Source organism: Schistocerca nitens, chromosome 4 (assembly GCF_023898315.1).
Source record: "Schistocerca nitens isolate TAMUIC-IGC-003100 chromosome 4, iqSchNite1.1, whole genome shotgun sequence".
Lineage (NCBI taxonomy): Eukaryota > Metazoa > Arthropoda > Insecta > Orthoptera > Acrididae > Schistocerca > Schistocerca nitens.
This window is the reverse complement of record NC_064617.1, coordinates 909,387,263-909,531,441: the sequence shown is the minus strand read 5'-3', so window position 1 is coordinate 909,531,441 and position 144,179 is coordinate 909,387,263. Positions and strand designations below refer to the sequence as shown.

Here is a 144,179-nt window from a genome sequence, read left to right as displayed (position 1 = left end):
TCCTCTGTCACCTGCTCCAGACCAGCACTAGGTTTAAAAAAATTGGTGACCTGGTATTCTGACCCTAGTTCATCCTGCAAAAGTTGGCCAACACCTCTTCCATGGGAACTACATAACAACAACACTTTCTTTCTCTTTGCTGATTTCCTACCTTCCTACTTTTCAATTTGCTGCTGAAAGTTTGTTGTGCCCTGTCTACACCTACAACTGCTTGAGGCTCACCAGCTTCTAACTGAATCCAAGATCGAGCTAGACTCAGACCTTTGCAAAAGCGTATTGTCTTTTCAGATTGGCGATATCAACGACGAATGTTTTTGTGTGCAGACGGATCAATGCCAGAACGCCAATAAAAAATACGCTGGACCGAAGTCATTGACTCACTCTTAGCAAAGTGTAGCACACAAAATGCCTTCTGGTGAGTGGACGCCATCTTACTCCTGACTGGCTGCAAACGGACGAGACACATTGGCTGACACCTAAGGGTGATTTTCTGAAACTCTAGTCCACGTGTATGGAAAAAACACATATTTCCTAGCCGGCACATCTCATTTTTCGTAATTATTACCATCGAAAATCAGGTATTCTTTTTGAAAAATCCTGTAGTTTAAATTCCTGGGAAAAAATTGTGTGCCGTTGTCAGTGACAATAGATTTCGGCATCCCTTCAATAGATATGGTTTTCGACAAAGCTTGAATAGTCTTTATTTAAAAAATCGATGACATCCGTATCACGGATCTAAATTTGGAGAAAGTATCAATACGATGATCCAGTAGCGTCCGAGAAATGGTCCCCCAAAATCGATATGCAGATATGACGGAGGTTATCATGCCTGTGGCCACGGGAAATATTAGCGAGACGGAGCTGACTGTTATTTTTTGACACAAGTGGCATTAGTCCCACATTAGTTCAATGTCTTTGTCAATATTTTTCTAGTATTAGCGCTCTCTGGCATTGTGTTTGGTGGAAACAATATTCAATTGCCTTTGACGTAGCATCTGTGGTACCTTAGATTTAAGCATGGTGGGGTAATCACTCATGCCTTGCTTGATTCTGAATGTACCAGAATAACGTCTTCGTCCACTTAGGTGAATTCTTCATACTCCAATAGGATTTAATCCCTGGCTGATTAAGTTACTACTTATCATTAAGCCACTCCGTTTGAATACACTGTTTGATCTTAGACAAATTAGGACCTTTGACTCCAATTTGGCACTTGAATTCGAGTGTACTTGTAATTCTCCATAGTGTCTTGACTACTGATATCTGTTAGGAAACAAAGACCAGCTGATGAGTTAAGCTTTATGTCCTGCCCTATTGGCAAACATGAATGTAAATCTGCATTCGCGTTGTGTGCTGTGGAACTCGATATAGGAGGGCGTCCTGAAAAATAATGCCTTTAATATTTTATGTGAAAACTTTTGAAGTTTTTTCAATAAAATAAATATTTAATGTAATCCATTATGGAGTCGAGGTAGCAGTTGTCGTTATACTGGTTATCACTGTTAGCATTCAACCGCGATTCTTATACATATATTTTAACAACGCGTTTCAAGAGACAATGCTCTCATCTTCAGGTTGTAAAGTCTATGTCATGAAATTTAGTTGTAAAGTCTGTGTCATGAAATTTAGTCCGTTTAATTTCATGACATAGACTTTACAACCTGAAGATGAGAGCATTGTCTCTTGAAACACGTTGTTAAAATATATGTATAAGAATCGCGGTTGAATGCTAACAGTGATAACCAAAATAAATATTAATAACATTCTAGGTCTTTATTCTTCATGTCTACATATTTGCAGTGCTCTGTGACAAGAGGGCTCCGAATTATAGCGTGTAACATGACGGTGTGTATTGCAACTATGTCGGTGCATGAAAAACAGCGCTCTGTAACCGAGTTTAGAGTTCGCGGAGTTCGTCCACACATGGGCCACCCTCTCAAACAGCACGACAGCGCCAGACCATACACTAGCGCTGCAATGTCTCCAACAATCCGACGCCTTGCGGTCACTGTCACTGCTCATCATCCATACAGTCCCGACTAGGCCCCATCAGATTTTCATCTGATTCCAAAACTTCAAGAATACCTTTGTCGTACATACAACCTTTGTATCTGCACAGTGAGTGTACTAATGTGTGCAAACTTAGCATACCACATACTGTGCAAATGAACAAAACATCTGAACTGTCGCCGAGCGGTTCTAGGCGTTACACTCTGCAACCGCACGACCACTACAGTCGCAGGTTCGAATCCTGCCTCGGGCATGGATGTGTGTGATATCCTTAGGTTAGTTAGGTTTAAGTAGTTCTAAGTTCTAGGGGACAGATGACCACAGCAGTTAAGTCCCATAGTGCTCAGAGCCATTTGAACCATCTGTCTTCTCAAGCCCAGGATGTCAAACAGAATTTCTAAATGAGTATGACCCTGGCCCTGTAAGGCAGCTAATATCAGGTGTGGATCGTAACAAAATCATTACAAATGCAGCTGTCACATACCTAGAATGCATGTATTAATAAATGTGGAAGTTTTGGGTCTATTCTAGAAAGACAAAACAGCTATTCCCCTTTCTTTCTACATACAATTTGTTGCTTTCAGGGGTCAAGTGATAAACAACAATCATGTTCAATTACTTTTGACACTCAATAACAAAATATTTAATTCTTGGACATTGAAATGACCATTATTAAAATCGTTATCTCTACAAATGAAAATTTTTTTATCATGAGGAAAGAATGATTATTAAAAATCCTCATCAGCTCATTTAAATCTACATTCTCGTAGCTGGTCAATGCACTGAGTTGGTGGAGAATAAATTTACTTTTTGAACCAATGAAAAAAACTCTCATGTACTCAATGTGAGGGTAGGTTAGTATCCTTGCTTTTGATATTCAATGGTCAAAGCATACGCAAGTTGGAGTGAGTAAAATCTGGACTCAAAATTTCCCATAGCCTAATGCGCGATGGTACTTTACCAAGCAGCATCTCCAACAGCGTTGTCTCCGTGCTGGAGCTGAATCGCTAATTCCCTAGTCTGACTTTGACTGAATTCACTCACTTGCAACTTTCCTGCGTCCCATAGAACGTTAATCTTTTCCTAGTAGAAATAATGGCCATTGCACACTCGCTGTGGGTTGCAGCGACATGCACAATTTCTTTGCCCACAAAAATTCTCGCACTTCATAGAAATCAAAGTTCTCAACGCCCTCGCTTGTTTCCACACATTGTGCGGTTCGCCGCAAGATGAGAGAGAGATAGAGCCTTAATTTTAGGTTTCAGAATGTGTTTATATAATGGAGATCTCCCCACTGTGTTGTGTCCGCATCGCTGAGTGTGGCTTCAGCCAATCACCATCTCGCAAGATGTGAATAAACATTTTTTTTCCTTGCTGGGTCGCAGCCTAGCCCTGTGAATGACGTGCAGCCACTTCCCCTTGGTCCCGTCCTTATTTACGTTAATAGGAATAATGTATTGTTCTGGCCTTATCCTTTTCTGTGCTGAAGCTCGCCGTTCTCTTGCTAAGTGGGAGTTATATGATATCATTAACCACCTGCTCGGTTTGTCTCCAAAATGCGTATCATGTTAACTTGTTTGTCCATGCCAGTCCATATATTGGTAGATATTGTTTGAAAGTTTTCAGTACATGAGATTAGCTGCTATTGCCTTTTGTTGATATAACGTGATTATCAATTGTAGTTGTTTCAAAGAAAATTTCTTTTTTGCATGTTGCACATCGAAATTTTTATTTTTATTTATGCACCCATACGCGTTTCGCCTTTTTTACAAGGCATTTTTAGTGGGTGTCTTGAAATATTACATGATTTGTCCATTTTTACTCATAGGTTATGGATTCACATCTAGGTTATAAATTTAAAAACATTTCCTTCACACTTTTTTATCACTGTAACTGCCATCATTTTAATACAGAATTTCATTTGTTTTTCTAAGTGTTACCAACATTCTCAGTTTTCTGAATTCAACTGTTTTGTGAATGTGTGTGTGTGTGTGTGTCTGTGTGTGTGTGTGTGTGTGTGTGTGTGTGTTTATTAGAGAGGGAAAGAGATTTTTTTATAAAATGAAAATTATTTATTATATTTTTAATACTATTATTTAATCATTTATCTATTCTTAAAAGCAATAGTAATTATTATTATTATTATTATTATTATTATTATTATTTCCTGTGTATACTTATGAGAGGAATCAGATATGTAATCCTTTGTTGGGATTTCTGTCTCTTATATGATCAATCAGTGTAAACACTGAGTTGTTAGTCATTCAGAAGTTGTTTCTTTTCAGCCTTTGTTTTGTATATATGATAATTTTCCTGTAATGTTAGGAGATGTATTTCATTATTTATTCTAATTTGAGAGAAAACAATCACAAACCTACTACAAGAGAAAATGACATGAAAATTATCAGAATAAATAATAAATGACATCTCCTAACATTACAGGAAAATTATCATACATACACAACAAAGGCTGAAAAGAAACAACTACTAAATGAGCAAGTAAATATGACTAACAACTCACTGTTTACATTGATTGATCATATGACAGACAGAAATCCCGACAAATGATTACATATCTGATTCCTCTTATAAGTTTATACAGGAAATAATAATAATAATAATAATAATAATAATAATAATTTGTATTATTTTCAAGAATAAATAAAAGAATAAAAATAGTAATAAAAATAAAATAAATAATTTTTATTTTATAAAAGAAATCTCTCTCCCCCTCTCTAATACACACACACACACACACACACACACACATATTCACAAAACAGTTGAATGCAGAAAACTGAGAATGTTGGTAACACACAGAAAAACAAATGAAACACTGTATGAAAAAGATGTCAGTTACAGTGATGTGTAATGTAAATAGTGAACTGAAAGTGAACTGTAAGATGTCCACCTGGTTACCAGATGAGAAAAAGCTGTTTGCTTCGATGCAATGAATTAGAAGTTACCTGTAAGTACCTTTCCATTGCATAAAAAAACATTAAGGAAATGTTTTTAAATCTATAACCTAGATGTGAAACCATAACCTAAGTGTAAAAATGGACAAATCATGTAACATTTCAGGACACCCACTGAAAATGCCTTGTAAAAAAGGCGAAACGCATCTGGGTGCATAAATAAAAATATAAATTTCGATGTGCAGCATGCAAAAAAGGCATTTTCTTTGAAACAACTGCAATTTATATACAGCTGCTGCGAAAATGGCCACTACAAGAAGCGTGTAACATAATTATCATTTTCTGAGGATCTCATACTGTATCGTCCTGTCGTTCTGGATCAACTTTATGTAAGGTCCGTAAAATCTGGGCACCTAACACCTTCGACGACTTCACTTTGATAGTAATGGAGCAGACCTGAAGTTCCGGCTCCTTCAATAAAGTCAAACTTCCTACAGTAATGGTATCAACAAACTGGGCTCTCGTTGGGAGAAATTTGTTAGTCACCAGGGCAATTATTTAGACTGGAAGAATAAAGATGTAGAATGATAATAACGTTTATTTTATTGAAAAAGCTTAAAGACTTTTCACATACATAATTCGGAGGAACAATTTTTCAACAAGACATCGTAATTTCGTAGTCTTAATTCGACAGAAGCAGCTTTCTGCACTGCAAACGTCGATCTGTCCATGTAGGGGCAGTATTGTTCGTTCCAAAGATAGCCACTTAAGGTTTACAGTTTGTGAGGACGATGTATTTATGTCTGTAAATGTAATTCTGAAATTTCCTATTTCATGACTGCAAATATAACTGCGAGAGCCTCCTTCCTGCCCTGACTGTAATTTCAATGTGCCACTGTCAGAATGTATGAAACGAACTCAATTGATCGTTAGGAACCACGATGCCGATTCGAGAGAATGGTGCCTATGACACAGTGTGAAACATTCGCAGCAAATGTGGGTGTTTTGCTTGGAACATATGTTGTAAGACATTTGGTTTCAAGCTAACAATGTTTTATTTTGTTAAAAGCATGTTGGCATTCATGGTTCCAGTTCCATTTGGTGCCCTTAAGTTTCATATTGTGAAGTGGTTCAGAGACCGAATCTGGATACGGCAGAAACTTTTGATAATAATATGTATGTCCTGAAATAGCACGGTGCGGCATCGACTTGATTTCGTTTGCAGCCAGTATGTAATTCAAGCACTGCTCTTCACGATGAAAGAAGATGCATGTGTCCCTGTAGCATTTCTGATTTGCCACTTGTAGAATTTTGGAAACAGTTTTCAGATTTTGTAAGTGTTCCTGTTGCGTTGTGCCAGAGCCCATTATGTCGTCAAAGTAGTTCACAATGTTCGAAGCTTTCCGAATTAATTGTTCTCAATATCAATGGAATAAAGACGATGAGCTGGCTATTCCGAAGAGTAGCCTGTTGTAATGGCAGACAACAAATGGAGTATCGGTTTTCGTCCAGAAGGATTTGCAAATATGTTTCTTTAAAGTCCAGCTTGCTAAAGTAATTTTTCATCAGTTCTTCTGGCTTTGGAATAGGATTAGAATAAATAATATATTGAGAATTAACAGCAGCTTTGAAATCTCCAAAGATGCAAAGACAGTTGTTCGGTTTCTGTACAGCTACGACTGTTGTTGCTCATTGGCTACTGTTTATGGCTTCGATATCCTCATTCTGTTCCAGGTGGTCGAGTTCCTGGTATACCTTATCTTTTAATGCAAAAGGAATGTTGCATTGTTTGCAGAATTCTGAGACCACATTAGGCTTCAGTCTTTTATATTACTTGTAGCTTCGGCAAAAATATCGTCATATTTCAGCAACAGCTGGTTTAACTTTCAATTCAGTCCTATATGACTGTGGATGACCAAAGGTTCGAAGAGATCCAGTCCAAGCAAAATTGCCTCATCTGAATTTACAACCACGAATGTAGCCTGTTTAGCAAATTGTTTATATGTCACATCCGTTGAAAATGTTGTCCTTTTACTGGATCCTCGCGATGTCTGTACCAAACAGCGAACTACGAAAGTCAGTTAACTTTGACATTTCTAACTTTCAGCACACTTGCAGATTAACGATTAAAATTGATGATCCTGTCTCAGTTTGAAAACTGCTCTCCACTTCGTTAACTCGAAGACTGATATAATGACTTGTTATTGTCAGAAAAGATAGCATTTGCATGACGACTCATACATGGAAGTTTTTGAATTTGTACCTGTTCATTAAGAACATTACTTACCTTTTTACTATTTTAATCATTTTAGTATGCTTTTGTGTTTGCTGTTTCTATCGGTTATGTTTCGTTTTACACACCCCAGCCTTATGTGCGGTCGTTTTGCAAGTATTAAAAGAAGGAAAATCTAATAGGTGAAAGGAAGTAGTGGGAGTAGTGGGGTAATGGGGCTCTGAGTACCTTTGATATCAAATTGGTATCAAAATTAATTAAATTTATCAATTAATTACCCCATCCCCAGTCCCTCCCCCACTGATGTCATGGGTTTTCCCCAGCTGGCATTTGGAACCCTGCCTCCTCTGTATCCCCTCTCCTCCCTGTCCCTCCCCTTACCTCAACTACCCTATTGGTGGGAATTGGTGGGGAATTCAAAATGGTGGATGCCCTTTCTGGGACTTTAATCCCAATCCTCCTGGACAGAAAGCCCAAATACCCTCCTACAGAGGTAATCTGTCCAGATGCAGGAGAGCAAGGTTAGGTTACTGTGCTTTATTTATTTTTGGTGGGAAACTGAAGTAAAGACCAGTCCTTATTACGTTATTAATCATAAAGATTGGGCTTAATTACACGTCAATATACAAAGGGCTACACATAGAGCGCCTAAAATCGCAAAACAACTCAAAAATTGATGATGTCAAACAACTGGTGTTATCCTGCTGGGGAAAACAAATTCATAACACCACTCGAAACCAGCGGCAGATATACTCAAAATGTACATAGGATCCCTTCACCTATAAGCTGGTGGGGAAAAGCCTGGAGTGATAGGTATTATCTTTAGTTTTGGTGGGAATTGTATTTAACTAATGAGATGTTGGTGTTGGACAGAGAAGAGCTTGATAAGTGTATTATCTGAAAGCATACAAGTGAGGACTGTGTTTATCACTGTTTGACAGCCGAGTTTGCCACAGATGCCTCCTGCTGCATTGCTCGACAAACACCCTGCACCTCTAGCGCTCGAAATTCAGGAAGACTTATACACGTTACCACACCTGCTAAAATGCTTCACTATTCTGATTAGATATCGAAATTGTCGTGAGAAAGCCAGCACTCGTAAATAACAGGTCATAATCCAACACATGTACTGGGAATTGGGAAAAATCATTGTAATAACACAATTGCTGCAAAGAGTGACACCAAAAGATAGCACCAGATGAGAGGGGAGACAGGTGAACACGCATTCCTCTCGATCTCGATGTGCAGTCATGAACTAACCAGCTTAGAACCAGTCTTACCTCCTCCTCTCCATACAGAAAATAGATCAAATGCGCTACATCTGTAGAATATGTGATTGTAAATGACTGAGTGCATTCGAGTACAGTGCTATATACCGACCAACTATTGTTCTGTTCTATCTCGTACATAAGAATAATACTCACAAAAGACTAGCACAGAAAATAGCGGAACTGGGATGTACATATACCGTCATCATGGATCTCTAAGAGTATAGAAGGAGGGGTGCCAGCCGCAGCAAGATACCTTGGTTTGTTGCTACTACTGGATAATCTAGACAATCTTGTTACAAAATACTGCTAATATAAACTGCATGAAAGATGTTATGTTCTTTAGTAGGACGAATTTAAATGTGCTTACATCCCCTACACAACCGTTTTGCAAAGAGTATTTCGCTATTTGCAGGGCTGTAGCACTGTTGTAAATAACGTACAAGTGGTTGAAATTGAGACCTTGCGATTGGTAATATGCTTTTAGAGTCTCTATATGAATGTGTGTAGAGCTGTCAGCGGCGACGGTTGCAGTTCGAATGCATAACTGTTTGTCTATAAATTACGCTGCTGGGGAGATACACTCTGTAGGTAAGGAAAACGAAAACCCTTATGGTCAAGGGTGCTAAGTGCAATTGACACACTGTCAGCTAACGAATAACTTATTACTATGGTAAAAAACAATCTAGTTTTTATATGTCCGACAGGGTTGTGGAAAAGTATCAGAGTTGGAGGGTATAAATAAAAGCTCATCTGGCAAGTTATAACAGCGTATATTTATGGGGAAAACATCCGAGCTGCAACAGAAATCAATTCTGTACATATGTCAACTCACTGTTGCAGACTCCTACACGATAGAGTGTAGGTCAAATGCACATGTAGAAGTGTTTCCATACTTTGAGTTTCCATCAAGTAAATCACTAAATAAGTCCGCAGATAAGCTCTCTGATGTGTCATAGCAGTACATGGAATTGTTTTCAGGCTTCGAGTTTTCAATGTTCCCATCACCTGCACCTTTCGTTGACCCTCACCTAGGTACAAAGTGAATGCTTTTCATGATCGTCTTACCAGTCCAAATCTACGCATGTAGATCATCGGGAAGAAAGGGATTCTTAGAATTTTGTAGTACAAGACACGCAAATATCCTCATTTAAATTCAAACAACGCATAGGTATGTCAGCAATATGACCATATACATATGGAAAAAAAATATGAAAAAGATATGAAATCGATAAAAAACGAATAAAACTTCACATAATCACAAAAAATTGATGGTAAATTCGTAAAACTGAGGGAATACGACGAAATATGTAAAACCTCGAAAAATTAACAAAATTACATAAACTGACAGAGTACATAAAATTAGAGAAAAGATACCATGAAATGCGGTTAATTGAGGTGATTTTGGGGTATCCAGACACTTAAGACCAAGAAAAGCTTAAAAATTATGCTGTGTCAGCATTCAGTTTTAATCCTCCCCCCTATGTGAGATGCTCTCACATTACACCGATTTGTTCATACTACTAATAGAAATCAACTGTATATTTTCCCGTGAAATCATGAATGTTTTTATTATTAACCTCATAAGTGTGTGTTTAAAAATATGTGCTAACGCAAGTCCTGTATTATTTCATACATCATAACCTCTAATTATGATAGTGTTTTTCCCAACATTTGAGTAAATTGCTTGAAACAGGCTCTTCTGCGATAACCAAATTGCATACGAAACTACAACAAAGAAATCTGCTGCTATTGCAAATGATAGTCTGCTGGATGTCGACTTCTTCTACAAGTATGGGTGAAGGAAACTTTATACACAGGTCGGTAGAGGCGAGTTATACGTAGAACAAAAGTGTCATATGTCAGCACGCAGATGGTATTTGTTGTCGATGTATCAGAGAAATACGGTCCTCTTCTGCATGATGTTAGAAGGTTCTATTACAAGGCCTACGCCCACGATTTGGTTTTTATGTTTCGTAAAGGCCAGCAAAATATACCATTGCACTGAAAAGTGCAAAACAATAACGTACTCTTGAATTATAGCTTCTTGTTGCCGAATGTAAAATGATTGTGATGTTTGCGACATGTGAACAGATGTGAACTGTCAAACCTGAGTTTCTCCTGGCGTATACAACTTTCAAATAACTTCCGGGAATTCAGTCAGGTGACATTTTTAAGCGACTGCTGATATTTCAGCGGGAGAACACCCCGCCATTTTCAAGGCAAACTGCAACGGCAGGCGACGTACATGAAAATTTAAAACCTCGGCTCTCGGACTGATGCAAGAAAGATAACACACACACTGAACAACTAGATGACCAGTCATAGCTATCGATAGTGAGACTGCGAACTCGCAGGTGAGGTAGCATTGTCTCTGTCCCTCTGGTTTTTGACAAGGGAGTGAGCCGGATTCCAAACAGAGTTTAAACAAAAACCTCCATCCCTGTTAATGAGGTTGCTCGCTAATTTAATCTCAACTGCCTCCTTAATAACACTGTCCCAATAGCTGGACGTGCATGCCAATATCTCGGTGTTATTATATAACATTGGGTGACCAGTATCCAAGCAATGTTCGATAATAGCAGATCTATTTGGCTGATGCAGTCGTGTGTGCCGTTTATGCTCAGTACATCGGTCCTCCACGGTCCTGATAGTTTGACCAACATATGCCATGCCGCAGCTAGAAGGAATGCGATATACACCCGCCTTACGCAGACCAAGATCATCCTTAACGGAACTCAAAAGCACTCTAATTTTAGATGGAGGTCGGAAAATACATTTCACACCGTATTACCGTAAAATACGACCGATCTTGTTGTAAGTGTTTCCTACGTAAGGCAAAAAGGCAGGAGGCTTAGGTCTCGACTCAGAATTATCATCAATCACCCGATGTACAGTTGGTCGATAGCGCAACGCACGTTCAATCTCTCTATCATTATAACCATTTTGACGAAACGTAACTTCAAGATGGGACAGCTCAGCTGATGAAGCCTCATTTTCGGAAACGATATGTGCCCTGTGTACCAGGGTACGAAGTACACCTTCACGCTGATCCGGATGGTGGCTACTATTAGCCTGTAAGTACAAGTCGGTGTAAGTACGTTTCCTGTAGACTGCATGTCCCAATGATCCATCATCCTTCGTCCTAACCAACACGTCAAGAAAGGGAAGGCAACCATCCTCTTCCACCTCCATCGTAAAACGAATGTTCAGGTGGATCGAGTTCAGATGTTCTAGAAAGGCATCCAAATTCTTCCTACCATGCGGCCAAACAACGAAGGTATCGTCAACATATCTAAAGAAACAGGCGGGTTTCAAAGGCACCGACTCCAATGCACGTTCCTCCATGTCTTCCATAAACAAATTTGCGATCACAGGAGACAACGGACTACCCATCGCAATTCCATCTGTCTGCTCGTAATACTGGTCATTGAATAAAAAGTAAGTGGATGTCAACACATGCCGAAAGAGATTAGTTAAATCAGCACCAAACCTAGCCTCAATTAACCGCAACGAATCAGACAGAGGAACACGAGTGAAGAGAGAGACCACATGGAAACTCACTAAAATATCATAGTCATTCAACCGCAGTCGCTCCAAACGACGTAAAAAATCAGCTGAGTTCCTGAAATGCACACATTAATCTAGGTTGTTATTTTTTTAAGGTCACAATTTTTATTTATTACCAACCCCATTCCCTTAAATGGCACAAAATGCAATATTATACCTATTGATATATTTATTCCTATTCAAGAATTCATCCATGGTATAGAAGGAGTTGTAAAGGACGTTTATTTTTGAAACTATTACTGCTGTCTGTCAGATATTTTGTTTCATCTGGTAATTTATCGAAAAGTTTTACAGCAGCATATTTTACTCCTTCCTCTGCCAAAGATAGGTTAAGTAGAGGATAGTGTAAGTCTTTCTTTCTTCTGGTATTACAATCATGAATGTCACTGTTGTTTTTAAAGTGGTCCATATTGTTGAGAAAAAATTTCATTACTGAATAAATGTACTGTGAGGCTGTTGTAAGAATTGCTAACCTTTTAAACAGATGCCCACAAGACGTGCGACTACGAGCCCCACACATTATTCTAACCCCTTTCTTTTGAACATTGAATACTTTTTGCCTAAGTGTTGAGTTATCCAAAATATTATTCTCTATGACATGATAGAGTGAAAGTATGCAAAGTATGTTAGCTTGCTAATTTCTACATCCCCAAAATTAGCAATTATTCTTATTGCGAAAGTTGCTGAACCTAGTCGCTTTAGGAGATCCAAAATATGAATTTCCCAATTAAAATTCTCAGCTATATGTGCACCCAAAAACTTAATATGCTATACCCTGGCTACTGACTTCTGTTTATGTGTTATATTGGAACAGTACTCCTTGCAGTAGAAAATTGGATGTCCTGTGTTTTTCCAAAGTTCAGAGCAAGCCCATCCACAGAAAACCAATCAATAACTTTTCCAAAGACATTCTTTGTGTCATTTTCTATTGGGGTTTCTTTTACTGTATTAATAATTATGCTTGTATCATCAGCAAACAGTGCAGGTTTAGCTTGTTGTTTCAATTAAGAAGTGAGATTATTCACATATATCAAGAACAGCAAGGGACACATGATCAAAGCCTGTGGAATACAAAATGAAATTTCACCCCAGTTAGATGAAGTGGATAACTTCCTTAAATCATTTAAACCATATAAAGAAACTTTTTGCTTCCTGTTCTGCACATATGACAAACCACTCATATGCCATTCCATTTATACTGTAGAATTGTAATTTCTGTAACATAATTCCACAGCTCACACAATCAGATGCTTTGGATAAGCCACAGAAAATTCCTATTGGTGACATTTTACTATTTAAACAATACATTACGTTCACAGTGGTATTGTATATTGCTGTTTCAGTAGAACAGCACTTTTGAAATCCTAATTGTGATTTACTAAGTATCCCATTACTGTGGAGAAGGCTAACCACTATTGAGTATATTACTTTGCTGACGATTTTTAAAATGCTGTAAGCAAAATTACTAACCAGTAATTATTTACATCTGTGGTGACTGCTTTTTTGTAGAGAGGATTGCAAATGGCATATTTTAACCTGTCTCGGAAAATACCTTGAATTAGTGATGCATTACAAACGTTACTCGGAACATCAGCTGCACCTGCTCCACATTGTTTTAATATCTTGTTAGAGATGTCATCTACTCCAACTGAACATTTATTTTTCAAAAATTTAATGATTTTCTTTATTTCAGAAGAGGTTGTTAGATGAAGATTAATCTGACAAGGATTTCTCAAAACTGACTTTTCCATGTACTGCTGGGCTTTTTCTTTCGAACTATTCTCACCAATTTTTTCACCTACACTTAAGAAATGGTTGTTAAATACATTAGCTACTTGTATACTGTTGGTTAAGGAGGTCTTATTCTTTTTAATAGTAATAGTGGCTACTTTCCCTGTGTCTCTTCTAACAACATTCCATATTGATTTGATTTTATTGCCCGAGTTGTTAATTTTATCTCTAATATATATATATATATATATATATATATATATATATATATATATATATATATATATATATAAAACCAACATATACAAGTAGCTAATGTATTTAACAATCATTTCTTAAATGTAGGTATATATACATATATATATATATATATATATATATATATATATATATATATATATATATATATATATATATATATAATTTTTATAGTGTAAAATTACTGCTGGTTCTTTAATAATTCTTGCTGTCTCATAGAATTTTCTTTTTCTTTCTGTAGACAATATAATGCCTATAGTAATCCATGGTCCTTTGAAAACTGTTTGGTGTTACATTTAATAATTTTTTGGGGCAACGCTGTTCAAAAAGGGATATAAATTTATCAAGAAATATGTAGCATTTATCATTAGCATTTGGCCTCATTATATACTTCTCCCCAATAAAGGTTACTTAAACTTTCTCTGAAGTGATCTATAGATATTGGGTTGACCAGCCTTTCACTTTTACTTAATGGTTTCTGAAGCAAGTGTCTTGTTGAGTGTGACGAAAAAGTGTTTCCGCCCGGAATCGAACGGGGGACCTTCTGCGTGTTAGGCAGACGTGATAACCGCTACACCACGGAAACTGCTACGCTCTGCGCTGCACATCTGACGCAACTTGTAGGACGATCGCAATTTTGGCGTAAAAATCACTTTGGGGAAACGCACAGTGCAGCTATTTCGCATTCGTACGCAACAATTGACAGCACCCTTGCCTGTCTGAATGCCATCACGAATAAGAGCCCAAGAAGGCGTCGGAAGTGCTCGCGGTCGAGTCCTCAGTAGCATCAACTACTCTTTCTTTCCGTACGAGGTACCGTCAATTCGTGCAGTCGCTATTGCAAATGATGTCAGCAAAAGCAATCACTTCGTTAGCGGCAAGGAGCCTGGGCTCAGCGAGCTAGGTTTTGTTAGTTAATCAATTGTGCATCTTGGTCTGATAATCCCTTTAGCATGCGTTAGTTTTACATCCTCTTGCTGTAGAAATACATTATCTATTACAGTGCTACTGTGTTGAGTTATATGTGTAGGGAAGTTGATCACTGACTCTAAGTTATATGTCATTAATAACACTTGTAGTTCACTTTTCCTATCAGACTTGCCTAGAAAGTTTACATTGAAATCATCACAGATTAATGACTTCTTCTTTTTGTCTGATGGGCAGCGTAACAGGGAGTCAAACATTTTTATGTATAGCTCCCAATCTCCTAATGGGAACCTGTACACTGTTGCTAATATCAACACTAAATTTCTATCTGTAGTTCACATGCATAAATTTCAAAGTGCTGATCAACACAAAATTTGCTTACTTTTACTGTTTTGTACTGATACCCTTGTTTTGTGTAAATGTCAACTCCTCCTTTATTCATGCTAGATCTGCAAGTGTGAAATGCTACATTATACCTATTTACATTGACACTTTCCAATCCCACAGGTACATGGTGTTCAGACAGACTAAGTATATCAAACTCATTCTTATTTTTGAGATCATTTAAACACACTAGCAGCTCATCTACTCTATTTTTTTCAGTTCGGCGGACATGAGAACTAAAAACGTGCTATCATTTTTAAATCTTAGCGACAGCTTAAAAAAAAAAGGAAATAAATGCTTCTAAACCGACAGTGGACTTAGCTCATCCACAAAGCAGTGAAACATCAGTTGCAAAAATTAGATGAACATTCGAAGTATCGCAATCTATTGTCAATAAAAGACAGATAGAATAGATACCGCAAAGAGCGGCTCCGCATTCTAGGTTTGATAACAAAACAAAATATTCAATGAAGCAGTCTTGTAAGAGGTAACATTGTAGAAAAAATTTAGTGACATAAACTTGATGCATTGTTTCGAAAGACAAAACAAAACCCCGTCAATGAAAGAGAGCTACAAGTGAAATACAGAACAACACTAACATTTTGTAACAAAGTTGAATAATGCAGGTAGCTAAATGCATCACTTGATAAAGACCTCTACAGTAGATGAGAGAGGGTACCTTTAAACACCACAAAATACGTAAAAATTCTACGTAATACAAATAGGAGTGCACCTAGGCCATCATTCTCACAAAAATGTTAACGATTACTTACAATTACTTAATATTTATACTCTATATAATACTGTCAGTACATCGTCATTCAAAACTCATGCAATAGATGACATAAATCATGAAGTAATTTATGACAGACCAGACTAAGAATAGGGAGAGAAGTAGCAGCGTGTCGGGGCGTGGCTGGCTTATCACAAGGCGACAGCTGTGCCTGTCCACGTGTCTACACCATGCGGTCTCTGCTTTAGTAAGTGTTCACTGGTAACATAGTCTGCATTTTAAACGACTGCAAAAACGTTGTCTCAATTCGAAACTCGCTGGTTAACGGTTCTGCTCTGACCGCTGGGCCGACAGCATAAAACAGACCATTTAACATCACTGAATCATCTTCTCTCATAAAATTAGTGGTTCAATTGGCTCTGAGCGTTATGGGACTTACCTTCTGAGGTCACCAGTCCTCTAGAACTTAGAACTACTTAAACCTAACTAACCTGAGGACATCACACACATCCATGCCCGAAGCAGGATTTAAACCTGCGACCGTAGCGGTCGTGCGGTTCCAGACTGTAGCACCTAGAATCGCTCGGCCACCGGGGCTGGCTACATCCTCATACAATTAGCAACATAATTAGCATTCATTGTATCCTCCTCAGCTTCCACAACAAAACATTATGTGTACAACAGAAATAACATCAATTAAAACAATTGACACAAGAACACTTTCCTGCGCATAATTACCTTCAACCTCATGAATGACGGGACCTACTGCCTGCTTACAAATAACTTCAATAAAACATTGTCGTATATATCTTCAAATCAAAAAGACTTCGCTACCCTCTGGGGGATAACAGCCGAAAGCCATCATATCCTCAATTAACAACTTACAGGGGTACAACAGATCAGTTTCTTTCGTCTTTCGTTATAACTCTTATTACGGTAAATAACAGAACACATCGTAACTTCGTGCGTTGAGCTAACCAGTTAAGCAACTACCAGTTACGAAGAACAGAAGGCATGGGCTGAATAAGAATAGAAGGTCGGGAAAGAGAGTGTAGAGAGACGCAGAAAGAAAGGAAAGAGAAGGAAGAAAAAGTTCGGTCCTTTCGTTCCACAATCCGGCATTTCACACACCGTCCTATCGGTTTCGGCAACAGAAGTGCTAATCGTGGAACTATGACTGTTTATGCGCTTGGAACCTAAAGTCGCCTAGTACCAGTAATAAACTATGAACATTACCTTAATCGTCAGAATCCAATCGTTTGTCGCTTTTCTTACAAGGCCTAAACGCTGATTTCGAGTCTGTGCCTGGTCTTGTAATAGATACTAACTCGCATCAGTGTAAAAAGATTTAGTGTGCCAAAGGTTTTGGCAACTTTGCAGACGCGGTATGGAGATATAGGGGCCTACAGAGCCGTTAAAGCGTTCACGCCTGTGGGGCAAGCGGTAGGAATCTACGAGGGTCACTCCAAAAGAAATGCACACTATTTTTGTAAAAATACAGTTTTCATTTTACATGTGTGAAAGTTTTACAGTGTGTAGATACATCCTTCCCGCTTGTCTTCAAACTTGATTCAACTTGTTCCCGTGAGTGGTGCCCTCACAGCATGTCTTCAAGATGGCTGCTACACTTGACGTGTGTCAGAAGCAACGTGCTGTCATAGAATTCCTGTGCTGTGAAAACGAGACAGTGGGAAACATCCACAAGAGGTTGAAAAAGATGTGTGGAGGTGCTGCTGTCGATCGCATTACAGTTAGTCGGTGGACAAGCAGATTACGTGATGAAAGCGGGCACGGCAATGTTGAGGATTGTCCTCGCAGCGGCAGGCCTCGTACTGCACACACTCCAGACAATGTGCAGAGAGTTAAAGAATTGGTGACTGCTGACAGACGCAGCACAGCAAACGAATTGTCACGCTACTTTGTGATAGGGGAAGGAAGTGTTTGCAGAATACTGGAAGTGTTGGCGTTCAAATAGGTTTGTGCCAGGTGGGTTCCCAGGCTGTTGACAGTGGCTCACAAAGAAACAAGAAAAACGGTATGCAGCGAACTTTTGGAACAGTACGAGAATGGTGGAGATGAATTTCTTGGAAGAATTGTGACAGGTGATGAAACAAGGCTCCATCATTTTTCTCCAGAGACGAAGAGGCAATCAATTTAGGGGCATCATGCAAATTCGCCTAAGAAAAAAATTCAAAACCACACCTTCTGTTGGAAAAGTTATGGCTACAGTGTTTTTGATTCCGAAGGACCCTTGCTTGTGGACATCATGCCAAGTGGAACCACCGTAAATTCTGATGCATATGTGACGATACTGAAGAAACCTCAAGCTCGACTGAGTCGTGTTCGACCACATCGGCAAAAGCAGGATGTTTTGCTGTTGCACGACAATGCATGGCCACATGTCAGTCAAAAAATCATGGAAGCGATCACAAAACTCAGATGGACAACACTGAAACACCCGCCTTACAGTCCTGACCTGGCTCCATGTGACTATCATCTCTTTGGTAAACTGAAAGACTCTCTTCGTGGAACAAGGTTTGAAGATGATGACTCCCTTGTGCACGCTGCCAAACAGTGGCTCCAACAGGTTGGTCAGAATTTTACCGTGCGAGTATACAGGCGCTGGTTCCAAGATGGCGTAAGGCAGTTGAGAGGAATGCAAATTATGTGGAGAGATGAAAATATTGTTCCTAAAGGATGCATCTACACACTGTAAAACTTTCAAACATGTAAAATAAAAGATGGATTTTAAAAAAATAGTGTGCGTTTCTTTTGGAGTGACCCTCGTACTTTCATCAGAGGGCGCAGAAATGATGCTCATAGGAAATATGAAAGAAAGTAGGACGGATCAGAACACGAAAACGAAACGGAAGGAAATGTCATGAACGGCTGGGAGACTCTGTTGTTGCCAAACACATTTTGCAAGCTGCAAATCGCCCGGCTTGGAGGTAGCGGGCTGCAACTGAGAAGTTGGGCCAGCTGTGACCGTCAAATGGGGCCAGAGCGCAGGCAGTACGCACACAGGCTGTGAGTCGCAGATCACTGCACTCAGCGAGCACGTGTTGGTGCGGCGCGCTGCGAGAGGAAGGAAGTCTTTGCCCTGAGCGCTGGTATGTGCGGACGCAGCATCTGGCGCGGCATCGTAGCCGACGCGCTGCAACACCCAGGCTCGGCTCGTAGCGGAGTTAAGAGCGGCGAATACTGACCGACCACACGACATCAAACAGCAACCAAAAGTAAACGGCCGCCCTACGGATCGAAGGGTGAGAACGAATCCCACTTCTGACACCAATTTACATGGGCAGGGAAAGCGAGGAAAATGTGGTTGGATTTTGCTTACGACGACAATGTCCAGGATGTCGAGCGTTCAGGACTTGTGAGTGGGCATCCACGGATGCCGTAAAATAACCGAAAAGAAAATTAGGTAAAATAAAGAGAATATATTTCACTGTACGGTATACAAAGGGCGCGCCTAGGGACGGAAGTTCCCAGGTTTACGCTACTTAATATTTATACTCTATATAACACGCTCGACTAATTGAAATGAGCAACGGAAGTGATACGCCCGCTATACCCACTGGGCAGAACAGGTAATAGGATTGTGGAAAGGGCCACAGATTGAGGTCAGTTTCTCTTTCTAAATGTCATTTATTGTAATTCAATAACCTTTACAACCAAAGCGGACCTCTATCGAATGCTACTCTTTCACACTGAAGGCCTCCAAACAAGAAATCTTAACAAATCAACAAGACAAAAATCCATTTAAGGTAGCAATAAAATAATTTTAAAAAACATGTGCAAAGTGCAATACAAATGGCTGAGGGCCACAATTAAATTTCAAAATTTTAGAATATATTACCACAGACTTTTAAAGGCAGAAGGCTAGAATGTTTACCAACAGGAAATCTTAAAAATCAACTAGATTAAAATTCAATTAAAGAGGCAAATCAAATAAATAAAGAAACGTATCATGGCTACGTGGAAAGCCTTAAGGCTAAGCAGGTAGAACATAAATATGCAAGGTGCAATACCAATGGCTGAAGGCCTCAATTACGTTTCAAAATTGTAAAATACATTGCCATAATCTTTTTAAGGTAGAAGGCCGCAATGTTTAAGCTTGAAAGATACATTTTTAAAAAAATTTGCCACATTTTAAGAAGATAAAAAAATAACCATAAGCCTTGAATTTAAAGTAGCTGACCGCAGATAATTAAACACTGGTGGCACTCAGAAGCCTCCAAGGAGGTCGGTCTGCCCTCGTTCACTTAGGCGAGAGACAGGTGGTGAGCGCAACCATACTTGATCCGTCGGAACTCAACCACGGGACAGCCACGGACCGACCGACACAACGACTTCCTCCCATCAATCAGTACACGAGAACTCAAACCGGAAAGGTTACCAACGTGATAATCCACAATGGAGTGTGTATTAGCCTGCCGACCGGGGTGGCCCAGCGGTTCTAGGCGCTGCAGTCTGGAACCGCGCGACCGCTATGGTCGCAGGCTTGAATCCTGCCTCGGGCATGTGTGTGTGTGATGTCCTTAGGTTAGTTAGGTTTAAGTAGTTCTAAGTTCTAGGGGACTGATGACCTCAGAAGTTAAGTCCCATAGTGCTCAGAGCCATTTGAACCATTTGAACCAGCCCATAGTGTTCAGAGCGATTTAAAACATTTTTGTTTTAGCTGTCAAAATTACACCATGTTGGACAGCGACAACAGGTGAGGAAAGGACGCTGCCTGAAATTACGTTAGTGGCCAGGGCTGGTAGCTGGAACGCTAACGGCCACTAGGCACAAAACTCTGCTGGTACACTTGAATTTGAAACACGGTAATATACACTCTGAAAGGTCTCTGTTGGATTCCTTTCATGTTTAATTTCTCAAATTTGTTGTCTTTTATGGAATAAATTCCTCTTCTAAATTTACTGTGGCGTTTCTGACTATCTGGGAGGAGACTGAGTAGTGGAACGTGTTACTTTTACACGTAAACAAGAACGATCTCTCACACTACTACACTTTAAAGCACAGTTTATATGTAATTCTTATATGTAATTCATGTCACACAGTCTCATACGGAACCTACATCCGCTTTCTTTTATATACTGTGTATGATAAGATACTGTCATCCCCCTTCCCTTCTGTGTGAGAGGATGAATGATCAAATGTGTTTGTAGCTGCATGCTTGAGGGTAGCAGACAAGGCTGTCTGCTAGAGAACAGTAGGACCAACGTTGAAACAGGTAGCTACGGTTCCTAAAAGCAGAGAGGTTTCCATTCTTAGTATGGTCCGGTCCGTCCCCTGTCATGTTGGTATAGGAAGCTGCCCCTCTGGCGCCTTCCGTTTGTCTTTGTGAGCGACTCTCAGGAGCACGCTGGGTAGTTCAGTGGTAGTCGGCAGTTGGAGTCCAGTAGTAGCGCAGGGCAGTCCAGCAGTTGCAGTCTGGCGGTAACGAGCGTCTGAAGTGGTAAGATCTCCGGCCAAGCGCGTGTCTGTTAAGTCCATAGGACAATGGATTTGTTAAGTTCAGGTTAACTGAGAATTTAATCATTTTATTTCGGGTTAGCTTTAAAATACCTAAGGTTATCTTTAATTGCAGCGGAGTGTAATTCTCGTGTCCAGTTCAGATTAATTGGCGGTAGTTGCTTTGTTATTACTTTGTGAGTAAAGTGGAACCACGTGTTGGTCAGTAACTCTAAGTAAGATCAATCTTAAAGGCAAATGCTTGTGTGATTATAACGTATCGTCTTGAAAAGATTTTGAATATACCAACTTTTCTTTATGTTCAACCCACGTGGCGTGTACTTTGTGAGACCAGTACCACGTGCTTATATAACTGTTTGACCCATCAGGTTCGTAGTAAGACGTTAGTAACCAGTTCGAGGTTTTTGTTTTGTAATTTGCTTTTCGATCGAATGTATTTTTATTATCTAAATTATTGTGGAGTTATACGCTTTCTGTAAATCAAGTTGACCACGTGGAGCATGTGGTGTAATCACCAAAGTAGCCATCAGCTATTCTTCTTGGGAAGATTTCACAAAGATTTAATGTGAATTTAGTATACCAGTGTGTGGTAATTACAAGACGGACAGGATTGTGCTACGAAAATAATTTCTTTAACTGAAAATTTGAATCTATTGGTTGTGGTTAACTTTCTGTTGCATGTGTTTCAATGTTCTTTGTGTGTTGTTTTATGAATGCAGTGTTGTATCCAGTCTCCCAATCTTGACTCCATATTTTATGTGTTCCGTAATATTCCAATCTCACAGTCTCACAATCGTAAATAAGGCACCAGCTCAGTTATAACTCACGTATAATATGCTGAAATTTCAATGAACATTCTTTAAAATAAATTTGCAAATATAAACTGATTTCTTTCTTTTTATTTAAATTCTCCCTTTTTATAAATATATATTACCGGTTGTTGTATGACTGTAAAAGATTATAATCAATGTTAGTCTGATTGGTAATATGGTAAACTTAGACTAGTTACCTGCTGAAACAGTGGCCCAGTAAACGCACGGTTAACCTCCCAAGACAGCTCACAGTTTTAAACCGCTTTCATGGTCTAATTAGCACCCGATTTCAGCATACCAAATTCAAGTCACAATCTTACGCTATTCAGCAAAGCAAATTAGAGTTACAATCTTTCACATGGCGACCCTGTTCTGTGATTCCGCTAGACTCTGGAATCTCTGAGACGTTAGATTGCAAGCGTTGTATAATCTTAATTTTTTTTTTTTCCCTACAGCGCTCAAACAACTTTTGCGTTGTTTCTGAGCAGACGTTCAAAAGATTCACGGCGTTGTTGAGCGGCGTTGTGTTGTTTGTCTTGTTTTGTTTTCTATATTTGTTTGTTCTATATATGTGTGTTTTTTTTTTTCTTCTCTCGCTTGTAAATTCCACTGTTTCGATCAAACATAAAAATTTGTTTTGCGTGTGAAAAAGGTGCGTACTAGGTTGGGTATCTTTCTTGTGACTGTCGTAATTTTTGGGGGACACATTTATTGTGATTAGTGTGTTACGTACTGGGTGTAAATTGCACTAATGCTGACACGTAACCAAGCTAAAAGTAAGCGGTCCGACAACTTAAGCAACATGGACCAAGGGGATAATTTGATTTCCAATATTAACGCGTCGGGCGGTTCCGAAAATGCAATGGGGAATACTTCAGACGAAATGCAAAACAGCACGAACGGCCTCACATCAGAGCCACAAATTAATGTGCCTCCAACTAACCAAATTGATTTGGCAGAACTCGTGAAAGCCTTATTACAACAAAATAAAGAATCGTTCCGAGAACAAAAAGAATTATCAAAAAAATTGTTCCGAGAACAAAAAGAATCCGAAAAATCGATCCGCGAGCTAGGCGAACAAATAGACGAAAAATTAATCCAGCAGACAAATAAAGTTGACAAGTCGATGCAGAGAGTGTCCGATGATATCTCACAAAGAATAAACAATCTGGCAAGTGAAATAAAAAGTGACATTATGAAAGAATTAGGCCGTACATTTGAACAAATCGATGACCGTCTGCAAGTCCTAGAACAGAGCAAGCGCAGTGGCGAGGCCGAATCTAAAGAAAGCGAAGAACGGCTACTTAGGAATTTCCAAGAGCTGAGAGAACAATGCCAAAGAGATCGCCAGCAGGTACTGTCGAGGGTCCAGAAGGCTGAAACGCATTGTCCCACGGCCGTTAGCAACACAATAGCGGACAACAGTTTAGCGATCCACGCGTTGGAACTGCAGGTCGAACAATTGAAGCAGACTGGGGCGGAGGACAAGAGACAAATAGATGAGAAGATCGCGGCATTAGCGGACATTGTAGGCACGATGAAGCTGACGGAAAGCGAGAACAATATCACACAGGTAGCGGCCGCAGAGACCGAAGAAGTGCGTTCGCTTCTTAAATTCCAGAAGGGACAGTTTGAAGTAAACAGACAGCACAAAGCTGTAACAGGCGATTTACAAGAACGCGTGGCGCATCTGGAAAACCGCATGGCGTGTGATTCCGAACTCGCCAATAGCAATAAAAATAGCCGTACGAACAGTGCAGAGAGGGACTCCGGCCACGAGGGAGATTGTGACGACAGGGAAGAATGTAATTTAAGGGGCAGACATGAGACAAATAGAAACATTCAAGGGCCTCGCCAGGAGGAAATGCGGGGATTTGATTTCAAACATTTCCTTACGGTAAGAAAATTTGAGATATTCCGTAATTCTCAAAAAGGCATACATCCACGAGCATGGCTCGAGCAATTTGAGTTCTGTCTTCCTCCCGACTGGGCAAGTTCACATAAAATAGAGTATATGTGTGGCTATTTGGAAGGCGAACCGGCGAGTCGTATGAGGTCGGCAGCGCGTCACTGCAACTCCACTCGGGAGTTTCGACAAGCCTTTCTCTCCGCCTATTGGTCGGAAGCGGCACAAGATAGGGTCAAACATGGCATAATTATGCTGCCAAATTTGAACCAGTCTGGTTTCGGCAGCCCTGCACGCCTATTCGACCACATGCTGCAGGCAAATCAATTTTTATACGACCCATACGGACCTGCGGAACTAATTAGGATATGCATCACCAAATTGCCGATGCACTTGCGGCACGTCATTCTTGCGGGACGATGCAAAGAGGACGTGGAAACGTTTAAAACGCTTCTCCAAGAGTTGGAATACAATACACCAGAATGCCCGCCTAATCAGGCACAAAGTTATTACGGGGCTCAGCAGCGCGATCGCAGTCGTGGCCGTATTACTAATCAACGGCGTGACTGGTCGTCGCGACGCGAACGAAACAATAATCGAGACAGGCCGTATAGAAACTGGGGTAACAGTCGCGAACACAGATGGAGCAACAGAAATGATAGAGGATGGGGACAAGATCGTGAGCGCAACAGGTACGGCAACCAGCATCGTTACTACGATGAACACGGTGGGAGTAGAATTGTAGGCGGAGCCCCACATGATGTCGAAATTCGGCCGGCCAACCCCAGACATAATCCAACAAATGGGAATGAACGAAACCGGCAATGACAAATGATCAGCCCAGAAGGCGCCAATCGGAACAAATGAGCGACATGGCAAATGAGTACATAGGATTTATAGAGAGGAGAATGAATTGATTAGTTTAAATTTGTGGCGTATGAATTTTGAATAATATGTTAGTAAAAATAATGATAAAGATATTTTTATGTGATTGATTGAAGTGATGTTGTTAATTTGTTTTCTTTCCTTGTGCAATTAGGATTTAGTTTGATTCAAACGTAAAGATAAAAGGTTTCCTTGTGAACAAGTGAAATGCTTTTTTTTGTGTCAATTGAAAAGAGTTGCTCCTGAGAGAAGCAAGATCGTTGCTGAAATTGCAAAAACTCAGGGGAATATCCGATCTGTGGATATTATGGGTCTGGCAAACCCAGGTCCCCAGCTGTTAGTAGCCTTGTTTCCGATTTTCTGCTTTCAGTGCTACTATCTATCTATTACTATTCTATATCTGTCAGTATAAATGAGGATCTCTTACTATAGTATGCGTGCTGTATGAATATTTTAAGATAGGAGAACTCTGAGAAAGGAATGAGTAAGTTTGGAATCTTGAAAACAGGATGTGATAATACGATTGTTTAACCAATGGCTTCCCAATATGCGATGATATGTTAATATTGATGATATATGTTTTTTTTTTCTTTATAGCTGAGTACGTAAAGTGCTGTCTGTGGATTTCGTAAGTATATTGATTCCCTTCAACGTGAAAGAAGAATTGTGGTTTGTGTAAGTTACGTGGCTCTGAAATATTATTGTGGTAGTCAAATACGAGCAGTTTTTCAGCAAATAGAGAATGGAACGGAAATGTGGATCCTTTTTGTAGTCTTGATTGATGTTGAGCCAAAGCCTGAAAAATTATTCTGCGTGAATACTTGTCCTAGAAAAGCGACGTTTATGTGATTTTGCTGATGCTGTGAGCATTACAGCCTACTGTTTTCGCTGGTGCGGGATGCACTGCAGCCTATAGGATTTGTACTGAGGAAATTTCCCTCTTGAAGGTAGAGGATGATTAAATAATTTTGATTATGGGAACGAAGGAAAGCTTGGTTTAAGGTAATAAGGATGAAGCAAAACATTTGTCATTTATACTACAGGAGGATTCAGATCTTTTGTGTCTGTTGTAAGTTCAATGTTAAGATGATACTGTTTTACAGAATAGAGGTGACCACAATTTTGCCATTCATGAGAAATGAATCCAGAATAACCACCACAGGAGAAATAACTGATTTGAAGGCGAAAGGTAACGTAAAGAAGGAACGAAATCGAAGCAAAATGGGTAAGAGAATGTAATATAACCTGTATAATGCAAATAATTTAACCTTCTCAGAGCCATCTGTGTGATTAATTCTTGTAATAACATAATTTTAGATGAAATTTTCTTACTGTTTTATGTGTGAATCTATGAGTATGACAAATGTATAATTGCGAGTCTCTTTTCAGGTGTGAGAACTGGTATAAATGTTTTTGCGTGTAAATAACCATTGTTTTTTTTTACTGTGTATGTTTAAGGAAAGTTTCTCCATATTTATCATGTGACAAGACGTAGGCAGCGAGCGTCAAGAAGAGTACGAAGTAAAAAAAATGTTGTAGTGGTATATACACGGTGTTGAAATAGCATTGAAGTAGCTTGTTGGATAATTAGTAGTGGATAGAAGTAGAATATTGAGTAATGCATGTTTAGGGGTAGTTAGTTTGTAGAATAGACAACAGGTGTGCATGTGTGTGTGTGTGTGTGTAAATAACATGCGAACCCTATGCTGTCCTGACCTATACTTGCGCAAGGCATAACCCTATTCATTTTAGTGAATTAATAAGTGGCATTTGATTTATTAAAACACAAGTGAACCACATTAGTGATGTGGATTTAAATATTATGTTGTCAATTCATTTAATTTTTATTTTTACATTGTAAAGTCATTTCACTTTTATTTTTTATATTGTCAAGTCATTTAACTTTTAATTTTATATTGTCGATTCATATAACTTTGTTCTTAAAAATTGTGAAAGACAATACTAAGTGGTATTATGTATGACATTGTGTAATCACATAAGGATGATAAAAAAATTTCTGTGAATGCAGTTGAGAACGTGAAAGCGAACCGGCAAAACTCTTAAGAGACAGCGGGAGAAGCCAGCTAGTTGTAAACTGGCGGGTTTCCCAGCGGGACACGCTGTCAGCCAGGCCACTTCGGGAGCGCGGCCGACAACAAAAGACCCTACGCCGCAAACACTTTCCCGTATACCTGCAGCTAATGGGCGGCCGCCCGCGCGACCCTAGCTGAAGGGAATGACCTGAGATGGGCGAGCGGTCCACCGCGCGGAAATCCATCTCCTGGCAACGCACCTCACGCACGCGACCGTGACGAGACGGCTGCGGTGTAACAACACAAAGGGCGTGGAGCCTTTTGACAGGTACTGTCCAAAGAAACTTGCAGACGTCAACGACGCCTATCGACATTTCCTGACGGATGCCTACTGTCAAGCGACAGTAATTCATGGTTAGATGTTCTCTGGTCGCTAAGGGTGACACGAAGAAGAGCCATTGAAGTGTCATCCTTGCCCAGGAATATCAACCTGGCATGTCAATCGAGGATACTGCACGAATTTGACAATACAAACATGGAACAAAATCGAGATGTTCGTGACACAAGAGAAACTTCATGAGAGGGCAGAGACGGCGGGATCGCATGCAACAGATGGACAAAAATCCCTACTGACAGCTGCGGCGACGAACCCCCTCCCCCACCCCTTATATTGTGCCACGGAACAGTGGAACTAGTGAGTGTATAAGTGAACAGTGATTATACGGTTCTTAGTTCAATGCATATACGTGTGTTTCTGTCACAGAAACTTTGACTCGTGTGTTTTGCAGGGACTCGATTTATTGGTGTTTATTAAACTCTGACTCTTGTATTTTGCAGGTGTTCTATATTTTTTTAAACTTTGACTATTGTATTTTGCAGGTGTTTTATTTATTGGTGTTTTGTTTTAGATGTTGACTATTGTACTGTTTTATTGATCAATGTTTGTTCTTGTGTTAGGTATTAGATTTGTGATATTTTGTTTCATAAATTCATTACTGTGGCACTGCTTCCTTTATCAGTCAGATTGCTATTCATTCTCATTGGGCTGTGATCGATTAGCCTTTGCATGGGGCATATTTATTGTGAGGAACCCCTTAAGGGTAACAATCACACAATTATTGTAGTTTCAGTATAATGACACAGTGCTCATTGTTTGCTAACTAACTGAAATATTGTAGAGTGATTAAATTAGTGCCACATAGTTAGGTTAATTCTACAGATTATTAGTTTTGTAAGATATAGAATTTTTTTTGCGATAACCACTTAGTAAAACATGTTTTTTTTCTTATCATTTTTTTGCTTTTGCCGATTGTGGATTGTAATGTTCTGCCTTGTAATACTGATGTTATTTCCTGTTGCTTTTTAATTGCTGTGGCACCTTTGCTATTTTCATAAATTTTGCTTGTTAATAAACAGTCATAAATTTGCCTGTGATCAGTTGGCTCTTGCAATGAGCAAATACTGGTGAACTCCATAAGGGTAACAACCAGAAATTGTTTTCATATCAATGACACAGGAACCATTGTTTTTACTTGCTGACCGATTTAGGTCTACATGATCTTTTAAATAGGTGTCACAGATTGTGTGTTTTTATTTTTCTCTCTTTGAAATTGGTAGATTGTAAAGATGTTTGAAATTATTGTGTTTTAGCAAGTAGCTGGTGACCTTTTGCCTTTTTTCTTTACACTTTTGGTTTAAGTAGGGTGTGAGAAGCCTGCTTGGGAATGTCCTAGCATGGCCAGAAAATTCCCTGCACAGTCTTTTCCCGGAGCGTTGGGGTTATGAAAGGTCTCTGTTGGATTCCTTTCATGTTTAATTTCTCAAATTTGTTGTCTTTTATGGAATAAATTCCTCTTCTAAATTTACTGTGGCGTTTCTGACTATCTGGGAGGAGACTGAGTAGTGGAACGTGTTACTTTTACACGTAAACAAGAACGATCTCTCACACTACTACACTTTAAAGCACAGTTTATATGTAATTCTTATATGTAATTCATGTCACACAGTCTCATACGGAACCTACATCCGCTTTCTTTTATATACTGTGTATGATAAGATACTGTCATCCCCCTTCCCTTCTGTGTGAGAGGATGAATGATCAAATGTGTTTGTAGCTGCATGCTTGAGGGTAGCAGACAAGGCTGTCTGCTAGAGAACAGTAGGACCAACGTTGAAACAGGTAGCTACGGTTCCTAAAAGCAGAGAGGTTTCCATTCTTAGTATGGTCCGGTCCGTCCCCTGTCATGTTGGTATAGGAAGCTGCCCCTCTGGCGCCTTCCGTTTGTCTTTGTGAGCGACTCTCAGGAGCACGCTGGGTAGTTCAGTGGTAGTCGGCAGTTGGAGTCCAGTAGTAGCGCAGGGCAGTCCAGCAGTTGCAGTCTGGCGGTAACGAGCGTCTGAAGTGGTAAGATCTCCGGCCAAGCGCGTGTCTGTTAAGTCCATAGGACAATGGATTTGTTAAGTTCAGGTTAACTGAGAATTTAATCATTTTATTTCGGGTTAGCTTTAAAATACCTAAGGTTATCTTTAATTGCAGCGGAGTGTAATTCTCGTGTCCAGTTCAGATTAATTGGCGGTAGTTGCTTTGTTATTACTTTGTGAGTAAAGTGGAACCACGTGTTGGTCAGTAACTCTAAGTAAGATCAATCTTAAAGGCAAATGCTTGTGTGATTATAACGTATCGTCTTGAAAAGATTTTGAATATACCAACTTTTCTTTATGTTCAACCCACGTGGCGTGTACTTTGTGAGACCAGTACCACGTGCTTATATAACTGTTTGACCCATCAGGTTCGTAGTAAGACGTTAGTAACCAGTTCGAGGTTTTTGTTTTGTAATTTGCTTTTCGATCGAATGTATTTTTATTATCTAAATTATTGTGGAGTTATACGCTTTCTGTAAATCAAGTTGACCACGTGGAGCATGTGGTGTAATCACCAAAGTAGCCATCAGCTATTCTTCTTGGGAAGATTTCACAAAGATTTAATGTGAATTTAGTATACCAGTGTGTGGTAATTACAAGACGGACAGGATTGTGCTACGAAAATAATTTCTTTAACTGAAAATTTGAATCTATTGGTTGTGGTTAACTTTCTGTTGCATGTGTTTCAATGTTCTTTGTGTGTTGTTTTATGAATGCAGTGTTGTATCCAGTCTCCCAATCTTGACTCCATATTTTATGTGTTCCGTAATATTCCAATCTCACAGTCTCACAATCGTAAATAAGGCACCAGCTCAGTTATAACTCACGTATAATATGCTGAAATTTCAATGAACATTCTTTAAAATAAATTTGCAAATATAAACTGATTTCTTTCTTTTTATTTAAATTCTCCCTTTTTATAAATATATATTACCGGTTGTTGTATGACTGTAAAAGATTATAATCAATGTTAGTCTGATTGGTAATATGGTAAACTTAGACTAGTTACCTGCTGAAACAGTGGCCCAGTAAACGCACGGTTAACCTCCCAAGACAGCTCACAGTTTTAAACCGCTTTCATGGTCTAATTAGCACCCGATTTCAGCATACCAAATTCAAGTCACAATCTTACGCTATTCAGCAAAGCAAATTAGAGTTACAATCTTTCAACTCCTGGAAATGGAAAAAAGAACACATTGACACCGGTGTGTCAGACCCACCATACTTGCTCCGGACACTGCGAGAGGGCTGTACAAGCAATGATCACACGCACGGCACAGCGGACACACCAGGAACCGCGGTGTTGGCCGTCGAATGGCGCTAGCTGCGCAGCATTTGTGCACCGCCGCCGTCAGTGTCAGCCAGTTTGCCGTGGCATACGCAGCTCCATCGCAGTCTTTAACACTGGTATCATGCCGCGACAGCGTGGACGTGACCCGTATGTGCAGTTGACGGACTTTGAGCGAGGGCGTATAGTGGGCATGCGGGACGCCGGGTGGACGTACCGCCGAATTGCTCAACACGTGGGGCGTGAGGTCTCCACAGTACATCGATGTTGTCGCCAGTGGTCGGCGGAAGGTGCACGTGCCCGTCGACCTGGGACCGGACCGCAGCGACGCACGGATGCACGCCAAGACCGTAGGATCCTACGCAGTGCCGTAGGGGACCGCACCGCCACTTCCCAGCAAATTAGGGACACTGTTGCTCCTGGGGTATCGGCGAGGACCATTCGCAACCGTCTCCATGAAGCTGGGCTACGGTCCCGCACACCGTTAGGCCGTCTTCCGCTCACGCCCCAACATCGTGCAGCCCGCCTCCAGTGGTGTCGCGACACGCGTGAATGGAGGGACGAATGGAGACGTGTCGTCTTCAGCGATGAGAGTCGCTTCTGCCTTGGTGCCAATGATGGTCGTATGCGTGTTTGGCGCCGTGCAGGTGAGCGCCACAATCAGGACTGCATACGACCGAGGCACACAGGGCCAACACCCGGCATCATGGTGTGGGGAGCGATCTCCTACACTGGCCGTACACCACTGGTGATCGTCGAGGGGACACTGAATAGTGCACGGTACATCCAAACCGTCATCGAACCCATCGTTCTACCATTCCTAGACCGACAAGGGAACTTGCTGTTCCAACAGGACAATGCACGTCCGCATGTATCCCGTGCCACCCAACGTGCTCTAGAAGGTGTAAGTCAACTACCCTGGCCAGCAAGATCTCCGGATCTGTCCCCCATTGAGCATGTTTGGGACTGGATGAAGCGTCGTCTCACGCGGTCTGCACGTCCAGCACGAACGCCGGTCCAACTGAGGCGCCAGGTGGAAATGGCATGGCAAGCCGTTCCACAGGACTACATCCAGCATCTCTACGATCGTCTCCATGGGAGAATAGCAGCCTGCATTGCTGCGAAAGGTGGATATACACTGTACTAGTGCCGACATTGTGCATGCTCTGTTGCCTGTGTCTATGTGCCTGTGGTTCTGTCAGTGTGATCATGTGACGTATCTGACCCCAGGAATGTGTCAATAAAGTTTCCCCTTCCTGGGACAATGAATTCACGGTGTTCTTATTTCAATTTCCAGGAGTGTAGTTAACTTCACTCAAAAGAACACTGCCTGAACTTACTTCAGTGCCCAGGGCAGGTAACCAGAACACTAACGGCAACAAGACAGAAAATTCCACTGGTGCACTCAAATTGTAGTCGACCAAAATAGTTAATTGCACCGTATGGCGGCTAAATTTCAGCAGTAGAAACACTTGGTGTTGCTCACAGGAAAACCTCCCCAACAGAAAACCACTGAAACTAACCACCACAACATGAATGGACGTGGCTTGGCTAGTTGAAACCACTACTCAACTTTGACGTCCTGGGTCGGTGAACCACAAAGCTCTTAGCAATCGGACAGCTCCACACACGCTTCGACACTGCGCTGGTGCTGCCAGCGGCCCCAGCCGACTGCACCGCGTGGCGATAACTTCCCTCGTCGGCAACAACCGACCGACCGCCTGCTGCTCCGTCGCGACTGCACTGCCGGTGCGTCTCCCGCTCACTTCCAGACACACGACGGCGGAAATACTGGCTCTGACCCAACCATGCAGAGGAAACACGCCCACTGGCTAAGCGACATCCCTGCACCAGGAAAGGACCTACCCAAGTTCCACAACATGGTAAATGAAGGGGCCCAGTAGCGCTCAGAGAACCAGTTACACGTCGCCCGATGAGACGACCGACCTCTTAGAGCCAATACGCCGAAAACATTTAAAATAACTTGTCAATCACAAACATACCAACTACGCACACAACCTGACAAACACTGCACGAAGACCTGAACGATACTCAACAGTAACTAAGCACACGCGAAGACAGATCGGGAGTTGATGCACACACACACAGCCAACTCGTTAACGATCGGCGAGCCAAACCGCCGGTCCACCAAGACTGCGGCCCGGCTCAAGTGATGCGTGGCGGCAATGGTTGGGCGAGCCATGTCGACGCAGACCTCACTGCTCCAACCCGACTGCACTAGTGCCGCATTGCAACTCCCGACTGGCAGGTCCAGACTGCATCGAGACACGTTTCAACCGACTGGCAGACCTGAACTCACAACCCGAAGTCGCGACGCAAACTCCCCTATGACAGACAACGACTGGGGAGTAATAGCAGTCCAGCAAAGATACTACGAGAGGGGATATATCGATACGCACTGCTAGTGTAGCTCAGGATCAGACAAAGCAGCAACTCAATGACAGTAGTAATTTAAACTAACGTAGTGAGGTGGAAGTACGTTAAAAACAGGGTGTAAAATACATGATGGCGGGAACAAGAGCCATGCATGGCTCAGGAAGGGACGGCAGTTCATGTTAATTGATGTTGGTGGCCGGAAATGGAATGTAGAGCCAGAGGCTCTGCCTTCCAAAAAGACATCTGTTCTGCTCGAGGTATGGCTCACAAGAGAGAGAGGCACACATGTGAGCTGTATCCCACCCTCGCTATTGGCTGAAACCAATGGAGTGAATTCGTTAGTAGTTTCAGCAGAGGGCGTCTCTTGCCAACAGCTTTGACTGGACAGAACTGCCTCGGTTCTGAAAGGCAGGCAACTTGTGTCACGTGGGCACAGCGTAAGTTGCTCTGGGAGTAGACTTGTATAAAAATTTCACAGGGCTTTTGAAATAATTTTTTTAAACCCGTTCCCTAAAATATTCCTCGACTGGCTGCCACCTTGTACAGAACGTCTTCCTCATATTGTCAACTCACTACACACAAACTTTATAACATGCATCTGTGACAGGAAAATTGAGACATATGAGCCATATATGCTCAAATGTTTCATGAAAATGTTTTCTCAAACTTGAAGGTTGTTCGTTTAACAGACCAGAACTTTTTGATTATTCGCTTTGCAACAATATACGAACTGCTACATGTAAATTGAACGTGGAGGGGATCATTGCTGTCAGCTGCATTGGAACATTACACGGGATCAGTGGCGAGGAGTGGAAATGTGTACCGGACTGGGATTCGAACTCGGGATCTCCTGCTTCCTAGGCAAATGCGTAAACACTGCGCCACCTTTTTTTTGTATTATCAGAATGACTTGGTACTATCATGACACTTCAGAAGACCATAGTCAAATCATCATGTAATATCACCTGCAAATGGGAGAAAAAATTAATTATGATAACAAAAAACGAAAACTTAACCGACATATATATATATATATATATATATATATATATATATATATATATATATATATATGTGTGTGTGTGTGTGTGTGTGTGTGTGTGTGTGTGTGTGTGTGTGTGGCTTTTCGTAGTTTTTTTGTATTTTTTATTTATTTTTATAGTTTGTAATAGAATCTTAAAGTAGAAGTTAAACGAAATCAGATTACATTCGAAATAGCAAACTAAGAAAAATCCAATTTGATTGCAAGGATTGTAGACGCTCATGTCTATCTACACTTCTTCCACGCACATTTTACAATAGAACTGGAGCGATGCTGAGTCAACACACAAAACAAAAGGAAACAGGTAAACCAGAGAGGACAAGCCGATGCAAATCACATGGGAACATACATAACAAAGAAAAACACTTATCAGAAAAATTAAATTAACCAACACCTTGCTGATGAAAAGCAAGATTCAACATGTGGCCGAAGAGGTCTCGATATCTAAGCGTTCGCAAACATGTCCAATAGGCAGTGATCATGTACTGAACATAATGAACGAAGTCTCCCAGCAACCACATAACTGTATGGGTTTTCGACCGTGGAAGGAAAGAAGAATCTGGGCACAATATGATGTCCGTAGTGTATGCAGCCTCAGAAGATCGAGTAAGGAAGGCCAATTAGGTCCTGATCCAAGACCAGTTTGCCGCATGACCTCCACAAGTAAAGCGATGCCGTATCGTATTGGGAGACGTTCAAATGGCTCTGAGCACTATGGGACTCAACTGCTGTGGTCATAAGTCCCCTAGAACTTAGAACTACTTAAACCTAACTAACCTAAGGACATCACACACATCCATGCCCGAGGCAGGATTCGAACCTGCGACCGTAGCGTATTGGGAGACGTACAGCGGCTACATAAATCCGTTGCACTAAGCCCAATACGGAAAAGTCGCTGGTTCGTTGGAATCAAGTTATTTAATACCTTATACCACGAGGACGCCACGCGCATCGACAAAATGAGAAGATTGATATTGAACCAAACTATCGTCCAAATTGTATGAGGTGGTTCTCTTTCAATGAAGTTCGGGCAAGGGACTGCTTCCCAACGAGTCTTTAGGAATTTCATGGTGAGGACAGGTCTCCATAAGATTTCAGCCAATAAACAGCTCACCGCGAGATAGAACTCACAAATGTGTTTTAACTTATAATTTATTGGACCAACATCAATAGGGGGTTCAAGACTAGCAGGAAGGACACAGAGAAATAAATGAGACGTGAATGTGTGAGTTTCTTGAGTCTGCATCAAAACAGTAAGTCGCACTATAGCATCTGCGTCTTCCTTCCTGTATCAGTCAAGCCCAACCCCTCAAAGGAACGAGGCTTCGTGACCACATCATACCGTAAGCGAAATAAATGTCTCTTCCATAAGAAACGACCAGACAATTTCTTCGCCATCATCGAGGGAAGCGGATTAACTTGGGCCACGGAATAAGCTTTGCGTAATACATACACTCCTGGAAATGGAAAAAAGAACACATTGACACCGGTGTGTCAGACCCACCATACTTGCTCCGGACACTGCGAGAGGGCTGTACAAGCAATGATCACACACACGGCACAGCGGACACACCAGGAACCGCGGTGTTGGCCGTCGAATGGCGCTAGCTGCGCAGCATTTGTGCACCGCCGCCGTCAGTGTCAGCCAGTTTGCCGTGGCATACGGAGCTCCATCGCAGTCTTTAACACTGGTAGCATGCCGCGACAGCGTGGACGTGAACCGTATGTGCAGTTGACGGACTTTGAGCGAGGGCGTATAGTGGGCATGCGGGAGGCCGGGTGGACGTACCGCCGAATTGCTCAACACGTGGGGCGTGAGGTCTCCACAGTACATCGATGTTGTCGCCAGTGGTCGGCGGAAGGTGCACGTGCCCGTCGACCTGAGACCGGACCGCAGCGACGCACGGATGCACGCCAAGACCGTAGGATACTACGCAGTGCCGTAGGGGACCGCACCGCCACTTCCCAGCAAATTAGGGACACTGTTGCTCCTGGGGTATCGGCGAGGACCATTCGCAACCGTCTCCATGAAGCTGGGCTACGGTCCCGCACACCGTTAGGCCGTCTTCCGCTCACGCCCCAACATCGTGCAGCCCGCCTCCAGTGGTGTCGCGACAGGCGTGAATGGAGGGACGAATGGAGACGTGTCGTCTTCAGCGATGAGAGTCGCTTCTGCCTTGGTGCCAATGATGGTCGTATGCGTGTTTGGCGCTGTGCAGGTGAGCGCCACAATCAGGACTGCATACGACCGAGGCACACAGGGCCAACACCCGGCATCATGGTGTGGGGAGCGATCTCCTACACTGGCCGTACACCACTGGTGATCGTCGAGGGGACACTGAATAGTGCACGGTACATCCAAACCGTCATCGAACCCATCGTTCTACCATTCCTAGACCGGCAAGGGAACTTGCTGTTCCAACAGGACAATGCACGTCCGCATGTATCCCGTGCCACCCAACGTGCTCTAGAAGGTGTAAGTCAACTACCCTGGCCAGCAAGATCTCCGGATCTGTCCCCCATTGAGCATGTTTGGGACTGGATGAAGCGTCGTCTCACGCGGTCTGCACGTCCAGCACGAACGCTGGTCCAACTGAGGCGCCAGGTGGAAATGTCATGGCAAGCCGTTCCACAGGACTACATCCAGCATCTCTACGATCGTCTCCATGGGAGAATAGCAGCCTGCATTGCTGCGAAAGGTGGATATACACTGTACTAGTGCCGACATTGTGCATGCTCTGTTGCCTGTGTCTATGTGCCTGTGGTTCTGTCAGTGTGATCATGTGATGTATCTGACCCCAGGAATGTGTCAATAAAGTTTCCCCTTCCTGGGACAATGAATTCACGGTGTTCTTATTTCAATTTCCAGGAGTGTATGTATCCAGTATTCGGACTTTCTGGAACAGAGTAAGAGAACGCCTTTAATGCTGTAGTATCGCTCCCTGAATTTTTGCCGTAACGGACTATTTTAGGTGGGCAACGATCAATGAAGATACTGAGATACGTATACCGATGCACCGCGGTAGCCCATGGAACAACCGCTTCATCAAAACCTCGCAAGGGAAGAAACTTGCATTTACTCTCATTAAGTTTTGCACCAATAATCGATTACAGCCTTCAGTCGAGGTATCTCAGCAGGATTGCGAAGTAGAACCATCACGTCATCCTCGTATACACGAACAGCTGTAGTCCCGTTTCCCGGCGGGGTAAGGGATTTTCTCTGCCTCGTGATGGCTGGGTGTTGTGTGCTGTCCTTAGGTTAGTTAGGTTTAAGTAGTTCTAAGTTCTAGGGGACTTATGACCATAGCTGTTAAGTCCCATAGTGCTCAGAGCCAGAGCTGTAGTCCCGCCGGAAAGCGTCCAACGTATCAGCTGGGATTCTAGCATCCGAAGTAGGGGCTCCAGAGACAACACAAACAAAGTCATTGACAGCGGGCTTCCTTGAGGCACTCCCCTAATAGATAGGATGTAGAATGTAGACTGTCCGTGACCAAAAAAGCGTTTCTGAAGAAGAGAAATTTGTTAGCATCGAATACGGGTCTAAGTGTTAGGAAGTCTTTTCTGAAAGTACTTGTCTATAGGGTGTAGAAAAATTTCCGCTGCCAGACACAATAAAAGGTAATTTATTTGTCACACGACCGGTTTCGGGCTTGTGCCCATCCTCAGGTGTTTATACATTCATGTACATGTTTATATTGCTGGAGAATGTATAAACACCTGAGGATGGGCACAAGCCCGAAACCGGTCGTGTGACAAATAAATAACCTTTTATTGTGGCTGGTAGTGGAAATTTTTCTACACTCTATAAAGGAACAGTGACGGAGTTCAACAGCATCCACTATGGATAAAATTCATTTAGTACTTGTCTAGTGTGTAACCATATATGGAAAGTGAAACATGGAAGATAAACAGTTTGGACAAGAAGGCAACTGAAGCTTTATAAATACAGAAAAATGCTGAAGATTAGATGGGTATATCACGTAAACAACGAGGAGTTAGTGAATAGAATTGGGGAGAAAGGATTTTGTGCCGCAACCCGACTAGAAGAAGGGATCGGTTGACAGGACACATTCTGAGACGTCAAGTGATCACCGATTTAACACTGGAGGGAAGTGTGGGGGGCAAAAGTTGTAGAGGGAGGCCAAGAGATGGAGAGCCTACAGTAAGGAGATTCAGAAGGATGTAAGTTTGCAGTAACTGTTCGGAAATAAAGAGGCTTGTACAGGATGTTGTAGGATAGAGAGCTGCATCTCACCCGTCTTCAGACTGAATACCACAAACACAACATAAGGCCTCTCTGACAAAAAGAATAGTCTCTTGGGTGGTTTACGACACTGAGTGAACATGATCGTAACTCAGTATTTCTTAACTTGTTTACTGACTACTTCCATCGCGTAGTAAGCGTGCATTGTTTTTACTGGATCTGGCTCGCTAGTCGCTTGGCCTTGCTGGATGTTTCCTTGTGGTAAACACGCCAGCGTCTTCACAATGCGTTGCCTCTGTAGATACAAGGCCTTGTTGGTATATCCAGATCAATGGCAGACAGTCTTGTAAAGAAGGCTTTGTTAGACTAAGTAGGCCCTTCTTTAGTTTTGTTGTTAGGAGAGTGCAGGAAAAGCATCTCGGAAATTAGCGAGTCTATGTAAGATTTCTTACATTGGTGATTTTCAAAATGAAATTTACACCTCCGTGTTAGGTCCTGCAATTGTGCAATCCACTCTTTATAGCTCTGACTTGACTTCTTGAAACACTGAAAAAAATCAGTGTCTGGCAAAAACAACATGGGCTTCAGAGACATAATATTTCGAAAGCATTTCTTTAATTTCAGAATAAGAGAGCATCACGGGTTCGTAAGTAGCTGACTATTTCTGAAGAAGTTCAAGCACGGTGGTGTCTACATGCACCAATAAAAATGATTTTCGTCCCACATCCCGTGGGATCTCATGAATGATGTACTCCTGCTCCACTCAGCGGATGTAATTGTTCCAGGACTCAACTTTCCTACTGAATGCCGGAAAAAGTAGTGGCAGCATTTTTAAATTAAGTGATTGTTGCTGTTGGCCGTCGTTCTCGCTGTCTTCAAGTCGGGCGAAACATTCCACTATGAGCTCCCTTAGCATGGGCTGAACGACGAATTCCGATTGGGTCATGTCTAAAAACTACGCTCAGAACAGTTTACAAAATTCACAAAAATGTTCCTGGAAAGGAAATGGATTAGCAACCCTGGGATGTAACTATCACAGAATAAAGCCACCTGAAGTTATCACAGAAATCAGTGAAATTAATCACGCACTCTAGGGACTGATGACCTTAGCAGTTAAGCCCCATAAGATTTCACACATTTTTAATCACGCACTCTAAGGAACAAGTGAAAATAATAAATTGTCCAGCTTAGTAACTTTTCTCTTTATTCGTCTACTTGTCGCCCCAATGTCGACGATAATGCTGTGGGTTTGCACTGATGAAATTCGTTGTCAACAATTTCCAGTTTTTCTCATTGTTAAAATGTTGAGTAGTCGTGAAAAATTGTCAACATCTTTAAAGCTTTTCCTCATCATCAAAATGTTGAAACTTGGCGAAAAAATGTGAACGTACTACAAAATTTTACATCGCCACCAAAATATTGTCAGTGTTTTAACTGAATGCACTATTAATTCAAGTTAAATACGCACTCTAGCAGAAAAATGAATTACTGCAACAGTTATTTATAGGCGCTGATTGCACGCTTACTAATTAAATACTTGTTGGACAAGACGGTGCTATAACAGAGTTGTGGCAACACAACAAGAAACAACTAATAGTATGTTACAATAAATGGTACGTAACCATATGCTAACTTTGATACATTTTGATCCACAGTATTTGATATCCTATATCTAATGTAATGAAATCTTGGCACTCTATACTTCACAAACCTATACGAATAAAATTGTTAATGTTTATTAATAAAAATTATGTATTAAGTGTATTCCAGAATAGGTATACAAAAACACAGACATGTATTCGAATGCAATGTTGTGTCAAAATTCCAAAGCATTCGGTCAAAAATTTTGCGAGATTTACGATTAGGAACATTTACAGTTTCAGTATGAGTACAAACATACATGTTTCTTTCCTCAAAACGTCTAATCTCCAAAAGTTATTCACAGATTGCTTTGAAATTTGGACATAACATTGCATTCGAACACTCACATATTACACATTTATGTATATTTTTAATACACACACACACACACACACTCTCACTGATATATATATCCTCCTACACTATATATATATATATATATATATATATATATATATATATATATATATATATATATATATAGGGTGGTCCATCTGAAGTTTCGGATGAGATTATCTCGAAAACTATACATCGGGTAAAAATAATGGGTAAGACGAGTTTGTAAGCTCAAAGAGAGACATCAAATGATACTACACGTGACCCCCAGCCCCTGCCCCCTTTGAGGCCAACTTTTAAATCTTAAATGGAAACACCCATTTTTTATTGCAGATTCGGATTCTCCATAAAATAGTAATCAAGTTTTGTCTGAAACATTTTTTTAAACCATTGACAGATGGCGCTGAAATCGAGAAAAATTTAAATTGTGGAAGAACGATTTATTCAGAATGATCCGAGAGGGACGCATCAAATCGATACAAAATGTGCACCAATTCTTTCATTACACCAAATTAAGCTATTTTTTTACGAAATTATCCTACCCGCCACAGTTTTTGATGGAGGGAGGCGGAATGGTATTAAAATCCCGTTAGGGAACTCTTCACAATTGCGTTACTCAACCGACTGTGGTGCTGCCGTGGCCAACTGCGAACTACGGCACAGTATAAATGTCGGTGCAATGCGATCAGACGTCACTTCACTTCAGATTGTGAACCGTAAACATCAACTGGCGAAATGAGGTCATCAGTCCCTTAGAACTTAGAACTAAGGACATTACACACATCCATGCCCGAGGCAGGATTCGAACCTGCGACCGTAGCAGTCGTGCGTTTCCGGACTACAGCGTCTAGAACCGCATGGCCACCGCGGCCGGCACTAGCCTCCTACAGAGATTGTTGATATTATGTTAATTTTATGTGAAGGCCATAATAATTACGCTGCAGCTGCGCAATTGTATGCGGATCGTTTCCCAAACAGACAACATCCAACGGAAAATATTATTCGAAATTGCACTCATTGAACTCGAAATGGATACATGCACCGTCCACCTCGTCATCGCGAATACAATGAAAATGACGCCTATACCCTTACCGTTCTCGCCTGTGTTCAACTGGATCACGAAATAAGTAGTCGTGCGATTCAGAGACAAACTGGAATACCGAAATCAACTGTTTTGAGGATTCTGAAGGCACATAAATATCATGCGTATCATATCGCACTGACACAGGCATTAACGCCGAAAGATATACAAATAGGCGTGCTTTTCTGCCGATGGGCCTTGGAAATGATAAGAGAGGACAATGAGTTTTTTAGATGCGTTGTTTTCATCGATGAAGCAACATTGGAAAACAATGGCGAATAAAATCGTCATGATTGTCATTATTGGTCCCCAGTCAATCCACACTGGCACAGACCCGTTGACAATCAACACAGCTGGTCATTAATGGTCTGGTGGGGAATTTTAAACGGTTACTTGATAGAACCGCATTTTTTTCACCGAAATGTTACTGGGGAATCTTATTTACAAGTTCTCCGCGATGATTTGTTGGAGCTAATGGAATATGTTGATTTAGAAACTAGGCAACGAATGTGGTTGCAACAGGATGGAGCAGCTCCCCATTATGCTAAAAATGTGCGGAACGTTTTAAAATTACGGTACCCTGGTCGGTGGATATAACGCGGCGGACCAATTCAGTGGCCTCCACGTTCACCAGACCTAACATCTGATTTTTTTCTTGTGGGGTTATTTAAAAAAATATTGTTTATGAAAGACAGCCCACAACCCGAAACGATACGGAGCAACGCATTCGAAGAGCGTGTGCAGACATACCATGGGATGTGCTGCTCAAAACTGTGGACAACTTTCGCAGACGATTGACTTTATGCACTGTAGCAAATGGAGATAATTTTGAATAATTTCTTCGTGGCTAATTTCATTAATTAAGCACCCCAAATCGTGAGAGGCAAGGGGACTCACACTAACGAAACACCCCAACATGTGAGAGGCAAGGGGGCTCACACTAATGACGCACCCCACGGGAACATCGTTCTACTACGTCCATGTCGTTGTTCCTTGGTTACGCTAAAAGTAGAATACAGTAAATTCTGTACAAAAATAGCTTAATTTGGCGTGACGAAAGAATTGGTGCACATTTTTTATCGATTTGATGCATCTTTCTCTGATCATTCTAAATAAATCAGGGTTCTTCCCCAATTTTACATTTTTCTCGATTTCAGCTCCATCTGTCAATGTTTCAGACAAAACTTGATTACTTTTTTATGGATAATCCGAATCTGCAATAAAAATGGGTGTTTCCATTTAAGATTTAAAAGTTACCCCCAGCCCCAACCAAGGGGGAGGGGGCTGGAGATCATGTGTAGTATCATTTGATGTCCCCCTTTGGGCTTCCGAACTTGTCTTACCCCCCCCCCCCCCATTTTTACCCGATGTATAGTTTTCTAGATAAACTCATCCGAAACGTCAGATGGACCACCCTGTATATACAGGCTAAGTCATTAAGAAAGGTACGTGTTTTGACTGGTAATAGCATTAGTGATTCTGAACAAAAAACTTGATGTGGATATATGCCCTATTCCGAATGGCTTCCGAGATAGAACACTTTTAATGTACATTTCAATTTATTTTCTGTATTATTCGTTGTCATCGTTTACAACGTACCACAGTAATGTAGAGGAAGTTGAGACGAACATTTTGATACAGCATGCTTGTGGTCTATCAAGTTGGAAAAGTACCTCAAAAGGGCCTACAAAAAACACCTAAGCTACAGCGCACGCAGGTCGTGCGAGATTTTCAGTATGCTCGCGATCTCTCGGCGCAAACTGTTAGTTCTAGACAAAAAATAAATAGGATCTTTTTTGTAGCAAGTTTAGTTTAGTTTAATTGAGTACTGACACACGTTTTCCTTGGAGTGTGCGGTTTTCGAGTTATTAAAGGAAAACGTGTAACCTCCCCCTCACTTATCGACCTTAATGACAGTGAAAAATTAAACCGCGTGTACCTAATGGAAATTTGGGAAAAGCAATCGTCACCGAGGTTAATTTGTCGGTAAAGAGGGAGGAAAGGGTTACATCTAAATGAAAGGAAAAATGCAAATGAAACTGGTGGAAATTAATTTTGAAATAGGGGTAAAGTTAATAAAGAAAGTAAACGTGCGGCCGTAACGTTAACAATCAACTAGCGGTAATTAGATATTTGAGATTTGGGGGAAATTACGGTCGCCAGTCCTAAGGACAATTACTATAGTAACTGAAAAAGAAAGATTATTACACATATAATTAGCACTAGAAGCGTGGCAACTGAAGGTTGACAAGTGTAGTGTGAAAACTGAAAGTTTGTCAGAAGTAATAAATTTCGCTACACTTAATTTAGCAAAAGAATTAATAAAACCGGAAAATCGAAAGTTAATTTAGTGACTGAAGTTAATAGTGAGCTTTCTTTCTGAAGCACATCGAAATTCAGTAAAATACGGTTAGTCTCAGACTACCTCAACAATCATTTCAAAAGCTACTTGAATCTACGCAATTTAGAAATAAGAGATTTAACTTTGAACTTGAATTAAATGATTCTGAACAATTAACAATAGTAAAATTTAGTACGTACCAAGCTGAGCTGCAGTCACAGGTAAGCTAAAATATGGTAACAAAACTAGCGCTCTTAATTTGTGCTTGTGTAATCTAAGTATTGTAGCCAGCTATGAATACTTTAACTGAACTTTGAAATTAAAGCAGTGAAATGGAATTATGCTGGCGTTTGAATTTCAACGACACTCGGGTTCATTTAAGAAAAGGAAGGGACCCTGCTTGGTACTGCAATTGGGACAATGAGCAACAAAGGTTCATGCTAAGTAGCTGTAATTTTGTGATGCAACAATTTTAAAAGTTTGAAAAGCTGAGGTCTGCCATACAGTTCTGAAACTTTACGTGCTTCCAGTCTTCCTTGTTGGTTGATTGAAGGTTTGAAGTCGTCGATCGAGGAGGTGGCGACAGTCACTCATTGTCGGCCGTCGCTGTTGCAGAAGCTGGATGCTGGCGCGCCTTCTTCTCGACACGCGTCACCAGGCGAAACGGGCTCTTGATGTGCGCCAGCTAATGCTTCCCGTTCGCGACACCATGTCAGAAACTATCATCGCAAGTCGAGCGGAATTACGTGCTGCCAAACCCCGAAAGCGCGGCAACTCGCGGGAGCTTCACACAACACACCTGCTCCACTCGCTACTCCCGCCAGACTCTCTCATGCTCTGCCCGCGCTCCACGCGGCAGAGTTAACCCTACCAAAGATCCTAAACACTTTGGTTCTCCACACGACCTATCGATGTATTCGTTCGATAGCATAGTTTTCCCTAGGCCAGACCCAGCGTAAAAATACAAATAATCTTTACACAACAAACCAATTATACATCGACATAAATGCATATATATATACAAATAGTAAAACAATTACAATATACAAAGACACAGAAACGTCATATATTCAGGTAACAAAATAAGGAAAAAAATTATAGTACAATAGATGGAAATACGAGGATATGCATTTCCGGCGTTACAAACGTACAAAAGTGGTATTAAACGTGTTCTATCTCAGAAACCATTCGCAATAGGGCATATGTCCACTTGAAGTTTTTTGTTCAGAATCACTAATACTATCGCATCTGAATGCACGTACCTTTCCTCCTGGCTCAACCTGTATGTATACAGAAAATATTGTTGCCAAAAATTTCTAAATGTACCTTTCCAATATGTTTCAGATTTTGAGCATGACTGTAATAACCATTTAGACACAACCAGTCCACATTATAAAATATGCAATAGTGAAACTATGTTTGCAAGCAGAAAAGTTGTGTTTATAGCTTATTGGTTTATAATTAGAATATTACTACAGAATGTGAATTTGCAGTAACAATAAACAATGCTCAAGGTCAGAGAGAGGGGGCAAGAACAATGGAAATAGGGGTGGGAGGAAATGCGCACAGAAAATGGGAAGCATGAGGGGCTGGAGGAAGTGAAGAGATAGAGGAGGGGACAGACTGAGAGAGGAGAGAGAGAAGGGGTAGGAGGAGATGGAGGGAGAGATGGGAAGACAGAGAGAGGGGGAAGGTGGAGGAGATGGACAAAGATAGAGTGAGGAGGAGATGGACAGAGAAGAGGGTTAGGATGCATATCGAATTCCCATACACATCAGAAACGTGAACTTTCGTTTTCCATTCTTTCCCATTCAAGAAAACTGAGCCATACCAAAGCATAGCTGGTTCATAACTGATATGATATTGCAGTCACTCTTGGTTGTCTTGTTGATCTGTAGATAGGGACTACTATGTTGGAATGTAGTGTTACAGAGAACTGTTCTGAGATGGCTGCAGGCACTGAACTGATCTGTCTGACTGCTGGCTCACAACTGTCTGAGTTTCAATGGTGCATCATGTTTTGGTGCCCCTTGGCAGAAGTTATTTCTGCGTCCCCCCAGTGCAAGCATCCGTTGTGGCGTCTATCCACGCAATCAGTGGATGTACATAACAGATTTTAGAAGCGGCACAGAGGCAGGAAAAGGTCCGGGTTTGTGAGCGCCATCTGGAGGCTGCTGTAAGGAACAGAGGGCCACCAGGCGAGTGGTTGTGCCGGAGTGGTGGCCTTCCCTTGTTGTATCAGTAGTGTACCTATCGTTTGGTTCACAAAATTTTGCTGGAGCTATTCTTCACTTCTCTTGTACATCAATTATGTACTATAATTCCAGTGAAGAGAAACTACTTCACTTGGTTGATTTGAGTGCTGTCAGTCCTTATCCCCATATCGATCAGTTTTTTGCTGTTCCTAAGTTACAGTTTTTTTTTCAATTATGTACCTTCAGCTTTCTTTGTTTCAGTTCATTTGATCAAATTTGCTACGTATCGTTCATTTCTTTCTATGGATCTGCAAATGTTGTTGTGTTCTCACAAAATCTGATGCAGCAGCTTGTTTCATCATCGACTGTAATTCTCTTTTTGTTTCTGTCTTTATATTGAGATAGGGGACACACAGGACTCACATTCTGGAGGGCAGTGGATAACATACCGTTCATCCATTGAGATTTAGATTTTATGTTTTTTTCCCTAAACTGCGAGATGCAAATGCTGGGATGGTTCCTTGGAAAAGGCCACAACCGATTTCACTCTCCAACCTTCCCCATTTAGAGTTTGTGCTTCGCTTCTGATGACGTTGTCGGTAGGACGATGACACAAATCTTTCTTTACCGTTTTCCCTTCAGAGTTTCTATAGCTTCTTCCATGATGTATTAAACACAAAATATGGACGCAAAGAACAAACCTGCCTCATTGATTTCTTTGTTTAAATCTCCTGTTTCGCTTGAAATAATTTTGGTATCCTGATGTTTTTTATAATTTATAAATTATTATTCTACCCTTGTAGTCCAGCTCAACTTTCTTTCATATTTGTGAAAATCATTTATATGTCCCTATATTCTAAAGCCTTTTCCAAATAACTGAAGCTGAAATAATATGCCTATACTCATTTATAGTCTTCTTCTAGCAGTACCCATATGGCTAAATTGCGTCTCTTATTCTAGTGGCTTTCTTAAATCCATACTGTTCTGCTGCAATACACTGATGCAGCTTTCCTTGTATCAGTTTTCTTACTACAGACGTTCTTGATTGTCCTGTTACTCCATAAACAACAACTGCTAGGCCGGATGTAGTGTTCCGGCGAACTGTACAAATCCACCGAAAGTCTGTGGGCACAGCTCGGAATACATCTGGATAGTATTGCCACAGAACACAAATCCATAATTTCTGTCGTTTCATTTACAGATGTTCCAAAGTGCAAACATAGTTCAACAGTTTCGTGTCTGTCGGACTGGAGGGGTGAGGTCTGTCTCGGTTTCTTCCTTCGTCGTATAACGTACTGAAGGACAGGGGTGTTTCAACTGCTTACATGATCAATTATTGTAATTAATTTGTTCGATTAGATTAGCATATTTATATCATGTGGGATCAAATGTTAGGTGGGGTTATCAGTTTATTTATAGTACTGGTTGACAATGGACATCTTCATACTAACAACTGTAGTACTGCGTGCTTTACAAAAGTAATTTTTGTGGTGGCTAGGAAAATGAGAGAGGAAGAGGAAGCAAGAAACTTCAGGCAGGTGAGAGGTGAGCTGGGAGCTTTTTTTTCTCAGCAGCTGAAGGGCAGAATTTTTACAGCCTCTCACAAAACCGTCCTGTGTAGCGGCCCAGCGAGCGCTGCCTCCCTTAATCAGGGGTGCAGGAAAAGCTGAAAGAAGGCAGAAAAAGAACCATCGAACAATAGCCAGCTGCAGCTTTTTTCTGCCTCACCAGAATGCCTCTCCTTGTGGCCACGTAGGTGCCCAGGATTCAACAGTCAACGTTTAAGAGTTCTTCCTTTGCAGAATGCGAAGCAATTTCATACCGCTGTTTTCAGGAAGCCCTGTGATGGCAGGACCTTCTGTTGCATGTTGCTTTAAATTGTTTGAGAAGCTTCAAGAACATTTTTGTATGAACTGCTCTATGTTACCCAGTGGTTTCATGTCTAGAAAGAACGGGAGGAAAACAGGTTGTAAAGAAGGCCGTCATTGATTGAACCATTGTTTGGTAATCTCTAGGTAGGAAATGTTGAGGACTCTCTGGTCAATGTCCAGCCGACACACGTCGGGGGAGACCATATTATTTGTTTGAGACAGTGGTAGCAAAGTGTCCAGTGGTCACTCTAAAACTTATTCTGATGAAGTGCCGATGTGTCACTTGAAGCAGAATCATTTTGTTTCTCTGTGAGCAGAGGGACAAATCTACGCTTCTCCGTGCAGCTTTAGGCATTCCAAAGTGCTCACTTACGACCGCACACTTGAGTCAAGTGTCTGCTCCCCACAAGTATGTAAACAGATTGTGTTGACTCATGAATGGACTCTGTATTTGACTAACTTCAAACATAGGAGTTTGCTGATGCAGCCACACATCCGCTGCGTAGTTAAAAGCACATCTGCTCATCATACTTGTTCTCCACACTGTCCGCAGCCTTCCACAAACCGACACGGCAGACATGCTCTCCACTTGACGATTTACGGTGATATACATGCCACGGCTTGAGAAATAGGGAATTGTAACGATAAATGTGTTCTATTCCACTAGATTGTTCTCTGAGCTCTCTGTTGTCAGCGCCCGTGAGTATGGACGTTTTTACAAGAGGCTAGACAGTATCAAACACCTTAGCACTTAAGTGTTCCTGTCATGAAAATGGAGGTGGGGGGGACGCGATTTTTGCATAAAAGATAGGCATTATGCCAATCTTAAACTTAGTGTAACCAGTAGGATCAACTGAATGCTGTAATTCTACAGATCCAGTTTTCTATTTCTTTGATTTTTTGTAATAAATTCCGTGATGTTGTTGTTGTTGTTGTTGTTGTTGTGGTCTTCAGCCCTGAGACTGGATTGATGCAGCTCTCCATGCTACTCTATCCTGTGCAAGCTTCATCTCCCAGTACTTACTGCAACCTACATCCTTCTGAATCTGCTTAGTGTATTAATCTCTTGGTCTCCCTCTACGATTTTTACCCTCCACGCTGCCCTCCAATACTAAATTGGTGATCCCTTGATGCCTCAGAACATGTCCTACCAACCGATCCCTTCTTCTGGTCAAGTTGTGCCACAAACTTCTCTTCTCCCCAATCCTATTCAATACTTCCTCATTAGTTATGTGATTTACCCATCTAATCTTCAGCATTCTTCTGTAGCGCCACATTTCGAAAGCTTCTACTCTCTTCTTGTCCAAACTATTTATCGTCCATGTTTCACTTCCATACATGGCTACACTCCATACAAATACTTTCAGAAATGACTTCGTGACACTTAATTCTATACTCGATGTTAACAAATTTCTCTTCTTCAGAAACACTTCCCTTGCCATTGCCAGTCTACATTTTATATCCTCTCTACTTCGACCATCATCAGATACTTTGCTCCCCAAATAGCAAAACTCCTTTACTGCTTTAAGTGTCTCATTTCCTAATCTAATTCCCTCAGCCTCACCCGACTTAATTCGACTACATTCCATTATCTTCGTTTTGCTTTTGTTGATGTTCATCTTATATCCTCCTTTCAAGACACTGTCCATTCCATTCAACTGCTCTTCCAAGTCCTTTGATGTCTCTGACAGAATTACAATGTCATCGGCGAACCTCAAAGTTTTTATTTCTTCTCCATGGATTTTAATACCTACTCCGAATTTTTCTTTTGTTTCCTTTACTGCTTGCTCAATATACAGATTGAATAACATCGGGGAGAGGCTACAACCCTGTCTTACTCCGTTCCCAACCACTGCTTCCCTTTCATGTCCCTCGACTCTTATAACTGCCATCTGGTTTCTGTACAAATTGTAAATAGCCTTTCGCTCACTGTATTTTACCCCTGCCACCTTTAGAATTTGAAAGAGAGTATTCCAGTCAACATTGTCAAAAGCTTTCTCTAAGTCTACAAATGCTAGAAACGTAGGTTTGCCTTTCCTTACTATTTCTTCTAAGGTAAGTCGTAAGGTCAGGATTGCCTCCCTTGTTCCAGTATTTCTACGGAATCCAAACTGATCTTTCCCGAGGTCGGCTTCTACTAGTTTTTCCATTCGTCTGTAAAGAATTCGTGTTAGTATTTTGCAGCTGTGACTTATTAAACTGATAGTTCGGTAATTTTCACATCTGTCAACACCTGCTTTCTTTGGGATTGGAATTATTATATTCTTCTTGAAGTCTGAGGGTATTTCGCCTGTTTCATACATATTGCTCACCAGATGGTAGAGTTTTGTCAGGACTGGCTCTCCCAAAGCCGTCAGTAGTTCCAATGGAATGTTGTCTACTCCGGGGGCCTTGTTTCCGTGATAACATCCTCTTATTCTTATTTAACTAGGATAAGTATTAACCCCAGTGATTCTTAATAGGTTAAAAAATTGTTCAAATGGCTCTGAGCACTATGGGACTTAACATCTGAGGCCATCAGTCCCCTAGACTTAGAACTACTTAAACCTAACCAACCCAAGGACATCACACACATCCACGCCCGAGGCAGGATTCGAACCTGCCACCGTAGCAGCAGCGCAGTTCTTAATAGGTTATTTAAGAATATTAATTAGATATTATCAATTAAATAATTTCTGTGTAACGTCTGAGGTGGGTCAACCATAGCAGGGTTAGTCAACCTAACAAAACCATGGCTCACACAGTGTTATAGTCCACTCTCGAAATGTTAAGCAAACAGTATATGACGCATGAGTTCCCTGAGGCAACTCTCTTAGTAGTTTGTTGGGCGTTTATGTGATACTCTCATGGCGACTTAACAACGACATGACGAACCGTGCAGCTCTTAATTAAGTCTTGTGTGACTGTTCTATACTCCCTGCTTGGTAGGGATCGCAAACTGACGAGCAGTAATGAAATTTTGGTCGGACGAGTGATTTTCAATCTACCTTCAGTGTATATGAATTGGATTCCCTTATGAGTCCTCTAAACGGCTGCCATATAGCACTAAGCTCTCTCTAGTCCAAAGGTCTTTGGTCGACCCACCTTAAAACGCCTGCATCTGTATCACAAGGTATTTCAGTAATTACTGGGTCATCCTATTGTCAAACAATAGCGGTCCTTTTTTCTCCTAGTGACGCCCATGATTTCTACGTTTAGATACGTTGAGTGTCACCTGCCAGTCTTCCCATCAAGTAATAAATTGTTTGCAGGCCTTCAATAACCGCACAACATTCCTCTATTGGAGTGATTAACTCATATGTAACTGCGTCGTTGAGTAACAATTACATAGACTTACTGACGTCATTTATCGGGTCCTTTTATAATTTATTACATTTTCTACTTCAAATGAAAGTTAGTGTTCCGACTTTGTAGATCCGTACATATTGTTCCGATCTTTTCTAAAAATTAGGAACACATGTTCGTTTTTCCTAGCCAGTGCTCCTAGATGATGGGTCACAAACTTTGTATGATATATTACTGCCGTTACTTTCACTGTTGGTGTTCGTCACAATGTCTGCTGTTGGAGAGGACCGGAGATATGTTATTCCGTAAGATGAATGACCATTAGAACATAACAGCGTCATGGGAACATATCCAGAATTAAAACAAGCTTATCTTTATCTCCATTGAAGAAACCGCAGCCATATATTTACTGAATGACAGAAGCACATTATCCGAATGTGGCTTTTATTTATTTAAACTTGTCTTTCTTTTCAAACCCGATATCGGCTTTTTAAGTCGTTTTTCAGTTATTGGCTATAAACGTTGCCATATGTCTGAAATGGCAGTATCTTCACATTTTGTGTTTCCTTCGTTTTAACTTTACAAAACTTTAGCTGTTCTTGATGTTTTGACGCTTTGTGCTCGTAGATGGGAAATGAGAAAATATATAAACAAAGAAAATTTAAATAAAAAATAGCCTGAGTGGCAAAAAAACACGCATTCAATGAACAAGCTCATGCAAATATATGTAAAATTAGGCTTAAGCCATCATCTTTGCATATTCTAACCAAGTGTTCACACCATCGGACTGTATCGAGAATACGTATTTACCCTCCGGAACACGGCAACCAGCTGACGGAAATACCAAATCTAAAAGTCTTCCGCTCTGGATTCCAGAAAGGCGCTTAAATTCGGCCAGTCAGCAAGCACTATTTCTCCCTCACTCATCCTTTTCACTTAATTCATAAACAAAGAACAACTTAATGAAACTGGAGTTATCATCACACTGACAATGGAAAGATACGAGAATCGTGCCATCATCCACGGCGACCTAATTTCACAAACGTGTTATCATAAGCGTTATATTAGCTGCAGTCATATGTGCAACTGCAGATGACCTTTGGGCGTTGAATCTGAACGAGACGTCTGTGCGAAAAAAAAGGAAGTTCCATGCTGCTCCCTCGTGAAAAGCGTGCTCTTTCACGTACAGGCTCATACACCTGAACGTCCATATCACTGACGTCAGTCTCTTGTAGAATTTTGGAACACACCATGTGCTCTCGTATTCTGACCGTTCTGGAAACCGAAAAGCTCCTGTTTCAGAATAAATATTTCTTCTGCAAACAATGATCTTGCAGCTATGTCTGTTTGTCCATGGTACCCGAAATGTTGCAGATACGGACGCATAGGTTCACACCAGAACCGCACTGTTGCCGAATGAAGAAAGTATGAGCTTTCAGAAAATCAAATCAGTTTTGTCACTAGAATGAAGCATTCCCACCAAGCCCAAACCAGTATTTCATTCTTAACAGCATTCTTCCAGTTACATTTCCTTGATCTTTCATAACAAGAGTTTTTTTGGGTATAGATTATCAGCCTATAGTTCACCCCCTATTCTCTGGAGGATCATTTCTCCACGATCCTGTTTCAGTTTTGTGCAGTGGCTGAGAACCCCAGTACCTGACATCCCCCCTCCCTCCCCTAGTAGCTGGCATTCCACAGTAGCTGACAACCGCTGTGCTAAGGGAACAAGTCTTGACTTGATAAGTCTCGACTTGCTGACGATTTGCTTTTGCTTGTTGAAAAAAGTCGCAAAACTGTGGAACAAGTCTCAATTTACTTACTCAACATCACGATTGGACTTACTGAAATATACGCATGTGCGTTGACACTACCTCGAAGCATGGCATATCTCACTGAGTTGGGATAAATAACATGCTGGGTAATGACGGTTACCACGTCAGCTGACTACCGTTGCTTTACACAATGTTATTGTAACATGAAAATGTGAATTCTCAGAACGAATCGAAACTACTCATAACTATTCGCAACTTGCTTTCAGGTTGTGCCACATACACAGTCAAATACTGCTACAGTTCCAAATGCCTATTTGTTTGTGACAACTGTCACTTCCTTGTTTGCTTAGCATTGTCAGCATAAGTTTCCAAGCGTCTTGTACTGCAAGATACAATTAGTACGCCTAGATTGCAGTCTCTTTAATATTTCAGTGACCATGAAAGCATAGCAACCCTCGTCTCATACCCATATGAATGTATATTGCTACTGTTCAGTACGCTATTTCAACAAAGCGTCATGTAGTTTCCTCTGTGTGACAGTACATATTAGCATAACCAGCCGAAAATGATAAATGTTTTATGCCGCATGGTAAGGCATGAGGATTAATGTAATGGTTGAAATTATCAGCAGGAGATGACAAACTTCTGTATTGCAAGATAAAGTTAATATTTTATCATGGCGTTTTTATAATGTTTCGGTGACTGCTTTAGGGATACTTTGTGATTCTCTGTTACTTTTTCACTGCTAGTTAAAATACTGCATTGCGACTAACTTTTCACTGTCTTACTGTACTGTTAATTGCTGGAGAGGGAAGTGTGTAGGGGCACTGGGTGGTGGAAGGGAAAGGTATGGGTGTCGATAGGGGGCTGGGAACTGTCCTTATCTTAGATTGTGATGTTTTTGCCCCCACATGCAGGCGACCTGCGCTAGTTCATGAAGCCAGTGGTCTCGTAGGGTTCAATACTACAATCAGGTGCAAATTGAGCCTGATAGCGTCACATAGCACTTAAACAGTTTTTTTTTTTTTTTTTTTTTTTTTTTTTTTTTTTTTTTTACTACAGTCTTCGATTGTGGAGGTCCAAGGGCACCCCATCCGATTATCCCAGTGAACCAAGATTTAACACAGCTAATTTTTAAGTGTAATGGAACCACAGGAGGTGTTAACCATTCTTGAAACGTGGCACGATGGAGTCATCGTAATTTATATGTACGAGACAGGAATAAATCGAACAACAGTTGTGAGTATCGTCTGCTTACTCCCCCCACTCTCTCTGCCAACCACTTCCTCCAGTCACAATGTAGTCACTAGCACTAACTGTTAGTGGACTAGACTACTTCTTCTATTCCCATCACATAACTACAGGTGATACCTCACAACATGTAGAATACAAAGGAGACTCCATCAGGTACAGGAGCCTTCCGAATTATTGTTCCTTTTCGATTCTGTGATCACTTCATTTGCTACTACTCTACTTTCGAGAAGCTTTTGTCATAGTACTATGTGTAATGAAAAGTAGTATGACAAGGGTATAGGCAAACACTTAATAATGCATCTTAATTCCTAAAGAAGACATGTGCTATATATCAGGAGTGCTACTGCCATGTCGCAGGTGCTCATGAAGTTGATGGGAACGTTCAACGAGAGCGGGCTCTCCTTGTGTGAGAAGCTGGCAGAGACTGCGGGGGCCACGGTCGACGTGTACCCCATGCTGATGGTGTGTGCGCTGCGCACCATCATGAAGGCAATGTTTGGCGTCGAGCTGGACCGCCTGGAGCCGGATCGGCGCAAGCATTCCCGTATAGCGGCCATCAGAAAAATGTCGGTGAGTCCACTAAACCGCTCAAACTCTTTTACTTTTACTGCACCCTTGCTACCTTATCTGTAAAAGTCTTGGCTTTAGGAACGGTTTTCTTTATATAGCAACGAACAAATAATTTAAATCTATACGATTTTACCGAGCGAGGTGGCGCATAATGGACTCGCATTCTGGAGGACGACGGTTCAATCCCGCGTCCGGCCATCCTGATTTAGGTTTGCCGTGATTTCCCTAAATCGCTCCAGGCAAATGCCGGGATGGTTCCTTTGAAAGGTCACGACCGACTTCCTTCCCCGCCCTTCCCTAATCCGATTAGACCTATGGTCTCGCTGTCTGATCTCCTCCCCCAAACAACTATACATTTTCTCGTATTTACGAGTGGAGGAGCCTGTATAGGTATATATTCAGCGTCTACATGTCTACCTTAGTTTCTTTGAATGATCTTAACATCATTCTAGGCCATCTGTTTGATGCATATTTATTCATTGTACTGGGATTAATTTTTAGGTGGCTATAGAACAATGTTTCTCTTTCGCGTACCATTTGTGACTGCTCATATATTTTTTGACTGTTTCATCTATCTTTCCACTTGTCTAACTCAAAATTATTGTCCATGGTTCAGTCACGTTACGTTTCTTTACCCTGACCCCATTTAAGCACTGTTTTGCGTAAAGATACTTTTCCCACACGTAGTGTTATGGTTTTTCTGCTCTTAAATGGGAAAAGGGAAGTAATGACTATGCAATTTAGTCACTTAAAACGGCAATCATTATCATTTTAAGTAGATGATAGTATTAGGTACGAGTCACCTGTAGCGCTGTTTCAAATACCCTGATCACAATTTGATATTTCCTACATCCCTAACCCACCAAAGAGTCTTGCTTCTTTCAGATGGTTGAATTTCCCTTCAATGTTCGTTTTTCTCTTACAGTCCTCACTGTTTAGACATAAATGTAACAGAATACTCATTAGCATTAGTTTAAGTGGAGTACATATTTCCTTTCCGTTTTGAGGAAGTCATATAGTGGGTCACTGACCATTTCCTACAATTTTTCAAACGTCAGAAGACATCATAAAAGCCATGTGCCTCAATGAAATGATTAAGATAGGGGTATGGGACAGCTTATGGAAAAGACCTGTTTAATGATATTGATATGTCCACCATTGGCATAAAAAATTTCTAGGTAGGAATGGATGAACATGTTCATTTATCAAAGGTTTATAGCACATCTACCCTGATGTAGATTTAAACTTTTTGTAACAGAAAAATAATACTTATAGCAACTGTAGGCCGGTTAGATTGTAACTAAGTTCATTAAACACACTCCTTATAAAAATGTTAGTTCCGCAGGATGCTTATTGTTAAAATGCAAACAGCATGAACAAAGCTTAAGTCACGTAGGGAGCAACATTGTCTAAGCCTGGCATGTAGCCATTTGAACAATGAACAGGAATAAATTTATAAGCCGACAAGTCTGCCACGAACAGGTGAACAGGTGAAAAACACGCTCAACTCCACAGCTGGCTGCTCCTAAAGTCCCAAGGTCAGACGCCAATGGCGGTGACGTCGTGGAGGCGACTATCCGGTAAGACCCCTGTTACATGAAATCCTTTCAGAATCAGCGCCTGGCGCAGAAACACTTACTCAGAGCAAACATGTCTGTTATCGACAGAGCACTGCACTAAATATTTCTCTGCGCTAGGATGCAGGTGGGCCTATTTTCGATCACGTTCGTGCAAAAGAGAATAGGTTCGTGCAACCTGTGGCCTCTGGTGGCATTTGGGTTGCTTCCTGGTGGACGGTCGGAGCATGGCTGTTTGTCTTCAGGAAAATTGTCCCCTGTGTGTTAAGCATCTTTGAAGCATTGATGTGATGTTGGTTGCTGACACTCCAGGCGTTAAAAGCCTCGGTATTGCAGATGCCACCCTACCTTTTAATACTGCACTTTTACAGTGCAGATACACCGAAAATGTCCACTAGTTTTCCTCGTCTCGTATGCATATTCTTCCACTCAGATGTGTTTCAGTACTGCTGAGATTTCACATTTGCAGTTCAGTGTAAAATACGGGAAGAACATAAGACGGCACAGCAACTTCTCTTTTGGCAAATACGACACAGTAACTACTGCATTTGTTACCGTATTTTGTTCCAAAAGAAATGTTAGCTTTTCGCTAAATAATGTCACATTTATAGATCTTGTGACTGTGCTGGTTATAACTGTCTGTTGCACATTGCCATTTCTTTAGTGGCGTTCTTTGTTGTGCCCTCCATGTTCGCTAACAACTGCAAAATTTTACAGAAAATAACCTGAATTAGTGGTAGAACTGACAATCTCTATACTTTAACATTTTTTTATTCGCTTTTAGCCGTTGAATGTGGGGTGCTTACCTTGTCAGTCGTTCTCAGACCGACAGTTTCAATCTTCAAGTGATAGACTGCCACTTCTCCTTTATCTCTGAAATCTGAATAATCATGAAAGAAGCACTGCCAGTGGCTACTTTGTTGCTCAGGCAGTCGATGAGAACGGAACCGTGACAGGGATACCGGTTGGTAAATACCGTACTGACCTACGAGTATGAGATGACAATGAAGCATGGGATGGGAGACACTTCCCATGTCAATGCATTTCATTATGGCCAGACCGATAGAGCTCGACAGTTGACAGTCTTCACATCTCCAGGATCTAGGAAGCACTAGTCAATAAAATGCCACCATGTCAAAAGTGTGCCGTGAGAAGTGGCCTTGGGGGAAACTGCCTCCACAGATGATAACAATGCATTGATGGCAGGCGACCTTTATCGAGTATCGGGGAATGTGACAGCAGGTAGAAGCGCTAGCATGCAGTAACCCACTGTCTGTCTAAATTTTAGACAGAGACAATCAGTAAATAGCCACACCCCCCGAATCACGACCACTGCAAGGGGTAGAGAAGCCACCGGCACCAAAATGAATCTCTGTTCACCCCACTTCGCAGGAAACTGGCGCAATAAATCCCATCATGAGGTTCTCGAAGAATGGAGAAAGTTCATCACGACTAGTAAGGTACTGTATAGTTTGGTACAAAGCAGTGGGGAAATCACATCCAACTTGCCGACACAGCCAATTGTAACAATTCTTTCTAGCCAGTTCATATGTGTAGATGTTTACAAGGGAAGAAACTTTACTTTCGAAGAGGAGTTCAAAAATGGTTCGAATGGCTCTAAGCATTATGGGACTTAACATCTGAGGTCGTCAGTCCCCTAGATTTAGAACTACTTAAACCTAACTAACCTAAGGACATCACACACATCCATGCCCGAGGCAGGATTCGAACCTGTGACTGTAGCAGCCGCGTGGTTCCGGACTGAAACGCCTAGAACCGCCCGGCCACAGCGGACTGTCGAAGAGGAGTGTGAGAACTATGCTGACTGAGAGTAACAACATTGTCTTTTAATTTAATTGTAATGGTATCTTGTGCACTGTGTGGTTGCCCTCCTTCCTTTTTCCCAATACCCTGTATAGCTTTAATCTATTAGATATAGATGTATTGTAGTTTCAATCTCGTTATCTGCATTATTAATTTATGTCAGAACACGCATATATCTTAACATTTTAATAATTTTCGTTAAAATTTCACAGTATTTTTTGCAGAATGCAAGTAACGTTGGATCTTGACATGCTCTAGTCTTTACATAAAGTTATCTTTTCCTCTTACAAGAGAATATAATCTGTTTCGTTTCCTGTGGCTTTTCTGTTTTCTTTTTAATTACCTTTCTGGGTAACTTTTTAGGAAATCTACTAATTGACACAAATTTACTACGAATTTTATTGAATTTCACATCAGCATGTTTTGCTATACATACTCCATCCCATATTAATTTCTTTTTGTTAAAACCTTTTATCCTGATCTGATTAATAAACCTTATAGCTTTGTATGAACACACCTCACATCTGTAAGGTGCTACATTGTTTTTTTTCTGTTAACTGTGCATCATGAGCAGACAGTCCATTAACTGTTGAATACAATTTTTTTTTTTCAGTTTGAGCAGCGACTACAAAAATGATACCAGTTAGAGCCATGTTATCTTTCTGCACGCTAGTTGGAAAATTCATTACTGAAATCAGATTGAAACAGCGAAATAATGACCCGACTTAATTTTTTGTCACAATCTTTTAAGAAGCCTACGTTCATATCTCTACAAATTACTGTCTGTTTCCTCTTGTCTGAACATGTGCATCTGTTCATTCGCATAAATACGCCGCATGTGCCTTGTGTCATCATAAACACAATATACCTCTACAGATGTACAAGAAACTTTAGGTGTACCAAGGAACGTTTAAGGCACCCCATATGTTCATGTTGTATGTTAGTGTGCTGACAGGGAATATGAATATCGACCACGGGATTTTTGTAGCTGATGAAGTATTGTCAGAAAGAAACTACACGAAAAAATAATGCAGTATCTCCTATGACGAAATATCAGTAAGTCACAAATATAGCCAGCCTACTTACGCAATTACTCCAGTGTAATTTGTGCGGATATGAAATGGAATTATAACGTAGACTGAGTAGTGGATAAAGCAGGTGGCAGACTTCAGTTTACTGGTAGCACACTATGAAAATACATTCAGTCTAAAAAGGGTATATCATACAAAAATTCTTGCGGTCCTTCCAAGAAGTGCATTTCATACAAAATATTCTTTCGGCCCGTCCTAGAGTATTGCTGAAGCGTGAAGAGCCCATTCCTAATAGGATTTCTCCTTATTTCCCTGCCGTTCACCCCGTGTCTTCTCGGTGTCGGGTTGTTAATTACTGTATTTGGCAATGAGTGTTAGTAGTAGAGGGTGGGCGGATGCTCCTTCCGGTCAGCACCCCTGCCCTTCACCTCCCCCCCCCCCCCCGCACTCCCCCCCCCCTTCCAGCTCCCGCTCCCACCGGGACGGAATTTACGCACCCCTACGTGTCTTGGTTCCCCGAATCCCGGAAGTGGCGTGTTAACGAGTGCAGTTTTCAGGGCGGGAATTCGTAATAGGAATAACACAGGATACTATACAAAGGAGGATAGCACGAATGGTCACAGGTTCGTTTGGCTCACGGAGAGCCTCACGGAAATTCTGAAAAACCTGAACTGGCAGATGGCTGAAGGTAGATGTCAACTGTCCCTCAAAATCCTACGCCAAACTCTTAGAAACAAGAAGGAACCTAAGAATGTACTACAGCGCCCAGCGCCCAGCCAAAAGTAGACGCACTGCAGCTCGGACAGAAGCGTTTAAGCTTTTATTTCTTCCCTCATTCCATAGGCGAATCGAACGGGAGGAAAACGTCATACCTGGTCAATGGAAAGTATCATCTGCCATGCACGTCACAGTGGTAGAATACAGCTGTAGATATACATATGTGGATTTCGCGTGGTGTCTGTTCTTTCGGACATGTCCGAAAGAACAGACATCACGCAGTCCTATGAAAAACAATTGACAGACGTGAGGCTACTTGTGTGAGCCTCCAGGTGGCATGACGTCATCCCTGTTGTCTCATCTGGGACTGTATCGTGTGAGATGTGCGCCCCTTGCAACCAGCTCCAACCAGTATCAGGAAGCTGCGAGCTGCGGCAGAACGAGTATTTGATAATGACAGATAGCGCATTTCGGTGTTTCGGAGAGACGCTAAAGTGGCAGAGAAAGTGTTTTTCTTTTATTTGTGATTTCCTTTTTTTCGAAGAAGGGTGCACAAACATAACAGACGACGGCAGAAGTAAAGAGTTTATAAAATGTGGAATGGCAATACGAAGGAAAGTTGGTTTGAAAACGAGAAATATTTTAGCAGCGAATACAAATTTCAGTGTTGGGAAGCCTGCTCTTAATTTACTTATTTGGGAATGGCACGTACACAGTAAACAATACAGATATGAAGAACGGGAACTTTTGAGACGTGACGCTCCTGAAGAATGCTAAACATGAGTACTAACTGTTGAAAAGGTACTCAAAGTAATTGCGACAAAAAATTATTATATTTATTTACTTGTTGAAAACGACCCAATTCGCTTTATGTTTTTTTTTGTCATTTCTTTTCTGAACTGGAAAAAATGTGCAATTATTCATCTAATTTCTATACAACCTAATTTATTTATATTCGTAGTGACTGCACTTGATGTTTTCCTCTCATGTGCAGAGACGGACAGGTATTGTGGTTCTCATGCATGCGATCATGCTACGTATGATTGTTCATGCGGGAAACACAACTCTTTTCAGTGCACTCTGCAGCATCCGAATGCCAGCCCTTATGCTTTATTGATAAACTTACCAGATACTTGTAATCATACCGAAAATTGGATGCTTTTTAAACTCAATGGTAATTTGGTTAAAACGAGTGGAATTAGTGATACGAACATTGACTCGCCTTTTTTTCTTTCCCAGTTAATATTTCCGCTTCTATCATCGCTGCTTTGTGTGTTAGGTACGTCATTTTAACAGCTAAAATTTTTCGCAATCACAACCACGCTTTGTTTACGTAGTGTAGTTTCTCTGTACAAGGGGATACACTTTTTCGACGAGTTGTTCCTCTGTATTTACTACATTACACAACTCATCGATTAAGACGATTTTGCCAGTGTGTTTATAAATGTTATATCTGCTGTTTGCACATAGTACTTTAGAACATTCGTGAACATTTTAGAACGTTCTAGACCGTTCGTTAACATTCAAGAATATTCTTAGACGCCCGAGAACATATCACAACAATCTCGACTTTTTTTTTCCTTCGAAAAATACATCGATGCGAAAGAGACTTCAGATGTTGTTGCGACCACCAAGATGTGATGGCGAACTCCACAAAAAGTCATTTCTCCACAACCACTACAGCTACTACCTCATAACCACGATAGTGCACAACCGACAGTATATTATTCGGACTTGGATTTGAACAGAAGTTCTTATATTTTAGTTACTTATGTAATTACAATAATTTTAATATCATAAATGGTAATGAAACTAAACTAAATTCCGTCCGAACAGGCCTTGGAAGGCCCAACGGGACCGACCGGCCGCCGTGTCATCCTCAGCCCACAGGCGTCACTGATGCGGATATGGAGGGGCATGTGGTCAGCGAAACGGGAACCGCTACTCCTCAGTCAAGTAGCTCTTCAATTTGCCTCACAAGGGGCTGAGTGCGCCCCGCTTGCCAACAGCGCTCGGCAGACCGGATGGTCACCCATCCAAGGGCTAGCCCAGCCCAACAGCACTTAACTTCGGTGATCTGATGGGAACCGGTGTTACCACTGCGGCAAGGCCGTTGGCAACGGTAGTGATAGGATATTACAATAATTAATAATCGTTTAAAAGAAAATTTGAATGCTTCTAATAAGAATTGTAAATAACAGTCTGACTTAGAACTATGCTGTCTAACCAAAAGTATCCCGACGCTTATTACTGAACATTAATACAGGTTGTGTCTGCCTTTGCCTTTGTGCCGACTTCAGCTCTGCTGGGGAACATTCTGTGAGCTGTCTGAATATGTATGGAGGAATGGCAACCCGCTCTCCCTCAAGATCTGAAACCAGAAAATGTAGAGATCTTGGACACTGGAGACTACAGCGAAAACGGCGTTCTAAGTCAATCCAAAGGTGTTCTACTATGTCCAGGTCCGCACTGTGGGTAGGCTAGGATTTGTCAGGAAGGTTATTGTCCATAAATATGGCCTCACAGCTGTCGTATGGCAGGGTGTACTGTCATGCTGATGTAATCATCGTTTATCAGCTGTTCCTCTTCTGTACCAAGTACATAATGCTGTAAAATGTGTTCATATCATTCTACACGTGGCATTTTCTCAAGCATTAAACGGACCACACACTAATCCCGAAGAACGTCCTCATATCTTAACACTACCTTCATTGTTGGTAATATGCATGACAGAACATCCTCAAGCATTATAAAAGGACCACACGGTAACCCCAAAGAACATCCTCATACCTTAACACCACCTTCATTCTTGGAAATACCCATGACGTAACATCCTCAAGGATTATAAAGGGACCACACAGTAACCCCAAAGAACATCCTCATACCTTAACACCACCTTCAATGTTGGGAATACCCATGACACAACATCCTCAAGCATTATAAAGAGACCACACACTAAGCCTGAAGAACATCCTCATACCTTAACACCACCTTCATTGTTGGGAATATCCATGACGGAACATCTCAAGCATTATAAAGAGACCACATACTAACCCTGAAGAACATCCTCATACCTTAACACCACCTTCATTGTTGGGATGTCAAGCATTATAAAGAGACCACACACTAAGCCTGAAGAACATCCTCGTACCTTAACACCACCTTGGGAATACCCACGATGGAACATCCTCAACCTTAATACCACCTTCACTGTTGACAATGCCCATGATGGAAGGTGAAGATCTCCAGAAATTCGTCAAACTAAAACCGTTCCATCGGACTGCCACAGGGTACAGCGTGGTTCATCACTCCAAATCACTCGTTTCCCATCATCCACTGTCCTGTGGCTCCACTCTTTACACCACCTCCAACGCCACTTTGCACTGACTATAGGAATATGGGGTTGATGAGGAACTGCCTGAACTTTGTATCACATTATTATTTTTAAGTCCTTGCCCATATTTGTGCTAACTGGACTGCAGGAGGCAGTTTGGAACTCACGAGTGATTCCTTCCACAATACTCGAGGGTCCCTATCCATCAGCTGCAACTGTTCCTTCGCATTTCCAGTTCACAGTCACATCAGCAACAGTGGACTTGAGCAGCTTTAGAAAGTTTGAAGTGTCCATGATACATCTGGTACTCAATTGATATGCAGTTCGAGGTCGCTGATTTCTCCTGACCGACCAATACTGCTCTTACTGCTTCTCTGCTGGCAACATAGAAGCCGACGCCTCCTTTTATGCCGGAGTGACAGCGTCTCGCGAAATTTGGTGGTCAGTTCCGCATACCTTTGATCAGATAGTGTAATATCTTCAATACTATCAGTACCACAACTACTACTGCTGCTACTAATAATAATAATCATAATAACAATAATAACAGTGATAGCGACAGATACAAAATATGTTTATAACTGTACGTAGCGAATTCTAAGTAGGACAAGTTAATGGTCGACTGCACCAGTTATGTGCTTCTGGAATTCAGAATGGCGTGGTTGTCAAGAAAGGTACTTAATTGTAATGGGGTAAGGGGTGCTTGCAAGACAGTCAGATATTATTATTCTATTAGTAGACAAGTCATTAACTGTCTTCTGAACCTGAAGACTGTTACTAATGACGTGAGGGAAATCATTTTAGATTCGGGTTCCTGCTATTGGGAACGACTTGGAGTAAGAATCCGAGTGGGTCGGAAAGGATTTTGTTCTAATGGGAACGAGTGTTTCTGCTGTTTTGCTCAGAAAAGAGAGTTCAGGTTGAGGAGAGAGATAAGCAGCAATATATATTCATGAGTGTCAGTGAAGATCTCTGCGCTCTCTGCACATGCCCAGAACAGCTGTGCTCTGGGCGGTAAATAAGATCAAAAAGTCGAACGTCACAGATCTATCGGACACAGGCGCTCATCACCAGTCCAAAGGGACGTGAAATTTTCTGGGAAAGTTACACAAATTCACGAAAAGAAGAGTTACGTTGATACACTGAAGAGCCAAAGATACTGGTGCACCTGCCTAATATCGTGTAGAGCCCCCGCGAACGCGCAGAAAGCCGCAACACTATGTAGGATGGACTACACTAATGTCTGAAGTAGTGATGGAGGGAATTGACACCAGGAATCCTGCAGGGGCGTCCATACATCCGTAACAGTACGACGAGGTGGAGATCTCTTCTGAACAGCACGTTGCGAGGTATCCCGGATACAGTCAATAATGTTCATGTCTGGGTAGTTTGGTGAGGAGCGGAAGTGTTTAAACTCAGAAGAGTGTTCCCAGAGCCACTCTGTAGCAATTCTGGACGTGTGGGGTGTCGCATTGTCCTGCTGTAATTGCCCAAGTATGTCGGAATGCACAGTGAAAATGAATGGATACAGGTGATCAGACAGGATCCTTACATACATGTTACTCGTCAGAGAGGTATCTAGACGCATCGGGGTCCCATATCACTCCCACTGCACACACCTCACACCATTACAGAGCTTCCACTTGCTCGAACATTGCCCTGCTAACACGCAGGGACCATGGATTCATGAGGTTGTCTCCATACCCGTACACGTCCATCCACTCGATAGAATTTGAAACGAGACTCGTCCGACCAGACAATATGTTTCCAGTCATCAACAGTCCAATGTCGGTGTTGACGGCACGAGGCAAGGCGTAAAGCATTGTGTCGTGCTGTCATCTAGGGTACAGGAGTCGGCCTTCGGATCCGGAAGCCCATATCGATGATGGTTTCACTTCGGTCACTTTGAACGATTATCTTCAGTCGTCGTTGGTCCCGTTCTTGCAGGACCTTTTTACCGACCGCAGTGATGTCGGAGATTTGATGTTTTACCCGATTCACGGTACACTCATGAAATGGTCATACTGGAAAATCCTCACTTCATTGCTATCTCGGAGATGCTGTGTCCCATTGCTCGTGCGCCGACTATAACACCACTTCAAACTCACTTAAGTGTTGATAACTTGTCATTGTAGCAGCAGTAAGCGATCTAACACGTGCACCAGACACTTGTTGCATTATATAGGCGTTGTCTACCGCAGCGCCGTATTCTTTCTGCTAACAAATATTCAAATGTGTGTGAATTCCTAAGGGACCAAACTGCTGAGGTCATCGGCCCCTAAACTAACACACTACTTAAACTAACTTAACGCTAAGGACAACACTCACACCCATGCCCGAGGGAGGACTCGAACCTCCGGCGGGAGAGGCCGCACGATTAGTGACATGGCGCCTCTAACCGCGCGGCCACTTCGCGCGGCTCCTGTTTACATATCTCTGTATTTGAATACGTATGCCTATACCAGTTTCTTTGGCCCTTCAGTGTAGAAGGCACTAAGAAATACATAATTACCTAATAGGTAGGGAAAGTATGTGTATGAGGAGGAGGGTTGGAGTGAAGTAAAAATTGTTGGTAGTGTCCCAGGTTTGAATAGAGTATACAGATTCAAATGGATGTAGCGTGCAGTACGTACGTAGTGACGGAAAGACTTGCTCAGGTCGGATCAGAGTCGAGAGCTGCGGCAAACCTGCCTTTGTACTGAGAACTACAATAAACCAACAACATTCTCTTCTTAAGCCAGTTACACAGTTTCACAACTGAAAGGAATGGACATTTCTTTACAGTCTAATGCATTAAATATTACATACTAAAAAGGGTTGTTACTGCAAGCTAACAAAGATTTCTCGTGGAAAGAATGCACAAATCGGTTGGGTTGGGTTGTTTGGGGGAAGAGACCAAACTGCGAGGTCATCGGTCTCATCGGATTAGGGAAGGATAGGAAAGGAAGTCGGCCGTGCATTTTCAAAGGAACCATCCCGGCATTTGCCTGTAGTGATTTAGGGAAATCACGGAAAACCTAAATCAGGATGGCCGGACGCGGGATTGAACCGTCGTCCTCCCGAATGCGAGTCCCGTGGCACAAATCGGAAGACGTGTAAAAGGCCGTAATGTAACTGTTAGTTTGATTAAAAACGTCTTTTATACATAAGACATAGACACTCTGCTCTTACAGCGGATGGTGTGTATTCCTTAGGCAATAATTGTCCGACCCTGGAAGACGATTACTGGCGCCATGTGGCTGAGTGCAGAAGGCCGGGCAGTGAAGGAGCACATCGCAGAGTTCAGGAGACTCGTGAAGCGCGGCCTCGCCATTGCAAGAGACGGCGGGAATGCTGACGGCGTGACTCCGTTGGTCCACTTCCTCTCAGAGCAGAAGCCTGGGCAGCATATGACTGAGGAAGAAATACACAATGAGGTGAGTATTCGTTTTTGATAACTTTCATCAATATTTCCATCTACAGGTAACTGCAATTGACATGAATTTCACTGGAACGAAATAATTAAATTTTTCTACTACTCTTTTGGCTATATTTCGTCAGCTACTACTCGACATAAATTTACTATGAATTATATTGAATTTCTCATCAGCATGTTTTGCTATACATACTCCATCCCATATCAGTTCCTTTCTGTTAAAGCATTTTAACCTGATCTGATTAATAAACCTTATAGCTTTGTATGAACACACCTCACATCTGTAAGGTCCTACATTGTTTTTTTTTCTGTTAACTGTGCATCATGAGCAGACAGTCCATTAACTGTTGAATACAAATTTTTTTTTCTCAGTTTGAGCAGTGACTATAAAATTGTTAAGGCTTTCGTGGCCACTTGTTGACAAACTGCCTATTGGCTTCTGTCTCGGGTTCTTCGGCCGACGTTCATCTAATGATTTTTCTGACGTTTCGCCAGCACGAGTGGCTGGCATTGTCAAAGCTTCACCCTCCATTGCCGGTGGTGAACTGGAGGCGAGCTCGCGGCCGCAGACTATATGTACCTGGCGCGCCAACGTCCGAGGGCTTCTCCGCGGTCATTTCCGGTGCGGTTCTCCTCTTGCTACCTGCGACGGTCGTTCGCTGCAGTACGGGAAGCCAGGATCCGTTTACCTTAAGGCTTTCCTCTTTCTTGTTGAAACTGTTCGCGTGTTTTTGGATTTCTACAGCTTCTCTGAACAAGCGCGTGTGATAGTGCTTCTCTACAGCCAGAACTTCCGTGTCGGCGAATTTTATTACGTGGTCGGTCTCATTCAGTGCGTGCTCTGCCACGGCCGATTTCTCCACCTGCCCCAACCTGCAATGTCGCTTATGCTCTTTGATCCTGGTGTTAATGGATCGTCCAGTCATTCCGACATAAACTTTTCCGCATGTGCAAGGTATACGGTATATTCCCGACATTGCAAGTGGGTCTCTTTTCTCCTTCGCCGATCTAAGACACTCTTTGATCTTCCTTGTCGGTTTGAAAATCGTCTTTACGCCGTGTTTGCGCAATATACGGCCGATTCTGTCCGTCACTCTGGGAATGTATGGCAGAAAGGCCGTACCCGACATTTCTTTTTCTGGTTCCTTACTTCGCCGAGTGTTTAGCTCTGTTACACTTCTAATGTAATTTTTGGAGTACCCATTGCTCCTCAGAACAGTTTCCAGGTGTTGCATTTCTCGTTTGAGGTGTTGAGGCTCACATATTCGTCCTGCTCTCGTTACGAGCGTACTAATCATGCCTCTTTTCTGGCTCGGGTGGTGGTTTGACAGTTTGTGCAGGTATCGGTCAGTGTGTGTCGGTTTTCGATACACGCTGTGTCCCAGGTTTTCGCCGTCCCTTGTGACCAGCACATCTAGAAATGGCAGTTTCCTGTCCTTTTCTACCTCCATGGTAAATGTTATGTTGGCATGGAGGCTGTTCAAGTGTCTCAGGAATTCACCGAGCTGTTCTGAGACACTTGAACAGCCTCCATGCCAACATAACATTTACCATGGAGGTAGAAAAGGACAGGAAACTGCCATTTCTAGATGTGCTGGTCACAAGGGACGGCGAAAACCTGGGACACAGCGTGTATCGAAAACCGACACACACTGACCGATACCTGCACAAACTGTCAAACCACCACCCGAGCCAGAAAAGAGGCATGATTAGTACGCTCGTAACGAGAGCAGGACGAATATGTGAGCCTCAACACCTCAAACGAGAAATGCAACACCTGGAAACTGTTCTGAGGAGCAATGGGTACTCCACAAATTACATTAGAAGTGTAACAGAGCTAAACACTCGGCGAAGTAAGGAACCAGAAAAAGAAATGTCGGGTACGGCCTTTCTGCCATACATTCCCAGAGTGACGGACAGAATCGGCCGTATATTGCGCAAACACGGCGTAAAGACGATTTTCAAACCGACAAGGAAGATCAAAGAGTGTCTTAGATCGGCGAAGGAGAAAAGAGACCCACTTGCAATGTCGGGAATATACCGTATACCTTGCACATGCGGAAAAGTTTATGTCGGAATGACTGGACGATCCATTAACACCAGGATCAAAGAGCATAAGCGACATTGCAGGTTGGGGCAGGTGGAGAAATCGGCCGTGGCAGAGCACGCACTGAATGAGACCGACCACGTAATAAAATTCGCCGACACGGAAGTTCTGGCTGTAGAGAAGCACTATCACACGCGCTTGTTCAGAGAAGCTGTAGAAATCCAAAAACACGCGAACAGTTTCAACAAGAAAGAGGAAAGCCTTAAGGTAAACGGATCCTGGCTTCCCGTACTGCAGCGAACGACCGTCGCAGGTAGCAAGAGGAGAACCGCACCGGAAATGACCGCGGAGAAGCCCTCGGACGTTGGCGCGCCAGGTACATATAGTCTGCGGCCGCGAGCTCGCCTCCAGTTCACCACCGGCAATGGAGGGTGAAGCTTTGACAATGCCAGCCACTCGTGCTGGCGAAACGTCAGAAAAATCATTAGATGAACGTCGGCCGAAGAACCCGAGACAGAAGCCAATAGGCAGTTTGTCAGTGACTATAAAGATGATACCGGTTAGAGCCATGCTATCTTTCTGCACGCTAGTTGGAACATTCATTACTGAAATCAGATTGAAACATCGAAATAATGACTCGTGTTAATTTTTTTCTGTCAGAATCTTTTAAGAACTCTACATTCATATCTCTACAAATTACTATGTTTCCTCTTGTCTGAACATGAGCATCTGTCCATTCTCCGAACACGCCGTATATATCTTGTGTCAGCATAAACACAATTTACCTCTAGAGATGTACAAGAAACTTCAGGTGTACCAAGGAACATTTAAGGGATCCTAGATGTTCATGTTGTATGTTAGTGAGCTGGCAGAGAATAATATGCGAGGACCAACTTACTATTTCCCATCATGGTGGTGTAATTGACAAACATTTGTCCCGCTTCTTCAGTATATATTTTATTATTCCACTGCAATATTGCAACTCTGGTGCCACTGCTGCAGATACAGTCTATCACGAAAGAACGACGCACCACGAAGGAATTAACCAAATGAGACAGAAATTGGTAGATGCGATGTACATTACACTTTCAGAATGATTTGATGATTTATTCAAGAGGAGGAGCTTCACAAATCGAGCAAGTTAATAACGTGTTGTTCAATCTCTGGCCCTTATGCAAGCAGTTATTCGGCTTCTTTGCACTGCCTTATAGAACTGCTGGATTTCCTCCTGAGGTTCAAATGGTTCAAATGGCTCTAAGCACTGTGGGACTTAACATCTGAGGTCATCAGTCCCTTCGACTTAGAACTAATTAAACCTGACTAACATCTGAGGTCATCAGTCCCTTCGACTTAGAACTAATTAAACCTGACTAACCTAAGGACATCATACACATCCATGCCCAAGGCAGGATTCGAACCTGCGACCGTAGCAACAGCGTGGTTGCGGACTGAAGCGCCTAGAACCGCTCGGCCACATCGGCCAGCCCTTCTGAGGGATATCGTGCCAAATTCTGTCCAACTGGCGAGTTAGATCGTCAAAATCCCGAAATGGTTGGAGGGCACTGCCTAGCCAAAACAGGGTTTGGCAAGCAAGAAGACAAGCTGTAGAAACTCCCGCCGTCTGCGGGTGGGCATTCTCTTGCTGAAATGTGAGCCCAGAATGACTTGCCATGAAGGGCAACGAAACGAGGCGTAGAATATCATCGAAATACGGCTGCACTGGAAGGCTGCCATGGACGACAACCAATGGGGTCCCGCTGTGAAACGAAATGACACTGCAGACCATCACTCCTCGATACCGGGCCGTATGGCGGGAAACAGACAGGTTAGTATCCCACCAGTGTCTGGCGAGCCTCCAGACACGTCTTCGGCCTGAAATTTCATTGACTGGAGTAGAGTTGTCTTCAGTGATGAATCCCCATTCGAACTATCCCCGATGGCCAGCAAAGACGTGTCTGGACACGCTCTGGACGGCGGGGGATACTAACCTGTCGCCCGCAATAAGGTCAGGCAACCAGAAGTGGAGCGCCATTTCCTTTCATAACAGAAATCTTTTGGTTGTCATCCGCGGAACCCTTACAGCACAGCGGTACGTCGACGACACTGTACATCGAGTTTTGTTGCCGTCCATGGCAAACCGTCCTGGGCTTGCATTTCAGCAAGATAACGCCCGATCGTACACGACGACAGATTTTACTGCTTATCTTTGCGCTAGCCAATCTCCACTGCGGTCAGCAAGGTCACTGCATCTCTCCCAATTCAGAAAATTAGTAGCATTATGCGCAAGACCCTCCAACCCTCTCCAGATTTTGACGATCTAACGCTCCAGTCGAACGGAATTTGGGTCGCTATCCCTCAGGAAGATATCCTACAACTTTACCAGTCACTGCCGTACCAAAAAACTGCTTGCCTAGTGACCAAAGGAGAACCAACGCATTCTTGATTTCTCAATTCATGAATCACTTTATTTTAAATAAACGATCTAATTTTTCTCAAACTGTAATCGTTTGTGTACAAAGGTACATCACATCTACTGATTTCCATCCCATTCGAATAATTCCTCCGTGGTGGGATGAAGTTTTTTTTTTCTTATAGGGTATTGAATTAATCCACAAGAGTATATGAATTGAATATAAATGAGTGCCAGTGAAGATCTCTGCGCTCTCTGCACATGTCCAGAACAGCTGTGCTCTACGCGGTGAAACATGATAAAAAAGTCGAATGTCACAGATCTATCGGACACAGGCGCTCATCACCAGTCCAAAGGGACGTGAAATTTTCTGGGAAAGTTACACAAATTCACGAAAAGAAGAGCTACGTTGAGACACTGAAGAGCCAAAGATACTGGTGCACCTGCCTAATATCGTGTAGAGCCCCCTAGAGCGCGCAGAAGAGCCGCAACGCGAATGTCACGTATCTATTGGACAACACATCGTGCCGAAAATCGTTTGGGGTGCCGTATTTGTTTACATTTTCGCCATATATATATTCGCCACATATATATATATATATATATATATATATATATATATATATATATATATATATATATATATATATTTTAAATTGTAAGACATTTCCAGGGGCAGATGTGGATTCTGACCACAATCTATTGGTTATGAACTGCAGATTGAAACTGAAGAAACTGCAAAAAGGTGGGAATTTAAGGAGATGGGACCTGGATAAACTGAAAGAACCAGAGGTTGTAGAGACTTTCAGGGAGAGCATAAGGGAACAATTGACAGGAATGGGGGAAAGAAATACACTAGAAGAAGAATGGGTAGCTCTGAGGGATGAAGTAGTGAAGGCAGCAGAGGATCAAGTAGGTAAAAAGACGAGGGCTAATAGAAATCCTTGGGTAACAGAAGAAATATTGAATTTAATTGATGAAAGGAGAAAATATAAAAATGCAGTAAATGAAGCAGGCAAAAGGGAATACAAACGACTCAAAAATGAGATCGACAGGAAGTGCAAAATGGCTAAGCAGGGATGGCTAGAGGACAAATGTAAGGATGTAGAGGCTTGTCTCACTAGGGGTAAGATAGATACTGCCTACAGGAAAATTAAAGAGACCTTTGGAGAGAAGAGAACCACTTGTATGAATATCAAGAGCTCAAACGGCAACCCAGTTCTAAGCAAAGTAGGGAAGGCAGAAAGGTGGAAGGAGTATATAGAGGGTTTATACAAGGGCGATGTACTTGAGGACAATATTGTGGAAATGGAAGAGGATGTAGATGAAGATGAAATGGGAGATAAGATACTGCGTGAAGAGTTTGACAGAGCACTGAAAGAAATGAGTTGAAACAAGGCCCCGGGAGTAGACAACATTCCATTAGAACTACTGATGGCCTTGGGAGAGCCAGTCATGACAAAACTCTACCATCTGGTGAGCAAGATGTATGGAACAGGCGAAAGACCCACAGACTTCAAGAAGAATATAATAATTCCAATCCCAAAGAAAGCAGGTGTTGACAGATGTGAAAATTACCGAACTATCAGTTTAATAAGTCACAGCTGCAAAATACTAACGCGAATTCTTTACAGACGAATGGAAAAACTGGTAGAAGCGGACCTCGGGGAAGATCAGTTTGGATTCCGTAGAAATGTTGGAACACGTGAGGCAATACTAACCTTACGACTTATCTTAGAAGAAAGATTAAGAAAAGGCAAACCTACGTTTCTAGCATTTGTAGACTTAGAGAAAGCTTTTGACAACGTTAACTGGAATACTCTCTTTCAAATTCTGAAGGTGGCAGGGGTAAAATACAGGGAGCGAAAGGCTATTTACAATTTGTACAGAAACCAGATGGCAGTTATAAGAGTCGAGGGGCATGAAAGGGAAGCAGTGGTTGGGAAAGGAGTGAGACAGGGTTGTAGCCTCTCCCCGATGTTATTCAATCTGTATATTGAGCAAGCAGTAAAGGAAACAAAAGAAAAATTCGGAGTAGGTATTAAAATTCATGGAAAAGAAGTAAAAACTTTGAGGTTCGCCGATGACATTGTAATTCTGTCAGAGACAGCAAAGGACTTGGAAGAGCAGTTGAACGGAATGGACAGTGTCTTGAAAGGAGGATATAAGATGAACATCAACAAAAGCAAAACGAGGATAATGGAATGTAGTCAGATTAAATCGGGTGATGCTGAGGGGATTAGATTAGGAAATGAGACACTTAAAGTAGTAAAGGAGTTTTGCTATTTAGGGAGTAAAATAACTGATGATGGTCGAAGTAGAGAGGATATAAAATGTAGACTGGCAATGGCAAGGAAATCGTTTCTGAAGAAGATAAATTTATTAACATCGAGTATAGATTTAAGTGTCAGGAAATCGTTTCTGAAAGTATTTGTATGGAGTGTAGCCATGTATGGAAGTGAAACATGGACGATAACCAGTTTGGACAAGAAGAGAATAGAAGCTTTCGAAATGTGGTGCTACAGAAGAATGCTGAAGATAAGGTGGGTAGATCACGTAACTAATGAGGAGGTATTGAATAGGATTGGGGAGAAGAGAAGTTTGTGGCACAACTTGACTAGAAGAAGGGATCGGTTGGTAGGACATGTTTTGAGGCATCAAGGGATCACAAATTTAGCATTGGAGGGCAGCGTGGAGGGTAAAAATCGTAGAGGGAGACCAAGAGATGAATACACTAAGCAGATTCAGAAGGATGTAGGCTGCAGTAGGTACTGGGAGATGAAGAAGCTTGCACAGGATAGAGTAGCATGGAGAGCTGCATCAAACCAGTCTCAGGACTGAAGACCACAACAACAAATATATATATATATATATATATATATATATATATATATATATATATATATATATATATAAGGCGAAAATGTAAACGTGCCGAAAATCGTTTGGGGTGCCGTATTCGCTTACATTTTCGCCGTATATATGGCGAAAATGTAAACAAATACGGCACCCCAAACGATTTTCAGCACGATGTGTTGGGCCCCTTTTTTGCATATCATAATTGCAATAGCAAACACGGAAAAGCTTTGCAATTGCTAATTACGTATGCGAATTCGATATACGTCCTACTCCCGTTTCCCCACTCTCTCTGTCCGTCTCCTACTCCTTCCCCTCTCTTTGTCCATTACCTCCTTCCCCATCTCTCTGACCGTCCCCTCCTCTCCCTATTTCTCTCCACCTCCATCTCCTCCATCGCTCTCTGTTGGTTCATCTTCTCCTTCCCCTCTCTGCGTCCATTTCCTCCCCCCCCCTTCCATCTGCGTATCTATTTCCCCCCTCTCTTACATTAAGCCTTGTTTATTGTTACTGCCAACGAAATCTGGATGAGAGTTGAAGTCACTTAAAATAAATGGGTAAATTGGTTGGTATCATTGGTATCTGAGGTGTGAGAGCTCTCCTGCTGCTGGGTCTGTGAGGACAGCAGCTTCACAGACAGTAATTAGCTCATTTTAATCCGCACACGTGTATTAATACTAAGTTGTGGCGATTCAGATTCCATTAGAGGCAATCTAATCATACGACCTTAAGCCACAATTACGACTTTCCTATTTACCGTTAAATATTACTGCGAGGAAGAAATCGAAACAGCACATAGCTGTGTTTACAAGTTTTGTTATATATATATATGAAGGGTGTTTGAAAAAGAACACCCTAGTTTTAAGTATAAATTTAATGAGGAAATTAATGAAAAATTACGTCAATGAGAATTCCTTCAAGTTTTGTTACGTTAGCAGATGTCAACATGGTATCCATTTGCAGCCCTGCACACGTCAAGATGATATTCCACTTCTTGCCACGTATTCTCCAACATTTCAGGTGTAACGTTCCAACCACGGCGACTATTCTTTCCCATAAATGATTGATGTCTCTGGTCTTTTCACTGTACACAACATTTTTTATGTGGCCCCAAAAGAAAGTGAAAGAACACACTGCACAGCTAGGTGTAGAGTACACACTGCTGCTGAGTTGCTCTGCACTGCGCTACATGCACCCCTGGACTGAACTGAGGGCGTAGACGAAAAAAAACAGCACTCCTGCCGTCTCAAGGTCAAGCAGGCGCGCCAACTGCAGGGGAGCCAAATGTGGAGAGTTGATGAATCAAACACGACGAACTAGAATATTGTACGTCACTTTATACAGATTCGAGGATACATTAAAATTAGGAAATTCTTTTTCAAACACCCTGGATATCGTATTCAAATACAGATATATGTAAACAGGCAGAATATTGCGCTCGGCAACGTCTATACACTGGACTCTTGCTAATCTAGCCATTCTTTGCACATATGGGTCACCAATTAGCGGAAGTGACGGATTGTTGAGAGTGTCTTAAATTTAGTGTAAAATAGGCGTAATACTTTATTATATCCAAAGGGACATTCATTTTCATAGAAAACTAAGTTCTTGAGCGTATACTTATACAGTAGTATCCATATGAAACATGTCTCACATTTTTAGTTGTCACATTGATGATACGCGTCAGCTGTATGCTTTATCACACAACGACTTAACAAGCATTAAATCGGTGTTGTATTTGCATAATGCACTCCACCTAGATGTCTGCACCTTCAGTACCAGCAGTGTGACGTATCTTGACGTTATTTCCCCCTATGTCCTCTTCTTCATCACTTTCATCATAACTTTTCTGCGCACTTTTGATTATCTTTTCGTCTTTTAAAGTTTGGTCGTAAATAGTTTCTCCTACAACATTTTACCCGGCAGCAATGGCTTTCTGTGAAGAAGCTCAGTTCACCTTATCTCTAATTTCGAGTTTCTATTTGACATGTAACATACGGTGCTTCATTTTGGAAGCCTTGATACTGAACAGTAAAAAAGTAACAAATTCAAACATGTGTAGTATTATTTAACATTGTATTAAACTAACAACTTTGCAACACACGAGAACTCATTACTGTATGCGTCATCATTTCTGCTTGAGCGACTAGAGGCTGGATGTGAGCCGAATTACTGAGAGGCCGGACCACTGAGGGTCACATTAGCGAGAGCCCAGTGTATAGGGCAACCAGTGTTTGCCACTGTTGTTAGATCGCTTACTGCTGCTACAGTGGCAGGTTATCGAGAATTAACTCAGTTTGAACTTGGTGCTACAGTCGGCGCACGACCGATGAGACAAAGCATCTGCGTGAGTGTACCGTGAATATGGGGAATCCGGTAGAACATCAAATCTCCGACATTGCTGTGGCCGGAAAAAGAACGGGACCAACACGTGTGAAGAGAATCGTTTAACGTGACAGACGTGCAACCCTTCCGCAGATTGCTCCAGATATCAGTGCTGGATCATCAGCAACTGTATGTGTGCGAATCATTCAATGAAACATCATCAATATTGGCTTTTGAAGCTAAAGGCCGACTCATGTACCCCTGATGACTGCACAACACAAAGCTTTACGTCTCGCCTCGTTCATTCAACACTGACAATAGACTGTTGATGACTGGAAACATGTTACCTGGTCGGACTAGAGTCGTTTCAAATTGTGTGAGGTGGATGGACGTGTATGAGTATGGAGACAACCACATGAATCCAAGGACCATGCATGTCAGGAGGGTACCGTTCGACCTTATGCAGGCTCTGTTTTGCTGTGGGGCATGTGCAGTTGGAGTAGTATGGGACCACTGATACGTCTAGATACGACTTTGACAGACGACAAGCACAAAAGCATCCTGTCTGGTCACGTGCATCCATTCGTGTCCATTGTGCATACTCGACGGACTTGGACAATTCCAGCAGGACAATGCGACACCCCACACGTCCAGAATTGCTACAGAGTGGCTCCAGGAACGATCTTCTGTGTTTAAACACTTCTGCTGGCCACCAAACTCCCCAGACATGAACATTATTAAGCATATCTGGGATGCCATGCAACGTGCTTTTCAGTAGATATCTCTGCCCCTCGTACTCTTGAGGGCTTATGGGCAGCCCTGCAGGATTCATGGCGTCAGTTCCCTCCAACACTACTTCAGACAAGTCTAGTCCATACCACGTCGTGTTGGGGCACTCCTGTGTGCTCTATGGGGCCGTACACAATATTAGGCAGCTGTACCAGTTTCTTTGGCTCTTTAGCACTGTCTCTTCTGAACGGCACGTTGCAAGGCATCCCAGATATGCTCAATAATGTTCATATGTCGGGTGTTTGGTCGCCAGCGGAAGTGTTTAAACTCAGAAGAGTGTTCCTGGAGCCAGTCTAGCAATTCTGGAAGTGTGGAGTATTGTATTGTCTGCTGGAATTGCCCAAGTCCTTAGAAATTTGCAATGGACATGAATGGATGCAGGTGACCAGACAGGATGCTTACGTACGCGTCACCAGTCACAGTGTTATCTAGACATATCAGAGGTCCCATATCACTCCAACTGCACACGCCCCACACCATTACGGAGCCCCACCAGCTTGAACAGTCCCCTGCTGACATGCAGGTCCATGGATTTGTGAGACTGTCTCCATACTCGTACACGTCCATCCGCGCGATACAATTTGAAATGAGACTCGTCTGACCAGGCAACATGTTTCCAGTTATCAACAGTCCAATGTCGGTGTTCACAGTTCGAGGCGAGGCATAAAACTTTGAGTCGTGCAGCCATCAAAGATACACGAGTGGGTCTTCGGCTCCAAAAGCCCATACCGATGATGTCTCATTGAATGGTTCGCACGCTGACACTTGTTGACGGTCCAGCGCTGAAATCTGGAGCAGTTTGCGGAAGGGCTGCACTTCTGTTACGTTGAACGATTCTCTTCAGTCGTCGTTGGTCCCGTTCTTGCAGGATCTTTTTCTGGACGCAGAAATGTCAGAGATTTGATGTGTTAGCGGATTCCTTATTTTCATGGTACACTCGTCAAATGATTGTACAGGAAAATCCCCAGTTCATCGCTACCTCCGACATGCTGTGTCCCATCGCTCGTGCGCCGACTGTAAGACCACGTTCAAACTAGCTTAAATCTTGATGATCTACCATTGCTGCAGTAGTAAGTGATCAAACAATTTGTTGTCTAACGTAGGGGTTGCCGACCGCAGCGCCGTATTCCTTACATAAGTCTTTATTTGAATAATTCAGCCTATACCAGTTTCTATGGCTCTTTAGTGTATAAAATGTAGCCTAGCAATAGCAAGAAAAGCGTTTCTGAAGAAGAGATACTTGTTAACATTGAATGTAGATTTAACGGTCAGGAACTCTTTCTGAAAGTACTTGGATAGAGTGTTCCATGTATGGAAGTGAAACACGGAGAATAAACAGTGTAGAGAAAAAGAGAACAGAAGATTTTGAAATTTGGTGCTGCAGAAGAATGCTGAAGATTAGATGGGTAGATCACGTAACTAACGAGAAAATACTGAATGGAATTGGGGAGAAAAGAAATTTGTGGCACAACCTGACGAGAAGAAGGGATTGGTTCATAGTACGCATTCTGAGACATCAGGGGATCACCAATTTAGTGTGAGGGGGTAAAAATCGTAGATGGAGGCCAAGAGTTGGATACAGTAAGCAGATTCATAGAGGCTGCAGTATTTATTTGGAAATGGAGAGGCTTGCACAGGATAGAGTAACACGGAGAGCTGCACCAAACGAGACTTTGGTCTGAAGACTCGACCAACAGTTACACCCCACAACCTCCATTAAACACCAACGCCAGCCACCTAATGGCTCCATGGTCAGATATATGGACGCTACCTGCCAAGCTCGTGCACACCCACTAAAGTCTGACACTCACCTAGAACTCTAGAGAATGCCACACATAGGAATGACTGTTTATATTCTTGTATGCTTTATGTACTGGGAAAACAACTTTGTTGATCATTAAAGTTCACTAATTATGGACTTTGCAAATGCTGAAGGCGTCTAAACACCGTCATCTCACCATAGGACCCACGGCGGGCCTCCTACGCTAGCTGACTTATTTACTTCATGGCCTGTAAGAAGCTGCACGGAAATTGTTATAACACTCAGGGCTTTCAGGCACTTAGCCGCAGGAGTGGAATTCACACATTTACACTGCTCATTTCCTGCTCCCGTACTCCCAATAACAGCTGCTGCTCGTTACCAGGACTTTTCACATACTAATTTCCAGCCAGACTGAGTGGCCGAGTGGTTCTAGGCGCTACAGTCTGGAGCCGCGCGACCGCTACGTCGCAGGTTCGAATCCTGCCTCGGGCATGGATGTGTGTGATGTCCTTAGGTTAGTTAGGTTTAAGTAGTTGTAAGTTCTAGGGGACTGATGACCTCAGAAGTAGAGTCCCATAGTGCTCAGAGCCATTTGACCCAACTAATTTCCAAAGGGAACTGGAATACGCCTGTCTCTACGTGAGAGAAGTAGGTTCCGGACACAGACCACTTTAGACATTTTAGGGAAACACTAAGTCCCCAGGTAGATGCTAGAAAAAAACCCCACCCTGGAACTGTCAAAGTCCTGTGGTGTGGCCAGCAATGTTATGTTGCAACTGACCAGTACAAAAGTACCCACACTCACAAAGAATGCTGCATAACCCATTTATTTTTAGAATACCGAGAAAGTGCAAGCACTCTACAGAGGAGATTGCTCATAAATCACACCTGTGACCATTTTTAGAATATTACTCAAGTGTGTGGGATCTGTACCAGGTACGACTGAGAGGGATATTGAACATATACAGAGAAGAGCAGCACGAATGGCCACATGTTTGTTTAACCCACGAGAGAGTGTCACAGATATAGTGAAGGAACTGAACAGGAAGATTCTTGGAGATATACGTAAATTATCCCGAGAAAATCTGTTAACAAACTTTCAAGAACCGGTTTTAAATGGTTACTCTAGGACTATAATACAACCCCGTACGTATCACTCACATGGGGATCATGAAGATAAGATTAATTAATGCATGCACAGAGGCATCGAAACAATCATTCTTCCTGCACTCCATACGTGGATGGTACAGAAGAAACCTTAAATCTGGTACAATGGAACATACGCTCAGCTATGCACCTCACGGTGGTTTGCAGAGTATAGATGTAGATTAGATGTTTGAAAGAGTATCTTCTACTAGCCACAACTTAACCTTTATCTTGAAAGGCGGTCAGAAAATGTGTTAAGTGTTTTGTCACCCCAGAACTGATCCCCACAACCTCTTTACGGAGTTCTCTCTTAATGAATGTGTTTTCGTGTCATTCACAGTAACCAATCCTGTGTTGCACACTCTCTAGATATTCTAATATTTTAGAACTTCCACCAGCTGTGTTGCGGCTTGTTGCTTCAGATACGCACCCTCACCCTGAGCGCTGTGGAGACGACCGCAGCCTCCATGGGCTTCACGCTGGCGCTGCTCGGGCTGCACCCAGAGTGGCAGGACGCGGCGCAGAGGCAGCTGGACGACGTGTTCGGGTCTGGAGGCGACTACCTCAGGCCAGCCACTGTGTCTGACCTCTCCCAGCTCACGGTCATAGATGCCATTGTTAAGGTATGCACTAGAATGACTTATCAACGTAACGTACAGTTATAGATGTTGTACAAACCCTTTATTTTATTTTCATTAGATGCACCAAGTCCAGCCATCTGGGCGAAAGTCGTGTCTTACTCCATTCTCTGTTACTGATCCACTGCCATGTCCTTCACCTGCTATGATTGCCGTTTTATGTACAAGTTATTGATAACCTTCTGCTCTCCTTTTTGTTTAGAACGTGTTTCAAAATGAACAAATGATGCACCATAAATATGGGAATGTGTTTTTCTTCGACATATCTAGTATGACGACTTGTAAGGCCGATATAGTCTCGTTTGTTCTGAAATTATTCACGAAATCAAAACTGTTCTTCCGCCAGACTAGCAGCAAAAAGTCTTTAGATACTTGTGTACAATCATCATTTGAAGCTAAATGCTGTACAGGGTGTATAAAATATGTATCCGAAACTTTAGGGGTTGACTCTTGAATTCAAAACAATACAAAAAATTCATATGATTATCGGTCGAAAAATCCTTTTCCTTAGGGAAGTGTGAAAGGAATTCACTTCGTTGACTCCTGGTGTGCAATTTACCTCAAATGCGTTGTTTTTCTCACTTTCTTGTTTACAGTTGTCAAGGCATTTGTTTTGTTTTCTCATCGTAGTTTAAGAATAAGTTCCATCATGACATGTCACAACGCTGTATTCAGTGTCTGAAATGATGGGCATGCACTACATGTACAGATCAGCAGATGCAAATGAGGACGCAACATCCTAACTTTGTGCTGAGAAGCAGTTGCCCGGTGCTAGAACCTTGGTTTACCCCACCAACGATTGTGAGAGAAAGATTCATTTGAGAAGATGGTTGTAGATGTTGGGAGTTGCGATGCCCCACCAAGTTCTATCCTTATATGCATCCAGTTTTCACCTATAAATTACCGTGCTTGGCGATGGGACTCGTGATTATTCTGGGCAGACACTCGCATGCAGTAAGACGCCAGAGTTGATTTCACTGATCGCTCTAAGGACTGCAGAGCCAAGCTCTTACCACACAATCTTTAATTTTGAATAATTGGAATCGATATACACTACTGGCCATTAAAATTGCTACACCAAGAAGAAATGCAGATGATAAACGGGTATTCTTTGGACAAATTATATTATACTAGAACTGATATGTGATTACATTTTCATGTAATTTGAGTGCATAGATCCTGAGAAATCAGTACCCAGAACAACCACCTCTGGCCGTAATAACGGCCTTGATACGCCTGGCCATTGAGTCAAACAGAACTTGGATGGTGTGTACAGGTACAGCTGCCCATGCAGCTTCAACGCAATACTACAGTTCATCAAGAGTAGTGACTGACGTAATGTGACGAGCCAGTTGCTCGGCCACCATTGACCAGACGTTTTCAATTGGTGAGACATCTGGAGGATGTGCAGGCCAGGGCAGGAGTCGAACATTTTCTGTATCCAGAAAGGCCCGTACAGGACATACAACATGCGGTCGTGCATTATCCTATTGAAATGTAGGGTTTCGCAGGGATCGAATGAACGGTAGAGCCACGGGTCGTAACACATCTGAAATGTAACGTCCAATATTCAAAGTGCCGTCAATGCGAACAAGAGGTGACCGAGACGTGTAACCAATGGCACTCCATACCATCACGTCGGGTGATACGCCAGTATGGCGATGACGAATACACGCTTCCAATGTGCTTTCAACGCAATGTCGCCAAACATGGATGCGACCATCATGATGCTGTAAACAGAACCTGGATTCATCCGAAATAATGACGTTTTGACATTCGTGCACCCAGGTTCGTCGTTGAGTACACTATCACAGGCGCTCCTGTCTGTGATGCAGTGTCAAGGGTAACCGCAGCCATGGTCTCCGAACTGATAGGCCATGCTGCTGCAAACGTCATCGAACTGTTCGTGTAAATGGTTGTTGTCTTGCAGACGACCCCATCTGTTGACTCAGGGATCGAGACGTGGCTGCACGATCCGTTACTGCCATGTGGATAAGATGCCTGTCATCTCGACTGCTAGTGATACGAGGCCGTTGGGTTCCAGCACGGCGTTCCGTATTACCCTCTTGAACCCACCGATTCCATATTCTGCTAACAGTGATTGGATCTAGACCAACGCGATCAGCAATATCGCGATACGACAAACTGCAATCGCGATAGGCTACAATCCGACCTTTATCAAAGTCGGAAACGTGATGGTACGCATTTCTCCTCCTTACACGAGGCATCCCAACAACGTTTCACCAGGCAACGCCGATCAACGGCTGTTTGCGTATGAGAAATCAGTTAGAAACTTTCCTCATTTCAGCACGTCGTAGGTTTCGCCACCGGCGCCAACCTTGTGTGAATGCCCTGAAAAGCTAATCATTTGCACATCACAGCATCTTCTTCATGTCGGTTAAATTTCGCGTCTGTAGCACGTCATCTTCGTGGTATAGCAGTTTTAATGGCCCGTAGTGTAGTAAATTGACAAAAAATTGTGGAGGAGGAGAGCACATAATGTAAGTCAAAATCACTTTGAAACACCGACATATGCTGCATATTGACAATATGGATCCTACACATTTATTACTGTCGTTACCGCAGCCACCGACACTTTCATCAGTACAGAATAAATCGGTTTGAAAATCGAGATACTTCTATGTAAAGTAATACAGAGTTGTTGAGTGAAAAGATCCTGCTGGGAATTGAAGATGCATAGCTATTGTGGTGGTGTTATGTGTACTTCTTGTAACTAATAAACATCTTTCTTCAGTATTATCTTTACACAGGATTGACCACTGACTGAAAATGTGTTATTACATTGTTGTTCCTGATCATTTTCAACATGGTGAATTTTTGAACGGATGATACTTCAGTGCAACTTAGCAAAAACACCTTCCTGGACTTTTGTTGATACATAAATTTAGTTTGTCACATGCCATGAATCAGTAAAATCGTATGTTCTGAACATCATGGTAATAATCCTTTTTGTAGTAATGAAAATATACACAATACCTTTTGTTGTCTTCTTCTGCAACTGTTTTTATTATGCTTCCCAATGTATTAAAATAGCTGGTACTTTGTACACAATCTGATGCTTTGCTTAATATTGCACTAATAATTTTAAGCACTTTATATAGACCTATGTATTACCAGCTTATAATATGAAAATGTTTCTGAATAAATGTCACGGTATGTGGAAAAGACACACTAAGTGTGTACTGAAATAACAACACTGTAATAAAGTTCTTTTTTTTAACACTTAATTTTTATTACTTAACTTGCACAAGAGGTCGGCGAATCATGATTTTTATAATATGTCCGTCACTAGGAAAAATAGAATTTACTGAACTTTACCATAGAAATAATTACTCCAGTCGCTTTGTTGTGTTGAGCCGCGTATTGCAGCCTCTGATGAGATTTTGCTACCGATTGATGAGATTAGATTAGATTAGTTTTTCGTTCCATAGATCCGTGCTGAGGAGATCCTCGTGGATGTGGAACATGTCACTTTTTTTAAAGCTGAAATAACAGTACTAATAGTATGAGTATTTACAATACATCATTTGTTTCTATTAAAAAATTCGTCAATGGAGTAGATGGAGTTGGCCACTAGTAAGTCTTTCAGGCTTCCTTTAAACTGATCTTTATTTGTAACTAATTTTTTTATGTTTGCTGGCAAATTATCGAAGATAAGTTTCCTGAGAAGTGGGCCCCTTTTTGAACTAAAGTAAGTGCTTTCAAGACCTTGTGCAGATCATTTTTGTTCCTTGTATTGTATGTATGAACTGAGCTGTTTGTTGGAAAAACAGATATATTATTTAGGACAAATTTCATTAAGGAGTAAATATACTGAGAGGCAGTAGTTAGTATACCCATTCTTTGAAGAGGTTTCTACAGGACGTCCGTGAATTTACTCCACAAATAATACATATTACACGCTTTTGGACTCTGAAAACTTTTGTTTGACTTGAAGAGTTACCCCAAAATATTATACTATATGATATTATGGAATGAAAGTAGGCAAAGTATGCAAGCTTTTTCATTTTTATGTCGCCTATGTCTGCTAACACTCGAATTGCAAATACAGATTTGTTAAGACGTTTCTGCAGTTCTGTGGTGTGCTCCTCCCAACTGAATTTATTATCAAGTTGTAATCCCAGGAATTTAAGACTGTCAACCTCTTCTATCTGCTCTTCTTCATACTTTATGCATATTCTGGATGGAGACCTCTTACAGGTTCTGAATTGCATATAGTGAGTCTTTTCGAAGTTTAATTGTCAGTGAGTTGGCTTTAAACCATTTATTAATATCCATGAAAATATCATTAGCAGATCTTTCTAGAACTACACTCGACATACTATTTATTGCAATACTTGTGTCATCTGAAACAAAACGAACTGTGCTTCTGGCAGTGTAACTGATGAGAGATCATTAATGTACACAAGAAAAAGCAATGGCCCTAAGATGGATCCTTGTGGGACACCACATGTAATTTCTTCCCATTCTGATGATGACTGATGACTTAATTCACGAGTCCCTTGCACTGACACCCTTTGTTTCCTGTTAGCAAGGTATGACTTGAACCATTTTGCAGCGCTGCACATTACACCATAGAATTCTAATTTATTTAAAAGGATGTTGTGGTTCACACAATCAAATGCCTTTGATGAATCACAGAAAATACCTGCTGCTTGTAGTGTGTTACTTAATGAATTAAGTACATTTTCACTTTAGGTGTAAATAGCCTTCTCAATATCAGAACCCTTCAGAAATCCAAACTGTGTTCTTGTTAATATGTTATTTGTGGTCAGATGGTTGAGAAGCTGCCTGTACATTACTTTTTCTAAAATTTTTGAGAATGCTGGCAAAAGTGAAATCGGTCTGTAGTTTCATGATATCTCTTTATCCCCTTTCTTGAATAGAGGCTTAACATCTGCATATTTTAGCCAGTCAGGAAATGTCCCAGTTGTAATTGATTGGTTACACAAGTTACTAAGAATTGTACTAAACTCACAAGAACATGCCTTAATTAACTTGATTGATATTTCATCATAACCACTAGAATGCTTTGTCTTTAAAGATTTTATTATGGAAGTTATTTCTTTTGATGAAATGAGTGACATATTCATGCACATGAAGCTATTTGTAAAGGCTAGTTTCAGATATTCAAGGGCATTATTTACTGATCCTGACAATCCCATTCTATCAGTAATGGATATAAAGTACTTGTTAAATAGATTTGCCACACTATGCCCATCGGTTACTAATGTGTCCTCTATCCTTAATGCTATTTGCTCCTGCTGGCCGGAGTGGCCGTGCGGTTCTAGGCGCTACAGTCTGGAACCAAGCGACCGCTATGGTCGCAGGTTCGAATCCTGCCTCGGGCATGAATGTGTGTGATGTCCTTAGGTTAGTTAGGTTTAATTAGTTCTAAGTTCTAGGCGACTGATGACCTCAGAAGTTAAGTCGCATAGTGCTCCTGTTCCTTTCTGGTTCTACCAGTCTCCCCTTTCACTATATCCCATATTGTTTTCATTTTGTTCCCTGACATTGCTGTCTTCTTTTCGTAGTGCATTTGTCTAGATGTCTGAATTACTTTTTTTAATATTTTACAGTATTCCTTGTACTTAGCTAAATCATCAGCATTGGAGCTATTCTTAGTCGACAGATACATTTTCCTTTTTGTCTTACAGGAAATCTTTATTCCTTGAATAATCCATGATTTTATAATAGACTTCTGTTTAATTTGAGTAACTTTTAGGGGAAAATAGTTTTCAAACATGGTACTGGTGCAAATGGCTCTGAGCACTATGGGACTCAACTGCTGTGGTCATCAGTCCCCTAGAACTTACAACTACTTAAACCTAACTAACCTAAGGACATCACACACATCCATGCCCAAGGCAGGATTCGAACCTGCGACCGTAGCGGTCGCGCGGTTCCAGACTGTAGCGCCTAGAACCGCTCGGCCACTCCGGCCGGCAAACATGGTACTGACATTGTTCATGAATGTGTTATATTTCTCATTCACGTCAGGAGCACTATAAACACCTTTCCACTTCATATCTTTGAGCAGTTTTCTAAAACACTCAATTTTTGGTTGATTGACTACTCTCCTGTACTCAGATTTAGCAGTCTTGATAATCTGTTTATAATTTACATCTAAAACAAGGAGTTGCATGTCATGATCTGATAGTCCATTTATTACAGGTTTTATGATGTGATTTTGTTCCTTTGATTTGTCTATAAAAATGTTATCAATGGCTGTCCTTGAGGATTTAGTGACCCTAGTTGGAAAGTTTACAGTATGAGTTAGATTGAAAGACAAAATTACTAACTGCAGTAAATGTTTACTGGAAGGTTGCATTAGAAAATCTGTATTATAGTCACCAGCAATCAAAATTTCTTTGTTTCTACCTGTTAAATAACCAATAAGAGCTTCTAGATGATTTATGAATAGATTATAATTTCTTGCAGGTGCTCGGTTGATAGTTACTATTATATAGGATCTGTTATGGAAGTCTACTTCCGTTGCACATGCTTCTAGATGCTGCTCTAAACAGAATTTATTGATGTCAATGTTCTTGAATTTATGTCAGTTTTTAATAAATTTGGCAACTCCTCCTCCATCCATATCTACTCTGCAGAAGTAGGAAGCTAGCTTAAATCATGAAATGTCTAACATATGGTTTAGCAGCTTTTACACATTGTAATATTTGGCCAGTACATGCTGCAACTTAATGTCTGCCTCCTTCACAGCAAACAACGTCTTCCCACTGGCCCTCGTAATAACATTGCCACTTCTGCTTGGTTGACAAATAGCTGCTTCACACTAGAATCATGTCTAGCAATAACTTCTCGTCCATCTGAGCCATTTGACAATGATTGTGCTCCTTTTAATCACCACACAATTCAGTACGTGGGCATCGCACATGCTACTTCACAACCCTTCCGACTCACAAAGAGAACTGTTTTGGAACTTTCTGTCGCAACATTCCTCCCCTTACCCTTCCACGGGTAAGTCCCTTTACATTGAAACTTAAGCCTTTCCTCGTTGCAACTTTAATTAAAAAGGTTCATAATACTTTTAAAACTAACATTTACTTAACAATGTATAGAGATTGATAGGAAAAACTATTATTTACAGCTATACATTTTGGAGACAGTTACAGATTATTGGTTGCTTACTTCGCAGCCTGGTGGCAGCACCTTACCGCGGCGAGCTGCCATACTTTACCCTGCTGCCGTTAGGTGGCATACACGTCCTCAGGGCTCTATCATCTCACTGCTTACATTGTACAAGTTTTTACAACTGCCCTGCTATTGCTCGTATTTTTCCTAAGTTATGACAGAGAATGACGAAATAACTTCTACGAAATGAAATAGAAGAATTCCTACCCTGTGTGACGTATACTGGTGTCGTTACAGAGTCTACACAACGTACAAGCGCTGGAGCTTCAAGAAGGGGTTCCTCATACTGTGGATGAAATTCCGTCAGCTAGTACTAGGAGAACTTCTAGAAGGGAAGGCCTTGTTCACGGGACGGCCTGAAAATCTTTTATATCCATATCACTTTCGATGTGTGTAAGGATAGAATGAGGTAAATTTTCAGCCAAGAATAACTTTCTGCCTACGATGTTGCTCACTATGGAGTCCTTGCGTAAAAAGTTCTCTGTTTGCTCCCTGCGTCAAATTCGAATAAAATTCCAAATTTTCGATGATTAGCTCCATCATCGTCGTCAGGGGCTAAAAGTGACTGTCGTGAACTGGTGACGCTTCTTCTTTTGTACCCACAGCAAAGCATCTCATTAGCTGTACTACATCACGCTGTCTACAGCGGAATGGTCCTTCACGTCCATAGATTTTGTTTCCACTCGGTTTCAAGCGTTGCCTGCAGCGCCATGTCTCACGCCAGGCGATAAACTGCGAGAAGTCTTCCTCTCTGCTTTATCTTCATCAAAAACACGCTTCCATGCATTGCTAAGTGCATAGCCGGAGTCTCTATTGATGTCATTTTCACAAAGACTACCTTCAACTGCTTCCCTCATCACAGAGTGCCAATAGCTTAAATACAGTAATATGGATAAATCAGAGGTGGCAGACCACAACCTGTTAAATAAGTAGATTTCGTTTGAACAAGCAAGAATATTTACTCACGTCTCGACCTACTGGGACTCTGGTGAAAACGTTCAATATCTAACATCTGACTGTGCTTTAGTAACAATCCGATTAGGTGCTGGGCTCGATTTCCAGTCCAACACAAAAGTTTCCGTCACATCATTTCAAGTTTTAAACAAGTGCATACTTTGTCGCTTGTGAATGAAGATATATTTAATATCTTTCGTAGTTAATGAATAAGGACTGTAGTAGTTGAATGAGAGTTCTAGTCCAGGTCAAGGATTTCGTCATTTAGTTTCAATTTGAGACCTGTTAGTGAGATTCCCTACGTCTCTTTATGCTTAGTCAGCAAAGGCGATCGGTACCGATTGAGACTCTCGGTCAGCCACGAAGGATTTGCTTCGTTACCATTGGCAGTAGGTACTGGGTTTGAATTCACATGGAGATCAAAACTGTTCGGTATTTCATTTAAAGTTCAGACATGTGTGTAGCTAGCTGCTGATGAACCCTTTTCATCTACTTCTACATATATACTCTGCAAATCACACTTAAGAGGCTGCAAGAGGGTTCAGCGAACCACCTTCACAATAATTCTCTGTTATTCCAATCTCGAACAGCGAGTGGAAAAAACGAACACCAAAATTTTTCCGTGCGAACTCTGATTCCCTATATTTTATTCTGACGATCGTTTCTCCCTATGTAGGTCGGTGTCTACAAAATATTTTCACGTTCGGAGGTGAAAGTAGATGATTGAAATTTCGTGAGAAGATTCCGCCGCAACTAAAAATGCCTTCGTTTCAATTATGTCCACCCCAAATCCTGTATCATGTCAGTTACACCATCTCCCCTATTCCTCGATAATGCAAAACGTTCTTGTACTTTCTGAATGTACTCCATTAATCCTATCTGGTAAGTACCACACACCGCGCACCAATATTCCAAAAGATAACGGGCAAGCGTATTGTAGACAGTGTCTTTAGCAGATCTGTTGCATGTTCTAAGTATTCTGCTAGTAAAACGCAGTCATTCGTTTGTCTTCCCCAAAACATTTCTTATGTGTTCCTTCCATTTTAAGTTGTTCTTAATTGTAATTCCTAAATATTTAGTTGAATTTACGGCCTTTAGATTTGACTGATTTATCTTGTACCCGATGTTTAAAGTATTCGTTTTAGCACTCTTGTGGATGACCCCACACTTTTCATTATTTAGAGTCAATTGCCAATTTTCGCACCCTACAGATATCTTTTCTATATCGCTTTGCAGTTTGTTTTGATGTTCTGATTTTACTATGCGATAAATGACGGCATCATCTGCAAACAACGTATGACGGCTGCTCAGATTGTCTCCTAAATCGTTTATGTAGATAAGGAACAGCAGACGGCCTGTAACACTACCCTTTAGATATTTCATATCACTTTGCACTGGATAATAAGGGCATTAGGCGACAGTCGAAATGCACATAGATCCACCTGCTCATGAACACCTTAGATACTTTATTTCCCTCTGTGCTAGATAACAAGGGCATTAGGTGACAATAGAGCTGCACATACGTTAATGGGAAAAATAATTAATACAGCGTAATGACTTTCGAGAATATATTGGTCTAGGTAACATATTTAAGAGATTACCATTGCAAGAGCACAGGTTAAGGTAGGCGCCAGATAAGCCGATGTTAAATTTTGGTGCATTAATAATCAGTGCAACCGCCAGAATGTTGAATGCAAGCATGGAAACGTGCATGAATTATGTCGCACAGGTGCCGGAAGTCAGTTTACGGTATGGAGTTTCAGGCTTGTTGCACTTGGTCGGTCAATACTGGTTATGGATGACACTGAAGTTGTTGTTTGATGATGTCTACTACACTACTGGCCAATAAAATTGCTACACCACGAAGATGACGTGCTACAGACGCGAAATTTAACCGACAGGAAGAAGATGCTGTGATATGCAAATGATTAGCTTTTCAGAGCATTCACACAAGGTTGGCGCCGGTAGCGACACCTACAACGTGCTCACATAAGGAAAGTTTCCAACCGATTTCTCATACACAAACAGCAGTTGACCGGTGTTGCCTGGTGAAATGTTGTTGTGATGCCTCTTATAAGGAGGAGAAATGCGTACCATCACGTTTCCGACTTCGGTAAAGGTCGGATTGTAGCCTATCGCGATTGCGGTTTATCGTATCGCGACATTGCTGCTCACGTTGATCGAGATCCAATGACTGTTAGCAGAATATGGAATCGGTGGGTTCAGAAGTGTAATACGGAACGCCGTGCTGGATCTCAATGGCCTCTTATCACTAGCAGTCGAGATGACAGCCATCTTATCCGCATGGCTGTATCGGATCGTGCAGCCGCGTCTCGATCCCTGATTCAACATATGGAGACGTTTGCAAGACAACAACCATCTGCACGAACAGTTCGACGACGTTTGCAGCAGCATGGACTATCAGCTCGGAAAGTATGGCTGCGGTTACCCTTGACGCTGCATCACAGACTGGAGCGCCTGTGATGGTGTACTCAACGACGAACCTGGGTGCACGAATGGCAAAACGTCATTTTTTCGGATGAATCCAGGTTCTGTTTACAGCATCATGATGGTCGTATCCGTGTTTGGCGACATCGCGGTGAACGCACATTGGAAGCGTGTATTCGTCATCGCCATACTGGCATATCACCTGGCTTGATGGTATGGTGTGCCATTGGTGACACGTCTTGATCACCTCTTGTTCGCATTGACGGCACTTTGAACAGTGGACGTTACATTTCAGATGTGTTACGACGCATGGCTCTACCGTTCGTTCGATCCCTGCGAAACCCTACATTTCAGCAGGATAATGCACGACCGCATGTTGCAGGTCCTGTACGGGCCTTTCCGGATACAGAAAATGTTCGACTGCTTCCCTGGCCAGCACATTCTCCAGATCTCTCACCAACTGAAAACGTCTGGTCAGTGGTGGCCGAGCAACTGGCTCGTCACAATACGCCAGTCACTACTCTTCATGAACTGTGGTATCGTGTTGAAGCTGCATGGGCAGCTGTACCTGTATACGCTATCCAAGTTCTGTTTGACTCAATGCCCAGACGTATCAAGGCCGTTATTATGGCCAGGGATGGTTGTCCTGGGTACTGATTTCTCAGGATCTATGCACCCAAATTGCGTGAAAACGTAATCACATGTCAGTTCTAGTATAAAATATTTGTCCAATGAATACCCGTTTATCATCTGCATTTCTTCTTGGTGTAGCAGTTTTAATGGCCAGTAGTGTATGTGCTCGACTGGAGACGTATCTCGTGATCGAGCTGGAGGAGACAACATTTTGACACGCCTCAGGCTTCCATCCGGATAGCTGCGTCGAAAATCCGCTACGTTTCGATGAGAGTCATTCTCATCATCTTCGCCAGAAGATGATAAAAATGACACTCATTGAAACGTCGCGGATTTTCGACGCAACTACCCGGATGGAAGCCCGAGAAGATTTCATCAGCAGTATACACTGGGAAGCCTATTGACATATTTTGACACTCTATAGGGTATCTTGGGTTACTACAGCGGTATGTAGCGATCGTTATACTGTTGGAAGACACCCCCTAGAGTGAAATTTCCTGGAAGATTAAAACTGTGTGCCAGACCGAGACTCGAACTCGGGACCTTTGCCATTCGCGGGCATGTGCTCTACCAACTAAGCTACCCAAGCACGACTCGCGACCCGTCCTCACAATTTTACTTCCGCCAGTACCTCGTCTCGTCCCTTCCAAGCTTCACAGAAGTTCTGCTGCGAACCTTGCAGTACTAGCACTGCTGGAATAAAGGATATCGCGGAGACTATGTGTCGATAAATCGTTTTCTTCGAGGTAATTCATAACGTTCGAACACAGTATATGTTCCAAATCCCTAATGCAGATAGACGTTAGTGATATGGGCCTGTAATTCCGTGGAATACTCCTATTTCTCTTTTTCGGTATTGGTGTGACTTGAGCAATTTTCCAGTCTTTAGGTGTGGATCTTTCTGTGAGCGCGCCGTTGAATATAATTGCTAAATCGGGAGCTGTTGTATCAGCATCCTCTGGAAGGAACCTGACTGTTACACAATCTGGACCAGAGGTCACGTCGTGATCTTGATCCGGTCATAGCTCCTAATGATGTTTCTCCATCTGCAACGGTTCTTAATACTTGCTGATCTGTAACCCCTAATGATATAGCCAGTGTGCTTCACACTTCAATTTCTACCCCATATTTCTTGTATTTAAATATTAATTTAGATTAGCTTTAGATATACAGGGCTATTACAAATGATTGAAGCGATTTCATAAATTCACTGTAGCTCCATTCATTGACATATGGTCACGACACACTACAGATACGTAGAAAAACTCATAAAGTTTTGTTCGGCTGAAGCCGCACTTCAGGTTTCTGCCGCCAGAGTGCTCGAGAGCGCAGTGAGACAAAATGGCGACAGGAGCCGAGAAAGAGTATGTCGTGCTTGAAATGCACTCACTTCAGTCAGTCATAACAGTGCAACGACACTTCAGGACGAAGTTCAACAAAGATCCACCAACTGCTAACTCCATTCGGCGATGGTATGGGCAGTTTAAAGCTTCTGGATGCCTCTGTAAGGGGAAATCAACGGGTCGGCCTGCAGTGAGCGAAGAAACGGTTGAACGCGTGCGGGCAAGTTTCACCGCTACGGTCGCAGGTTCGAATCCTGCCTCGGGCATGGATGTGTGTGATGTTCTTAGGTTAGTTAGGTTTAACTAGTTCTAAGTTCTAGGGGACTAAAGACCTCAGGAGTTGATTCCCATAGTGCTCAGAGCCATTTGAACCATTTTTTTGCAAGTTTCACGCGTAGCCCGCGGAAGTCGACGAATAAAGCAAGCAGGGAGCTAAACGTACCACAGCCGACAGTTTGGAAAATCTTACGGAAAAGGCTAAAGCAGAAGCCTTACCGTTTACAATTGCTACAAGCCCTGACATCCGATGACAAAGTCAAACGCTTTGAATTTTCGGCGGGGTTGCAACAGCTCACGGAAGAGGATGCGTTCAGTGCGAAACTTGTTTTCAGTGATGAAGCAACATTTTTTCTTAATGGTGAAGTGAACAGACACAATGTACGAATTTGGGCGGTAGAGAATCCTCACGCATTCGTGCAGCAAATTCGCAATTCACCAAAAGTTAACGTGTTTTGTGCAGTCTCACAGTTTAAAGTTTACGGCCCCTTTTTCTTCTGCGAAAAAAACGTTACAGGACACGTGTATCTGGACATGCTGGAAAATTGGCTCATGCCACAACTGGAGACCGACAGCGCCGACTTCATCTTTCAACAGGATGGTGCTCCACCGCACTTCCATCATGATTTTCGGCATTTCTTAAACAGGAGATTGGAAAACCGATGGATCGGTCGTGGTGGAGATCATGATCAGCAATTCATGTCATGGCCTCCACGCTCTCCCGACTTAACCCCAAGCGATTTCTTTCTGTGGGGTTTTGTGAAAGAGTCAGTGTTTAAACCTCCTCTACCAAGAAACGTGCCAGAACTGCGAGCTCGCATCAACGATGCTTTCGAACTCATTGATGGGGACATGCTGCGCCGAGTGTGGGAGGAACTTGATTATCGGCTTGATGTCTGCCGAATCACTAAAGGGGCACATATCGAACATTTGTGAATACCTAAAAAAACTTTTTGAGTTTTTGTATGTTTGTGCAAAGCACTGTGAAAATATCTCAAATAATAAAGTTATTGTAGAGCTGTGAAATCGCTTCAATCATTTGTAATAACCCTGTATTATTTCTTGGAGTGTCAACCACATGCCACATTTCCTGATTGCGGAATATGGAATATGAGCTACCTCTCTAAACTGCACATTGATCACATTGAAACATAGTACAGTGAGGTGACAAAGGTCATGGGATAGTGATACACACATACACAGACGGAGGTAGTATCGCATTCACAAAGTATTAAAGGACAGTACGTTGCATAGCTCTCATTCGTACTCAGATGATTCATGTGTAAAAGTTTCCGACGTGATTCTGGCCGCAGGACGGGAATTAACAGATTTTTAACGCGGAATGATAGCTGGAGGTAGAAGTATGAGACATTCCATTTGGGGAATAGTTAGCGAATTCAATATTCCGGGATCCACAGTGTAAAGAGCGTTGCGAGAACACCACATTCAGGCATTACCTCTCACGACAGACAATGCTGTGACGGCGCTTGCATAGAGTTGTCAGTGCTGATACACAAGCAACACTATGTGCAATAATTGGGACATACGACGAATGTATCCGTTTTGGCAGTGTGGTGAACTTTGGTGTTAATGGGCTATGGCATCAGACGACCGATGCTAGTACCTTCGCTAGCAGCACAATATCACCTGCAATGCCTGTCCTGGGCTTGTGACAATATCAGTTTACCCTAGACGACTGGGAAACCGTGGCCGGATCAGATGAGTCCCGATTTCAGTCGGTAAGAGCTGACGGTAGGGTTCGAGTGCGGGGCGTACCCCACGAAGCCACGGAACCAAGTTGTCAGCAATGCAGCGTGCAAGCTGGGAGTAACTCCACAATGGTGTGAGACGTTTTCACATGGAATGTACTGGGTCCTCTTGTCCAAGTGAACCGATCGTTACGCGGAAATGGTTATGCTCTCTTACTTGGAGGCCTTCTGTGTCCAAACAACAATGAAATTTTTGTGGATGACAATGGACCATGTCACTGGACCACAACCGTTTGCGATTAGTTTGAAGAACATCCTGGACAGTTCTAAAGAATGATTTGAGCACCCAGATCGCTCAACGTGAATCTTGTCGAACATTTATAGGATTTAATCGACAGGTCAGTTCGTGCAGAAAATCCTATACCAGCAACACGTCCGCTATTGTAGATGGATATAGAGCCAGCATGGCTCAGCATTTCTGCAGGGGACTTCCAACGACTCGTGTCCTTGGCACGTTGAGTCATTGCACTACACAGAGGAAACGGAGGTTCAACAGGATATTGGGAGGCATCCGATGACTCGTGTATGTTCAGGGGTATCTAGCAGGCCACATTTCTGCGTCGATGTTTTTGTTTCAGAGCCCATGCATCCACTATGCTGTGTTTCCCACATTCGGCAAAATCCATTCATTTGAATGTTTATTGTCAATGAATTTCTGGCTAGTAAATCTCGTACTCTTTCTTGTTCCCTCTGCAAAACCACGACAATTTTCGACATACGGTACTTCTACGTTTTTGGGGCGAAAAAGAGCTACAGGTGCTAAATGTCCCCTTCATTCTGAACAGCCTAGAGCTCGATAGGTCTGACTGTTGCAGGAGTCGCTGCGGCTGTTCCCGACGATCCCCAACATGCCACACCTGGTAACTGAGGACACGCCGCTTTGCGGAGGCTGGCACGTGGCACCGCGCGGCAGCTGCGTCGTGGTGTCGTTCCTGCTGATGCACCGCCGGCCAGACCTGTTCCCTGAGCCAGACCTGTTCGACCCCGGCCGCTTCCTGCCCGGAGGCAGCGCCACCAGTAGGCAGCCGGGCAGCTACCTGCCGTTTGGCACAGGACCTCGCAAGTGCGTGGGCGCGCGCTTCGCCGACCTGGAGATGCGGGTTGTGCTGGCTGCACTGCTGCGCAGGTTCCGCGTCCGACCCGGCTCCACCAGGCAGCAGCTGGAACAGATTCCTTACTCCGTCACAGCACACCCACTCACCGGCTATCGAGTCTCTTGTGTTCTGCGGGATAACGTAGCGGTAGCTTCTTCGTGGCAGGACACGTGTGGCCTAAAATTCTCACATCGTCATGAGGAATCGCGAAAGACGTAACACTTTTAATTTATGAATGCTTCTCAATATGGAACCCACTATTACAGCAAGTTGTAGTACACAGTGTCAGTCAGCAACAAAGCTGAGACAATGCCCAACTATAGTCAACAGTGTGAGTGTATAACTTGAAATGTTCATCGATAACGACACACTATGCTAACCCTCGTAGCTAGTATGTTAACTGAGATCTTGAAATAGGTATGTTTCTTTTTTGTCGACTGAAAAGTGCCTTTCCAAAGCTCTTCAGAAGATGGAGCAATTTTTTTGAGTCATCAGTCTCGTGGCTGCTTTGATGTGGCCCACCACAAATTCCTCTACTGCACTAACGTCTCCATCTCAGAGTAGTACTTCCACCCAATGTCCACACCTATTGCTGGATGTATTGCAATCTCTGACTTCCCCTGCGGCTCTTACCCTCTACAGCTTCCTCTACTACTATGGAGGTTAGTCCCTGATGTCATAACACATGCTCCATCGTCCTGCCCCTTCTTCTTATCAATGTCTTTCATATGCTCCTTTCTTTTCCGATTCTGTTCTGTGGAGAACCTCCTCATTCCTTTCCTTATCAGTCCACCAAAATTTCAACGTTCTTCTGTAGCACTATACCGGGTGATCAAAAAGTCAGTATAAATTTGAAAACTGAATAAATCACGGAATAATGTAGATAGAGAGGTACAAATTGACACACATGCTTGGAATGACATGGGGTTTTATTAGAACCACTAAAATACAAAAGATCAAAAAATGTCCGACAGATGGCGCTTCATCTGATCAGAATAGCAATAATTAGAATAACAAAGGAAGACAAAGCAAAGATGATGTTCTTTACAGGAAATGCTCAATATATCATTCCTCAACAATAGCTCTAGTCGAGGAATAATGTTGTGAACAGCACTCTAAAACATGTCCGGAGTTATGGTGAGGCATTGGCGTCGGATGTTGTCTTTCAGCATACCTAGAGATGTCGGTCGATCACGATACACTTGCGACTTCAGGTAACCCCAAAGCCAATAATCGCACGGACTGAGGTCTGGAGACCGGAGAGGCCAAGCATGACGAAAGTGGCGGCTGAGCACACGATCATCACCAAACGACGCGCGCAAGAGATCTTTCACGCGTCTAGCAATATGGGGTGGAGCGCCATCCTGCATAAACATCGTACGTTCCAGCAGGTGTTTATCAGCCAGGCTGGGGATGATGCGATTCTGTAACATATCGGCGTACCTCTCACTCGTCGCGGTATCAGTTACAAAACCAGAATCACGCATTTCCTCGAAGAAAAAAGGCCCGATAACGGTAGATGTGGTAAATCCAACCCATACCGTGAGTTTCTCGTCGTGCAATGGAGTTTCCACAACAGTTTAGGATTTTCGGTAGCCCAAATTCTGCAGTTGTGGGCGTTGACAGACCCTAGGAGCGTGAAATGATCTTCGTCTGTCCACAACACGTTACTCAACCAATCGTCATCTTCCGCCATCTTTTGAAACGCCCACACCGCAAATGCCCTCCGCTTCACTAAATCGCCAGGTAACAGTTAATGATGTCGATGGATTTTGTGCGGATAGCATCGGAGGGTACGCCTAAGTGCCAACCAAACAGTAGTGTATAGAATGCCGGTGCGACGTGCCACTGCATGAGCGCTGACTTCCCCGTGCATAGACGAACCAGCTCCAGTCTCCATTTCTTCCTGAACTGTCTCAGCAGCATTACGCCTTGTGCTCGGTTGGCCACTACGGGGTCAATCGTCTAAACAACCCTTGGCTTCGAACTTCGAAATCATTCTCGCCCCAGCTGCATTTGTCAACGGACCTTTACCCGTTCGAATCCCCTTCCTATGGCGATAGGATCGTAACGCTGAACTAGCACATTCCCTATTCTGATAATCCAGCTTCACTGAAAGCGCCTTTTCAGGTAACGTCAACATGCTGCGACTGCTGGCGCATCTGATTTTCTCTCTCATTACATCTCCTTTTATTCACGATTGTCATGCGCAGTCACTGACGTTTTGCTGCCCAGCGCCATCTGTCGGACTTTTTGTGAACTTTTTTTTCTAATAAAACCCCATGTCATTCCAAGCATGTGTGCCAATTTTTACCTCTCTATCTATATTATTCCGTGGTTTATTAAGTTTTCAAATTTATAGTGACTTTTTGATCACCCGGTATTTCAGACGCTTCGCTTCTCTTCTACTCCAATTTTTGCAGTGACCATGATTCATTACCACACAGTGATGTGCTTCAAACGTATATTCTCATAAATTTCTTCCTCAAATTAAGGCGTATGTTTGATGCCAGTAGACTCCCCTTGGCCAAAAATGAGCTCTTTGCCCATGCTAGTCTGCTTTTCATGTCCTGCTTGCCTTGTCTATCACAGGTTATTTTCCTTCCAAGGTTTCAGATTTCCTTATCTTCGTCTACTTTGGAACCACAAATTTTCACGGCATGTTGCTTGCTATTCAAGTTTCTGCCACATCCTATCTCCTTTGTATTTTTCCAGGTTAGCTCAATCCATATTCTGTACTCACTATGCTGTTCATTCCATCCCCCAGATCCTGTAATTCTTCTTCACTTTCACTGAGAATAGCAATGTCAATGTAACCAGCGAATCTTATCACTGAAATCCTTTCACTCTGAATTTTAATCACTCTCTTGAAAGTTTCTTTTATTTCTACCGTTACTTCTTCCTTCAGAGGCGAAAGACGGCATCCCTGACTTACACCCTCTTCAATCCGAGTACTTTGTTTCTGCCTACCAATCTGATTGTTTTTTGTTGGTTCTTGTACATACTGTATATTACCCGTCTTTCCTATAGCGTAGGCTCTACTACTACTTTTCTCAGAATTTCGAAAAGCTTTCATAATTTTACACTGTCGAACGCTTTTCCTTTGTCAACAACTCCTATGAGCGTGCCTTGATTTTCGTCAACCTTGCTTCCATTATCAAGTGCAAAATCAGAACTGCCTCTCTGGTGCCTTCAACTTTGCTAAAACCAAACTGACCGTAATCTAATCGATTCACAATTTTCTTTTCCATCATTAATGTTAGTAACTTGGATGCATGAGCTGTTAAGCTGACTGTGCCATAGTTTTCACTATCTTCGGAATTGTGTGGATGATATTTTTCAGAAAGTATGATAGTAAGTCGTCATGTTCATACATTCAATCTCAATGGTCGGTTGGTTGCTGAGTCTCCCAACGATTTTAGAAATTCTGATGGAATTTTATCTGTCCCTTCTACCTTATTTAACCTCAAATCTTGTTGAGTTCTTTTCAATTATGACCCTGTTATCAGATGCCCTTATGTCTTCCATATCGACTCCAATATCTTCTTCTGTCATGTCATTCAGTCTTTCATTTTTCTCTTTTCACCTATCTGTTCTCTCTTGACCGTTTAACGGAAGAACTGGCATTGCGCTCTTAACGCCACCACCCTTGCTTTTAATTTTACCGAAGTTTCTTTTGACTTATCTATATGCTGAGTCAGTGCTCCTGACGATCATTTCTTTTTCGATTTTTTCACATCTTTCCTGCAGCCATTTCAGCTTGGCTGCCCTGCACTTCCTATTCATTTCTAAGGGATTTATATTACTGCATTCCTGTCTTTCCATGAACATTTTTGTACTTCCTTCTTTCATCGATCAGTTGAAGTATTTCGTGTGTTACCCAAGGTTTCTTCGCGGCCACCTTTCTTCTACCTACCTTTGACTGTCGCACATCTGCCCTTTTCAGAGATGTCTACTCCTCTTCAACAAGACTGCTTATTCTGGCATACCTCAACGCACTATCCACGTCCTTGGAAAACTTCAGACGCGTCAGTCGTTCTCCTCTCTCATTCCTACTTCTAAGCCTATATTCATCCGTAACCCTTTCGTCCATCTTGTCTGCGATGACTATTAGAGTTTCATCTCCCTATACATACGGACTTACCCGTTCAATATTCTCATGCACCTACTCTTACTCTTCATCTGCTGCTTGAGACGATGGCATGCGTACCTGAACTATTGATGTCCATGTTACAACTCGTAGAATGTTGTCCTGTCGTCGGTTATTCCAGCTTTTTCTCATGCTCACCTTCCCTTTGGCAGTCCCCTCCCGGATATGCGAATGGGGATCTTTTGCCAAAGGGGGAACATTTTGACAGTGTTTCAATTACGGGACACATTCTTCGCCAACGTAGAGCAGCCTGATATTACATGGTCCTTGGTCTCTGTACTCATTCTTCCTCTTTTAAGCTACATGTGCGTCTGACCTTTACAGTCTTTACGTTCTCCGGAAGGATCGATTACTTACTACGCAGAGACTTATGCCTCCACGTTTGCTTTAATTTACTGTGGGTATCCTATTAAATGTCATTTTTACAGAAGTTGGCCGATATTTGTAACTTCTACATTCTGTGACAACTTTCTTGTACAGCTGTTAGCCTGGGAAAAAATTTCCCTTCTTCTATTTGCCATCTCGGACTGTATTAATGACGTGTTAACGGATCACTCAAACGGTGGGTCACGTATCTGCCTAATCCAACAACTTCATTATAATCCGCTTCTTCCGTTAGTCTCAGACATCACTCTCTTTCCTTCACGTTTTGTCTGTCGACAGCAGCTCTGGTGTGTTGAAACTTTTTGCAGAATTATGTGGGAAATGAACTGAACTTCATAGGCAAGACAGCCGGAATCCGCTTCCACGACATAAACACCTGTGACCTTCTCGCAGCTCGTAGCTATTGACCCAGCGTGACAGCCCCCCACCCCTGGCGATGTTTACACCACATTAACAGGCTCTGGCCACTTTTCCTTTCAGATTATCCTGAGAAAATTGACAAACCTTATATCACTGACTCGTCTTTTCGAGAGCTTTCGAAAGCTGTTGAAAGAAAGTACATAATTCCATTCCGTTACATTCAATATCTTGGTTGATACTAGAGCTACAAGGATTATCTAATACTGAAATTACGTCTCCTCTTCGTACTATCGTTCGACGAAAATCTTCTTTAGATATCTTAAACCCACGGTTTTCAACCGGTACGAGTTGGTGGCTGCCTTTAACAACTACTTTGTTTCCATGGCTCTTCTATAGGATACCTTTTAAGAACTGAAATCATTAATAAAAACGTTACGAATAAAATGTTACTCACCTCAATGGGACACATTGACTTTCTGCTTGTTACACAACTTGGCACCAAATGAGACATAGCTACCCTCATTCCCTTACCGACACAAAGTCTTGACCTGTACTTGGTTTTAAAGGCAGCCACTGCCTAAACCTTCTCTCGTAGAGAAACGAGGTTGTAAAAGGAATTAATATATTCAGCGCTTTCTTGCTCAATTCTGGAAACTCTTTTCTTACTGAATACCAAAATTTTGGCAATGTCATTGATGAAAACTTCACTTTTAGTGAATTACCTGATGGAAGTTCTATCAACGCTTCCCCTTCCTCAGAACTGAACACAAAAGGAGAATCAGTAGTGAAGAGATTCTGAACCGACTGAAAGCTATCACAGTTTTCAGGAAAGCATTTTTGTAAATGAACATGTAGTTCAAATAAATGACCGGCGGTTACAGAAAAATATCTGCAGTAAGGCCATCTCATAGTCGCTTATAAAATGCCACAACCATAGAAAGTAGTCCATTTTCCCTCTGTTGTTAATATTTCTCTTGTAAAGAAGAAGCATTCTTTTTGAGGCGCTAAACTTCATCAATAAGATGAATGAAATGAGTTTCACTTCTTCTGAGACACTTATTCAGTGAGTCTAACTTCTCAAATATATCACAAAAGTATGCGACCTTTAATGGAAACTCAGTGTCTAGAAAACACTTAGCGCTGAAACGATTTTATTCTTCAGACTTCTCGTCCAAGGTCAAGCAATGCGCGATAACACTTTTCTCTTAGAAAGCCAACGAGATCAGCTACAAAATGAGAGAAATGTTTGTTCAGCCTCCATATCGTCACATACTCATCTGAAAAATTTAGATTTCTGAGGAGGAGATTTAATAAAGTTCACCATATTTTTGACAGTTTGCGGTACTTGATTAAGGTCAACACTCAAATGTTCCGAAGCAAGGGATCCTGTATGGATAATGCAATGGGCCAACGTTATATCAGGATCTTTGCCGTGAATAAGTGCTTGTAGAGCACTGTAACGCCCCGGCATGGATCACACACCGACAGTACGTACACCAACACAGTGAACGCATGCACTTATTCTGATTTTTTGTCACGAAGTTGTCTACTATTTCGAAAAAACATTTTCCTGTCGTATCTGGGTTTATTTCCTTATAAAAAACACCTTTGATCATTTCGTTACTCCTTTTCTCAACAAATCGCAAGTAGAAAATTAAATTAGCATCTCTATTGCTATCAATGGCCTCATCAAGCTGCAAACCAAAATCCTTCCCTCTAAATTTTTTTTAATTTTTTCATGAAGTTCTGCTCCTAATTCCTGAATTCAATTCGACAACCAGTTATAGTGTCAGACAAAGGAATGTCCAAAAGTTGTTTTGCCATGGACTCTATAAGCATTATGGACTCCATGTCAATAGCACACGACACTGCAAAACTATGCACTTTCTTACATCTTGCTACTCTGTAATCTACATTGTAGGAGGCTAGAAGTGGTTTATTCGAGATTTTAGCCTCCTAAGAAAATGATTTTTGTTCTTCCATTTCACTCAGTTTTCTAGAAAATTATTCTCTTGATCTGATTGCGTCATTCCTATGGACACTTCCTAATGACATTTTAAGAAAAAGTACTTTCAAACACAGAACACTGTGGACGCTCTTCGTTCTTCACAACAGTGTACGTGAAACCAAAATCTAAGCAGGTATCATCGTATTTTCTATACTTGTGTTTCCCGTCTTCATTACCACGTTCCTTCTTGTTCTCAGCAAGTTCTCACCTTTTACACCCACTTGACAAATTTAAGAATTTTTGCATAGTTTACTGCCTTTATCAAAATTGTAACAAAGTCAATAAAACAAAAACAATGACTGCTGGCGATAAGCGGGACGCGCTTACACATACAAGCCAACGTATAAAGTGGAATTCCTCCGCGGCCACACAGGTTGAGACGAGAAATGAATTTTCCCACGACTGTCGTCTTTGCCACTAACCACGAAACAAACGACTGCGCCCCAGACTGTCATTCATGGCGCATCAGGGCGCTGCGGCGCACAGGTTGAACACCACTGCCTTGAACTATTCACACAATAAAATAACTTTTACATCTTACGAAACTCATCCAGTGCTTCAGCAGCACTTTAACTTCGTTTAGTCTTATTCCAGATTCTAACTGTGCGTGAGTAAGAATGAATAATGACGTGAACTCTAGTTTTTCAAATAAGCAGTATCGTTGATGTGACATACCACTACTTTAGTTACCTTTACTTTTATCTCATAACGTAATATCGTAACATTGGAATGTCTGTAGTGACAAACACATCAGGTTCGCTACGTCAGCATACAGCAATCATATGGGCTCAGACATTCATGCAAGACGACGCGTAACGTCTCTGTCACAGCGATGTCTGCCAAATACACAGCACATGTGTGTCAGAAACAAATTCAACCGCGTAAAAATACTGTTATCAACCTGAAAACGATAGTACGCCATCGAAACGTGTACTGTCGTTTAAAATTAAAGTGACTGCAGGACTATACCAGTAATGTTTCAAACGATATGTTGTCATAGTTAACTAAAATGTTAATTACCTATTTATTACATTCTGATAAATATACTGTAACATATTGTACAACGAAATTATGAAAATTAATGGAGAGATTGAATTAAGATTAAATTGGTTTTGTAATCACTTTCTGTATTACTGAAAAAAATGACTAAAAATACTGTTCAGTTAATAATACACAACTTAAGGCGTCAAGGAATCATCATTTTGGTAACGGGGGGAAGTGTGTGTTTGTGGAGGGAGAGTGGGAGGGGGGGGCGGGGTAGAGATTGTGGAAGGGAACCAAGACTTCACTACAGTAAGCAGCTTCAAATGGATGTACACTGACGGGAAAAAATCGCAATACCAAAAAGCAATTAATGTAGAATAATGAAACTTAGGGAATACACTTGTCGGGAATACAAATTAAAGTGATTAACATTGCAACATCACAGGTTAATGTAAGCGCCAGATAATCCATTGCAAATGTGGAATGCTGGTACATTAATAACCGATGTAACCGCCAGAATGTTGAATGCAAGCAAGCAAACGTGCATGAACTGTGTTGCACAGGTGCCGGATGTCAATTTGTGGGATGGAGTGTCATGTTTGATGCGCTTTGTCAGTCAATACAGAGACGTTTAATGTTATTTGTGGATGACGCTGGAATTGTCGTCCGATGATATCCCTTATGTGATCGATTGAAGACAGATCTGATCGAGCTGCCCAAGGCAACATGTCGACAAAAATGGTTCAAATGGCTCTGCGTACTATGGGACTTAACATCTGAGGTCATCAGTCACCTAGACTTGTTGTTTGTTGTTGTTGTCTTCAGTCCTGAGACTGGTTTGATGCAGCTCTCCATGCTACTCTATCCTGTGCAAGCTTCTTCATCGCCCAGTACTTACTGCAACCTACATCCTTCTGAATCTGCTTAACGTATTCATCTCTTGGTCTCCCTCTACGATTTTTACCCTCCACGCTCCCCTCCAATACTAAATTGGTGATTCCTTGATGCCTCAGAACATGTCCTACCAACCGATCCCTTCTTCTAGTCAAGTTGGACCACAAACTCCTCTTCTCCCCAATTCTATTCAATACCTCCTCATTAGTTATGTGATCTACCCATCTAATCTTCAGCATTCTTCTGTAGCTCCACATTTCGAAAGCTTCTATTCTCTTCTTGTCCAAACTATTTATCGTCCATGTTTCACTTCCATACATGGGTACACTCCATACAAATACTTTCAGAAACGACTTCCTGACATTTAAATCTATACCCGATGTTAACAAATTTCTCTTCTTCAGAAACGCTTTCCTTGCCATTGCCAGTCTACACTTTATATCCTCTCTACTTCGACCATCATCAGTTATTTTGCTCCCAAAATAGCAAAACTCCTTTACTGCTTTAAGTGTCTCATTTCCTAATTTAATTCGCTCAGCATCACCCGACTTAGTTCGACTACATTCCATTATCCTCGTTTTGGTTTTGTTGATGTTCATCTTATATCCTCCTTTCAAGACACTGTCCATTCCGTTCAACTGCTCTTCCAAGTCCTTTGCTGTCTCTGACAGAATTACAATGTCATCGGCGAACTTCAACGTTTTTATTTCTTCTCCATGGACTTTAATACCTTCTCCGAATTTTTCTTTTGTTTCCTTTACTGCTTGCTCAATATACAGATTGAATAACATCGGGGATAGGCTAAAACCCTGTCTCACTCCCTTCCTAACCGCTGCTTCCCTTTCATGCCCCTGGACTCTTATAAGTGCCATCTGGTTTCTGTACAAATTGTAAATAGCCTTTCGCTCCCTGTATTTCACCCCTGCCATCTTTAGAATTTGAAAGAGAGTATTCCAGTCAACATTGTCAAAAGCTTTCTCTAAGTCTAAAAATGCTAGAAACGTAGATTTGCCTTTCCTTGATCTATTTTCTAAGATAAGTCGTAGGGTCAGTATTGCCTCACGTGTTCCAACATTTCTGCGGAACCCAAACTGACCTTCGCTGAGGTCGGCTTCTACGAGTTTTTCCATTCGTCTGTGAAGAATTCCCGTTAGTATTTTGCAGCTGTGACTTATTAAACTGATAGTTCGGTAATTTTCACATCTGTCAACACCTGCTTTCTTTGGGATTGGAATTATTATATTCTTCTTGAAGTCTGAGGGTATTTCGCCTGTCTCATACATCTTGCTCACCAGATGGTAGAGTTTTGTCAGGAATGGCTCTCCCAAGGCCGTCAGTAGTTCCAATGGAATGTTGTCTACTCCCGGGGCCTTGTTTCGGCTCAGGTCTTTCAGTGCTCTGTCAAACTCTTCACGCAGTATCGTATCTCCCATTTCATCTTCATCTACATCCTCTTCCATTTCCCCTAGACTTAGAACTACTTAAACCTAACTAACCTCAGGACATCACACACATCCATGCCCTAGGCAGGATTCGAAGCTGCGACCGTACCAGCCGCGTGGTTCAGAACTGAAGCTCCTAGAACCGCTCGGTCACCGCGGCCGGCAAACATGTCGACACTGTAGAGCCATGTTGTGTTACAACAGCGGTATATGGGGGAGCGTTATCCTATTGGAAGACGCTGTCCGAAATGCTGTTCATAAATAGCAGCATAACAGGTAGAAACACCAAACTGACGTAAAAATTTGCAGTCAGGGTGTGTGGGATGACCACGAGAGTGATGTCACACGAAAAGACGGGTTGGTTGCAGGCGTCCACCCGGCCTGCTTCTAACCAACATACGGCCATGACTGGCATCGAGGCAGAACCGGCTTTCGTCAGAAAACACAACAGACCTCCACTGCGCCATCCAATGAGATCTCGCTTGACACCAGTGAAGTCATGAACGGCAGTGGTTTTGGGTCAGAGAAATGCACGCTACAGGACGTCTGGCTCGGAGCTGTCCTTGAAGTAACGAATTTGTTAACAGTTAGTTGTGTCACTGTGGTGCCAGCTGCTGCTAGAATTACTGCTGCAGATGCAGTACGATGCGCCAGAACCACACGCCGAACACGATGGTCTTCCTTTTCGGTGGCGCCACGTGGCCGTCTGGAGCCCGCTCATCGTGTGACCGTACCTTTCAGTGACCAATGCTTCCAGCAGTCACGCTGTAATCCCTGACACAGTACTCGTTGAAGCCTGTGCTATGGTAAGTGAGGGGGATTCACCTTACGAGAAAGGATTTTCGCATAGATATCGACCGCGTGTACCTGGATGGTGACAAATAAGACTTACATCCACTCTGTAATAACAATGATACGTCAAGTAAGTTCGAAATGCAATCAAACGTCAGGATGGATCAAACGCAAACCAGAAGATGCTACCAACGTGACAATAACACGGTCGCCAGACTAATTAGGCATCAACTGAGTTTCTTCCATGTACAAGTTGGAATATATTCATGCAAAACAACAAGTTGTAACACTGCATAATATAGTAGAATTTTAGAACCAGAAAATCTATTGAACTGATAGTTTCACGTTCTGTACTGATATGGAAAATCATGAATACATAACACTACACTATAATGTTTACTACAAAACTTTATACTGTCAATTAATCCGGTTAAAATCGGGCATAGGTTACCCTAGAAATTGTGCTTTCATGCCACACACAAAATCTCAATTTTGATAAAGATAAAACACTGATAAATTTTGACTTTTATATTGACTTTAACTTTTGCTGCTCAAACCAATTTAGAACACTTCAGAATTCAAATGAACGAGGGGCGACCTTGAAACTGTTACGATCGCTGTATTTAAAAAAAAATTATTACTGAATTTATAATTCATTCAAGATTTCCAGTATATAAGTTACTACTATTTTCATCTTATTTACTGCTCATTTAAATAATTTAAATAATAAACTTCATTACTATATCAATGCTAAAGTTATCTTTCGACTTCGTTAGACCTTCGCTATTCATTTACTGGTTCATTAACAAAGCATTTCTTTAACCACCGTTCTAATATAGCTAGTTCTGCAAATAATTATTATCAACACAATTTTTAATTTTCATTTCGGGACACTCGGATTGCACAACGTTTGGAAAGGACCCTGTCTAGGTTAGTTGTAAAAAAAAAAAAAAAATAAAAATAAAAACTTCCTTCTCTGATCCATACGAATACAGTACTAAAAGTTTCAACCTGATAGTATCGATGCGGCGGTTGGCGGGCGGCAAGATGGCGAGGCACAGAGTACACATACAACCACAGCTATGGCTATTGACGTATCGGCACTTTAATTCTTCTTAGCGTCGCAATACTTTTCCATTTAGTGCCTATAGAATTTTGCCATGCTGTTTGGCCGTTGGAACGACATACTCGAGGCCCAGTGAAGCTATGTCTTCCAGAAGAGCCTCCTCGTTCCAGAAGGTGTTCCTCAACCCAGTGCCAAACTCCAACTACCACTGTGCCCGTTGTGCCGTGCGCATTTTCCCGCGCTCGCCCGCCATCCAATTTTTACCGCTCCCTGGCAGACCGGGTATTCACCCGAGGTTTTGCATTCTACATATCCTAACACATTGCCTACGTATGTATCAGACGCACAGTTACAATTTTAAACGTCTCACAAAAGTTTCAACATTTGTTACATTTCAATTCTGTTACCTTCCCCCCATGAACCATGGACCTTGCCGTTGGTGGGGAGGCTTGCGACCCTCAGCGATATAGATAGCCGTACCGTAGGTGCAACCACAACGGAGGGGTATCTGTTGAGGGGCCAGACAAACGTGTGGTTCCTGAAGAGGGGATTCCGTAGAAATATGGGAACATGTGAGGCAGTACTGACCCTACGACTTATCTTAGAAGCTAGATTAAGGAAAGGCAAATCTACGTTTCTAGCATTTTTAGACTTAGAGAAAGCTTTGGCAATGTTGACTGGAATACTCTCTTTCAAATTATGAAGGTGGCAGGGGTAAAATACAGGGAACGAAAAGCTATTTACAATTTGTACAGAAACCAGATGGCACTTATAAGAGTCCAGGGGCATGAAAGGGAAGCAGTGGTTGGGAAGGGAGTGAGACAGGGTTGTAGCCTCTCCCCGATGTTATTCAGTCTCTATATTGAGCAAGCAGTGAAGGAATCAAAATAAAAATTCGGAGTAGGTATTAAAATCCATGGAGAAGAAATAAAAACTTTGAGGTTCGCCGATGTCATTGTAATTCTGTCAGAGACAGCAAAGGACTTGGAAAAGCAGTTGAACGGAATGGATAGTGTCTTGAAAGGAGGATATAAGATGAACATCAACAAAAGCAAAACGTGGATAATGGAATGTAGTCGAATTAAGTCGGGTGATGCTGAGCGAATTAGATTAGGAAATGAGACACTTAAAGTAGTAAAGGAGTTTTGATATTTGGGGAGCAAAATAACTAATGATGGACGATGTAGAGAGGATATAAAATGTAGACTGGCAATGGCAAGGAAAGCGTTTCTGAAGAAGAGAAATTTGTTAACATCGAATATAGAATTAAGTGTCAGGAAGTCGTTTCTGAAAGTATTTGTATGGAGTGTAGCCATGTATGGAAGTGAAGCGTGGACGATAAATAGTTTGGACAAGAAGAGAATAGAAGCTTTCGAAATGTGGTGCTACAGAAGAATGCTGAAGATTATATGGGTAGATCACATAAATAACGAGGAAATATTGAATAGGATTGGGGAGAAGAGAAGTTTGTGGCACAACTTGACTAGAAGAAGGGATCGGTTGGTAGGACATGTTCTGAGGCATCAAGGGATCACCAGTTTAGTATTGGAGGGCAGCGTGGAGGGTAAAAATCGTATAGGGAGACCAAGAGATGAATACACTAAGCAGATTCAGAAGGATGTAGGTTGCAGTAGGTACTGGGAGATGAAGAAGCTTGCACAGGATAGAGTAGCTTGGAGAGCTGCATCAAACCAGTCTCAGGACTGAAGACCACAACAACAACAACAATTCTATTACAATATTACTTTACATTTGACATAAACATAAATATTCACATTGTAACTTATTTACAGTTTTCTTAACATAATGGCATAAAACAAAAAGAAATGAAATCAGAACATCAATTACACAATTTTATCGTAAAATCAGATGAAAAGAGTTACTTATATGTACAATAGTACAGAGTCGTTGTTGTTACGACGTGAAGTAGCTATATTCCTGTCAAATCGTTTTGCATTATCGCAGAAGGAACATCCGGTTTCTCGTAGCTCTATTACACGAACTCGTTCGAGTCAGTGAGGTATTGATAACAGCTTCAAATTTTAATAGTTTTAGAAACATGTCTACCAACATTCGTTTAATCGCACAAGTACTTCTTGGTTTTGCGATTTTTTTCCGTCATTGTATGTTGCAGCAGTCATGCAAAGACAAAAAGCGTTGCACACGACAGAGTAGCATCAGAGCTGTACCAAGCCGGTCTTCGGATTGATGTCGCAAAAAGAACAAAACTACCGTATAAGCAGAGCGTGTTGGTTTCCCCATCGCAAAGCCCAGGTGACATTTCTCAGAAGACTTAAGGGACAAACATGTATAATTCATAGTTACTGCTATCGCCTTCAGTCTTCTGATGGGTGGAAACAAGGAAAAAGGAATTATCGCAGGAGAGGAGGACAGTAATGAATGATTATTATCAGAAGATACGCAATACATTTTACATTTTCTGGAAAAGCAACATAAAAAAAACTACATGTTACTGTTCCAAGAAAATTCTGATAATAAAGATTCGTTACTACGTATCAGCTGAGACGGAAGCTTAAAGGCGGCAGCCTCGCCACTTTTCTTACCCTGGGAATGTTTGGGACGTCGCCAGGGAACTTCCGAATTCCTAAATATCCGAGGAGTACTTCGCACCGGACTATGTCGCTTAAAGAGATGGCGTGAACAATTCCGAGGTGGTACAGGCCAAAAGGTCTAATCCTTAATGACGATGGCGATGACAATGAAAATTCTACGTTCAGACGACAACCATGAAAAGCTTTTTTAAAGGTTTTGCAAGTTTCGTAAAACAAATTCCAAAAACGAACAAAGTATTCAATAGGAAGCAAATAGAGGTAGTTCATGATTGAACGAACAATCGAAGTTATGGGGTCGTGTTCTTCGGTCAAAACTCGTCAATATAATTTTATCCAGATTTTGCAGCTTAAAACGTGACTGTATTCAAAACATTGGAGGTATGAATTAAACAACGCCTTCAGTCACAACTTTTTCGTGTTTTATTGACTACACGATGCATTTCGGACCCTGTGGGTCCATCGTCAGATGTAATTTGTCTTAATACATGTTTTGTTTCTCCTCCTGAATGAGGTGAAATGCTTATTCCTGTCCCGAAAACGTTTAATGTTAGGCTATGAATTTCGTTAACTCGAACGCGGAAAATATGTGCAAAATAGTGGAAAATGAACAGTATAAACTTACCACATAATCCAAGAAAAGCATTTTTAACGTTTTAGTGCCGGCAAACATTCTTTACTCTGTCGTTTTAGTACATGTCACTTCATTCAGGATGTACATTTGCACACACATGTTTATAAACTCTTCACAGATGTTTTTCTACATGGTGTTGTCAAAGATGAATTTATTCGTAGTGCTAAAGATATAACTAATAGGCAATTGACATATCCAAGAAATAACTTTAGAATAGGTCTTTAAGATTATTGAAATAACTATGGCTTGCTTTCGAAACATCAGTCATTGCATAACATATGTTGGAAACGCAACATGTGATCTACAGTTTAGAAAACAATATGGTAATACTACATAATGAACGCAGTGGTAAACCATAAGCCTTTTAGAACAACTCGAGGTATACCTCCACAAAATCAAAAAACCATAATCTATGTTAAATGAACAAACAGATTTCGCAAGCCATAGTTATTTCAGTAATTTTAAAGTCGTATTCTGAAGTTATTTCTTGCTTATGCCAATTGTTTAATAGGTATATCCTTAGCACTACGACTACGTTCATCTTTGACACCATGTTCAAAAACATCAATGATGTGTTCATAAACATGTGTGTGCAAATGTACATCCTGAATGCAGTGACATGTTCTTAAACGACAGAGAAAAGACTGTTTGCTGGTACTAAAACATTAAAAATGCTTCCTTGGATTATGTGGTAAGTTTATACTGTTCATTTTCCACTATTTTGCACACATTATCCGCGTTCGACCTACGAAATTCATAACCTAACATTAAACCTTTTCGTGAGAGGAATATGCATTTCACCTCATTCAGGAGAAGAAATAAAACATGTATTAAGACAAATTACACCTGACGATGGACACACAGGGTCCGAAATGCATCGTGTAGTTAATAAAATGCGAAAAAGTTGTGACTGAACGCGTTGTTTAAGCCATACTTCCAAGGAAATAATGATTATAAAAGCTTGAGTTAATGTATAGTCTGGGATTCATAGTTTTTGTAACAGCTTCTGATACAGTGTAAAAAAAGTGCGTACTAGCAGCCCTTTGGAAACAAATCAGTGATTCAGCCTAAGTTAGTGTACTGCAGACGATGTTCATCTTTGCTGTAGATTCGATTAGACTTTATCAGGACAGAGCAAAAGTAGAAAACTGAAAGAGCAGAGTTTCTAGGAAATTTCGTACCACTAAACCAATTCTCAGCAAGCCCAGATACAGTTTTCAAATCTTTAAACCGGGGGAAAGTAGAAGAAACTCGTGTTAATAGAAAGTATCTGAACTCCCTTTGTTTTCAAGTCACAGTGTCAGTGGATGAGTGTAGGACAATTGAGGGCAACGACTAGATTGAAAGGAACAGAAATAAAGAATAGAAATGACTTCTAGAGCTTTCTGTAAACTATACTCATGCTCAGAAATTAAGGATAATTGCGGAATGTGGTGCCACACAAGGTGGCATTACACAAAACTGGCGCTAATGGCATAGGCACGTAGGGAACACACACGACACAGATCTGTAAGTTCACGGTATTGGTGATAAGTTGAGAAAACCGTCCCGAAACACATGTGCTACAAAACGTCACTGTTCCCTTCCCATGTACACCGACATCAATATGCGATCTGATCACTATGCACACGTACACAGGCCGCACAGTGGGTGTGCATACTCTGGATCAGGTGGTCGAGCAGGTGCTGGGGTATAGCCTCCCATTCTTGCAACAGATCCTGTCGGAGTTTCTGGAGTGTCCTAGGCGTGTGAAAACGTGTATCCCAGACGTGCTCGATGGGAACTTCATTCGCCTGATATCTTCTGTTTCAAGTGAAACGTCCCCTTTGAACAATTATACAGGACTGTGCTTAAACTGACACACAATATTTTGTTAGCGCAACGCAATCTGACTTTCAATAATCCCTACAAAAGAATGGCCCTGACTAACATTAAACTATACCTTTCACAAATCACTTACCTCACAAAAATCTTCGTTACTCGAACTACTGCAATACAGCGAGCGCCACTACTGCCAGCTAAATAAAAGATTCAAACTACTGAAGGCACTAACTACTGATAGGCATAGTTAGCAAATGAAAGATTTTAATAGAGAACAAACAATGCATTTACCTTAATAATGTTGAAAACTCATAATAGACACATCAGTTCATGACATCCAGTTTTAAAAATTTCAAAACTCCGCCATCTCTCTCCCCACATCCACCACTGCTGGCGGCTCACCTCCAACTGCGCAACGCTACGCGCTGTTAACATCCAGCTGCCGCTGCCCAACACTACAATGGCAGACAACAATGCAAACTAGCCACAGACTGCACACAGCACAGGCAGTGATGTTCGTACAGAGCGCTACGTAACGTTGCCAATAAGAAAACAGAAACAGCCTACTTACATAGCCCCCATGCTCCCCACAAAAAATTTTACAAATTGTTTTGGGCAATGGCCAATTATGATTTGATAAAATTTTTCATAGTTACAATAACAAAGATATCAAATGTACACACTTATTGATACAATGTTGGTCAAAAGCTAAAATTTTCTCACAGTCCATAAAGACAGTCCTGATCATTCATCAGAGTACAATTGCAGTGTTTTTCTCAAAGTCTGAGCAGTAAAAGAAAATGCACTCTGAAGTAGTGGATTTCCACGCAGTCTTGAATCAGTAGTGTTGTCCTTCCAACGGAAAGACAGTGCTGACTCTTGACATGCAGACAGGTAATAGGCCACAACAGAGCAAACCCACCGCACAGTCAGTCGAAGTTTTGAAGAATACTGGTAGGTAGGTCATCACAGAGTAGACCCACTGTAGTCCTGGTAGAGATTACGGTATTGGTGGGCCATCAAAGATGCAGACCCACTGTAGTCCTTGTAGAAATAATGGTATTGGTGGGCCATCAAAGATGCAGACCCACTATAGTCCTTGTAGAGATGGCTAGCAGCCATCCGTTGCGACTGTGCAGGTGCACAATCACCATCGAAGATTCTTGCGGAGAATATAGCAAGTCCATAAACCACCACTTGTGCACGCACAGAACAATTTTTTTGAAATGTCCTTAGAACCAGCAATGCTGTTATCCAGTCCCTTGCTGAATCATTAACACACGTGCAAACACTATCAGTCCCTACTTCTCACATATTGTCCATATACTATGACCAACAGAAACGTGTGCAGTGAAATGTAACTTAATTTGAAGAACTGGTGTCAATTACAATTTTATAACATAAGAAAACAATAACAAAGGTGCAAAATACATCATTAAAAACATAACAATACAGATAACATTTGTGGTAATGCAGGCTTTGCAGAAGAATCGAAAAAACATATACATCAGTGTTACAGGAATTATGACATAAGTACATACATAAAAGATCAGAATAACTTTCGAAACATCAACTTCACACATGAGCATTAAAACAAAACAGAATAAATAATGTCGAAACATTTATACGAAGTAAATAACATATTATTAATGCAAATTATATTTGGAACATCCAGTTTTAAAAATTTCAAAACTCCGCCATCTCTCTCCCCACATCCACCACTGCTGGCGGCTCACCTCCAACTGTGCAACGCTACGCGCTGTTCACATCCAGCTGCCGCTGCCCAACACTACAATGGCAGACAACAATGCAAACTAGCCACAGACTGCACACAGCACAGCCAGTGATTTTCGTACAGAGCGCTACGTAACGTTGCCAATAAAAAAACAGAAACAGCCTACTTACACAAGGTACTGCTCCACGATGGCAGCTCGGTCGGGCGGTACGTTATCGTCCATCAGGAGGAAGGTGGAACCCACTGCACCCCTGAAAAGGCGGACACACTGGTGCAAAATGACGTCCCGATACACCTGACCTGTTACACTTCGTCTGTCAAAGACATGCAGGGGTGTACGTTCACCAATCATAACCCCACCCCACACCATCAAACCATGACCTTCATACAGATCTCTTTCAAGGACATTAAGGGGTTGGTATCTGGTTCCTGGTTCACACCAGATGAAAACCCGGCGAGAATCACTGTTCAGACTATACCTGGACTCGTCCGTGAACGTAACTTGCGACCACTGTCCAATGACCATGTACTGTGTTCTTGACACCAGGCTTTACGGGCTCTGCTGTGACCAGGGGTCAGTGGAATGCACCTTGCAGGTCTCCAGGCGAATAAACCATGTCTGTTCAGTCGTCTGTAGGCTGTGTGTCTGGAGACAACTGTTCCAGTGGCTGCAGTAAGGTCCCGAGCAAGGCTACCTGCAGTACTCCGTGGCCGTCGGCGGGCACTGATGATGAGATATCGGTCTCCTTGTGGTATTGTACACTGTTGACGTCCCGTACTGTAGCGCCTGGACACGTTTTGTGTCTGCTGGAACCGTTGCCATAATCTTGAGATCACACTTTGTAGCACATGGAGGGCCCGTGCTACAACCTGCTGTGTTTGACCAACCTCCGGTCGCCCTAGTATTCTACCACTCATAACGTCATCAAAAAATGTGTTCTTTGAGCCATTTTCAACACACAGTCACCATTAGCATGTCTGAAAACGTCCGCACACTTACTCGCTGCACCGTACTCTGACGTGCACCAAAACACCTCTGCGTATGTGCACTGCTGCCAGCGCCACCGTGCGACGATCGAAGGTTAAATGCACCTCACGGTCATACCCCGACGTGATTTAAACCCGCAAACTGCCTACCAGAGCGTTGTTTCACCATGAATCAACATTATCCTTAATTTATGATCATGAGTGTAGTTACGGTTTCCAAAGCTAAGCTTCCGATGCGTCACGATGATTGCATCGAGTGTGTGTTTCTAGTTTTGATTTCCAGCACTGAGAGAAGGACTTTTAAAGCGGGAACTATTCAAAACTGAGGGCTATTGAGAGAAAGAACAGACTGGAGCGGAAGACGTAATCGGATGACCGATCAATCGAGGAAAATGATTGTTGGCTGCTAAGAGATAACAATAGCCTGTGATAAAGAATCAGTGGCACGAGGTGGCTGTTTGGAGGGGGGAGCAGAGATGATCCTGTGTCTGGCGGTATTATAGTTCTTCGCTCGTTAACAGTTTTCCTCGAGAGGAGAGTGATGAACGCAGGGAAAGAAGATTCAGAATTACTTATTTATTTATTTATTTCCATAAGTTATAAGCATTGTCTTGACTCGCAGTTAACATCGACTGTCGATGTCCGTCGAGAAATTGCGCTGTAAGCGGCCTTCGCTCCGTTCAAGGTAACTGGCGCTGTACGCCCGTTCCTCGCCTGCTTCCGGTATGACGGTTGTTGCTCGCTGCGGCCTCGCCACTCACAGTACCATAGTACCGCGGCCGTGAGTGGAGGCGGCGTGTGTGTTGGTCTGACACGTGTCGTTTTGGGAGGTGCTCCGTCCCCTCCAGCTCACCGCCGTTCTTCTTACAAGGGAACCTCCCCATCGCACTCCCCTCAGATTTAGTTATAAGTTAGCACAGTCGATCGGCCTTGAAACACTGAACACAGATCAATCGAGAAAACAGGAAGAAGTTGTGTGGAACTATGAAAAAAATAAGCAAAATATACAAACTGAGTAATCCAAGTGAAGGATATGACATTATCATAGATAATGCGCTGACGTGAGCACCGTGGTCCCGTGGTTAGCGTGAGTAGCTGCGGATCGAGAGGTCGTTGGTTCAAGTCTTCCCTCGAGTGAAAATTTTAATTTTTTATTTTCAGATAATTATGAAAGTTCAGGCACTTACACATAATCAACTTCCCTCTCAAAAATTCCATGACATGTTCAGATTTGCGTGGACATATGCAGGATTTGACGGTCTACACACGGAAAAATTTGAAAACGTTAAAAACATGTTTTGACAGGGCACAGGGATAACTGTGCGACTGTGAAACTGGTGCATTCATTTGCTGCAGTTTATGCGGCAAACTCTTATGTTTTCATCACTTTTTTGGGAGTGATTATCACATCCACAAGAAAACCTAAATCGGACAAGGTAGAAGAATCTTTTTACCCATTCGCCAAGTGTACAAGTTAGGCGGGTCGACAACATATTCGCGTCATGTGACGCACATGCCGTCACCAGTGTCTTATAGAATATATCAGACGTGTTTTCCTGTGGAGGAATCGTAAGACCTTACGATTAAATGTTTTCGGTTCCCATTGGAGAGGCACATCCTTTCGTCTACTAATCGCACGGTTTTGCGGTGCGGTCGCAAAACACAGACACTAAACTTATTTCAGTGAATAGAGACGTCAATGAACGAACGGACAGATCATAACTTTGCGAAAATAAAAAAATTGAAGTTTTTACTTGAAGGAAGACTTGAACCAAGGACCTCTCGTTCCGCAGCTGCTCACGCTAACCACGGGACCACGCTGCTCCTTCCAGTACCTTCTCCATGATAATGCATATGTTGCGCTTAGACTACTCAGTTTGTATATTTTGCTTATTTTTTTCATAGTTCCACACAACTTCTTCCTGTTTTCTCGATTGATCTGTGTTCAGTGTTTCAAGGCCCATCCACTGTGCCAACTTATAACTAAATCTGAGGGGGGTGCGATGGGGAGGTTCCCTTGTTAGTCTGTTGAGCCTCGATAGCGGCTATCGTGTATCCGTATACTGCGATGATCCTTGTTTACCGACTAGGTAGGCCCTGATCCGTCCGCCGAAGTATCAAGATGATACGGATCCACCCATCTGCAACAGCAGTAGACTTTGGTAGCGAACTCTGCGACTGGTGGCTACGACGAGGCAGCCGTCTGTAGCGACTGCTGTTGCTCAGCAGCGTGCAGGAAATGTAGAACAGACCTGTGCCAGACGTCACTTTACTGCACTCGTGCTCATAAATTAAGGATAAAGCCGATACATGGTGAAACAACGCTCTGGTGGGTGATTTGCGGGTTTGAATCACCTCGGGGTATGGCCATGCCGTGCATCTGACTGCGGTCGTCGCACGGTGGCGCTGGCAGCAGCCCACATACGCAGAGGTGTGTTGGTGCATGTCAGAGTACGGTGAAGCAAGTGCGCAGACTTTTACAGACGTGCTAATGGTCACTGCGTTTTGAAAATGGCTCAAAGAACACATATTGATGACGTTATGAGGGGTAGAATCCTAGGCCGACTGGAGGCTGGTCAAACACAGCAGGTCGTAGCACGGGCCCTCCGTGTGCCACGAAGTATGATCTCAACATTATGGCAACGATTCCAGCAGGCAGGAAACGTGTCCAGGCGCTACAGTACGGGACGTCAACAGTGTACAACACCACAAGAACACTGATATCTCACCATCAGTGCCCGCTGACGGCCACGGAATACTGCAGGTAGCCTTGCTCGGGACCTTACTGCAGCCGCTGGAACAGTTGTCTCCAGACACACAGCCTACAGACGACTGAACAGACATGGTTTATACCGACGGAGACCTGCAAGGTGCATTCCACTGACCCCTAGTCACAGCAGAGCCCGTAAAGCCTGGTGTCGAGAACACACTACATGGTCATTGGAACAGAGCCCGCATCTCGTGGTCGTGCGGTAGCGTTCTCGCTTCCCACGCCCGGGTTCCCGGGTTCGATTCCCGGCGGGGTCAGGGATTTTCTCTGCCTCGTGATGGCTGGGTGTTGTGTGCTGTCCTTAGGTTAGTTAGGTTTAAGTAGTTCTAAGTTCTAGGGGACTTATGACCACAGCAGTTGAGTCCCATAGTGCTCAGAGCCATTTGAACCATTGGAACAGACGTCCCAGGTTATGTTCACGGACAAGTCCAGGTATAGTCAGAACAGTGATTCTCGCCGGGTTTTCATCTAACGTGAACCAGGAACCAGATACCAATCCCTTAAAGTCCTTGAAAGGGACCTGTATGGAGGTCGTGGTTAGATGAAGTGGGGTGCGATTATGATTGGTGCACGTACACCCCTGCATATCTTTGACAGAGGAACCGTAACAGGTCAGGTGTATTGGGACGTTATTTTGCACCAGAATGTCCGCATTTTTAGGGGTGCAGCGGGTCCTACCTTCCTCCTGATGGATGATAACGCACGGCCCCACCGAGCCGCCATCGTGGAGGAGTAGCTCGAAACAGAAGATATCAGGCAAATGGAGTGGCCTGCCTGTTCTCCAGACCTAAACCCCATCGAGCACGTCTGGGATGCTCTCGGTCGACGTACCACTGCAAGTCTTCAAACCCCTAGGACACTTCAGGGGCTCCGACAGGTACTAGTGCAAGAATTGGAGGCTGTATCCCAGCAGCTGCTCGACCACCTGATCCAGAGTATGCCGGCCGGTTGTGCGGCCTGTGTACGTGTGCATGGTGATCATATCCCATATTGATGTCAGGCTACATGCGCAAGAAACAGTGGCGTTTCGTAGCACATGTGTTTCGGGACGGTTTTCTCAACTGATCACCAATACTGTGGACTTAGAGATCTGTGTCGTGTGTGTTCCCTATGTGCCTATGCTATTAGCGCCAGTATTGTGTAGTGCCACGTTGTGTGGCACCACATTCTGTAATTATCCTTAATTTATGAGCATGAGCATATAATCAGGGAATCGAGTGCGAACGTTATGTATGTCATCGATCCGCCTCACCGATTGCATAACGAGCTAAAATGCTGGGGTATTTAAGGAGCGAAGTAATGGCTAATGTCTACCCGACGGCGCTTGTCATGACCACATAGGTCTCACCTCTACGAAGGTGCGAGCGGTTGTTACTCTGCCGTCCTTGCTTAACGAGTTTCTTGTAGCACAGAACTGGTTGTGAAAGCTGGCTACTTCATTTATGCTACAGTCCGCTGTCTGGGTCGCCGGAAGCGCCGACGTTGTTGTGAAGTGTTATTCATCGCAACCGCCTCGTGTCGACACCGCCGTAATGTAAGCGAGATAGCTTCACTCTAGGACTTAGAAAATTTTGACTGTTTGTTGCCTTGTACCAGGTTGGCATGCAACACATTCAAAGGCTTGTAGAGGACACTAGAATACAGGTAGGAGCATTACTGATAGCTGAAGGCCATCCATAATGAATGGATAAGTCTAGAAGAAAAGAAGATTAGGGTAAAGTGCTGTCGACATCAAGGTCGTTAGAGACGGAGCACAAGCTAGGGATGTTTCAAGGAAGGGGAAGGAAATCGCCCCTGCCCTTTCAAAGGAAGCATCCCGGCATTTGCTTGGAGCGATTAAGGGAACTCACGGTAAACTTTAATTTACATGGCCGAACATGGATTTGAATCGTATGCGAGTCCAGTGTACTAACCACTGGGCAGCCTCGCTCGGTGAAAAGTCTAGAGACGGTGTTTGTCGAGTAGTGGATGGCAAGTGACCACTGGTGACGTTGATTAACGAAATTAATTATTAGTGACTACTCATAATGATGACTAACAAAAGTAACTATCAGTTACAATTTGATAACATGTCCATATTTTTTGGTTATCTGGTTATTTTTTTATATTTTATTCAGAACTTTATTCATCTTTAACACATTATAAGGAAAAAAGCACATGTGAAACAGAAATACTAACCAATTATCTTAGTAGTAATTTCACTTTCCTTGTCGTGATCACAAGTCTTTCTTGTAGTGTCTACGAAAATTGCAGGAAGTTTTCATAAATCGTTATCCAGCTGTCTTTGAAGTGTAATTGAATAGTTCCAATTTCATCCTCATATACTCATAAGAAAGCTCTCCGGATTTATCTCCTTCTCGCTATGTAAAACGTTCACTGATTCCCCATAGAGGGTAAGGATAACGACCATCGGTGGGGCATGCAGTGGAGCGCATACAAAGCATAGGGCAGGTAGTTTGGCCAGCACGAGTCAGTTCAGCGACTTTCTTATTTCGTGTCGCTACAAGTCTTCAGAGAAACAAATCAGCAAGAGAACAAGCTGTGCTTATTTCCCTTATACATTTCGCTACAAGTCGCTATGTGTATCTCTACAAGTCTTCATAGAAACAAATCAGCAGGAGAACAAGCTGTGCTTATTTTCCTTTTATATAGGGTTTAAATTTTATGTTCACAAACCACAATAACTCGAAACATAAGCTTCACACGACAAAATGTCTAAAATCCAAAGTTGATTATTTTCTAGGGGGACATCTGCTGGTGCTAAAATTAGACCCGCCATTCCAGCCCCCTGGAGGTGGGACTAGAGTCAACTTTAAAATTTCAAGTGGGGACCCCCAATTTTTATTGCAGAATCAGATTCTACATAAAAAGACTACGAACATGTTGTCTTAAACATTTGTTTGATTCTTGGTAGTTGGGGCTGTAATTCAACAAAATCCATGTTCTCATTTTTGCATGGAAAATGGTTATGGATAAATACAAAATACTTACTTACTACGTAAAGTCTGATTCACTATAACTAAAACTCTCCCTCTCTCCGCATAGGGTGGGGTTTGAGAGAGAGAGGAATAAGAGTTTTACAAATGTTGACTCAAATATTAATTTTTTCCGCGGATTGATTTGGGTCAACATTTGTAAAACTCTAATTCGTCTCTCTCAAACCCCACCCTATGGAGAGAGAGGGAGAGTTTTAGTTTAGCAAATCAAAATTTAAGAAGTAAATAAGTATTTTGTATTTATCCGTAATTATTTTCCACGCCAAAATGAGAACATGAATTTTCTTGAATTACAGCCCCAACTACCAAGAACCAAAGTAAATGTTTAGGACAATATGGATGTAGTTTTTTAAGTAGAATCTGATTCTGCAATAAAAATTGGGGGTTCTCATTTGAAATTTTAAAGTTGCCTCCCGCCCCACCCCCAGGGGGCTGGGATGGTGGGCTAATTTTAGCACAAGCGGATGCGCCCCTCGAAAATAATAACTTTGGATTCTACATATTTTTTCTTGTGAAGCTTATTTTTCGAGTTATTCTGGTTTCTCAACTTAAAATTTACAACCTGTATACTGTAGACTACTTTGTACCAGTACTATGGATCTTATTTTGAATTGCAATCGAGCGAGAGGAAAATGATGATGTATAGTCTTCTTTGCGTTATTTAACCTCTCCTATCTCATTCTCTTTATCTCTGAGTGAGATATACGATGTTGGCAGCAGAACTACTTACAGTCTTCTTCGAATACCGGTTCTCTAAACTCACCCTCCAGGGTTACATGTGACACCCTTCTTCCAAAGAAGAAATTTTGTTTCAACGCGCTTCCTCCTTTCTTCCCGTTTCGTATGGGCTATGCCTACCTGTTAAAATACCAGGTACACGTTTTTGAATTCGTTCGACGTTTACTGTCATGCCTACTCGACAAGCTCGGTGGCACAGAACTTAAGAATTGTTTGCACTGTTGCACTGGCGTCTTGTGTGCCGTTTTTTTGTAGACTCACTGCACATTCGAAGAATCCATCCAACATAACTAAGTATTACCTTAGCCTTCCCTTGCTACTGACTTTACTTCTTTGTCGCATTTAATACTCCTTCGTAGTATTATCCGCACATATTGTGGGCTCCACAAGTTAACCACTAATGTTATAACCGGGGGCTGACGACTTTCTACTGTTGCAACAGACACTAGCTTTCGTTTATCCACATTTGGAGCTACCATTCATTACACCAAGCAGATATTATTTCCCAAGTCGTTCTGTATTTCATTACATTCATCCAATGACGACAGTATTTTGAAGTAGACAACAGCGTTAATTACGAACAGTCCGATAGTGCCACCGACCCTACACGACAAATGTTCACGTACCCGCCGCTGCTGGCTGGAACCAAGCGCACTCGATGTCGCCTCTTCTTCCGCGTTACTTTTTTATCACTCCTAACCACTGCTAAAACGAGTTGCACACAACTGTTGCAAAATTCGTAGCTGAGGGCCCCCACGAAAACTGCCTAAACTGCCACAGACTTGGGACCTAGGTCACAGAATGTCGTTAACTGTGAGAATTACAATTGTAATTTCACAACTATTAAAGAAACGTAATATTAAGTCCTGAACCGATCTCACATTTAACTTTTGCGAGAGGTAATGCCTATCTAAGTTCATATAATACTTTTGGAAACACATTGCAGAATTCAAATCCAATTCTAAACGTTCCAGTGTTCATATTCTGCTACTAACACTTGTCAAAATCCAATCCTGTTCCAACACTTTGCGAGATTCTTATCCCTCAATTAACACTTCCCAAATTCCTATACCGGGCGAGCCGCCAATTCCGAGCTAACATCCCGAAGATGTTCGCGCTCACATGCGGTCGAAATTTCCTGGCTCAAACTCGTCTCTGTACGTGTCGCATTACGCGCCCTAAATTAGACACTTGTGACCCTTTGGTTAAATTGTCTGTCTGATGGTAAGTTTGTGACATTGTATGAAACATACAACGTTAATATAACATATAACAACAGAAGTAATAATACCGGGAGCTAAATTACCGACCCATAAATGATGTAGGCCACACAGTTGCGATTTCGTTAGAATAATGTATATTCAGAAAGCAAACTAATAGCGAAAGTGGTCGCATTTAGAATTACTATGACACTCGAGCGCATACCCATTTGACACAGTTCGGTCATCCACAGTCTCATAGCGAATTACAAGTCCAACACTCCACCACGTTAACTACGCGAAAAGTAAGAGTTCATACGAGGCGCGCGGCTGCTCACCACACAAAGACTATGGTTCAAATGGCTCTGACAAGGGAACCTCCCCATCGCACCCCCCTCAGATTTAGTTATAAGTTGGCACAGTGGATAGGCCTTGAAAAACTGAACACAGATCAATCGAGAAAACAGGAAGAAGTTATGTGGAACCGTGAAAAAAATCAGTAAAATATACAAACTGAGTAGTCCATACGCAAGATAGGCAACATCAAGGAGGGCGCGAGCTCAGCGGCGCCGTAGTCCCGTGGTTAGCGTGAGTAGCTGCAGACCGAGAGGTCCTTGGTTTCAAGTCTTCCCTCGACTGAAAATTTTACTTGCTTTATTTTCGCAAAGTTATGATCTGTCCGTTCGTTCATTGACGTTTCTGTTCACTGCAATAAGTTTAGTGTCTGTGTTTTGCCACCGCACCGCAAAACCGTGCGATTAGTAGACGAAAGGACGTGCCTCTCCAATGGGAACCGAAAACATTTGATCGCAAGGTCATAGGTCAACCGATTCCCCCACAGGAAAACACGTCTGATATATTCTATACGACACTGGTGACGGCATGTGCGTCACATGACAGGAATATGTTGTCGACCCACCTAACTTGTACACTTGGCGAATGGGTAAAAAGATTCTTCTACCTTGCCCGATTTAGGTTTTCTTGTGGATGTGATAATCACTCCCACAAAAGTGATCGCATCGGACCGACGGACGGACAGATAATAATTGTCTGAAAATAAAAAATTTTAACTTTTTACTCGAGGGAAGACTTGAACCAAACATCTCTCATTCCGCAGCTGCTCACGCTAACCACGGGACGCCCGCATCTCGTGGTCGTGCGGTAGCGTTCTCGCTTCCCACGCTCGGGTTCCCGGGTTCGATTCCCGGCGGGGTCAGGGATTTTCTCTGCCTCGTGATGGCTGGGTGTTGTGTGCTGTCCTTAGGTTAGTTAGGTTTAAGTAGTTCTAAGTTCTAGGGGACTGATGACCATAGCTGTTAAGTCCCATAGTGCTCAGAGCCATTTGAACCATTTTTAACCACGGGACCACGGCGCTCCTAAGCTAACGTTGTCCTTGATGTTGCATATCTTGTGCATGGACTACTCAGTTTGTATATTTTGGTTATTTTTTCATAGTCCCACACAACTTCTTCCTGTTTTCTCGATTGAACTCTGTTCAGTTTTTCAAGTCCTATCCACTGTGCCAACTTATAACTAAATCTGAGGGGGGTGCGATGGGGAGGTTCCCTTGTGAGCACTATGGGACTTAACAACTATGATCATCAGTCCCCTAGAACTAAGAACTACTTAAACCTAACTAACCTAAGGACATCACACAACACCCAGTCATCACGAGGCAGAGAAAATCCCTGACCCCGCCGGGAATCGAACCCGGGAACCCGGGAACCCGGGCGCGGGAAGCGAGAACGCTACCGCACGACCACGAGCTGCGGACGCTCAAAGACTAAAGGCCTGGCCAGACAGAGCTTCACGCGGGACACCTTATCTTCGTGCGAGTATTTTTTTTTTGTTTTGTTTTTAAGTTTAAAAATGAGTAGCTCGCACTAGCGATACGAAATGGCACCTCAAAGAGGAGATGTTGGGTGCACGACATTAATAGCAAGAGTGAAAGCTTAGGAGAATACCATCGTCTGTGTATTGATCTAGAGTCTGACGAAGATAGGTTCCTCAAATATTTTCGTATGTCGCGAGAATGTTTCCGGGCTAAGGCGCTGCAGTCATGGACTGTGCGGCTGGTCTCGGCGGAGGTTCGAGTCCTCCCTCGGGCATGGGTGTGTGTGTGTGCGTTTGTCGTTCGGATAATTTAAGTAAAGTAGTGTGTAAGCTTAGGGACTGATGACCTTAGCAGTTAAGTCCCATACGATTTCACACACATTTGAACATTTTTGAGAATGTTTCGAGGAACTGCATCGCCTGATAAAAAGGTAGCACCGAGAAGTGCACAACGAACTGGAGAAAGCCAATTGATACAAGGCAGAGACTAGCCATTTGTTTGAGGTAAGTTTTACCATTTGTGGCCTCTTTGTGCTTCAAACAGAAGTCATATAATTTATTCCATTTCAGTTTTGCTGTATCATATGAAAGGTTTGGCCGAAGAAAGTGCTATCCCACAACGTAGTTACGAGTGGAGTAATAAATTTATCTGCAATGTTTACGAATACAGCAAACGATAGTAACATCTAGTTCCGTATGTCCCGCTAGAGAGAACTTTCTTCTTAACAGATTGTTTTGTTTCATTGTATTCATAACATTGTCAATGAATTTAAACAAACATATCTTTGATCGTTAACTTACCTGTTCGTTCTATCGGCATAATTTATTTTAATCTTTTCCAGACACTTTGAAACGTCCCCTTTGAACAATTATACTTGACTGTCCTTAAACTGACACACAATATTTTTATCGCAACGCAATCTGACTTTCAATAATCCCTACAAAAGAATGGCCCTGACTAACATTAACCTATACCTTTCACAAATCACTTACCTCACAAAAATCTTCGTTACTCGAACTACTGCAATACAGCGAGCGCCACTACTGCCAGCTAAATAAAAGATTCAAACTACGGAAGGTACTAACTACTGATAGGCACAGTTATCAAATGAAAGATTTTAATAGAGAACAAACAATGTCTTTACCTTAATAGTGTTGATAAATCATAATATACATAGCAGTTCATGACATCCAGTCTTACAAATTTCAAAACTCCGCCATTTCTCTCCCCACATCCACCACTGCTGGCGGCTCACCTCCAATTGCGCAACGCTATGCGCTGTTCACATCCAGCTAGCCAACACTACAATGGCAGACAACAATGCAAACTAGCCACAGACTGCACACAGCACAGCCAGTGATTTTCATACAAAGCGCTACGTAACGTTGCCAATAAGAAAACATAAACAGCCTACTTACATAGCCCCCATGCTCCCCACAAAAAATTTTACAAATTGTTTTGGGCAGTGGCCAATAATGATTTGATAAAAATTTTCATAATTACAATAACAAAGATATCAAATGCACACACTTATTGATACAATGTTGGTCAAAAGCTAAAATTTTCTCACAGTCCATAAAGACAGTCCTGATCATTCATCACAGTAAAATTGCAGTGGTTTTTTTCTCAAAGTCTGAGCAGTAAAAGAGAATTCACACTGAAGTTGTGGATTTCCATGCAGTCTTGAATAAGTAGTGTTGTCGTACCAACGGAAAGACAGTGCTGACTCTTGACATGCAGACAGGTAGTGCGCCACAACAGAGCAAACCCACAGCACAGTCAGTCGAAGTTTTGAAGAATATTGGTAGGTAGGTCATCACAGAGTAGACCCACTGTATTCCTAGTAGAGATTACGGTATTGGTGGGCCATCAGAGGTGCAGACCCACTGCAGTCCTTGTAGATATAATGGTATTGGTGGGTCATCAAAGGTGCAGACCCACTGCAGTCCTTGTAGAAATTGGTGGGCCATCAAAGTTGCAGACCCACTGTAGTCCTGGTAGAGACGGCCAGCAGCCATCTGTTGCGACTGTGCTGTTGCACAATCACCATCGAAGAGTCTTGTGGACAATATAGCAAGTCCATAAACCACCACTTGTGCACTCACAAATTTTTTGGCATGTCCTTAGAACCAGCAATGCTGTTAACCAGTCCCTTGCTGAATTATCAACACACGTGCAAACACTAACAGTCCCCTTTTTTCCTCACATATTCCGCGTGTACTATGACCAACAAAAACGTGTGCAGTGAAATGGAACTTACAAGTTAATAATATGATGAACTGGTGTCAATTACAATTTTATAACATAAAAATACAATTACAAAGGTACAAAATACATCATTAAAGAACATAACAATACATATAACATTTGTAGTACAAGCTTTACAAAAGAATCGAAATAACATATACATCAGTGTTACAGGAATTATGACATGAGTACATACATAAAAGATCAGAATAACTTTCGAAACATCAACTTCACACATGAGCATTAAAACAGAACAGGATAAATAATGTCTAAACATCTTTACAAAGAAAACAACATATTATCAGAAAAATTCTACAACATAACTCTTATTAGCTAAACACATTAAGACAGGAAAAACACAAATTCACATAGTGTAATAACACAAAAATACAGGACAGGGTTTGTTTTCAGTGTGACATTTGGTACTGCAGTCCACCCCAAAACTTCATTCCATATATCTTTCCTCTTATTTCAACATTTGTTTCCACCAAAAAAAATTCTATCCAAGCATGCTTTCTGTATTTATATGTTCACATTTTTCTTACCTCATTATTTATGTTCCATTATCTTACCTCATCATTTATTTCCAAGAAAATCCTACCTAAACCTGTTGTCTCTAAACCCCACTTTTTTGTTCATATCCTCTTTCAAAATACTTTTTTGGCCAAACCATTTTCTTATAGCTTTTAAATGCATTTCTTTCCATTCATCACAGCTCGTTCTCTTATATAGTCTACCCTATCTTAAGCTAACTTAAATCTACTGAGCTCAGATGCTAAACTAAGGGACGAGGTAATGCAGCAGCGAAACACAATTAACACAAACAGCAATGACAAGAAAATGCAAATTGGCAAAGCAAGCAGCATAAATTAGCAAAGCAAATGCAATATTACAACTAATATAAGGCAATGCACAGCAAACAAGAAAAATAAATCCGTAGTAAAACTGGCTTAACAGAGTAATATAAAGTCAAATTCAGTAACATTGTGCCTGGCAAACAGCAGCAGCAAATGCAATAACTTATATCTAAACATGACAAAGCTCAAGCAGAAAAAATATTACAGTAAAAATGGCCATGTTTAATACCTATGTCACATCTTAACACTAGGGTGATGCATCACCTTAACTTACACTACTAAATAAGTTACCCAGTCATTGACAAAAAATATGTATGCAATTCCTGTGAAGGGAAATGTCTTTTTGTGCTCCCTCTTTTTTTTAAGTAGATTATAAAGTTATTATTTACTGGATCTGTAGGCATAAAATACTTATATTATTACATCTATAAAATTTTATTTTAACCAATGCTGCAGCACAGCTAAAAACTAGATATCAAACAAAATGAGCAATCTCTCAACTGAAGACAATAGATGTAAAATGTTTCTCATCATTTCATTAAGCATTTTAGTAAATATCATAAATTAAGAGCTTTACAGTGTAATCATATGTTTTCAAGTTTGAGCGTGTCGTATTTGCGATGCTTTCGACAAAGAAATGTCAATAGCGAGGATAATGGCCTCTTTTTTTTTCTCCACCTAATGGCTTTCTTTTGTCAGACGACTATCTCTCAGCTGGGCGCCCAAAACGCATTATGTCAAGGTCACTTACCTTTCTTACTGAAATATTTATGACAGCAGTTTCCGCTACAGTGACAGTGTCATATAAAAATATTTTCACAGGTTGAGAATTTGCGTTACAAATTTGTAGAAAATAAAATACTATAAATATAACAGTGTCCAAAAAATTTTCGACAGCATTATAATACATTCACACATGTACACACATTTCATAATTCTTAAAGTACGATTCTTGGTTTCCAACATCCCTTTCCACAAATCAGAGTTCCTAACCACTACTCATTATTCCTTACCTTATTATACATATACATATTCGTCGACACTTCTTCAATATTTCATCATAAGAAATACGTATCATAATCAAATTCCTCATATACAGTAGCATCATCTTATTGGTCATAAACATATCTCAACAGCAGAATACACATCGTCATCGTAATAATATCATAACATCTCCGTCAATTTTCAAAATCGTTGTAGCTTCCTCCAATAATTTCAAAAACTAAAAAAAATTCTCTGCTCATTTCAATAGTGTCATCTACCTCAAATGTACTTTAAAAATCATGATCCCATACCAAATACATCATTCAAAGCTCTCATAGTATCACAATGGTTCCGAAAAATATGAAGGGTTCACACAGTACAGACAAAATACAATTTCATAAGTGTGAAGTTATCCAGCTTGTAATTGCGTAAACATCTGTCACTGACAAAGTAAAAAAAAATGTTTATCTCTCAGTTAAATGATCAGATAGCTGTCTAATTTGTGTGTTAGAGAAATATGGTACCAATGTGTAAAATTGTATAAACAAATACCATATTAGCTAGGGCTCCTTGTGCTTGCCAAACACATGGTACACAAAGTAAGCGTGTACCCCCCTGAGGATTAATGTAATTATACCCTCAGGTGTTACAGATTACAGCAATGGAATGAAATGTATCACGGAAAACCTTTGTATCATTGTACTTCAAATATCTTTAAAAATAAATGATTTAAGTACAAAATTAATCAGTCAAATACGTGTCCTATAGCGCTAAATGTGCGTCTTGCTGTAAGATAATTCTGTGGAAGTGTCGTAGTTATTGTCCTCCGAAAGCTAAGTTCTGCAGAAGCCAATGTACTTACCTCATGATAAACAAAAGTTAAATGCTTTGCGTATAGATATCTTAGTTATTACGCTTATTGCCGTGATGAAGAAAGTACTGCCGGCCACGGTGGTCTCGCGGTTCTAGACGCACAGTCCGGAACCGCGCGACTGCTACGGTCGCAGGTTCGAATCCTGCCTCGGGCATGGATGTGTGTGATGTCCTTAGGTTAGTTAGGTTTAACTAGTTCTAAGTTCTAGGGGACTGATGACCTAAGATGTTAAGTCCCATAGTGCTCAGAGCCATTTGAACCATTTTTTTTTTTTTTTTGAAGAAAGTACTGTGCTGTAACGTATTGTTGTGCTATGGAAAAGGCAGTCTCATTGTAGCTATACCACAAAAGTTACTACTAAAACATGTTTTACTTTCCAGAATAATACAGAAAAACTGTGCAGATATAAAAAAGAAACACTGCAAAAGCAACATTGTAAATTGTCACTCATTAGTAGCGTCGTGATAAAATCGTGTAGCTGTCACATAAACTAACCACTGTGTCATCTGGTATCTCACTGAAAGTACTTTAAATCCAGAATATATTTTCAAGTAAACCAAAATGTTGCATTAAAATCTAATTAGCAGTACCAGTATATGTTCTACTTAGAAGCCTTATAGTCATTACGTAATCGTACAACTAACAAGCAAGAATGTACACACACAATAACACTGTTACGTCTGTTCACTATAACAATGCATTCGTAAATACTGTCTAAATATGTTCCCTAGATTCTAGACTGGATAGTTAACTTCAAAACATTGTTGCATGGTAACAGTTTCTAAGTCTGACAATGCATACTAGAAATGTGAAGTGAAAAGTTTTATGGCAAAGACAAAGTTAAAAAGCAGATTATCTCTCAATAAACGGTTTTACATGTGAAGTGTGGTGTAAACCTTTACTTTTCCTAGTACGCTGTGTTTCAACTTCGACGCAATTATCATGTGGTATACGTCGGTAAAGAATACTGGAATTTTTCTCAGGGTTAGCGTCTATGTAATTTTTCCCTGAGCCAGCCGGCGCACGCGGCTGCCTGCGGTGCCAGTCATTGTCTGTCTCTTTGTTGGCGCACGTCGTTATTAGGATTGGGAGACCTAACTTTTGCAAATTCACCTTGTCGAGAAGGCCCTGCCCTGTTTGAAGCTCGCCAGTTCTGATGAAATTCAGGTCTGTCGTTTTGTCGGTAGTTTACATATTTTCTTGTTTGTCGGTCATGTGGTGGAGAATTTCTCCCGGAACCGTAACTGCGTGGTGGACCGTTGCGTCTGAAGTTATACTGTCTCCCTTGATAATAATAGTTTTGGTTACGATATTGTCTGTTTCTGTGGTTATCTATGTCATATTCATTACTACGAAAATGCGATCTTTCTCTGTAATTATTACTACTCCGCCAACGGTTGTCATACAGGTGGTGTCTATTTTGGTCACGATTTGCGTTGTAAGAATAGCCTTGTCTTGTCCAGTTATTATTTTTTCATCGCGGAATTGCGACGGATGTGACCTGTAGTTGTTGTGTTCCTGTTTTCGTGTTCCGCGATTGTCAGTGTCAATTTCTAATTCTTGTAAGAGTCCCTGAAAAGCTTCAATGTCGTCTTCGCAACGTCCTGCCAAAATAATATGTCGTAAATGTTCAGGTAATTTGATTAAGAAAATGCGGATGAGTTCTGAAGGGCTGTATGGGTTTGAAAGATATTGATTCTTATGCAATATGTCTTCAAAATATTTGACAAGACTGGAAAATTCAGATTGTTGAAAATGTTTCATCATCATGATGCTATGTTTTACTCGGTCTTGAGTAGCTTGAGACCAATATGCTGAGAGGAAGGCATGGTAAAATTCTCCTTCACTGTGACAATCGTGAATGACCGATTGCATTCTTACAGCTGGTTCATTCTCTAAATAGCCACACATAAATTCTAATCTGTGCTCTAATGACCAGTTGGGACGAAAACAATGAGAGAATTGATGGAGCCACGCTTGTGGATGAATGTCGTTGCCAGAATTCTTAAATGTTTTAAATTTACGTGTAGTAATGAACAGCCTATAGTCAAAATCATCATGTCGGCGAGTCGCATATCGGTCACTGTTACGTCGTTTCGGCGGTTCCATTTCAAAATTCGGTGCACCTTGCCAATTTCTTTCATAATTTCCGAATTGCGCTGTGTTATTATTTTGTGGCTGTTCCGTATTTCTATGTCCCTCTTCCCGTATTGGGGCGCGAGTGTCCTCTGAAATACGTAATTCTTGTATTACCTGTGTCAGCTGATCTTGTACTTCCCGGATTTATCTTTGGTGTTGCGTATTAATTTGATTCTGATTTTGTTTGAATTTCCTAATTTGTTCGCACTCTTCTGTGTCATTAAAGACTACCGGTTTTGTGTCATTCAGATTATCATCTACCTTCGTAGATAAATTATTTAGCTGATCCGAAAGTTCAACTACTTTCTCTGATAATGAACTAATTTCCTCCATGTGTCTTTCTGAACCTATTTTCAGAGTATCTACTATGTCCTTTAAGTTTTCCTGAGTTTTTGCAAGTTGCGTAACCGAATCGGTAGATGCAACTGAGTCAATTTTAGCTTGCAAGGTCTCATGATTTTCATTAACAATAGTTTGCAGTTCTTTTATGACTGCTTCACGATTCTGTAATGCATTTTCATGCCGCGAAAAAATAGGTTGAAAATGCTCACAAATTTGTGTTCTTACGTAATTACAAACTTTTTGACATTTCGATTCCATGTTAAGTAACTCATTAGTTAAATCTTTACGTGTTTGTTCAAGCGTGGTGTCTAACTTCCGAAGATTTTGTTCCATTGTGTCTAACTTTTGAAGCTTTTGCTGTGTTTGTCTCTGATTTTGTTCCACTGTGTCTAACTTTTGAAGCTTTTGCTGTGTTTGTCCCATTTGTTGTATTAATTGTAATAACAATGCATTGGTGTCTTAAACATGTTCCTCAGTGCTTTTCGGCAGTGAATTTGCACCGGCAACATTCACATTTTGACAAGCAGAAAATGTGTCTTGACTTATTTGAGAAAACGGCGAGGACGCAAAACCTGAATCTACAGTATTTGCAAAATTGTGCCCTATCATTTCGGATTCCTGAGGCGAGCTGTTGCCGACCGATCGATCGATAATGCTTCCCTGTTCACTAATTGTCTCACTGCCTACACCATTATTTGCAGCCCGCTTCATTTCCCTATGCACAATTACCAAATTACTACTTTGAACATTAGTTAATTCATTACTCGGCGGCGCTAACACACTGCTTTCGTCTTCACTGTCATTTCTCAGTTTACTTTGGATCCTAGCATTACGTTTTTCACACGCCATTATTGTCACAATATTTCACACGACAACACAGAAAACCACAATTTGAAGAGCAAAAATAAGAGAACACATTAACATAGCACTGAAAATAATATCTAGTTAATTGCAAGCGCAGCTGCGAAATACTTGGTGCAAATCTACATGCATGCCACAACAACAATGAAAGACTGCAACTACAAAGGAGATTCTCTCTACAACTACGCACTAGCAATAAACAATAGCTACACTAATTACACAAACTACAAGAAAAAAAATCAGAAGATTCCAGTGATATATCCTCGGCTAAGGGTCGACATATGAAACGTCCCCTTTGAACAATTATACATGACTGTCCTTAAACTGACACACAATATTTTTATCGCAACGCAGTCTGACTTTCAATAATCCCTACAAAAGAATGGCCCTGACTAACATTAACCTATACCTTTCACAAATCACTTACCTCACAAAAATCTTCGTTACTCGAACTACTGCAATACAGCGAGCGCCACTACTGCCAGCTAAGTAAAAGATTCAAACTACTGAAGACACTAACTACTGATAGGCACAGTTAGCAAATGAAAGATTTTAATAGAGAACAAACAATGTATTTACCTTAATAGTGTTGGAAAATCATAATATACATAGCAGTTCATGACATCCAGTCTTACAAATTTCAAAACTCCGCCATTTCTCTCCCCACATCTACCACTTCTGGCGGCTCACCTCCAACTGCGCAACTCTACGCGCTGTTCACATCCAGCTGCCGCTGCCCAACACTACAATGGCAGACAACAATGCAAACTAGCCACAGACTGCACACAGCACAGCCAGTGATTTTCATACAGAGCGCTACGTAACGTTGCCAATAAGAAAACATAAACAGCCTACTTACAACTTGACTACAGGCGACAGTCACCAGACCTCAGATTTTTCTTTTCGGTTAGGACGTTCAACAGTCTCAGAAATCGTGAAACAAGTGTGCCAGGCAATATGTACTGTTCTACAACTCAAGTATTTACCAACCCCTACAACAGAGATGTGGAAGAAATCTGAAGAAGGGCTTCTAGAACTTTGGGGGTTTCCGGACTGCCTTGGAAGCATAGACGGAAAAGATGGTTAAAATGCCCGAAGGATAGTGGATCCCACTTCTTCTCTTACAAACAACTCTTTTCGATGGTTCTCCTGGCGATCGTTGATCCGTACTACGAATTTACAATAGTTGATATTGGAAATTATGGACGTCACAGTGACAACACTATTTCTGACAATTCAGCTTGCTATCACGTATTCTACCTCCAAATCAGGATCACGTGTATCATACAAAAAGTTGTATTGTCTCACCTCCTCTACAAGTCTTCCTGTGTGCATGCCCTACGAGCTGCAAGACAAAACCCGCCTCACGCCGCTGCTTCCAGTGTGACCACAGAGCAGTTTAGTGCGCCAACAGAGGCAAGCAGCCGCTCCGGTTTGCGGCGAATCTGTAATCCGTGACAACACGGCGGCTGCCGGTGCGTCAGAGCCGCACTCTACGTGACGGCCGGCTGCGGTTCAAGGCCACAGGCCCGACGGCCAGGCCGCATTCTGTCTGGCCAGGCCTTAAGTCCGGCGATACCACACAACGCGAAATTTCTCAAGTAGTTTCGCTTCCTAGCTGCCTATAGACCGACCGTCCACTTTCGAGTCTCCACCGGCACTGTCCACTTTGGTGTTTCACAACCGAACTATCCGCTTTCGCGTCTGCACCAGCTCTCTTCCTCTGCCCGTCTCCGGCCGCGTTTCCTGCGCACCCAATATCCTCGCTCAACTGACTAGCGCAGTTCCCTTTCCTGAAGCCGTCCATCTGATTGGCTACAGCTTATTCTACATTATGTTACATTTTAACATATTTAAATAACCAAAACTTGACCTCTTTCACATTCTAAATAAAGTAACAATAATATCCACTATATAATAAACGTTAAATTCCGTTACATAAAACCAGTACAATTTGCTTCTCAACTTTGAATGTTACGGCCGGTAGCCTTGCACCAATGTGCTTTCTGGTAAATAAATAAGGAACAAAAGTAACTATTATGCACTAAACCTTACAACAAATATTCTATTACCTAATGATTCAATAAGGTCTCATGCTACCATCGTTCATTGTGTTTTGAGTGTAGAAAATGATGATCTGATGCTTAACTGAAAGAACTGATAATTTAAATTTACGCTATATTTCAAACAAATAAAGTTACAGAGTCGATATTTACCAAAATGTTCAAACGTGTGTGAAATCTTATGGGACTTCACTGCTAATGTCATCAGTGCCTAAGCTTAAACACTACTTAACTTAAATTATCCTAAGGACAAGCACACACACCCATGCCTGAGGGAGGACTCGAACCTGCGACGAGATATTTACAACATTTGTCAGTTTAATGATGCGCTTTTATATGAAATGTCGATCGTTAAGATCGACCAAAGCCTTCAGATTGCGGGCCATGGTATGATGCTTCGACGACCAATCCACCTGTCATGGAATATGCTATTCAATACCGCTTCAACCGCACGCGAGCTATGTGCCGGACATCCATCATGTTGGAAGTACATCGCCATTCTGTCATGCAGTGAAACATCTTGTAGTAACATCGGTAGAACATTACGTAGGATATCAGCATACATTGCACCATTTAGATTGCCATCGATAAAATGGGGGCCAATTCTCCTTCCTCCCATAATGCCGCACCATACATTAACCCGCCACGGTCGCTGATGTTCCACTTGTCGCAGCCATCGCGGATTTTACGTTGCCCAATAGTGCATATTATGCCGGTTTGCGTTACCGCTGTTGGTGAATGACGCTTCGTCGCTAAATAGAACGCGTGCAAAAACTCTGTCATCGTCCCGTAATTTCTCTTCTGCCCAGTGACAGAACTGTACACGACGTTCAAAGTCGTCGCCATGCAATTCCTGGTGCATAGAAATATGGTATGGGTGCGATCGATGTTGATGTAGCATTCTCAACACCGACGTTTTTGAGATTAACGATTCTCGCGCAAATTGCCTGCTACTGATGTGCGGATTAGCCGCGACAGCAGCTAAAACACCTACTTGGGCATCATCATTTGTTGTAGGTCGTGGTTGACGTTTCACATGTGGCTGAACACTTCCTGTTTCCTTAAATAACGTAAATATCCGGCAGACGGTCCGGACACTTGGATGATGTCGTCCAAGATACCGAGCAGCATACATAGTACACGCCCGTTGGGCATTTTGATCACAATAGCCATACATCAACACGATGTCGACCTTTTCTGCAAATGGTAAACGGTCCATTTTAACACGGGTAATGTATCACGAAGCAAATGCCTTCGCAGTGGCGGAATGTTGCGTGATACCACGTACTTATACGTTTGTGACCATTACAGCGCCATCTATCACAAAGCGAAGAAAGTGGTCCAAACTAAAACATTTATATTTCTCTACGTACTACACGAATATGTAATTAAAAATGGGGGTTCCTATTTACAAAAACGCAGTTGATATCCGTTTGACCTATGGCAGCGCCATCTAGCGGGCCAACCATAGCGCCATCTGGCTTCCCCCTTCAAGCTAGACGAGTTTCGTTCTTTGTAGTTTTTTCGTTTGATGCTTATTTCGTGAAATATTTGGCCCAGTCACTATCAATGGACCACTCTGTATAAGACTGCAAGTGTCTGGCGCAGCTGTTAGATCGGTTACTGCTGCTTGTAGTCTCCCCCTTCCTTCCTAATTCCAGTTATTGTCCACAATAAGCAAATTCTTTTATGAAAAATTTGAGAGGAGTGAAGATTACAATAAACTTTCTAGTCTACTTAGCTTTTCGTGTAGAGTTGGCTCCAGTTCTTCTTGTCTAGCAGTCTGATTCTTGAAGCTGAAATTCTCACATTTCAGGTCCTTATGGTTGAATTGATCTAAATAAATTTTAAGATTGTTGTTGCAGAGTTTTTGTTGTAACGTTAATATATTTTATCACATTTTAGTTTATCATACAGTCTTTTGAATTTTCACATTAACAAAGGCAAAGTTAAATTTTCGTCCAAAATACAAAATAGCGTCAGATCACATCAGAGTCATGCTTACTATTACTTTACTCTGCGGTAATAACAATATTCCAAAGAGTTTACAATTCTTCTTCACAAATGAATTTCTATTAGTTTCGATTATTATTTCATAAATGAATCCAGAAATAAACATGATAAACAGTACTAGAGGGGTTGGGTTGTTTGGGGGAGGAGACCAGACAGCGAGGTCATCGGTCTCATCGGATTATGGCAGGACGGGGAAGGAAGTCGGCCGTGCCCTTTCAAAGAAACCATCCCGGCATTTTCCTGGAGTGATTTAGGGAAGTCACGGAAAACCTAAATCAGGATGGCCGGAAGCGGGGTTGAACCGTCGTCCTCCCGAATGCGAGTCCAGTGTGCTAGCCACTGCGCCACCTCGCTCGGTTAAAGAGTACTAGATTTCGTAATTAATAATAGAATTTTTTTAAGTGTGCCAAATAATTCTTAACTTCAAATGTTTGTAAAAGGGCACAGATTCACCATGAATGGGAAAACCCACAGGCGCCTATTGTCTATTGAGGCCTAAGCACTGTAGTGTACGAGTCAGGCAGACGAGAACCTACGTCATAGGGAAACCTAGTAGAAGGCGTTTGTGTCCAGGGAGACGTAGCAGTGTTAAATATGGCGGACCTAAGACCGGCTATAAGAGGAAACATTTATGGAAACCAATTCTGTAGTAATACAGGGAATGGAGCCACAGTAATTTTAATTTACCAACTTTCATAAATTTTCATGGTGATCCCAATAAAACTTGAATATTGATCATATCTATAATAGCTTAGGATTTAAAGTCAAATTGAAATTCACAAGTTTTGTAACAAAGACCTGAACGCTAAAATCTAACGCTTTGGTCGATCTTAACGATCGGCATTTCATATAGAAGCGCATCATTAAAATGACAGATGTTGTGTATATCAACTCTGTAACTCTATTTGTTTAAAAATTTAAATTATCAGTATTTCCAGTTAAGCATCAGATCATCATTTCCTCCACACAAAACACACTGAACGATGACAGCTTGACACCTTATTGAACCATTAGGTCATAGTATATTTGTTGTAAAGTTTAGTGCATATTAGTTCCTTTTGTTCTTTATTTATTTATCAGGAAGCACATTGGTGCAAGGCTACTGGCCGTGACATTCAAAATTAAGAAGGCAATTGTATTCGTTTTATGTAAAGGAATTTAACAATGGATTTTACACTAGACTCTCGCTAATCCGACCTTCAGTAGTCCGACCTCTCAGTAATCCGGAGCACATCCAAAAACACGTACACAATGAATTATCGTTCGCAACAATGCATAGTTAAACAATGCTTTATTTACTGTATTTGAAATTGTAGCTTTCTTTACAGTTCGGAAACACATTAGCTAGACCTCAAGCAGAAACTCGAAATTTTAGGTAAGTTAAATCGAGGTTCTTCGCAGAAAGCCATTGCTGCTGAATTCATTGTTGGACAAGTAATTATTTATGACATCAAAAAGGAAAGAAGTTGTTATTCAACAGAACTCAACACAAATCGATAGTGAGTTGGGGAAACGGAAGATTATGCGAAAGACTGAGAATGAAGAACTGGACGTAGTTTTTTGTAGATGGTTCATACAACAACGCAGTAAAGGAATTCCAGTCAGTGGCCCGGTTATAAAGGAAAACGCTGCTGCATTTAACAAACAACTTGGCGGTAGTAACTTGTTTGCAGCGAGCGAAGGTTGGCTATCAAACTGGAAAAAACGATGTGGCATTCGGCAGCTGACAGTCACCGGAGAAAGTCGCTCAGTAAACGAGAATGATGCTGATGAGTTTACAAGCAAGATACGGAAGATAATAGAAGAAGAAGATTTAACTGCCGATGCCTTGTATAATGCAACAGGACTCTTTTAGAAGATGCTTCCTTCAAAAACATTAACTGCTAACAACGAGAAGGAAGCTAGTGGTTACAAGCAGAAACAGCGTGTAACATTAATGGCGTGTTGTAATGCAAATGGGAGTCATAAACTACCGCTTATGATGATTGGAAAATCCCAACATCCACATTATTTTCAACACACTGACATAAATACTCTGCCACTGCGCTCAGAAGAAAGCGTGGATGGACAGCAAATATTCTCTGGGTGGTTCCATGAAACGTTTGTATCAGCAGTGAGAAAAGAGCTAAAGAAGAAAAAACTTTCCCTGAAAGCTATCCCTATAATTGACAACGCTCCCTGTCATCCTTCAGATGTTTCCCTGAAGTCCGATGGTATACAAGCTCTCTTTCTCCCACCTACTGTGACAGCCCTAATTCAGCCCATGGACCAGGGAATTGTGGAATCAAGTAAACGTCATTATCGACATTCACTTCTCGTCTCCTTGCTGAACGAAAGTGAAAACGACTCTATCGAGACTATGCTGAAGGCGTGGAAAGCAAGTAACATACTTCATGTTGTTTTCCAAGCAGCCGAAGCACGGAATAAAGTGGAGAGCGCTACGATAATAAAGAGTTGGAGAAACTTGTGGCCACCCATTGATGTCGAGTTGGATCCAGTAGTGACAGCAATGAGCCAGTCAATTCGGAATTATCAATTACTTTGTACACTAGCATGTTCCACAACCTTCCAGGAAGAGAACAAATTGATGATGTAGATGTTACTAAGTGGATGAATGAGGGAAACTGTGATACGGACCAAACTGTAACAGATGAAGAAATAATCAAAAGCGTGCAAGAAAGTAATGGTGAAAGTGGTGAAGAATATTACTCACACCGACGGTGCTGAAGCTACCGAGGTCTTCCTGGAGTGCATTATGCAAAAACCAGATACATGCAGTACTGATGTAATGCTTGTAAAGTGGCTGCGTGATACAATATGTCGTGATACAATATGTCACCGTCGCGTACCGTCATTGCGACAGTGAAAAATTAGGGACATGTTTCATAGTGAGTGATACGACTTTATAATTATGTACAGCATACTGTACACTCAAGGACTAAATTTTCTTTGAAAATTAAAGTATTTTTAGGTTTAATAAAGTATATCCTCTATGTTTTAAAATTTATCCTTCAGTTTAATAAAGTGAAGTAAAGTAAAGAAAATAAATGAATAAAATAAATTTCAAACTATCAATAATCCGGCACTTCCGCTAATCCGGCACCCATATTTGCCAGGAATGGCCGCATTAGCAAGAGTCTAGTGTATTGTTACTTCATTTAGAACGTGAAAGTGGTCAAGCTTTGATTATTTAAATATGTTAAAATGTAAAATAATGCAGAATAACGTGTATCCAATCAGGTGGACGGCCTCAGGAAAGGGGACTGCCATAGTCAGTAGAGCGAGGATATTCGGCGGGCAGGAAACGCGGCCGGGGACGGGCAGACAGTGCTGGTGCAGAGGCAAAAGCGGACAGTTCGGCTGGAGACACCAAAGTGGACAGTGCCGGTGGAGACGCGAAAGCGAACGGTTGGTCTTTAGGCAGCTAGGAAGCGAAACGATTTAGAAAATTTCGCATAGTGTGGTATCGCGGGACTTAGTCTCTGAGCGGTGAGCAGGCGCGCGCCTGGTGTGAACTCTAATTTTTCGTGTAAATATTGAGGTGGAGTATTGGACTTGTGTTTTGTGACGAGTTTGTGAATGATCGAAGTGTGTCAAAGGTATACTCCTAGAAATGGAAAAAAGAACACATTGACACCGGTGTGTCAGACCCACCATACTTGCTCCGGACACTGCGAGAGGGCTGTACAAGCAATGATCACACGCACGGCACAGCGGACACACCAGGAACCGCGGTGTTGGCCGTCGAATGGCGCTAGCTGCGCAGCATTTGTGCACCGCCGCCGTCAGTGTCAGCCACTTTGCCGTGGCATACGGAGCTCCATCGCAGTCTTTAACACTGGTAGCATGCCGCGACAGCGTGGACGTGAACCGTATGTGCAGTTGACGGACTTTGAGCGAGGGCGTATAGTGGGCATGCGGGAGGCCGGCTGGACGTACCGCCGAATTGCTCAACACGTGGGGCGTGAGGTCTCCACAGTACATCGATGTTGTCGCCAGTGGTCGGCGGAAGGTGCACGTGCCCGTCGACCTGGGACCGGACAGCAGCGACACACGGATGCACGCCAAGACCGTAGGATCCTACGCAGTGCCGTAGGGGACCGCACCGCCACTTCCCAGCAAATTAGGGACACTGTTGCTCCTGGGGTATCGGCGAGGACCATTCGCAACCGTCTCCATGAAGCTGGGCTACGGTCCCGCACACCGTTAGGCCGTCTTCCGCTCACGACCCAACATCGTGCAGCCCGCCTCCAGTGGTGTCGCGACAGGCGTGAATGGAGGGACGAATGGAGACGTGTCGTCTTCAGCGATGAGAGTCGCTTCTGCCTTGGTGCCAATGATGGTCGTATGCGTGTTTGGCGCCGTGCAGGTGAGCGCCACAATCGGGACTGCATACGACCGAGGCACACAGGGCCAACACCCGTCATCATGGTGTGGGGAGCGATCTCCTACACTGGCCGTACACCACTGGTGATCGTCGAGGGGACACTGAATAGTGCACGGTACATCCAAACCGTCATCGAACCCATCGTTCTACCATTCCTAGACCGGCAAGGGAACTTGCTGTTCCAGCAGGACAATGCACATCCGCATGTATCCCGTGCCACCCAACGTGCTCTAGAAGGTGTAAGTCAACTACCCTGGCCAGCAAGATCTCCGGATCTGTCCCCCATTGAGCATGTTTGGGACTGGATGAAGCGTCGTCTCACGCGGTCTGCACGTCCAGCACGAACGCTGGTCCAACTGAGGCGCCAGGTGGAAATGGCATGGCAAGCCGTTCCACAGGACTACATCCAGCATCTCTACGATCGTCTCCATGGGAGAATAGCAGCCAGCATTGCTGCGAAAGGTGGATATACACTGTACTAGTGCCGACATTGTGCATGCTCTGTTGCCTGTGTCTATGTGCCTGTGGTTCTGTCAGTGTGATCATGTGATGTATCTGACCCCAGGAATGTGTCAATAAAGTTTCCCCTTCCTGGGACAATGAATTCACGGTGTTCTTATTTCAATTTCCAGGAGTGTATTTACGCTCGAATATAATAGTAATTCTGAACACGACTACTTTCGTTAGTAGTTTTCTTTCTGAATTGACATTATTCTAACCAAATCGCAACTATGGGGTCTACATCATTTACGGGTCGTTAATTTAGTTCCCGATATTATTATTACTGTTATTATATGTTACATTAACTTAATATTTCGCAAACTTGCCATCAGCCAGACAATTTAAGCAAAGGGTCACAAGTGTCTAATTTAGGGCGTGTAATGCGACACGTACGGTTCAACTCCTAGACGAGTCTGAGCCAAGACATTTCGACGAAGAGGAACCGCATGTGAGCCCAAATATCGTTGGGATTTTAGCTCGAAATTGGGGGCTCGTCCGGAATGTTAGCTCGCAACATACTGTGTATAAAATTGTATGAAAGTTTTCAGAAAAGCAGCTGAGAAATACTGACCCGTCCAATATTCGAAAAATAATATTGGTATCGACAACTACTGTCGTGGAAAAGTAATGCCAGAGGAGGATGTCCCGTTACATGCTACAATGGCATGTTATCAAGTGACTTTGAACCTGATGTTATAGTCGGCGCACGAGCGATGGCACAGAGCATCTCCAAGCTAGCGATGAAGTGGGGATTTTCCCGTACTACCATTTCACGAGTCTATTATAAATCCGCTAAAACATCGCATTTCCGCATTCGTGTCCATTGTGCATTCCGACGGACTTGGGAAATTCCAACAGGAAAATGTGACAACCCACACGTCCAGAATCGCTATAGAGTGGCTCCAGGAACACTCTTCTGAGATTAAAAACTTCCGCTGGCCATCAAACTCCCCAGACATGAATTATTGAGCATATCTGGGATACCTTTGAACGTACTGTTCAGAGGAGATCTCCAGCCCCTCGTATTCTTGCAGATTTATGGACAGCCCTGCAGGATTCATGGTGTCAGTTCCCTCCAGCACTACTTCAGACATTACTCGAGTCCATGCCACGTCGTGCTGCGGCACTTCTGCGTGCTC

At 42.0% G+C, this 144,179-nt stretch overlaps 1 protein-coding gene, 1 non-coding gene and 1 pseudogene across 2 annotated transcripts; 1 reads left to right on the top strand and 2 right to left on the bottom strand.

The window, feature by feature from the left end:
* Positions 1-14,498: 14,498 nt before the first annotated feature.
* Trnav-aac (transfer RNA valine (anticodon AAC)) lies at positions 14,499-14,571 on the bottom strand. The gene has a single exon. It is a non-coding gene; the product is annotated as a tRNA-Val (tRNA).
* A 40,051-nt stretch (positions 14,572-54,622) lies between these two features.
* On the top strand, positions 54,623-96,627 carry LOC126252655 (cytochrome P450 4c3-like). Its single transcript, XM_049953557.1, has 4 exons — positions 54,623-54,844; positions 66,522-66,743; positions 80,464-80,700; positions 96,130-96,627. Exons 1-4 carry the CDS (start codon positions 54,623-54,625, stop codon positions 96,625-96,627), a joined length of 1,179 nt encoding a protein of 392 aa, XP_049809514.1.
* LOC126253975 (5S ribosomal RNA) lies at positions 61,994-62,111 on the bottom strand (annotated as a pseudogene).
* Positions 96,628-144,179: the final 47,552 nt, after the last annotated feature.

Bases quoted from the DNA above. Each gene is read 5' to 3' on its own strand.
- LOC126252655 (XM_049953557.1), top strand. From the start codon at position 54,623: ATGTCGCAGGTGCTCATGAAGTTGATGGGAACGTTCAACGAGAGCGGG. The intron at 54,845-66,521 runs GTGAGTCCACTA...TGTATTCCTTAG, and splicing joins CGGCCATCAGAAAAATGTCG to GCAATAATTGTCCGACCCTG. The intron at 80,701-96,129 runs GTATGCACTAGA...TGACTGTTGCAG, and splicing joins TCATAGATGCCATTGTTAAG to GAGTCGCTGCGGCTGTTCCC.